Source organism: Ammospiza caudacuta, chromosome 26 (genome assembly GCF_027887145.1).
Source record: "Ammospiza caudacuta isolate bAmmCau1 chromosome 26, bAmmCau1.pri, whole genome shotgun sequence".
In the NCBI taxonomy this organism is placed as follows: domain Eukaryota; kingdom Metazoa; phylum Chordata; class Aves; order Passeriformes; family Passerellidae; genus Ammospiza; species Ammospiza caudacuta.
The window spans coordinates 4,369,481-4,506,371 of NC_080618.1; the positions used below are offsets into that span (position 1 = coordinate 4,369,481).

General features: G+C 56.6%; 8 protein-coding genes across 17 annotated transcripts in view; 3 read left to right on the plus strand and 5 right to left on the minus strand.

The window, feature by feature from the left end:
- The first annotated feature begins 1,897 nt into the window (after nt 1–1,897).
- On the plus strand, nt 1,898–21,813 carry HR (HR lysine demethylase and nuclear receptor corepressor). The gene is made up of 26 exons (XM_058820074.1): nt 1,898–1,982; nt 2,077–2,276; nt 2,748–3,086; nt 3,561–3,802; nt 3,940–3,988; nt 4,371–4,789; nt 6,129–6,831; nt 7,241–7,961; nt 8,533–8,713; nt 9,954–10,159; nt 10,942–11,091; nt 11,174–11,260; nt 12,017–12,135; nt 12,236–12,308; nt 12,445–12,599; nt 13,758–13,973; nt 15,163–15,349; nt 15,446–15,515; nt 16,255–16,353; nt 16,650–16,786; nt 17,169–17,369; nt 17,471–17,581; nt 17,661–17,782; nt 18,338–18,550; nt 20,614–20,750; nt 21,408–21,813. The coding sequence occupies exons 1-26, from the start codon at nt 1,898–1,900 to the stop codon at nt 21,811–21,813; spliced, it is 5,628 nt and encodes a 1,875-aa protein (XP_058676057.1).
- Nucleotides 19,279–26,478, plus strand: NUDT18 (nudix hydrolase 18). The gene is made up of 4 exons (XM_058820261.1): nt 19,279–19,305; nt 21,835–21,995; nt 24,232–24,445; nt 25,892–26,478. Exons 2-4 carry the CDS (start codon nt 21,849–21,851, stop codon nt 26,476–26,478), a joined length of 948 nt encoding a protein of 315 aa, XP_058676244.1. The 5' UTR covers nt 19,279–19,305; nt 21,835–21,848.
- A 1,836-nt stretch (nt 26,479–28,314) lies between these two features.
- On the minus strand, nt 28,315–42,221 carry FHIP2B (FHF complex subunit HOOK interacting protein 2B). Its single transcript, XM_058820234.1, has 16 exons — nt 42,164–42,221; nt 38,748–38,917; nt 37,557–37,661; nt 37,354–37,476; nt 35,823–36,407; nt 35,541–35,737; nt 35,356–35,464; nt 35,051–35,127; nt 33,690–33,879; nt 32,464–32,624; nt 32,266–32,385; nt 31,108–31,198; nt 30,840–30,992; nt 30,205–30,345; nt 28,880–28,980; nt 28,315–28,801 (listed from the first exon to the last, which is right to left on the minus strand). The coding sequence occupies exons 2-16, from the start codon at nt 38,865–38,867 to the stop codon at nt 28,696–28,698; spliced, it is 2,379 nt and encodes a 792-aa protein (XP_058676217.1). The 5' UTR covers nt 38,868–38,917; nt 42,164–42,221; the 3' UTR covers nt 28,315–28,695.
- Nucleotides 42,222–43,551: 1,330 nt separating this feature from the next.
- Nucleotides 43,552–57,870, minus strand: LOC131568263 (actin filament-associated protein 1-like 2). Its single transcript, XM_058820249.1, has 17 exons — nt 57,363–57,870; nt 54,729–54,854; nt 53,899–53,973; nt 53,750–53,805; nt 53,200–53,299; nt 52,909–53,129; nt 51,868–52,047; nt 50,675–50,758; nt 49,806–49,890; nt 48,791–49,008; nt 48,054–48,178; nt 47,862–47,979; nt 47,647–47,755; nt 46,879–47,028; nt 45,561–45,718; nt 45,351–45,461; nt 43,552–43,949 (listed from the first exon to the last, which is right to left on the minus strand). Exons 1-17 carry the CDS (start codon nt 57,376–57,378, stop codon nt 43,923–43,925), a joined length of 1,959 nt encoding a protein of 652 aa, XP_058676232.1. The 5' UTR covers nt 57,379–57,870; the 3' UTR covers nt 43,552–43,922.
- Nucleotides 57,871–59,635: 1,765 nt separating this feature from the next.
- On the minus strand, nt 59,636–79,223 carry DMTN (dematin actin binding protein). Of its 8 annotated transcripts, none has more exons than XM_058820105.1 (17): nt 79,040–79,076; nt 75,800–75,852; nt 73,823–73,876; nt 70,241–70,312; nt 69,905–70,064; nt 68,376–68,531; nt 67,513–67,557; nt 67,324–67,432; nt 66,238–66,294; nt 66,004–66,156; nt 65,807–65,916; nt 64,877–64,982; nt 64,009–64,070; nt 63,847–63,895; nt 62,358–62,417; nt 61,365–61,445; nt 59,636–60,063 (listed from the first exon to the last, which is right to left on the minus strand). In XM_058820105.1, the coding sequence occupies exons 6-17, from the start codon at nt 68,523–68,525 to the stop codon at nt 59,651–59,653; spliced, it is 1,395 nt and encodes a 464-aa protein (XP_058676088.1). In that variant the 5' UTR covers nt 68,526–68,531; nt 69,905–70,064; nt 70,241–70,312; nt 73,823–73,876; nt 75,800–75,852; nt 79,040–79,076; the 3' UTR covers nt 59,636–59,650. The 8 variants fall into 8 exon arrangements, with proteins under 8 accessions (XP_058676088.1, XP_058676085.1, XP_058676082.1 ...); XM_058820107.1 differs by lacking the exon at nt 69,905–70,064 and adding an exon at nt 62,598–62,605 and having other exon boundaries at nt 59,711–60,063; nt 70,241–70,315; nt 79,040–79,223; XM_058820102.1 differs by lacking the exon at nt 69,905–70,064 and having other exon boundaries at nt 79,040–79,223.
- A 3,632-nt stretch (nt 79,224–82,855) lies between these two features.
- On the minus strand, nt 82,856–87,226 carry NPM2 (nucleophosmin/nucleoplasmin 2). 2 transcript variants are annotated; one of them, XM_058820273.1, is made up of 10 exons: nt 86,847–87,226; nt 86,663–86,756; nt 86,466–86,551; nt 85,423–85,539; nt 84,522–84,615; nt 83,832–83,953; nt 83,652–83,680; nt 83,535–83,574; nt 83,295–83,375; nt 82,856–83,206 (listed from the first exon to the last, which is right to left on the minus strand). In XM_058820273.1, the coding sequence occupies exons 1-9, from the start codon at nt 86,913–86,915 to the stop codon at nt 83,331–83,333; spliced, it is 696 nt and encodes a 231-aa protein (XP_058676256.1). In that variant the 5' UTR covers nt 86,916–87,226; the 3' UTR covers nt 82,856–83,206; nt 83,295–83,330. The 2 variants fall into 2 exon arrangements, with proteins under 2 accessions (XP_058676256.1, XP_058676257.1); XM_058820274.1 differs by having other exon boundaries at nt 82,862–83,206; nt 83,535–83,571.
- Nucleotides 87,227–88,179: 953 nt separating this feature from the next.
- On the plus strand, nt 88,180–94,326 carry PBDC1 (polysaccharide biosynthesis domain containing 1). Of its 2 annotated transcripts, none has more exons than XM_058820213.1 (6): nt 88,180–88,217; nt 88,315–88,380; nt 89,742–89,801; nt 90,287–90,427; nt 92,585–92,696; nt 94,133–94,326. In XM_058820213.1, exons 1-6 carry the CDS (start codon nt 88,191–88,193, stop codon nt 94,186–94,188), a joined length of 462 nt encoding a protein of 153 aa, XP_058676196.1. In that variant the 5' UTR covers nt 88,180–88,190; the 3' UTR covers nt 94,189–94,326. The 2 variants fall into 2 exon arrangements, with proteins under 2 accessions (XP_058676196.1, XP_058676195.1); XM_058820212.1 differs by lacking the exon at nt 94,133–94,326 and adding an exon at nt 92,768–94,100.
- A 4,247-nt stretch (nt 94,327–98,573) lies between these two features.
- The window catches only part of XPO7 (exportin 7), a 72,028-nt gene continuing 33,710 nt past the window's right edge, over nt 98,574–136,891 (minus strand). Inside the window, exons 13-28 of the mRNA XM_058820116.1 lie at nt 134,818–134,923; nt 131,555–131,690; nt 129,452–129,525; nt 126,123–126,203; nt 124,465–124,528; nt 122,315–122,423; nt 119,453–119,559; nt 117,050–117,138; nt 115,260–115,367; nt 113,643–113,725; nt 109,185–109,399; nt 107,042–107,180; nt 104,175–104,335; nt 102,607–102,705; nt 101,605–101,732; nt 98,574–98,871 (exon numbers count right to left, since the gene is read on the minus strand). Of these exons, the coding sequence (XP_058676099.1) occupies nt 98,778–98,871; nt 101,605–101,732; nt 102,607–102,705; nt 104,175–104,335; nt 107,042–107,180; nt 109,185–109,399; nt 113,643–113,725; nt 115,260–115,367; nt 117,050–117,138; nt 119,453–119,559; nt 122,315–122,423; nt 124,465–124,528; nt 126,123–126,203; nt 129,452–129,525; nt 131,555–131,690; nt 134,818–134,923 (1,793 nt within the window). The 3' untranslated portion in view covers nt 98,574–98,777. The remainder of the gene's footprint in view (nt 98,872–101,604; nt 101,733–102,606; nt 102,706–104,174; nt 104,336–107,041; nt 107,181–109,184; nt 109,400–113,642; nt 113,726–115,259; nt 115,368–117,049; nt 117,139–119,452; nt 119,560–122,314; nt 122,424–124,464; nt 124,529–126,122; nt 126,204–129,451; nt 129,526–131,554; nt 131,691–134,817; nt 134,924–136,891) is intronic.

Below are 136,891 nucleotides of genomic sequence, written 5' to 3' on the forward strand. Positions count from 1 at the left end.
AGCGTCCCTCTGTCCCACATCCTCACGGTGTCCTCTGGGAACATGGGGGACACTGTGGGGACAATGTCCCTCTGCCCCACATCCCCACAGTGTCCCCTTATTATCTATCCCAGGGGACACCGTGGGGACAGTATTCCTCTACCCTGTGTCCCCACAGCGTCCCCCATGATCCCAGGGGACACTGTGGGGACAATGTCCCTCTGCCCCACATCCCCACAGTGTCCCCCCATTATCCTAGGGCTGCCATGGGGACCGTGTCCCTCTACTCTGCGTCCCCACAGCGTCCCCCATGATCTCAGGGACACCGTGGGGACAATGTCCCTCTGCCCCATGATCCCAGGGGACACCGTGGGGACAGTGTCCCTGTGCCCCACGTCCCCACAGCGTCCCCCCGATGCCGGAGCGGGGCAGGGATGCCGAGCTCTCTCCTCCGGGAGTTTCCGGCCTCCTGCTGGCCGCCCCTCGGCTCCTGGGTGTTGCCGTCCCTCTGTTTCGGGATAAAACCAAAGATTTTGGAGCTCTGTGCCAAGCCACAAAGGCAGAACCCCCTCGGGGGTTACTCCCGGCTGGCAGAGCCCAAACCCAGCCTGGACCCCCCCGCTTCACCCTGGGGACCCTCTGGGGGTCCTGCTGGGACAGCAGGGAGTGGAGGGACCCTGCAGGGGCCGTGAGAGCAGGCAGGGGATGGGGATGCGGTGCCTGAGCTCCATCAGAGCTTCGCACAGCGTGACCGCCCCGTGGGGACCGCACCGGCCCCGGGGAGGCGCCACCAGGGCTCATTGGCACGCCGAGGGCAGCGTGGCGTGGGGAGGGGACAGTGCCCAGGGATGCTGCCCCAGTGCATGGTGGGAAATTCCCTGCTGTCCCTCCATCGTCCCCCTGCTGTCCCTCCATCGTCCATCCCCCTGCTGTCCCTCCATCGTCCCCCCGCTCCCCGCTCCTCGCCCCATCCACCCTGCTGGTGTTTCCAGCCTGGTGCGTCCGTCCCTGTCCCCTCCTGGGGACATTCCCAGGGCACCCCCAGTAAGCAGAGCCTTCCCCGGGCTCCCTCCCGCTGCCAGCTCCGTGCCAGCCCTTCCGGATCCATCATTCCTGAGCGAGGGAGGGAGGCAGAGGGAAGAGTTCGTCTTTCAGCACCTTCTCATCGCAGCAGGCGCGGGCTCTCCCTCGCCCCGAGCTCTGTCTGGGTCCCCTCCCTGTTCCCTGGCACCCACTGGGTGCAGCCAGCAGCGCCCCAAAACCCCCTGGGCGAGCAAGGTTGGGGGTCCCGCTGTGCCCGGCCATGGGATGGCACAACCTGGCACCGGCCCAGCAAGGGTTAACCCCCTCTGCCAGTTCCCAGCGGGACCAAACCGCTGAGCTGGAGCTGCCCTGGCACTGCTGGGCTCCCCAGGGCCCTCAGCCCTTCTCCCGTGCCCCCCGAGCCCCCCCGAGCCGTGCCCAGGTTTATGTAAGGCTGGCACGGCCCGGGCACACGCGGGTTACATAAACCCTGGCAGCGGTGCCAGCCCCCCCCGGGAGCCCAGGAACGGGGGGTTCCACCTGGGAGACCCCCCCGGGTGTGCTCCATAGTGGGTGGGGTGGGGTCAGGGGTCCTCGTGCTGGGGGTCCTGGGGCTTGGGGACAGTGAGGGGGGCACCCACAAGGTGCCAGGTTTGGCTGGCGGCATGCAGGGCATGGCTGGCATGGTGTGAGCCTGGTGGGCATTGGTGGGATCTGTGAGATCCTGGTGGGAATTGGTGGCGTGGATATGATCTTGGTGGGCATTGGTGGGATCTGTGTCACCCTGATGGGCACAGCCGGGATGAGTGTGATCCTGGTGGGCACAGCTGGGTGGGATCTGTGAGATCCTGGTGGCATTGGTGTGCTCTGTGTGGCCCTGGTGGGCACAGCTGGCATGGATGTGATCCTGGTGGGCACAGGTGGGGTCTGTGAGATCCTGGTGGGCACAGGTGGGGTCTGTGAGATCCTGGTGGGCATTGGTGGGGTCTGTGAGACCCTGATGGGCACAGCTGGGTGGGATCTGTGTGACCCTGGTGGACATTTGTGGGGTCTGTGTGGCCCTGGTGGGCACAGCTGGCATGGATGTGATCCTGGTGGGCACAGGTGGGGTCTGTGTGATCCTGGTGAGCATGGTTGAGATGGATGTGACCCCGGTGGGCATTTGTGGGATCCATGAGATCCTGGTGGGCATTGGTGGGATCTGTGTGACCCTGGTGGGCACAGGCACGGTCTATGTGACCCTGGTGGGCACTGGTGGGATCTGTGTGACCCTGGTGGGCACAGCTGGGATGGGTATGACTCTAATGGGCTGCAGGGCAGGGATGAGAGTCCCAGTCACTCCCTCCCCATCCCTGGTGAGGGTGGCACTGCCAGCATGCTGTCACAGCATCCCTGTGTGTGACACTGTCCCCGCAGCATCCCAAGGCCCCTCCGCACCCCTTGGAGCACTCCCCGCTCTGCTGGGGGGTCTGCAGGGGCTGCAGGAGCTCTGCCTGCCCCCCAAGAGCTCTCTCTGCCCCCCCAGGATCTCTGCCTGCCCCCCAAGATCTCTCTCTGCCCCCCAGGAGCTCTCTCTGCCCCCCAAGAGCTCTCTCTGCCCCCCAAGAGCTCTCTCTGCCCCCCAAGATCTCTCTGCCCCCCCAGGATCTCTGCCTGCCCCCCAAGATCTCTCTCTGCCCCCCAAGAGCTCTCTCTGCCCCCCCAGGAGCTCTCTCTGTCCCCCAAGATCTCTCTCTGCCCCCCAGGCAGGGGCAGCAGGGTCGGACCCAGCTCTGGAGCACACTCAAGGCCAGATCGTGGCCAAAGCCGAAGGGATTTGGGCTCCTGGCGACTCCCAGCCCACAGGATACCCCCTGCCCCGTGCTGTCCCTGTCCCCAGCGCCAGCTCAGGGACTCGTGGCCCATCCCGGTGTTTGTCCCGTTCCGGTTCGTCCCGGAGCGGGCGGCTTGGAGCCTTTCATGGCTGCCGGGGCGGCCTTGGCGAACAAAGGGCGCTTTCTTCACCCGCACGGGGCACAGCACACCTGCCCGCCCTGGCACCGCCGCCGGTGCCCCCGGGGCTGGGCGATTCCCGCTTGCCGGGCGTCAGCAGCGCCAGCATCCATCCCATCCCATCCCATCCCATCCCATCCCATCCCATCCCATCCCATCCCATCCCATCCCATCCCGTCCCGTCCCGTCCCATCCCATCCCATCCCATCCCATCCCATCCCATCCCATCCCGTCCCGTCCCGTCCCGTCCCGTCCCGTCCCGTCCCATCCCATCCCGTCCCTGCCGCCCGCCCAGTGCTGCCGGAGCTCCTCGTCAGCCCCACGATGCTCAGGGCTGCCTAGAAGCGGGGGAAGGTCCCGATCTCGCCGCCGCTGCTCCCCGGGCACCCCAATCCCCGAATCGCAGCCCGCCGCCACCCCCGGCTCGTAGCACCACGGAGCCTCCCAAGCCAATGGATCAAAAACTTCAGCTCCAGCACGAGGAGAGGAACATCCCCAGGGCTGCCCGGGCGGCTTTCTGCCTCCTGCAGATCCCGGAGCCGGACCCCTTCAGCCTGTGGGTTTAGGCGCTCCCGCCCGGCCGCTTTCGCCTCTCCCGGACCCGGTGGCACCGGCGGAGACCCCGCTCGTCCTCGGCGCTGGGGTCCCCCATGGACCCTGCAGGTAGCTCGGGGGCGCCGGGGGTGCTGCAGAACAGCGGGAGCGGCGTCCTGCGCTGGCCTGAGGGACAGGGACAGCGTCACCCCGGCGGGAGTGCCACCCTCGGGGATGGGACAGCCTGGGGACAGCGCTGGGGGAGCTCTCTGAGGTGGGGCTGGGTGGGACAGCCTGGCCTCGGAGGGATGGGGGGGCCGTCGCCAAGGTGTCCCTGTGCCCCAGCGTGGCTGTCCCCAGGGTGTCCTTGTGCCCCACGGTGGCCGTCCCCAGGGTGTCTCTGTGCCCCAGGGTGTCCCTGTGCCCTACGGTGGCTGTCCCCAGCGTGGCTGTCCCCACGGTGACTGTCCCCAGGGTGTCTCTGTGCCCCAGGGTGTCCCCAGAGTGTCCCCGTGCCCCAGAGTGGCTGTCCCTAGGGTGTCTCTGTGCCCCAGGGTGTCCCCAGGGTGTCTCCGTGCCCCAGCGTGGCTGTCCCCAGGCTGTCCCTCTGCCCCACGGTGGGTGTCCCCAGGGTGTCCCCGTGCCCCAGGCTGTCCCCAGGCTGTCCCCAGGCTGTCCCCAGGGTGTCCCGGGATGCTTCCCGAGCCCCGTGGGAATGGGAGCTTTGCCCTCTTTAGGGGGAGGATGTGACAGGGACGAGCGGCTCTGGGGACACACGGTGCTGTCCCCACTCTGCTCCTGTCCCCATCCCGGCCCTCGGGGCTGTCTGTCCCACCCCACAGCAGGGCCGGGAGCTGGCTGAGCTCGGCTCTGTCACCCTGCGCCGCTCCGGACCGGGGGACACGGGGGACACGGGGGACACGGGGACAGGATGCGGGCTCTGGCTCCGCACCCTCATCTGCGTGTGGCCCGGGTCCCGGCGGAGCGTTAATCCTACAAATCCCCCCCGGCATTTCTCCCAGGAGGGGCCCCTGCGAGCGCGGAGCTCCCCCCTGGCTGGGAGCCCTCCTGGGAAGCGCACCCAGCCCTGCCCGGGGGCGAATGCCTGCACAGGGCACGGCCTCCCCACGCTGGGTGCCAGGGTGCCAGCGGCCGGGCACGGCGCCAGCCTGGGCAAGGAGGGACCGGCGGTGGGCGCGGGGAGCCGCCGGCCCCGCCGGGACGGGACGGGATGCGACGGCGACACCCGGCCCGGACACGGGTCCGCTGGGATCGTGTGTCCCGCGGGGCAGGGGAGCCGGGGGTCCCGGGGGTCTCCCCAAAAACACCGCAGGATGGAGCTGGGGGATTGAAAGCAGAGCCACAGCAACACCCCCGAGCATCGCCGTGCCTCAGTTTCCCCGCAGGGGTGGGCGCTGCTCCCCTGCGCTCGTCGTGGTGCACAAGGGCTGATGGCGAGGGGTCCTGGTGGGCTGTTGTTCTCCCTCTCGTTTCCCCTCGCAGTTTGTGATTGCCACCTTGCCCAGTGCCTGTTTGCAGAGCCAAGAGCCCTGGGCAGGACTTGTGGCCATGAAGCACCTACAGGAAAAAGAGAAAATCTCATTGTTTGAGAGCATCTCTGCTTCTGGCACTCGTTAAATAGAAAACAAAAGTGATTTTCTCCTCACCTTGCATGGATCTGGGGCAGCCCTATGAAATGAGAGTGCTCCATCCTCCCGTGCCCCAAACACCTCAGGATGGAGCTGGGGGCTGAAAGCAGAGTTCCAGCAACCGCCCGCAAGCATCGCCGTGCCTCAGTTTCCCCGCAGGGGTGGGCGCTGCTCCCCGCTGGTGTCGCTCCCCTGTGCTTGTCGTGGTGCACAAGGGCTGATGGCGAGGGGTCCTGGTGGGCTGTTGTTCTCCCTCTGATTTCCCTTTGCAGTTTGTGATTGCCACCTTGCCCAGCGCCTGTTTGCAGAGCCAAGAGCCCTGGGCAGGACTTGTGGCCATGAAGCACCTACAGGAAAAAGAGACAATCTCATTGTTTGAGAGCATCTCTGCTTCTGGCATCTTTAAACGGAAAACAAAACTGATTTTCTCCTCACTTTGCACAGACCTGGGGTAGACCCAAGCTGTGGCAGCCCTATGAAATGAGCGTGCTCCATCCTCCCGTGCCCCAAACACCGCAGGATGGAGCTGGGGGGTTGAAAGCAGCGCCACAGCAACACCCCTGGGCATCGCCGTGCCTCAGTTTCCCCGCAGGGGTGGGCGCTGCTCCCCGCTGGTGTCGCTCCCCTGCGCTTGCCGCGGCGCTCAATGCCTGATGGCGAGGGGTGCTGGTGGGCCAAGGACAGGGGGCTGTTCTTCCCCCTCTGGTTTCCCCTTGCAGCTTGTGGTTAAACCGGTGCTGCCACCTTGCCCAGTGCCCGATCTCCCCAAAAACACCGCAGGATGGAGAAAGCAGCGCCCCAACCACCCCCCCCCCCCCCCCCCCCGCCGCCAAGCATCGCCGTGCCTCAGTTTCCCCGCAGCGCTGCCCGGGCAGGGCTGGGCTGCGTTCCCCGCTGATGCCGCTCTCGCTGCCCGCAGGGACGGCGCTGAGCACCACATGAGCGCGGCAGCAGCACGGCCAGCGACGCGAGGATGGGGGAGAGCCCGGCGCGCTGGAGAAGAGCGGCGGAGGCAGCGCAGGACTCGCGGGGGATGGAGAGCAGCGCCATGCTTCTATCCCGGAGCGCCGGGGCCGAGCTGGGCCTCCCGGCCTACCCAGAGCCCGGCAAGCTGAGCTACACCCTGGAGAAAGGCTGGAGGAGCTCCGAGGGGCGTTTGGGAGCCGGTGCCCACCTGGGCTGCCCCTTCCCCCGGGGCGCCGAGGACGGAGCGGAGCTGCCCCCGCTGCTGCTCCCGCGGAACGGGCAGCCCAAGGGGGGCTGGGGGGAGCCCTGCAAGGAGCCGCGCTGGGCCGAGGCCGTGCTGGCCCCGCTGGCGCTCTACAGCCACTCGTACCACCGCTACCACCCCCTGGCAGTGCCCGGCAAAGCCCGCGATGCGGCCGGAGAGCCCCCGGCCTCCTTCCAGCACTGCCCTTTCCTCGTCGAGGCCAAGCACAGCCCCTTCCTGCTGTCCTCGCTGCTGCCCGGCGCGCCCCAGGCCGAGCCCGCGTTCGAGGGGCCGGGCCCGGTGGGGAACGGGCGCTTCGCCGGCCCGGAGTGGAGTTTGGGCTCCTACGGGCCCGCCTGGGGCCAGCCCCTCTACCTGGGGGTCCCGCCGAGGTGCAAAGCGGCTCCGCCCCCCTTCGACGGCTGCTCCAGCTCAGGGAACAAGGTAGGAACCAACCCTCGGAGGGGTCCCGGGGGGTGACAGCGGCTCCAGCCCCGAGGGTGGTGGGCAGGGGGGCTCTCGGTCTCCCGGGGTGACGCCGCGCTGTCCCCGCGGGTGCCGCCACCCCCGGCTGAGTCACGGCGGCACGGGGGCGGCGGGAGGCAGCGCTGCCAGCCCTGGGCGCGCCCCGTGCCGCCGCTGCGGCTCCCCATTCCTTTCCCACGCCGGGCACCCCAGCAGCCGGCCCCGGGCACCGCCAAGCACCGGGCGGATGCCCAGGCCTGGCAGGGGTGTGGGGAAACTGAGGCACGGGAACGGAATGCTCCGCGTCGCCCCCTCGCAGGGATGTGGGTGACACCGGCGGGACGGCGACCCCAATGTGGGGTGACACCGCCTCTCTGTTCCCTTCCAGGAGTTTTACGCCAAGAAAGGCGCCGGGTTCCACGCCTCGAGCAAGAACCACGCGGCGCCGCCGCTGCTGGGCAGGAGCCAAGCGGGGCCGGAGCGGGCCGGGCAGGGGGAGCCGGAGCTGCCGGGAGCCCCGTGGGGGGATGGCCGGGCCGGGGGCAGCTCGGCGGTGCCCCCTCCCCATCCCCGCACGCCTCCCCCGGGCTCCAGCCGCCCCCTGCTCCTCCCGCAGCCCGGCCCCTGGGTGGGCTCACGGCCGCACGGCGCTGAGTTTTCCGTGGACGCGGGGCCGGGACGACCCTCAGAGCCCAGAGATGCCCCCAAAGAGCCAAATCCCTCGGCGGTGCTGGCGGACGGGCGCTACCCAGCGGCTCTGGCCAAACCTGAACCCCCCTCGGGCTGTCTGTGCCCCACCCCGGGCTGCCACGGGTGCCCGGGGGTGCCCTTCGAGCCCACCTCGGGGCGCTTTCCGTGCCCACCCAGCAACCACACCAAGCTGAAGAAGACGTGGCTGACGCGGCACTCGGAGCAGTCGCTGCCCCGCTCCAAAGCCCCGCGGTGGGACGGGGGTCCCGAGCCCCCCGGCGAGGGAAAGCGCTCGGCCAAACGCCCCCATGGCCCCACCGAGGGTCCCCGCACCGCCAGCGAGGGCGCGGCGGCGGCCAAAAGGGGCTCCAAGACCACGGGGGACAGCGAGGAGAGGAGGATGGAGCTGCGGGAGGAAGGTGAGGATGAGCGGGATGCGCAGCGGGGCCGGGAGAGGGCGGGGGCAGCGCCCGATCCCGAGGGAATTTTGCATCTTGGAGCTCGCAACGCGAGCTGGGAACACGTGTGGGCTGTGGAACTGCTGTGCTGGGGCTCTTCCCGGGTCTGGCACGGACGGAAATGTCCCTTTGGGGCAGCGCGGCAGCCTCGGGTGGGATTCCCGGGGCTTGGCAGCGCTGTGGTTGGGGCAGGGACTCCTCGGGGAGGTGTTGGCACCGCAGGCCTGACCTCTGAGCAGCTCCAGCCCTACTTTCCAGCCCTACTTTCTGGCCCAGTTTCCAGCCCCCGCCACAGCGCGCCTGTCATAGGATCCCAGCATCCAGAAATGCTTTGGCTTGGAAGAAACCCTAAAAAAGACCTAAAACCCCATCCAGTCCCACCCCCTTGCCACGCCCAGGGACACCCGGCACCCTCCCAGGTTGCTCCAAGCTGCCCTTGGGCACTTCCAGCCCCTCCCAGTTGGCTCGGATGGGGCTCCACGGTGTCCCCAAGCGCTGCCCGGTGTCCCCAAGCCCTTCCCGGTGTCCCCAGAGCCGCCGAGCCGCCGGTGCCTGCAGAGCCTGCCCTGCACGGCGCTGCCCCCCAGCATCCCCCGCTGCTGGGCCTGCGCCCCCCGCGCCCGCAGGGACCCCCAGCGTGAGGAGGAGGAGGAGGAGGAGGAGGAGGAGGAAGAGCGCCCCGAGAGCAGCTGCAGGCTGCTGCACTTCCGCAGGTGAGCCAAGGGGAGATCACAGGGTGTCAGGGGGCGGCGGAGCAGCTCCTTGTTTGGAATGTCCCTTTTGTCACCCTGCTTTGGAATGTCACCTTCTGTCACCCAGTTTTAAGAGTATTTCCTTGTCACCCTTCCTTTCGAGTGTCACCCATCTCTTAGAGCATCGCCTCCTGTAGGGGCATCCCTTCCTGTCACCCCTCTTTGGGACACGCTCTCTGTCACCCCAATTTGAGACATCCTTTCCTGTCACCCCAATTTGGGACATCCTTTCCTGTCACTCCTCTTTGGGGACATTCTCTCTGTCACACTGCTTCACAAAACCCTCTCCTGTCACCCCTGTTTGAGACACTCTCTCTGTCACCCCACTTTGGGACACCCTCAGCTGTCACCCTGCTTCACAACAGTCTCTCTGTCACCCTATTTTGGGACATCTTCTCTGTCACCCCTCTTTGGGACACCTTGTCCTGTCACCCCACTTTGGGACATCCTCTGTGTCACCCCTCTTTGGGGACACGCTCTATGTCACCCTGCTTCACCAAACCTTCTCCTGTCACTCCTGTTTGGGCCACCCTCTCCTGTCACCCCGCTCTGGAGCATCATCTCTGTCACCCTACTTTGGTACCCTGTCTCTGTCACCCCACTTTGGGACATCCTCTCTGTCACCTCACTTTGGGACACCCACTATGTCACCCTGCTTCACAAAACCCTGTCCTGTCACCCCTCTTTGGGGACACTCTCTCTGTCACTCCTCTTTGGGACACCCACTATGTCACCCTGCTTCACAACACCCTCTCCTGTCACCTCTTTTTGGGACACTCTCTATGTCACTCCACTTTGGGACACCCACTATGTCACCCTGCTTCACAAAACCGTCTCCTGTCACCCCACTTTGGAACAACCTCTGTGTCACCCCCTCTTTGGAGCATCCTCTCCTGTCACCCCACTTTGGGACACCCACTATGTCACCCTGCTTCACAAAACCGTCTCCTGTCACCCCTCTTCGGGACATCCCCTCTGTCACCCCTCTTTGCTCCTTTCACCCCTCTCTGGGACATCCTTTCCTGTCACCCCTCTTTGGGACATCTCCTGTCACCCCGTTTTAGCGCATCCCCTCCTCTCCCCCCACTTTCCAGCCTCCTCTCCTTCTCCTCCCCTTTTCCCTCTCCCACCACCCCAAATTTCCCCCTCTGTTTTCCTCCCCCATTTCGAGCCCCCCCAGCTCTGTCCCCTCTCCCCGCAGGTTCACCCTTGGGGACAACGGCGAGCTGAGCGTCGATGGCCTCTGCAGCCTGGGGGACAGCCAGGGGGACGTGGCCGACCCCGATGGGGGTGTCAGGAATTTGGGGAGCAGCGTCTGCCTGGCCAAGCACCTGCTGGGGGTCCTGGGGGACGCGTTCTGTGCCGCCGTCCGCAGGGACAGGGACGCGTGGCCGGGAGGGCCCGAGGGTGAGCGGGGACACGGGGAGGGTGGCACCGGGGACACGGGGATCAGGGTGAGGGTGGCACTGGGGACATAGAGACACGGGGAGGGTGGCACTGGGGACACGGGGAGGGTGGCACTGGGGGTATGGGGAGGGTGACACTGGGGACATGGGGAGCAGGGTGAGGGTGGCACTGGGGACATGGGGAGCAGGGTGAGGGTGGCACTGGGGACACGGGGAGGGTGGCACTGGGTACACGGGGACACGGGGAGGGTGACACTGGGGACATGGGGATCAGGGTGAGGGTGGCACTGGGGACATGGGGAGGGTGGCACTGGGGACACGGGGAGGGTGGCACTGGGGGTATGGGGAGGGTGACACTGGAGACATGGGGAGCAGGGTGAGGGTGGCACTGGGGACACGGGGAGGGTGGCACTGGAGACATGGGGACATGGGGAGCAGGGTGGCACTGGGGACATGGGGAGGGTGGCACCGGGGACATGGGGAGCAGAGTGAGGGTGGCACTGGGGACACGGGGAGCAGGGAGGGGGTGGCACTGGAGACATGCGGACACGGGGAGCAGGGTGGCACTGAGGACACGGGGACACGGGGAACAGGTGGGGGTGGCACTGGAGACACGGGGACACGGGGAGCAGGGTGGCACTGGGGACACGGGGACACGGGGAGCAGGGTGGCACTGGGGACGCGGGGAGCAGGGAGGGGGTGGCACTGGAGACACGGGAAGCAGGGAGGGGGTGGCACTGGGGACGCGGGGACACGGGGACCCTGAGGCTGTGTTTCCCGCAGGGGTGACGCGCTGGAGGCGGGGCGAAGGAGCCCCCCGGCTCTGTGACCGCTGCCAGCGCGGCTTCTTCAACTCGCACTGGAGCTGCGCCAGATGTGGCTTCCAGCTGTGCCCCGAGTGCCACCGCGGCTCGCGGGAGGAGAGCGGCGCTGGTAGGGGGCGGGGCGGGCTGGGACAGGGGGTGACAGCCGTGCGGGGCTCGGTGGGGACAAACAAAGCCTCTCTGTGCCGCAGAGGAGCCGGCGCTGCCACCCGAGTGCACCCCCGGGCGGGACCACCGCGTGTCATCGCTGGTCCCCACGCAGTTCGTCCCCACCTGTGGTGAGTGTGTCCCCAAAAACCCCCCCAAAAAAACCCCCAGAAACTACAAAACCCCCAAACCCCAAAAACCACAAAAATCGCCAAAATCCCCAAAATCCCCAAAACCCCCAAAAACCCCAGAACCACCAAAACCCTAATAAAACCCCAAAACCACCAAAACCCCAAAAACTCCAGAACCACCAAAACCCTAATAAAACCCCAAAACCCCCAAAACCACCAAAACCTCAAAAAAACCCCAAAACTCCCAAAAACCCCAAAACCCCCCCAAAAACCCCAAACCCACCAAAAACCCGCAAACCCCCAAAACCACCAAAACCCCAAAAAAACCCCAAAACCCCCAAAAACCCCAAAATCCCCAAAACCACCAAAACACCAAAACCCCAAAAACTCCAAAACCCCCAAACCCCCAAAAACCCCAAAACCCCAAAACCACCAAAACCCCCCAAAACCCAAAACCCCCCAACGCCCAAAACCCCAAAAACCCCCTAAAACCCCAAAACCACCAAAACCCCAAACCCCCCAAAACCCCAAAACCCCCCAAAAAACCCCAAACCCACCAAAAACCCCCAAATCCACCAAAAATCCCCAAACCCCCAAAACCCCCCAAACCCCCAAAACCCCAAAGAAAACCCCAAAACCCACCAAAACCCCCAAACCCCCAAAACCCCCAAAACCCCAAAAAACCCCCAAACCCCCAAAAAAACCCCAAAACCCCCGTGCTGGGGATTTGCCACCGCTGTCCGCGCCCTCTCGCAGTCCTGACCCGGCTCTGGGAGCTCCTCCACGAGGTCCGGGCCAAGTTGGGCATCGAGTCCCGCTGTCCGTGCGCGGAGGGGGCGGCGGAGCAGGGCCCGGCGGAGCCCCCGGGCAGGCAGGTGTGGAGGGGGGGCTCTGCATGATGGGAAAAGGGGTGAAAGGGGTTCGGGGGTGCCCCCCAAGCCCTGACAGGATCCCCACTGCCCCCGGCTGTTCCAGGAGCCGCCGGTGCCCGCCGTGCCCGCCCGCAGCGCCCGCGGCCTCACCGAGCCCGCCCGGCCCGTCAAGGAAGGTAGGGCCGGCCGCGACCCCCCGCGCTCCGGGGGGGTCAGGGGGGCGCACCCCGTGCCGGTTTTGGGGTGCCGGGCGTGGGGGTGATGCCGAGGGCGGCGTGGGACGCCCTGACCGCGCTGTGCCCCCCCGAGCAGAGAGCGCCGAGGAGGGGGCGCCGCCCCCGGGGCGGGGGGTGCCCGTGCAGAGCGCGACCCTGTGCGACCTGCTGGCGTCCACGGCCGTGAAGCTGTGCCTGGGGCACGACGGCGTGCGCATGGCGTTCGCTCCCGTGGCACCGGCGCTGCCCAGCGTGAGTCCTGATGTGCCCGGGCACCCCCGTGCCCCGATGCCCACCCCTTGCCCGGTTCCCCACCCTGTGCGTCTCTGCCCACTGCGTGCCCCTCTGCCCACCGTGCGCCCTCCTGCCCGCCCTGTGCCCCACTGCCCACCCCCTCTCTGCCCACTCCCTGCCTTCTTGCCCACCCCATGCCCCGCTGCCCACCTTGTGCCCCTCTGCCCACTCTATGCCCTCCTGCCCACCCCACTCTCCTGCCCATCCCGTGCCCTCCTGCCCACCCCTGTCCTGCTGCCCACTCCGTGCCACTCTGCCCTTGTACCCTCCTGCCCACCCTGTGCCCCTCTACCCACCCCTGCCCCTCTGCCCACCCCGTGCCACTCTGCCCATTCTGTGCCGTCCTGCCCACACCGTGCCCTCTTGCCCACCCTGTACCCTGCTGCCCACCCCTGCCCTGCTGCCCACCCTACTGTGCTGCCCACCCCGTGCCCCTTTGCCCACCCTCTGCCCACCTGCCCCACCCCGTGCCCCGCCGCCAATCCCGTGCCCTCCTGCCCACCCTGTGCCCGGTTCCCCACCCTGTGCCCCTCTGCCCACCCCCACCCTGCTGCCCACCCCGTGCCATCCTGCCCATCCCCTGCCCCGCTGTCCATCCTGTACCCCACTCCCCACCCCCTCTCTGCCCACTGCCTGCCTTCTTGCCCACCCTGTGCCCTCCTGCCCAACCCTGCCCTCCTGCCCACCCCGCTCTGTTGCCCACCCCGTGCCCCTCTGCCCACTCTATGCCCTCCTGCCCACCCGGTGTCCCTCTGCCCATTCCATGCCCTGCTCTCCACCCTGTGCCCCTCTGCCCATCCCCTGCTCCTCTGACCACCCTGTGTCCCGCTGCCCACCCCCGTGCCCTCCTGCCCACTCCTGCCCTGCTGCTCACCCTGTGCCCCTCTGCCCACCCTGTGCCCCTTTGCCCACCCCCTGCCCTGCCGCCCACCCCGTGCCCTCCTGCCCATCCCTGTCCTGCTGCCCATCCTGTGCCTGATGCCCAACCCTGCCCTGCCGCCGACCTTGTGTCCCTTTGCCCACCTCTGCCCCGCTGCCCACCCCGTGCCCCGTTTCCCACCCCTTCTGCTGGGCCTGAGGGGGTCCCCAATCTCGTCGCCATGCCCCTTTTCCCAGGACAACCGCCTGACGAGCATCCTGGACAGCATCATCGCCCGCGTGGTGGAGAGGAAGCTCCAGGAGCGGCGGGCGGGGCCCGAGCTGAGCCCCCCCGGCCCCCCGGAGCCCCCCGGCTCCCACAGCGTGCTGGGCCCCGGCGGGCTGCTCTGGCTGCACCGGCCCGGCCCCGGCGGCGGCTACGGAACCTTCCAGGAGCACTGGAGGCACGGCCAGGTGAGAGGGGGACGCTCCAGAGCCCCCCGTGAGGGGTGACACCCGTGAGACCCCGTCCCTGTGTGGGAAGTGACACCCTGAGCCCCCCATCCCTGAGTGTGGGGTGACGCCCGGGTGGGTGACAGCACAGGGTGGCATCACCCCGGGAGCCCCCCGTCCCTGCCTGCGGGAGGACACCCCAGAGCCCCTCTGTCCTTGAGTGTAGGGTGACACCCCATCCCTGTAAGCTGGGTGACACCCAGAGCCCCCTGTCCCTGTGTTTTGGGTGACACCCAGAGCCCCTCTGTCCTTGAGTGTAGGGTGACACCCCATCCCTGTAAGCTGGGTGACACCCAGAGCCCCCTGTCCCTGTGTTTTGGGTGACACCCAGAGCCCCTCTGTCCTTGAGTGTAGGGTGACACCCCATCCCTGTAAGCTGGGTGACACCCCGAGGCCCCATCCCTGTAAGCTGGGTGACACTCAGAGCCCCCTGTCCCTGCCTGTGGGGTGACACCCAGAGCCCCAGACCCTTCCTGTGGGTGGCACCCAGAGCCTCCCCTCCCTGCCTATGGGGCGACACCCAGAGCCCCCATCCCTGTGTTTTGGGTGACACCCAGAGCCCCTCTGTCCTTGAGTGTGGGGTGACACCCCGAGGCCCCATCCCTGTAAGCTGGGTGACACTCAGAGCCCCCTGTCCCTGCCTGTGGGGTGACACTTGGAGCACCCGTCCCTGTGTGTGAGGTGACACCCAGAGCCCCCCGTCCTTGAGTATGAAGTGACACCCGCGAGACCTCCATCCCTGTTTGTGGGGTGACACCCGGAGCCCCCCATCCTTGACACCCGGAGCCCCCTGTCCCTGTAAGTTGGGTGACACCGGGAGCCCCCATCCTTGAGTGTGGGGTGACACCGGGAGCCCCCAACCCCTGCATGTGGGTGACACCCGGAGCCTCCCCACCCTTGAGTGTGGGGTGACAGCCGGGGCCCCACAGGGGGGTGACACCCGGAGCCCCCTGTCCCTGGAAGTTGGGTCACACCCAGAGCCCCCATCCCTGAGTGTGGGGCGACACCCAGAGCCCCCCATCCCTGCCTGTGGGTGACACCCGGAGCCCCCGTCCCTGTGTTCTGGGTGACACCCGGAGCCCCCCATCCCTGCCTTGGGGTGACACCCGGAGCCCCCCATTTTCCCCACTGACCCCCGCTCCCCCCGCAGCCCGTGCTGGTGTCAGGGCTGCAGAAGCGGCTGCAACCTCGGCTCTGGGCGCCCGAATCCTTCCAGCCCGCGGGGCAGGAGGAGGAGGAGGAGGAGGTGAAGGCCGTGAACCTGCGGGCCCCGCGGAGCCGGGTCCGGATGAGCCGCCGGAGGTTTTGGGATGGATTTGCCGCCAGCACAGGTGAGGGCACGGGGAGGCTGTGGGGTGCCCGGGGTGATTTTGGGGTGAGGCGTGAGGGGAGCCGGGCTCCGTCCCTGATGTGCCCCCGGGGTCCCTCCGCAGCCGAGCGGGAGCAGGGCAGCGGGGACCTGCTGAAGCTGGAGCGTGGCTTTGGGGACACGGAGCTGAGCCGGTGGGTGACAGCACAGGGTGGCATCACCCGATGTCCCCTCCCCACGCCAGCTGGGGTTTGGGAGGGTTCCTGAGTGTCACCCCCCGCCTGCCACAGGGCCACCAACCTGCGGGCCAGCCTGCCCCTGCCCGAGTACTGCGGGGCCGGCGGCCGCCTCAACCTGGGCTCCTTCCTGCGGGGCCGGCGGTGGCTGCGGCCGCGTGTCTGCGTGTCCTACGGTGAGAGGGGCACCGGGCCTTCGGGGGACACCGGGGTTTGGGGGGCACTGGGGTTTCATGGGGCACCGGGGCTTTGGGAGGCACCGGGGCTTTGTGGCGCACCGGGGTTTTGGGTGGTACCCGGGCTTTGCGGGCTCCGAGGTTTTGGGGCTTTGGGGTGCAGCTAGGCTTTGAGAGGCACTCGGGATTTGGGGGTTCCGGGGCTTTGGGTGGTACCCGGGACTCTGGGGGGCAGCTGGGCTTTGGAGGGCACCGGGGTTTGGAGGGCACTGGGGTTTGGGGGGCACCAGGGCTTTGGGTGGTACCCGGGTTTTGGGGGGCACCCGGGGCTTTGGGGGTACTGGCATTTGGGGGGCTCAGGGGATTTGGAGGACACTGGGGTTTGGGGGACACTGATGTTTGGAGGGCACTGGGGCTTTGTGGGGCGCCGGGGCTTTTGGGGACACCGGGCTTTGTGGGTTCCCGGTCTCTGTGGGGCAGCCGGGCTCGCCCCGCCCGCTCCAACCCCAAACCTGTTCCAGCTGTGCCCCCTCAGGAGCAGAACCTGGGCACCAAACCCCTGACGGTGGAAGCGGCCGATTCCATCAGCGTCCTGGCACACGCGGTGCCCGCAGCGCGGGGTAGGGGCAGAGTGTGGGACCCCCCCATGCCCCTGGCACCCCCCTGAGGGTCCCCCCATGCCCACCCTGCACCCTGGCACCCCCCTGAGGGTCCCCCCATATCCACCGTGCCCCCTGGCACCCCCCTGAGGGTTGCCCCATACCCACCCTGCCCCTGGCACCTCCTGAGCCCCTGCAGGCCCCCTCATGCCCACCCTGCCCCTGGCACCCCCCTGAGCCCCCTGGGGGTCCCACCCCGCCCCTGACACCCCCCTGATGGTGCCCCCATGCCCACCCTGCGCCCCCTGTGCCCGCAGAGCCGCTCGTGCCCGCCGAGCTGGCCGAGCTGGAGGCGCCGCTGCGGGAGCGGCTCGGGGCGGGCACGGTGCCCGGTGCCCTGTGGCACATCTTCCGCGCCGAGGATGCCCCGCGGATCCGGGACTTCCTGCGCAAGGTGGGTGCCTGGTAAAACCCGATAAAACCTGATAAAACCCGATAAAACCCGATAAAACCTGATTGGGCTTATCCCTGAGCGAGGCAGGACTACCTGGATAACTCATCCCTCTGTGAGACAGAGAGCGCGAATACCCAGTGAGCTCACAGCCGTGGCCACCCTTGGCAAGCTCAGTGATCTCAGCTCTTTAGGGATTCTCAGCTCTCTTAGGATCTCAGCTCTTTGGTGATTCTCAGCTCTCCCAAAGATCAACCCTCGTACCTTTCGCATCACGGTCTAGCAAGAAAAACCGAAATGAATTTAAGTTTGCCCATCCCGAAACCCAAGCGAGCTACTTAGGCGTAGCTATTACTGAGCGAACCAAGTCCTGCTCACCCCACAGGTGGCTCAGGAGCCGGGCCAGGAGGCGGTGGAGCCCCCCGGGACCTCCCTGGAGCCCCCCGGGTTCCGCCTGGAGCCCCCCGGGCTGTACCTGGACCCCACCCTGCGGCGGCGGCTGCGGGACGAGTGCGGGGTTTGCGGCTGGAGCCTCCTGCAGCTGCCCGGGGACGCCGTGCTGGTCCCCGCCGGGGCTCCCCACCAGGTGAGCGCCCCCCATCCATCCCCTTCCTCGCACCCCCCATCCCCTCCCCGAGAGGCCGTGCCGAGCCTCCGGGGAAACTGAGGCACGGCAAACACGGGCAGGTGCGGAGCCTGAGCGGCACCATCAGCGTGGAGCAGCGATTCCTGTCCCCGGAGAGCGCCGTGCGCCTCCACAGCCTCGGCACCGGGACCCCGCGGAGCCTCCGCGCCCAGGTGAGGGCTCGGGAGGGGGAATTTGGGGGTTCGGGGTGTGGGGTGAGCGGGGCTGAGCCCCCTCTTTGTGCCCTGGCAGCTGGACGGGATGATCCTCGCGGCCGTGCGGGAGGCGCTGGGGGTGCTGCGGGGCTGCCAGTGAGGGCACGGAGCGACCGGAGGGCACCGGGAGCATTGGGCACGGCCGGGACACCTCCGGGAGCCTCGGGCATGGCTGGGACACCGGGAGCCCCAGGAACAACCGGGACATCTCCGGGAGCCTCGGGAATGGACGTGACACCGGGAGCCTCGGGCATGGCTGGGACACCGGGAGCCTCGGGAACAACCGGGACATCTCCGGGAGCCTCGGGAATGGACGTGACACCGGGAGCCTCAGGCATGAGCACAGCTGGGACACCGGGAGCCTCGGGAACCACCGGGACACCGGGAGCCCCGGGCACAACCATGGCCTGGACACCGGGAGCCTCAGGAACAGTCACAGCCATGGCCGGGACACCGGGAGCCTCGGGAACAACCGGGTCACCGGCAGCCTTGGGCATGGCTGGGACACCGGGAACATTGGGAACAACCGGGTCACCGGGAGCCCCGGGCATGGCCGGGACACCGGGAGCCTCGGGCACGGTCACAGCCATTGTCGGGAACAACCGGGACGCCGGGAGCATCGGGCATGGCCGTGGATGGAACACCGGGAGCCTCGGGAACAACCGGGGCCGGGAGCCTCGGGCACGGTCACAGCCACGGCCTGGACACCGGGAGGCCGGGCACGGTCACAGCCGGGATACCGGGAGCTTTCTGCTCGGTGCTTTGCTCCCAGAGCTGCCCGGGGATCTCGGGGCAGGAGGAATAAAGTGTCCGGAGCGTGCCAGGGCCGCTGGCAGCACCAGCAGGACCTCGGTGTGTCCCTTTGTGCCCCTCCTGCGGTGCCATCGCGGGCAGGGGGCTCTGGTGGCACCAGCAGCGCCCGCCTGGGTGTGTCCCTTTGTCACTGCCAGGGCCAGGGGGCTCTGCCTTCACCCCCCTCCATCCCACCGGGGTCAGGGGTGCTCTCCCCACACCCCATTGGGGTCAGGGCTGCTCTTCATCCTCCTCATCCCGTTGGGGACGGGTGCTCTCCCTCCATCCCCCCGGGGCCAGGGACGCTGCGGCGTCCCGGGATAGGGGGAGGTGGCAGAGCCGGGGCTGGCAGGGGGCACCGCTGCCATGAGTGTCACACACAGCTGGGAACAGCTGGATGGTCCCCCAGAGGCTGAGGGACCCAGGGCGCTGCTCCGTCCTGTCCGATGGAGGAAAATGACTGAACACTGCCGGGCAATTAGCACGGGGCAATTAATTAACACCGGAACACGGGCACTGGGCAATTAATTAACACCAGAACACGGGCACTGGGTAATTAATTAACACCGGGAAATGGGCACGGGGTAATTAGTTAACATCGGGCATTGGGCACGGGGTAATTAATTAACACTTAATGAGCACTGGTCAAAGGGCACTGGGCCATGAACAAGAAGCGAGGGGCACCAAGCGATGACCCTCACGGAATCACCACCGCCTAATTAACCCCGCCTAATTAACTCTGCGCCACGCTCCCAGCGGCCCCTTTAAGTCCAAGTCCCGCCCTATCTGAGTGGCAGCAGCACCAACCAATGAGCGGCGAGCTGCTCCGGCGCGCTGCCCAATAGGCGCTGAGCAGAGGGGCGGTGCCGGCGCGGCGGAGCCCCGGCGCGGTGAGTGCGCGGCGCATGCGCGGTGCGGGGGGGGGGCGGAGGGTGCCGGAGCCCGCCCGCGACCCCCGGAGCCGCCGCTGCCCCCCCCGAGCTCCAGCGCGGCCCCCCCGACTCAACGGGGCCCCCCCGGGCTCACCGCGACCCCCCGACCCCCGCCGCACCCTCCCGCAGCCCCCCCGTCCTTCCCGCATCCTCCCGATGCCGCTCGCAGCCCCCCGTCCCCCCCTTCCCGCAGCCCCCCGACTCTTCCTGCATCCCACCCATCCTTGGGGCAGCCCCCGAGCCTTGCTGCGCCCCCCGAGCCTCGCTGGGACCCCCCAAAACCGTGCCCGCATTGCAGAGCCCCAGATGTTTATTGCAGCCTCCTTAGAGCGCCCCAAAGCTTTATTGAACCCCCCAAAGCTTTACTGAACCCCCTAACCCATTTCCCTCCTGCACCCCCGAAACTCTTTCTTTACTGCACCCCCCCAAACCTTTATTGAGCCCCCCTACTCATTTTCTTCCTGCGTCCTGCAGCCCCCCAAACTCTGCCCTTACCGCACCCCCAAACCGTCACTGCAGCCCCCCAAACCTTCCCTTAATTGCACCCTGTAGCCCCCCAAACCTGCCCTCTGTAGCCCCCCAAACCCTTCCTTTCCTGCACCCTGTAGCCCCCCCAAATTCTTCCTCGCAGCCCCCCAAACCCTTCCTTTACTGCAGCCTCCAAATCCTCATTGCAGCCCCCCCACTCGTTTTCTTCCTGCATCCTGTAGCCCCCCCAAACCCTCTCCTGTAGCCCCCCAAACCTTCCCATAATCGCACCCTGTAGACCCCACAAACCCTTCCTTTACTGCAGCCCCCAAATCCTCATTGCAGCCCCCCCAAACCCTTCCTTGTAGCCCCCCAAACCCTCCCTTAATTGCACCCAATAGCCCCCAAAATCCTCTCCCGTAGCCCCCCCAAACCCTCCCTTAACTGCACCCTGTAACCCCCCAAATCCTCTCCTGTAGCCCCCCAAAATATTTCCTTGCAGCCCCCCCAAACCCTTTCTTTACTGCACCCTGTAACCCCCCAAATATTTCCTTGCAGCCCCCCCAAACCCTTTCTTTACTGCACCCTGTAACCCCCCAAATATTTCCTTACAGCCCCCCAAGCCCTTCCTTTGCTGCAGCCCCCCCAAACCCCCGGCCCTGGTGCGCCCCCAGCCCCCCGTGCACGCTGCAGCCCAGCTCGCCCCCGTGCCCCCCCCAGCTCGCCCTGCAGCCCCTCCCCCCCTGGGACCCCCGGGAGCCCCCCAGCTCCAGCTCCAGCCCCCCCGGCACCCCCCAGCCCAGCGAGCTCTTCTACCCCAGCGCGGGCATCGCCCAGTCCAGCCGCCCCTACCCTCCCAGTACCGCCCAGTCCGGCCAGCTCTTCCCTCCCAGTACCGCCCAGTCCGGCCGTCCCATTCCTCCCAGTACCGCCCAGTACGGCCAGACCTTCCCTCCCAGTACCGCCCAGCCCATTCCTCCCAGTGCCGCCCAGTCCGGCCGTCCCATTCCTCCCAGTTCCGCCCAGTCCGGGCGTCCCATTCCTCCCAGTACCGCCCAGTACGGCCATCCCATTCCTCCCAGTACCGCCCAGCCCATTCCTCCCAGTGCCGCCCAGTCCGGCCAGCTCTTCCCTCCCAGTACCGCCCAGCCCATTCCTCCCAGTATCTCCCAGTCCAGCCAGCTCTTCCCCACCAGTGCCGCCCAGTCCGGCCGTCCCATTCCTCCCAGTACGCCCCAATCTGGGCTCCCCTTTTCCCGCTACCTCTTCCAGTCCAGCCATCCCATTCCTCCCAGTATATTCCAGTCCAGCCAGCCTTTCCCTCCCAGTATATTCCAGTCTAGCCAGCCCTTCCCTCCCAGTATATTCCAGTCTAGCCAGCCCTTCCCTCCCAGTATCCTCCAGTCCAGCCAGCCTTTCCCTCCCAGTATATTCCAGTCCAGCCAGCCTTTCCCTCCCAGTTTCCTCCAATCCAGCCAGCCTTTCCCTCCCAGTATATTCCAGCCTGGCCAGCCTTTCCCTCCCAGTAACCACCAGTCCGGCCACCCCTTTCCCCCCAGTATCCTCCAGTCCGGCCACCCCTTTCCCCCCAGTATCCTCCAGTCCGGCCAGCCCTTCACGTCCTTCCTGTTCCCGTGCATCCTGCAGTCCAGCCAGCCCTTCTCGTACCGCAGCCCCCCGCGGCTCCCCAAATCCTGCCAGCTCTTCCCGTGCCCCCTGGCCCAGCCCAGCCAGCCCTTCCCGAGCCGCGCCCCCCCGGGGGTCCCCCAGTCCAGCCAGCCCCTGTCCTACCGCAGCCCCCCGCGCCTGCCCCCCAAACCCTTCCCCGCTTACCCCCAGTCCAGCCGCCCCCTCCCCATTTACGCCCCCCTGCCCATCCCCCAGTCCAGCAGACCCTTTCCCCCCTCCCCCCAATCTCCGGAGCCCCTCTCGGTGTCCCCCCTGGGCCTGCACCTCTGGGGGGTCCCCTCGCCCCCCCAGGAGCCCGCCCCGCCCTGAGCGGCCCCGCCCCGCCCGCAGGGACCCCCGCCCCGATGGGGGACGCGCCGGAGCCGGAGCTGGAGGCGGTGCTGGATGGAGGCGCCTGGGAACTGGGGGAGACGCTCGGGGGGACCCCCGCGCCCGTCCGCCTGGGCAGGAACGTGTGCTACGTGGTGCTGGCCGTGCTCTTCAACCAGGAGGTGAGGCAGCCCCGCTCCCAGTGCTCCCAGTCCATTCCTCCAGTGCCCCCAGTTCAGCCAGAACATCCCCCCCCAAGTGCTCCCAGTGCAGCCAGTCCATTCCTCCAGTGCCCCCCAGTGCCCCCCAGTACAGTCAGGCCGTACCCCAGTGCCCCCAGTCCATTCCTCCAGTGCCCCCCAGTGCAGCCAGGCCATACCCCAGTGCCCCCAGTCCATTCCTCCAGTGCCCCACAGTACAGCCAGGCCATCCCCCCAGTGTTCCCAGTGCCCCCCAGTACAGCCAGGCAATCCCCCCAGTGTTCCCAGTGCCTCCCAGTGCAGCCAGGCCATCCCCCAGTACAGCCAGGCAATCCCCCAGGTGCCCCCAGTGCATCCCCCCAGAGCCCCTCAGTGCAGCCAGGCCATCCCTCTAGAGTCCCCAGTACAGTCAGGCCATCCTCCAGTGCCCTCCAGTGCCCCCAGTGCCCCCAGTCCATCCTCCAGTGCTCCCAGTCCACCCAGGCCTTTCCCCAGTGCTCCCAGTACAGCCAGGCCATTCCCCAGTGCCCCCAGTACAGCCGCCCCTTTCTCTCCAGCATCTTTCAGTCCAGCAACCCCAGCACCCCCCAGTACCCCCATTCCAGCCCCCTTTCCCCTCGTACCTCATTCCAGCCCCCAATCCTCCCAGGACCCCGGTCCAGCTCCCAGTACCTCCATTCCAGCCCCCCTCTCCACCCAGTACCCCAGTCCAGCCCCCTGTGCCCCATTCCAGCCCCCATTACCCCATTCCAGCCCCCCTTTCCCTCCGTACCCCATTCCAGCCCCCTTTCCCCCCCAGTACCCCCATTCCAGCCCTCATTCCAGCCCCCCTTTCCCTCTGTACCCCATTCCAGGCCCTCTGTGCCCCCAGTACCCCCATTCCAGCCCCCAATCCCCCCAGTGCCCCCATTCAAGCCTCCAGTACCCCAGTGCAGCCCCCACTATCCCCAGTGCAGCCCCCCGTACCCCATTCCAGCCCCAGTACCCCACTCCATCCCGCTGTCCCTCCCCAGGGCTCGCTGCTGCTGGTGCAGGAGGCCAAGCCCGAGTACCCAGGGGCTCAGTACCCCCACTCCAGCCCCCCAGTCCTCCCAGTACCCCCATTCCAGCCCCCCTTTCCCCCCGTACCCCATTCCATCCTCTTTCCCCTGTCCCTGTCCCCAGGGCTCGCTGCTGCTGGTGCAGGAGGCCAAGCCCGAGGGCCGCGGGCTCTGGTACCTGCCTGTGGGCCTAGTACCCCCAGTGCAGCCCCTCAGTACCCCATTCCAGCCCCCCAATCCCTCCAGTACCCCCAGTGCAGCCCCCATAACCCATTCCGGCCCCCCTTTCCCCTCATACCCCACTCCATCCCACTGTCCCTGTCCCAGGGCTCGCTGTTGCTGGTGCAGGAGGCCAAGCCCGAGTGCCGCGGGCTCTGGTACCTGCCCAGGGACCCAGTACCCTAATTCCATCCCCAGTACCCCATTCCATCCCCAGTACCCCAATTCCATCCCCTGTACCCCATTCCATCCCCCTGTCCCCTATCCCCAGGGCTCGCTGCTGCTGGTGCTGGAGGCCAAGCCCGAGGGCCGCGGGCTCTGGTACCTGTGGGCCTAGTACCCCCAGTGCAGCCCCCCAGTACCCCATTCCAGCCCCCCAATCCCTCCAGTACCCCCAGTGCAGCCCCTCAGTACCCCATTCCAGCCCCCATTTCCCCTCATACCCCACTCCATCCCGCTGTCCCTCCCCAGGGCTCGCTGCTGCTGGTGCAGGAGGCCAAGCCCGAGTGCCACGGGCTGTGATACCTGCCCAGGGGCCCAGTACCCCAATTTCCATCCCCTGTACCCCATTCCATCCCCCTGTCCCTGTCCCCAGGGCTCGCTGTTGCTGGTGCAGGAGGCCAAGCCCGAGGGCTGCGGGCTCTGGTACCTGCCTGTGGGCCTAGTACCCCCACTGCAGCCCCCAGTACCCCATTCCAGGCCCCCAATCCCTCCAGTACCCCCAGTGCAGCCCCCAGTACCCCCATTCCATCCCTCATACCCCATTCCATCCCCTGTACTCCATTCCATCCCCTTTCCCCCCTGTCCCCTATCCGCAGGGCTCGCTGCTGCTGGTGCAGGAGGCCAAGCCCGAGGGCCGCGGGCTCTGGTACCTGCCCAGGGGCTCAGTACCCCAATTCCACCCCCAGTACCCCCATTCTAGCCCCGATTCCATCCCTCTTTCCCCTCTCCCTCCCCAGGGCTCGCTGCTGCTGGTGCAGGAGGCCAAGCCCGAGTGCCGCGGGCTCTGGTACCTGCCCGCGGGCCGGGTGGAGCGGGGCGAGCCCATCGTGGCCGCGCTGCGCCGGGAGGTGCGGGAGGAGTCGGGGCTGCTCTGCGAGCCCGAGACGCTGCTGGCGCTGGAGGAGCGCGGCCCCGCCTGGATCCGCTTCTCCTTCCTGGCACGGGCCACAGGTGTGTGCTGGCACCGGGGGCACGTGGGGAGTGTCACCAGCTGGCTCTGTGGTGGGTGTCAGTGTCCCCAGCTGGCTCCATGGTGGAAAGTGGCACCCCCATGGTGGGTGTTCCTGTCCCCTGACAGGTCCATGGTGGGTATCTGTGTCCTCTGCCAGCCTCATTATGTTTATCCCTGTCCCCTGCCAACCCCATGATGGGTATCCCTGTCAGTTCCATGGTGGGTATCTGTGTCCCCTGCCAACCCTGTGATGTTTTTTCCTGTCCCCTGCCAACCCCATGATGGGTATCCCTGTCAGTTCCATGATGGGTATCTGTGTCCCCCGCCAACCCTGTGATGTTTTTTCCTGTCCCCTGGCACCCCCGTGGTGTATATCAGTGTCCCCTGGCACCCCCATGGTGTATATCTGTGTCCCCTGCCAGTCCTGTGATGGGAAGTGGCACCTCTGTGATGGGTATCCGTGTCCTCTGCCAGTGTCATGATGGAAAGTGGCACCCCTGGGATGGGTATCAGTGTCCCCTGCCAGCCCCATGATGGGTATCCATGTCCCTTGCCAGTTCCACGATAGGTGTCCCTGTCCCCTGCCAGCCCCATGATGGAAAGTGGCACCCCTGTGATGGGTATCCTTGTCCCCTGCCAGTGTCATGATGGAGAGTGGCACCCCTGTGATGGGTATCTGTGTCCCCTGCCAGCCCCATGGTGGGTATCAGTGTCCCCACCCCTCCTGTGCCCAGGGATCAGTGTCCCCTGCCACCTTTGTGCCAGGCCACCGCTGTCCCCTGCCACCACCCCCACACAGGGCTCAATGTCCCCTCTGAGCCCACCTAGGGGGTCACCATGTCCCACCAGTGTCCCCTCTGAGCCATGGAAATGGGGAGTGGGTTTGGGGTGTTTGGGGAAAATAGGGAGTGGGGTTTTGGGGGTGTTTGGGGGAAATGGGGAGTGAGGTGTTTGGGGGAAAATAGGGGAAATTGGGAGTAGGTTTGGGGGAAAATGCAGAGTGGGGTTTTAGGGCTGCTTCGGGGAAATGGGGAGTGGCTTTGGGGGTGTTTGGGGGAAATGGGGAGTGGGTTTGGGGGAAAATGGGGAGTGGGTTTGGGGGTGTTTGGGGGAAATGGGGAGTGGTTTGGGGGAAAATGCAGAGTGGGGTTTTGGGTGTTTAGGGGAAATGGGGAGTGGGTTTGGGGGAAAATGCAGAGGGGGTTTTGAGTGTTTAAGGGAAATGGGGAGTGAGTTTGGGGGTGTTTAGGGGAATTAGGGAGTGGGTTTGGGGATGTTTGGGGGAATTAGGGAGTGAGTTTGGGGGTGTTTGGGGGAAAATAGGGAGTGGGTTTGGCAGAAAACAGGGAGTGGGTTTGGGGGTGTTCGATACCCTCGGTGGTCTCGGTGTCCCCCCAGCCCCTTCCCGCTGTCCCCCCATTCCGTGCCCCTCCCTGTGCGCTCAGGTGGGACCCTGAAGACCCTGCAGGACGCTGACTCCGAGTCCCTCCAAGCCACCTGGTGGCGCGGGGACCCGCGCTCGCTGCCGCTGCGCTCCGCGGACATCCTGCCCGTGCTGGAGCTCGCCGCCCGCTACCGCCGCAGCCCCGCGCATCCCCCGACGCTGCCGCGGGAGCTGCCCTGCTCCCCGCTCTGCCTGCGCCTCCTGCTGCCCTTCTCCAACGCCTCGGGCGAGCTGTGGCTGCTGCTGGCCGCCGCTGCCACCCCGCAGCTGCCCGTGGTGGCGTGCGGGACATCGCCGGCCGAGCTGCGAGCGGGGCTGCGGCCGCCGCTGCTGCGGCTGCTGCGGGAGCGCCTGGGCTGGGAGGCGCAGCCCGCGGCTCTGGGGCTGCTGGGGCTGCAGCACAGCCCCGGCGACGCTGGGGACACCGATGGCATCTGCTTCAATGTGCTGCTGAGCGTGGCGCCGGGGGGGCAGCGGGAGCGGCCGCCCGAGCCCCGAGACCCCGCGCTGCGCTGGTGGCCGGTGCGGGAGGAGCTGCGGGGCCGCGTCCTGCAGAGGATGCGGGCAAGCGTGCCCGTGCGCAGTTAGGGATGGAGAGATGGGATTGGGGGGTTCGGAGGGGTAAAGGGGGGCCCTGGGATGTGCTGAGGGGGTGGAGGTGGGAGCAGAAATGAAATAAATGAAATAAAATTAACCCGGCTGCTGCTGCTGACTCTGTGTCCGGGCTGTGGTGGGGAGCGGGGTTTGGGGGGAAATGCAGAGTGGAGTTTTGGGGATGTTTGGGGGGAAATGGAGAGTGGGTTTGAGGGTGTTTGGGGGAAATGGGGAGTGGGTTTGGGGGGAAATGCAGAGTGGAGTTTTGGGGATGTTTGGGGGGAAATGGAGAGTGGGTTTGAGGGTGTTTGGGGGAAATGGAGAGTGGGTTTGGGGGGAAATGCAGAGTGGAGTTTTGGGGATGTTTGGGGGGAAATGGAGAGTGGGTTTGAGGGTGTTTGGGGGAAATGGAGAGTGGGTTTGGGGGGAAATGCAGAGTGGAGTTTTGGGGATGTTTGGGGGAAAATGGAGAGTGGGTTTGAGGGTGTTTGGGGGAAATGGGGAGTGGGTTTCACGGAAAATACGGGAGTGGGTTTGGGAGTGTTTGGGGGAAAATAGGGAGTGGGGTTTTGGGGGTGTTTGGAGGAAATGGGGAGTGGGCTTGGGTGTTTGGGAGAAGATGGGGAGTGGGTTTGGGGGCGTTTGATATCCTCGGGGGCATTTGATGTCCCCTCCAGCCCCTTCCCGCTGTGGCCGGTGCGGGAGGAGCTGCAGGGCCACATCCTGCAGAGGATCCGGGCAAGCGTGCCCGTGTGCAGTTAGGGATGGAGAGATGGGATTGGGGGGCTTCACAGGAACCCCGGGATGTGCTGCGGGGCTGGGGGTGGGAGCAGAAATAAAATAAAATAAAATAAAATAAAATAAAATAAAATAAAATAAAATAAAATAAAATAAAATAAAATAAAATAAAATTAACCTGGCTGCGGCTGCTGTTGCTGTGTCCTGGCTGTGGTGGGGAGTGGGGTTTGGGTGGGAAATAGGGATGGCTTTGGGAGTTTTTGGGGGAAAATGCAGAATGGGGTTTGGCGGTGTTTGGGGGAAAGTGGGGAGTGGGTTTTGGGGGAAATGGGGAGTGGGATTTTGGGGGTGTTTGGGGGAAAATGAAGAGTGGGGTTTTAGGGGGGGTTGGGGAAAATAGGGGGTGGGATTTTGAGGTGTTTTGGGGGAAAGATGGGGAGTGGGTTTGGGGAAAATGCAGAATGGGGTTTGGGAGAAAATGGGGAGTGGGTTTGGGGGTGTTTGAGGGAAATGGGGAATGGGTTTCACGGAAAATACGGGAGTGGGTTTGGGAGTGTTTGGGGGAAAATCGGGAATGGGGTTTTGGGGGTGTTTGGGGGAAAATGGGGAGTGGGTTTGGGGGAAATTGGGAGTGGGTTTGGAGGAAAACGCAGAGTGGGGTTTGGGGATGTTTGGGGGAAATGGGGAATGGGGTTTTGGGGGTGTTTGGGGGAAAATGGGGAGTGGGTTTGGGGGAAATGGGGAGTGGGTTTGGAGGAAAACGCAGAGTGGGGTTTGGGGATGTTTGGGGGAAATGGGGAGTGGGTTTGGGGGTGTTTGGGGGAAAACAGGGGGTGGGACTTTTGGGTGTTTGGGGAAAATGGGGAATGGGGTTTGGCGGAAAACGCAGAGTGGGGTTTTGGGATGTTTGGGGGAAAATGGGGAGTGGGTTTGGGGGAAATGGAGAATGGAATTTTGGGGTGTTTGGGAAGGCACACAGGCGTTGGTGCTGAGTCACAGCTTTATTGGAGCAGACTCCCATCACCCTGGGGAGGAGCTTTGCAGGGTCTGGGGGGGACAGTTCCCCACCAGAGCACACACACGTGTCACACACACACACACAGACATGCCACACATGTCACACTCCCCCTGCCACAGAGCCAGGCCAGGGGACACTCGAGTCCTTGCAGCTGAGCTGGGGGGGCTCTGTCCCACACACCCCATTCATTATTGCCTAAAAATTCCCTGCTGGAGCCTTGTGGGGAGCAGGAACCACCACCCAGGAGGAGCCACAGCAGCCACCACCCCGCACCCAGCACGGGGACGTGGCCACACCTCAGGGCTGGCCACGGTGACCGCGAAGGACTCATCCTCCTCATCCTCATCCTCATCCTCCTGCCGGGTCCTTCCCGCGGAGCCACGGCCACTCCTGGCTCCTGCAGAGCCACCGGGACGTGGGCAGGGCCACCACAAGAGGGGGAGCTCAGTGAGGGCTCAGGGTGGCCCCTCGGGTGGCCCCTTGACCAGGGCGATGGCCGCCAGCTCCTTGCAGAACTCCTCCAGCACCACCACGGCCTTGAGCAGCACGGTGTGATCCATCCTGCGGGGACACCAGCCATGGCGATGGGGGTCTGTGGGGCACGACCCCTCTCCAAAAGGGCGTTTTGGGGGCACTCACTGCTCGCCTGGCACCAGCCCCAGGAGCTGCCGGCGCACCAGGAGCAGCTTGGCCCTGGCGTGGGGCACGCGCTGGAGACGCTGCATCAGCTCCCCGATCACCTGCGCAGGGAGCAGAGCGTCACCCCCTGTGAGAGCCTGCCTGAAATATCCCTCATTTCCTCACCAGCGTCACTGGGGAGTGCTGCAGACATTTTTTTTTTTCATTAAAAATATTTCCTTAAGGTTTTTTCTTCCTGAGGAGCTGAGAGGCCTCAGGAACAAAATGCAAACAACGGTTATCTGCTGCTGTGGGATGCAACAGGTGCATCTGGGATTGGCCCATCTTGGATGTTTGTAATTAATGGCCAATCCCAGCCCAGTTGGCTTGGACTCTCTGTACGAGCCACAAACCTTTATCATTCATTCCTTTCTATTCTTAGCTAGCTTGCCTTCTGAGATGAAACTTTTCCTTCAATTCTTTTTAGTATAGTGTTAATGCAATATATCTCTATGTTTGGTAGCTATATCCCCCTCTTTCTCTCTCTCTTTCTCTCTCCCTTAATCCCTCTATCCCATTTTGCTGTGGTCATTCAATAAAGGTGCATTTGTTTTGATTATCACTGCAAACCCCCCTGGGCCGTGTCGGTTTTTTGCACCCTGAGATCAATCCAGGAACCATCACGAACCCTGTTCGTAACGACGGATCGTGACACTCTCTCTTTTTTTCTCTCTCTCTTTCTCTACCTTTTTCTCCCTCTTAATCCCTCTATCTCATTTTGCTGTGATCACTAAATAAAAGTGCATTTGTTTTAATTATCACTGCAAACCCCCTTGTACCGTGTCGGTTTTTTGCACTCTGAGATCAATCCAGGAACCATCACGAACCCCGTTCATAACGACGGATCGTGACACTCTCTCTTTTTTTCTCTCTCTCTTTCTCTACCTTTTTCTCCCTCTTAATCCCTCTACCTCATTTTGCTGTGATCACTAAATAAAAGTGCATTTATTTTGATTATCACTGCAAACCCCCTTGTACCGCGCCGGTTTTTTGCACCCTGAGATCAATCCAGGAACCATCACGAACCCCATTTGTAAGGACAGATTGTGACACTCTCTCTCTCTCTTTTTCTTTCTCTTCCTCTATCTTTTTCTCCCTCTATCCCATTTTGCTGTGATCATTCAATAAAGGTGCATTTATTTTGATTATCACTGCAAACCCCCTGTGCCGTGTCGGTTTTTTGCACCCTGAAATCAATCCACGACCCATCACGAGGACGGATGGTGACACCCCCCTGGCCAGGGGGTGTCCCCGTGTCCCCACAGCCCCGAGGGTGACATCATTACCCTGACAAGGACGGAGAAGAGCGAGCGGCAGCCGGGGGCCAGGCTCAGGTAGGGGTCCAGCAGGTACTCGTGCAGGTGGGGGTGGGGGAAGGCGGCCAGCTGGGACAGCACCGAGGTCACCTGCAGGTTCAGGCTGTAGGGCTGGGGTGGAGGGGACACTCAGCACCTTGGGTGACCCCCCAGCATCCCCTCATCCCCACCAAGGTGATGCTTTTGGCCACTTGGTCCCCATGATGGGGGTCCTGGGGGGCACACGGGGGGGTACGGCTGGGATAGGGGGGACGCTCAGGACCTTGGGTGAGCCCCCAACATCCCCTTATCCCCACCAAGCTGATGCTTTTGGGCACCTTGGCCATGATGGGGGTCATGGGGGGCACAGGGGGGTGTAGGGCAGACCCCCCCACATCCCCTCATTCTGAGCCCATCGCCACCAAGCTGATGCTTTTGGCCATTTTATCCATTATGGGAGTCATGGGGGGCACAGCGGGGTGTAGGGCTGGGATCGGGGGGGACACTCAGGACTTTGGGTGACCCCCAGCATCCCCTCATCCCCACCAAGGTGATGCTTTTGGCCACTTTGTCCCCATGATGGGGGACCTGCGGGGCTCAGGGGGCACCCAGGTGTACCCCAGTACCTGATCCAGGATCCGGCTCATCCTGTCAAACAGCACCTTGAGGAAATGTCCCTCGTAAAACGCCACCATGGGGTGACAGCAGTGACAGGAGTCCAGGGGCCGGGGGCACGAGGGCCACCCCCACGGGGCAGCGCTGGCACGGCACGCCTGCACCTGCCCAGGGGTGACAGCAGGTGAGAGCCAGGGTGGGGACAGCCAGCAGCAGGGGCTGGGGACACCCCCGGGCACCCAGCATGGCACCCAGCATGGCACCCAGCATGGCACCCACCATGGCCAGGGCGTCGTGCACGTAGGTGTCGTATCCACCCTCTTCCATGCACGACGAGGTCTTGGCCTCCTCAGGGACCAGGCACAGGAAGCTGGAAGAGACAGAGGAGAGGATGGGTGTTGGGGGAGATGGAACAGGAAAGCCTTATCAATATGATTGTCTGGCAAAAGATTTTGAGAATATGGAAACTATAAGTGAGATTGAAATGAAAGCAAGCTTTGAGATCCCTCAGATACTGAACAACTGGAAAACAATGGTGTGGCTGGCTGGAGGTGATCCCCTTTTGATGGAACAACACCCTCTGCCTGCAGACAGCTCCAAGGCTCAGAGCAGACCCTACAGCTTGGCAGAAGGGGCACAAAGAGGAGATTTTAGGGTTTAAAATGTAACACAGGATGGTGATGTAGTGATTCTTATAGGCTGTATGGAAATGCTGTAGGATTTGTATCTTGTACTGGATTGGTTAGTGAGAATCAGAATATTCAACACAGAAGATTTATTGTAATGGAATGGGAACTTTGCCCTCTTACCCCTTTTACTCTCTTACTCTTTTACTCTCTCACCCTCTCATCTTCTCTCCCCCTCTCTTGTCTCAGGCCTGCTCCGAGCTGTGGCTGCAGCTCCAAACAAGGGCCCTGCACCCAGGCCCTTTGCAATAAACCCCAAATTCCATGATCAGAAGAAGATTTATTGTATTGTAACAGGAACCTTGTCCTCTGATCCTCTCTTTTACTCCCTCATTCTCTTTTTACCACACTCTTGCCTTCTCTCTCTTTACCTCTCCCTCTCTCGGGCCTGCTCTGAGCTGTGGCTGCAGCTCCAAACAAGGCCCCTGCACCCAGGCCCTTTGCAATAACCCCAAGTTCCATGACCAGAAGAAGATTTATTGTATTGTAATGGGAACCTTGCTCTCTCATTGTGTTTACCACTCTCTTTATCTCTCCTCTTTCTCTCTCTTGGGCCTGCTTCAAGCTGTGCCTGGCAGCTCCGAACAAGGCCCCTGCACCCAGGCCCTTTGCAATAACCCCAAATTCCACAACCTGACTTCAGAGATCTCTCATCTCCGTCCATCCCAATCATCCTACCCCCTCAACACTCCTACAGATGGGGAGGGGGATGCAGCCCCCCCATTCCAGCCCAGCTCCTCCAAACCCTTACCTGCTCACCACCTCGCTCACTCGCCCCTTCCCCAATGGGGTGGATGCTGGTGAAGGATTTTTTGTCACCCCAAAGCTGTCAGGGAATCCATCGGTGAAATAGGGATCCTCCTCCAGCTCCCTGTGTGGGGTCCGCATTAGGGGGGTGGGCAGTGGGTGGGGGGCACCCCCCTGACCCTGCCCAGCCCCCCTTGCTCACAGCCCGTCCTCCTCGGGGTCCGTCTCGGGGGGCCCGCGCTCCTCGGCGCCGCGCTGCAGGTACCCCCTGGCCTCCAGGTTCCTCAGCACCAGGTTGTGAGCCACGTGCTCGTGGGGCTTCCTCAGCAGCTCCTCGAAGAGCCTCAGGCTGGCCAGGCTGATCTGGGGTGGCAGTGCCACGGTCAGAGCCCTGCAGGCTGGCCTGGGCACGGCCAGCATGGTCAGACCCCTGGCAGGCTGATCTGGGCATGGCCAGAAGAGTTAGACAGACCCCTGGCAGGCTGGCCAGGCTGACCTGGGGTGGCAGTGCCAGGGTCAGAGCCCTGCAGGCTTGCCAGGCTGACCTGGGCATGGCCAGCATGGTCAGACACCCTCCGGCAGGCTGGCCAGGCTGATCTGGGCATGGCCAGCATGGTCAGAGCCCTGGCAGGCTGGGCAGGCTGATCTGGGCACAGCAGGGTCAGACAGACCCCTGGCAGGATGATTTGGGCATGGCCAGCAGGGTGAGAGCCCTGGAGGGCTGATTTGGGCACGGCCAGCATGGTCAGACCCTTGGCAGGCTGATCTGGGCACGGCCAGCATGGTCAGACCCTTGGCAGGCTGATCTGGGCACGGCCAGAAGGGTCAGACAGACCCCTGCAGGCTGACCAGGCTGATCTGGGCATTGCCAGCAGGATCAGAACCCTGGCAGGCTGGCCAGGCTGATTTGGGGTGGCAGTGCCAGGGTCAGACCCCTGCAGGCTGGCCAGGCTAATCTGGGCATTGCCAGCATGGTCAGACCTCTGGCAGGCTGATCTGGGCATTGCCAGCATGGTCAGACAGACTCCTGCAGGCTAAGCTGGGCATTGCCAGCAGGGTCAGACCCCTGGCAGGCTGGCCAGGCTGATTTGGGGTGGCAGTGCCAGGGTCAGACCCCTGCAGGCTGGCCAGGCTAATCTGGGCATTGCCAGCATGGTCAGACCTCTGGCAGGCTGATCTGGGCATTGCCAGCATGGTCAGAGCCCTGGCAGGCTGATCTGGGCATTGCCAGCATGGTCAGAGCCCTGGCAGGCTGATCTGGGCATTGCCAGCAGGGTCAGACCTCTGGCAGGCTGGCCAGGCTGATCTGGGGTGGCAGTGCCAGGGTCAGAGCCCTGGCAGGCTGGCCAGGCAGATCTGGGCACAGCCAGCAGGATCAGACCCCTGGCATTGCTGCCCACCCACGCAGCTCAGCCCCGGTGAGCTCACCTCGTCGCTCAGGTGGTCGCAGCGCTCGATGAGCTGCGCCCTCAGGGCATGGGGGGCGTCCCCGGGGGTCTCGGGGTGCCGGTGGGGCCCCAGCAGGAACAGGACCAGGCGGTGGAGCAGGGCGGGAGAGCGGAGCTGCCTCACCGTGCCCGTCAGCACGGCCGTGGCGCCCAGCACGGCCAGCTCCGACCTGCGGGGTGGCAGGGGGGGTTTGACAGAGAAAGGGGGAACCCCCCCGCTCCTGGCTCTGAGGAGAAAAATGCCCCAGCTGGGGTTGGGGAGGTTGTCCAGGGAAAAAGGGAATCCCCCCTTCGTGGCTCTGAGGGGACCCTGAGGAGCAGAACCCCCCAGCTGGGGTCAAGGTGGTTGCTCATGGAAAAAGGGGGAACCTCTCTGCTCCTGGCTCCTGAGGAGCAGAACCCCCCAGCTAGGACTGGGCTGGTTGTCCAGGGAAAAAGGGGAACCTCCTGCCTCTGGCTTCCAGGGGATCCTGAGGAGCAGAACCAGCTGGGGTCGGGGTGGTTGTCCAGGGAAAAGGGGGAACCCCCCACTCCTGGCTCTGAGGGGGTCCCAGCTCCAGCTGGGGTTGGGGTGGTTGTCCAGGGAAAAGGGGGAACCCCACTGCTCCTGGCTCTGAGAGGGTCCCTGCTCCAGCTGGGGTTGGGGTGGTTGTCCAGGGAAAAGGGGGAACCCCCCACTCCTGGCTCTGAGGGGGTCCCAGCTCCAGCTGGGGTTGGGGTGGTTGTCCAGGGAAAAGGGGGAACCCCCCCATTCTTGGCTCTAAGGGGATCCTGAGGAGCAGAACGCCCCAGCTGGGGTCAGGGAAAGGGGAACCCCCACTCCTGGCTCTCAGGGGGTCCCTGCCCCAGCTGGGGTTGGGGTGTTTGTCCAGGGAAAAAGGCAATCCCCCCATTCCTGGCTCCTGAGGAGCAGAATCCCCCAGCTGGGGTTGGGGTGTTTGTCCAGGGAAAAAGGCAATCCCCCCATTCCTGGCTCCTGAGGAGCAGAATCCCCCAGCTGGGATTGGGGTGGTTGTCCAGGGAAAAGGGGGAACCCCCCACTCCTGAGGGGGTCCTGAGGTTCAGAACACCCCAGGTGGGGTCAGGGAGGTTGTTCAGGAAAAAGGGGGAACCCTCCCATCCCTGGCTCTGAGGAGCAGAACATCCCAGCTGGGGTCAGGGAAAAGGGAAACCCCCACTCCTGGCTCTGAGGGGACCCTGAGGAGCAGAAAGCCTCAGCTGGGGTCAGGGTGGATGTCCAGGGAAAAGGGGGAACCCCCCACTCCCGAGGGGGTCCTGAGGGGCAAAACACCCCAGATGGGGTCAGGGAAAGGGAAACCCCTCATTACGGGGGTCACTCACATCTGCAGGAGCTGCGGCTGCAGGGTGCCCTGGAAGAACTTCTCCTCCACAGCCTGGCTGATGGCATCGGCCACGAGCTGGGGGGGGAGAAAATGGGGAACCCCTCAGGACAAACCACAGCCTTAAATTGCACCCCAGGAGGTTTGGGTTGGATTAGGAAGAATTTCTCCACAGGAAGGGTGTGGGAAAGGGGCTGCCCAGGAAGTGGTGGTGTCACCATCCCCATCCCTGGAGGTGGCACTCGGTGACAAGGTGGGGATCAGGCCCCAATTAAGCCCCAGATTAATGAACCCCGTGCTTCTCACCGGGTGGGCACCCATCACCAGCTCATCCAGGAAATCCAGCCAGCCCAGGAACTCTGCCAGGCTCTCCTTGCCCGGGAACCCCCCGTCCCCAGCGCCGTCCCCCTGCGACCTGCATGGCACAGACAACGCGCGGCTGTGACACCGCCTGGCTGGCACCTGGCACCCCCAGCCTGGCACCCCCTCACCTCCAGCTGGCCCTGTCCATGCCGAGGACATCAGCAGGGTCGGTGCCAGCGGGCACGGCGCTGTAGAGGTCGCAGAGGTGCCCCACGAGCAGCTGGCACAGGGCAGTGCCCCGCGCCAGGCAGGTGGCAGCCGCCTCCTGGGACAGCCCCGCCAGCAGCAGCATGTTCTCCCGAGCCTTCAGCGCCACCCGGCTCTTCTGCGAGGAAGAGGAGGAGGGCACGGGGGTGGCCACAGGCCTGGCAGTGCCCTCTGCCCCCGAGGTGCCACCCCTGAGGCCGTACCTTGCTCCTGCACAGTGCCACCAGGCAGGTGACGAGGTTGCCGTCCCTGCGTGCCGGGGAGGGCTGGGCAGGAGGGGAGGTGGCATCGGTGCCCGAGGGATGATCCAAATGCTCTGCCCTGGGCATGCAGCTGGCATTGGTGCCCGGGGGATGCTCCAAACGCTCAGAGCTGGCAGTGGTGCCCGGGGGATGCTCCAAACCTTCCTCCCTGGGGGTAGAAATGGCAGTGGTGCCCGGGGGATGCTCCAAATTCTCTTTCCTGGGCATGGAGCTGGCAGCGGTGCCCAGGGGATGCTCCAAATGTTCAGAGCTGGCACTGGTGCCCAAGGGATGCTCCAAACCCTCTTTCTTGGGCATGGAGCTGGCAGAGGTGCCCAGAGGGTGCTCCAAATGCTCTTCCCTGGGGGTAGAAATGGCAGCGGTGCCCGGGGGATGCTTCAAACGCTCGGAGCTGGCACCAGTGCCTGAGGGATGTTCCAAACCCTCTGCCCCGGGCATGGAGCTGGCAGAGGTGCCCGAGGGATGCTCCAAACCCTCTGTCCTGGGGCTCTCCGGGGCTCTCCTCCCGTTCAGGATGCTCTTTCCCTGGAGAGGAAGAGGAGCGGCAAAGCATTGCAGCCATCAGCATTGCACCTTCCTCCTCCTCCTCCTCCTCCTCCTCACCCTGAGGAGCTTTATGGCAGGGAGGAGGCTGCAAAGGGGGTCCAAAACCCCAATTGGGGGAGCCCAAACCCCACAGGTGACCCCACAGAGTCCCACCTGCAGGATGTGGGGCAGCAGGCTGGGATCCTGTTGGAGCCCAAACCCCACAGGTGACCCCACAGTGTCCCACCTGCGGGATGTGGGGCAGCAGGCTGGGATCCTGCTGGAGCCCAAACCCCATTGGTGACCCCACACCATCCCACCTGCAAGATGTGGGGCAGCAGGCTGGGAGCCCAAACCCCACAGTGTCCCACCTGCAGGATGTGGGGCAGCAGGCTGGGATCCTGGAGCCCAAACCCCACACCATCCCACCTGCGGGATGTCGGGCAGCAGGCTGGGAGCCCAAACCCCATTGGTGACCCCACACCATCCCACCTGCAAGATGTGGGGCAGCAGGCTGGGATCCTGTTGGAGCCCAAACCCCATTGGGGACCCCACAGTGTCCCACCTGCAGGATGTGGGGCAGCAGGCTGGGAGCCCAAACCCCACAGGTGACCCCACAGTGTCCCACCTGCGGGATGTGGGGCAGCAGGCTGGGATCCTGCTGGAGCCCAAACCCCATTGGTGACCCCACACCATCCCACCTGCAAGATGTGGGGCAGCAGGCTGGGAGCCCAAACCCCACAGTGTCCCACCTGCAGGATGTGGGGCAGCAGGCTGGGAGCCCAAACCCCACAGGTGACCCCACACCGTCCCACCTGCAGGATGTGGGGCAGCAGGCTGGGATCCTGGAGCCCAAACCCCACACCGTCCCACCTGCAGGATGTGGGGCAGCAGGCTGGGATCCTGTTGGAGCCCAAACCCCACAGGTGACCCCACAGTGTCCCACCTGCAGGATGTGGGGCAGCAGGCTGGGATCCTGCTGGATCTTGGAGCAGAGCACGGCGGTGAACTGCACCTCCTCCCTCTCAGTGCCGGAGCCCAGGCGGTCCCCGCTGAGCTGGAGCAGCTTCTGGGGAGCAGGGGAGGGCATGTGGGGGTGCTGGGGGTGTCACCGTGGGTGTCACCCCTCGGGGACAGGTGGCAGCTCACCTGCACGGGCCGGTGCACGTTGAGGTAGTGCAGGAGCGGGTGCTGCAGCTGCCCCAGCAGGCGGCTGAAGAAGAGCAGGACCTGCTGCCTCATGCCGGGGGGATACTGGGACAGGGACAGGGGACAGCCATCAGCCCCATCCCTGGTGTCCCCCTAAATCACCCCAAACAATCCCCCAGATCCCTTGAAATGTGGCATTCACATTCTCTGGAAAAATCCTTTCACCCAGGATTTTTCTCCTGAGAAGCTGAGAAGCCTCAGAGAAAAATGAAAACAATGCTTACCTCATTTGCTTCTCCTCTGCCTTGCTCATGTGGAATGAGTTTGGAGATTGTTTACCCACAGGTGATTGTTTCATTGGGTTCTGCTCTGAGTTATTTTGTGTTTGTTTTATGTGTTTATCTTTGTTATTTTGACTCATTAGCCAATCAAGGCCAAGCTGTTTCGGGACTCTGGAAAGAGTCTGGCACACAGATATTTTAAAAATAAAAATAAATAAAAATAAGCATAAACAATAAAAAGAGCCAGGCACACAGATATTTTTAAAAGAAATAAAAATACAAATAAAAAATAAAAATAAAAACATAAATTAAAATTAAAAATAAAATTTAAAAAAATCTGCTACTTGGCTTTGCAGGATGAAGTGCCAGGTGTGGCAAAAAAGGAAATATTGGCCAAATATTTAACAAATAGAACAGCTCTGCTGTCCTCTTCCTGCTATTAATAGCAACAAGGCCCCTAGAAATTGATTTTTATCCAAATAGAGGTGGAAACACACCGGTCCTTTCGCACCCAGGAGGATTTGGGGTTTTGGGGTGCTGGGAAACGGGAAATAATCCCTCAGATGTTTTTATTTTTATTTTTTAAATGCCTGTTTTAATTTTAATTTTTAAACTATCTGTGTGCCAGATAAAAACCCTTCCTGTGCAAGCAGGGATGTGCTGAGGTGCAAGCTCCCAGAAAGGATCCCAGTGGGGAACTTGAGAACCCCAAGACCTTCCCAAAAAAGCCAAGTTTTCCCTCACAAAAACCCAATTTTCCCCAAAAAACTCCCAAGCCCTGTGACCACCTCCCACTTCACAAACTGGAAAAATGCTCCAAAATTCAAATTATTGAGGGGCACAGGTAAAGCAGCTGGGCAAGGCCGCGGGTTTGGCCTCTCACGAGGATTTTCCCGATTCCCGGGCTCACCTCTGCCTTTCCCAGCGTTCCCAGAGTTTCCAGCAGTTTGTGATGCAGCAGGAACTCGAGGCACGGCCCCGTGTCCCCCGGCGGGCGCTGCCGCTCCTCGTGCACCAGGATGTCCAACATCTGCCGCAGGCGCCACGGGATGTCCGTCTGTCGTGCTGGGACGCTCTCGTCTGCGGGGTTTGGGGGTCAGGGATTTGGGGGTCGAGGATTTGGAGATCAGGGGACCAGGGATTTGGGGATCAGGGATTTGGGGATTCGGGGATCAGGGTCAAGGGGTTCAGGGACCTGGGACTGGGAGGATTTGGGGGTCCAACATCTGCCGCAGGCGCCACGGGATGTCCGTCTGTCGTGCCGGGACGCTCTCATCTGCGGGGTTTGGGGATCAGGGATTTGGGGATTTGGGAATTCAGGGATTCAGGGATCTGGGATTTGGGGGTCGAGGATTTGGAGATCAGGGGTTCAGGGATTGGGGGATTTGCGAGTCCAACATCTGCCGCAGGCGCCACGGGATGTCCGTCTGTCGTGCCGGGACGCTCTCGTCTGCGGGGTTTGGGGGTCAGGGATTTGGGGGTCGAGGATTTGGAGATCAGGGACCAGGGATTTGGGGGTCAGGGATTTGGGGATTTGGGAATTCAGGGATTCAGGGATCTGGGATTTGGGGGTCGAGGATTTGGAGATAAGCGGTTGGGGGATTTGGGGGTCCAACATATGCCGCAGGCGCCACGGGATGTCCGTCTGTCGTGCCGGGACGCCCTCGTCTGTGGGGTTTGGGGATTTGGGATCGGGGATCAGAGTTTGAGGATTTGGGAATTCAGCGGTTCAGGGATCTGGGGATTTGGGAATTCAGAGATCAGGTATCTGGGATTGGGGGATTTGGGGGAATTTGGGGTCCAACATCTGCCACAGGCGCCATGGGATGTCCGTCTGTCATGCCGGGACGCTCTCGTCTGCGGGGTTTGGGGATTTGGGATTGGGGGATTCAGGGGTTCAGGGGTTTGGGGATTTGGGGATTCAGAGATCAGGGATTCAGGGATCTGGGAATTCAGGGATTCGGGGACCCAGGGATTCAGGGATTCCAGGATTGAGGGATCAGGAATTTGGGGATTGGGGATTCAGGGGATCAGGGATTCAGGGGTTTGGGGATTCGGGGTCAGAAATTCAGGGGTTCAGTGACTGGGGGATTTGGGGATTCAGATATCAGGGATTTAGGGATACCGGGGTTCAGGTATCTGGGATTAGGGGATTTGGGGGTCCAACATCTGCCGCAGGCGCCACGGGATGTCCGTCTGTCGTGCCGGGACGCTCTCGTCTGCGGGGTTTGGGTGCCAGGGATTTGGGGATTTGGGAATTCAGGGATTCAGGGATCTGGGATTTGGGGGTCGAGGATTTGGAGATCAGGGGTTCAGGGATTGGGGGATTTGGGGGTCCAACATCTGCCGCAGGCGCCACGGGATGTCCGTCTGTTGTACCGGGATGCTCTCGTCTGTGGGGTTTGGGGATTTGGGATTGGGGATCAGAGATTGAGGATTTGGGAATTCAGGGGTTCAGGGATCTGGGATTGGGTGATTGGGGGATTTGGGGGTCCAACGTCTGCCGCAGGCGCCATGGGATGTCTGTCTGTTGCACCAGGACGCTCTCGTCTGCTGGGATCGGGGATTCAGGGGTTCAGGGGTTTGGGGATTCAGAGATCAGGGATCCAGGGATTGGGGATTCAGAGATTGGGGATTCAGAGATATGGGAATTTGGGAATTCAGGGATCCAGGGATTGGGGATTTGGGAATCAGGGATTCAGGGTTTGGGAATTTGGAGATTCAGGGATTTGTGATTTGGGGATACCAGGATTCAGGGGTTCAGGGATCTGAGAATTCAGGGATTCAGGAGTTCGGGGGTTTGGGGATTTGGAGATTCAGGGATTTGGGGGTTCAGGGATCTTGGAATTTGGGAATTCAGGGGTTCAGGAATTCGGGTATTCAGGGATTCAGAGATCCAGGGGTTCAGGGATTCAAGGATCTAGGGATCTGGGGGTTCAGGAATTCAGGGCTTTGGGGACTCAGGGATTCAGGGGTTAAGGGATTTGGGGATTCGGGGATTCAGAGATCAGAGATCCAGGGATTCAAGGATACAGGGATCCAGGGGTTCAGGGATTCAGAGATGAAGGATTCGGGGATATGGGGATCAGGGGACTCAAGAGATCAGGGATTCGAGGATTCAGGCGTTCGTGGATCCGAGGATTTTGGGGTTCAGGAATCCAGTGATTCAGGGGTTCAGGGATCAGAGGTTCAGGGATTTGGGGGTTCAGGGATTCAGAGATCCAGGGGCTCAAGGATTTGGGGATCCAGGGGTTCAGGGGTTCAGGGACTCGGAGACCTGGGGATTTGGGGATTCAAGGATTCAGGGATCTGGAGATTCATGGATTCAGAGATTCAGGGATCCAGCTGTTCACCGATTCAGGGATTCAAGGATGGGGGGCTGTGGCGGGGCGTCCCCCGGGCACAGCACCGGGAGGGATGCCCCGCTGAGGTGCCAGCCGTGCCAGCGAGGTTCTGCCAGGGCTTTTCCCTGATCCGTGCCATCCCTAAACCCTGCTCCTCCGGAACGGGAACAACGCTAGATGGCAATGTGAGAATGGAGCAGCCGCTTCCGCTCCGGCCTAGGACGCTGCCGGACATCCCGCTCCTCCCGCCGCCCGTTCCGTTCCCCCGGTGGGCACCGGAGCCCCCCGGGCAGAGCGGGCACCGGGATCCGCCGGGAACCGGGGCCGGAGCGCTGCCGGGGTTACCGGAGGGACGTGTCCCTCCTGTGTTAGGAGTGTCCCAGCCTGTCCAGGAGTGTCCCTGTACCGGGAGTGTCCCCGGCCACCCCAAACCCTCCGTGCCGACCCCACCGGGGGCTCAGGGGGGCTGCGCAGGGAGGGAACCCCGGGTGAGGTTAATCCTGCCGGGATTTGGGAAGGGGGTCCCGTCTCGTTCCCACGTGCCCGGGCAGCCACAGCACACCCTGGTCCTGTGCCAGGGCACGGGGTCCCATGGCAGGGGACAGGGATTTGTCCCAGGACACGGGGTCCTGTCCCGGGACATGTCCCCTGCCCCAGTATCATTCCTAGGCCGGGGACCCCGTTTATGACGCAGGGACTCTCTCCAAACACACACGGTCCCTTCCCAGGATATGGGATCGTGTCCCAGGGAATGGGGTCCCCTATTAGAGCACAGAAACCTTATTCCCGTTTTTAGGACACCCTGTTTTAGGACACAAAGACCTCTCCTAGGACACGATAACTCTGCTCCCACACCACAAGGACTTTATTGGCACCTGAGACCCCATCCCGGGGAAAAAGGACCCCATCCCGGGAAACACGGAGCCCATCCCGGGACAAAAGCACCCCAAGCCCGGGACACCGGGACCCGCGCCCCACTCACCTGTGGCCTCCAGGTAGTAGCCGGTGATGCCCGTCCAGTGCTCGGTGAAGGCTTCCAGCAGGTCCACGCTGGGTTCCCGCTGCTCACACCGGGATCAGGGTCAGGGAGGCTCGGAACTCCCATTCCCGGTCCCATTCCCGGTCCCGTTCCCGGTCCCGTTCCTGCCGCGTTTCCCAGGCCCCGCTCACCGTCTCCACCGCCTGCTGCAGCAGCGCTCCCAGCCGGCTGAGCATGGCTGGGACCCCCGGCCCGGCCCCGGCCCCGGTCCCGGCCCCGTTCCGGCCCCGCCGCTCCCGCCCCGCCCGGCCCCGCCCCCCCGGTCCCGCCCCCGGCGGCTCCGCTGCCGCTCCCGGCGGGATGGGCCGGGCTGGGAGCGGGAAGGGCGGGGGACGGAGGGGCTGGGAAGGTGGCGCTGCCCTAAAACTGCTCCGCGGGCGGGTCTGGGTGGGGATGGACCCGGGGCACCGGGGTGGGAACAAAGCCCACTCACACTGGGGTAAGGCATCAAGCCACCCCGCATGGATCCCGCAAATCCCTTCACCAGGATCAGGATACCCGCCACAAACCTCTTCACTGGGATTGGGATTGATCCCACAAACCCTTTCACAAGGATCAGGATACCCCCACAAACTCCTTCCTCGGGACTGGGACTGACCCCACAAACTCCTTCACTGGGGTCGGAGCTGACCCCACAAACCCCTTTACCAGGGTGGGGATGGACCCCACAAACTCCTTGCACCAGGATCTGGATACCCCCCACAAACTCCTTCCCTGGGGTTGGGATTGACCTCACAAACTCCTTCGCTGGGATGGGGATGCAGTCCACAAACCCCTCTATCAAGATGGGGATGGACTCCACAAACCCCTTCACTGGGGTGGAGCCCATAAACCCGTTTAACAGGATGGGGATTGAGCCCACAAATTCCTTCCCTGGGATCAGGACTGATCCCACAAACCACTTCACTGGGATCAGGATGCCCCCCATAAACTCCTTTCCTGGGGTTGGGATTGACCCCACAAACTTCTTCACTGGGATAGGGATGGACCCCACAAACCCCTTCATAGGATGAGAATGCACCCCACAAACTCCTTTGCTGGGATCTGGAGTGATCCTACAGACCCCTTCACCAGGATGAGGATGAACCCCACAAACTTCTTCCGTGGGATGGGGATTGACCCCACAGATTCCTTCCCTGGAATCAGGACTGACCCCACAAACTCCTTCACCAGGATGGAACCCACACTCACCAGGATAAGGACAAGGACAGCCCCTCTTCCCAGCTCACCCTTTCCCATAAACCTCAAGTTTTACAACATTTATTTTTTAATTCTCTAAAAAAAAAAATAATATACCATTTCTCCAATTCAAACCAAGCCCTGACAAGCACAGCTGTTGGAAAAGCACCCAGGGCCCAGCCCGGGTCCCACTGGCTCCAGGGAATGGAATCGGATCCCTCCCAAATAAATCTGGGTCCCCCGGGGTTTATCCACACCCATCCCTGGAAATTCGGGGTGTGGACAGAGCCAGCAGCTTCTGAAGTTGTGCACCCCAAAAAGGAGGTGGGGATGCAGCAGGGAGAGGCAGGAGAGCCCCAGGTGGGGAGCTGATATGTGTGCATCGATATATCTGGATATAAAAATAGATGTGCGTAGTGGTAGCGTTGATACTGGCGGGTAAAATTCGAATTCCAGGCTGATCCCAGGCTGGTCCTGCACGATCCACGCGCGGCCCGATGTTCTCTGGGAGACTCTGTGGTGCTCACATCGCAGATTTCATCTCCCATTCCTAGATAAATTAAATTGGGGGGGTCAATCCCTCATTTCGCTATTCTGTAGGATCCCCTAAACCCTTCTGTCCTGGATTGCCGAACAAACTGTGTCCTATTTGCCTTCTGCATGGCAGCTGGCTTCTGTTCAGTGGGCAGTTATCCTTATCTCTTCCACACCCACTCCTCCCTTATCTGCTGATAAGAGGCCATTGAACGTCCCTGCATGGCTGATAAGAGCTACAGCATCCCATTGGGAGATGTGAGCCCAGGGGGAGGAGCCAAGCATTCCTGCCTGGATATAATCTGGGGATTCTGGAACACCAGCCAAGCATTCCTGCCTGGATATAATCTGGAGATTCTGGAACACCAGCCAAGCATTCCTGCCTGGATATAATCTGGGGATTCTGGAACACCAGCCAAGCATTCCTGCCTGGATATAATCTGGGGATTCTGGAACACCAGCTAAGCATTCCTGCCTGGATATAATCTGGAGATTCTGGAACACCAGCCAGGCATTCCTGCCTGGATATAATCTGGAGATTCTGGAACACCAGCCAAGCATTCCTACCCAGATACAATCTCGAGTTTCTAGGAATAACAGCACGGATTTTCTCCACTGGATTTCCCAGAGGAACAGCAGCTGCCTCTGCCCCTGGATCTTCAGAGGAAGACTCCACCCTTGTCTAGGATCCCTGCTCCAGCAGAACCAGCCCTGACACTGCAGGAAGGCTGAGCCACAATTCCAATGGGACTGCTGCCAACACCCTGACCCACAGGGCGTCAGGTTGGGTTCTGACTCTGGCAGTGTTGGTTTAGTTCACTGCATTGTTTATTTTATCCTTTTATTTTCTTCCCTAATAAACTGCTATTCCTGCTCCCATATTTTTGCCTGAGAGAGACCCTTAATTTAAAATTTATAGCAATTCAGAGGGAGGGGGGTGTCACAGGCATCTTTTATGAAAAATCCTTTCCTTAGGATTTTTCCTCCTGAGAAGCCGAGAGGCCTCAGGAACAAAATGTAAACAATGGTTATCTGCTGCTGTGGGATGCAACAGGTGCATCTGCGATTGGCCCATGTTCGTTGTTTTTGATTATTGGCAAATCAACGCTCAGCTGGCTTGGACTCTCTGTCCAAGCCACAAGATTTTGTTATCATTCCTTCTTTTTCTATTCTTAGCTAGCCTTCTGATGAAATCCTTTCTTGTATTCTTTTAGTACAGTTTTAATATAATATATATCATAAAATAATAAATCAAGCCTTCTGAAACATGGAGTCAGATCCTCGTCTCTTCCTTCCTCCTCAGACCCCTGTGAACACAGTCACAGATGGGGTTTTACATTTTCCGTTTCAGGGGAGGCTCCTGCCTTCCTCAGCAGACACCTGGCTTTCAAACCGAGACACCTGATCCAGAATTTACCTTTGTCTTCCTCATCACATTTCCCTTCCCCGCCACGACCGGGGATGGCGGCGGCCTCAGGGCGCTCTTGGCTGACGTGGTGCGCTTCAGCAGCGGCCTGAGGAACAATCCCTGAGGGAAAAACAGCACAAAAAGGGTCAGAGGTGCCCTCCAGACCTCGCTATCTCTGTAATTCAGGGGATCCTTTAATTCAAATCTCGGTGTTCCCACCTCGGAGCCAGCCGAGCTGGCGGTGGCAGCGATGTGACCCTTGAGGGACCTCCCGAGGCTCAGCAGGTTCATCTCGGAGCCGGCTCTCAGCCTGCCCTGCATGCCCCGCTCCAGCTGCCCCTGCACCTGCTGCTCCAGCTTGGGAAAGGCTCTGTGCCCTGCAAGGACAGCGGGAGCACTGCCAGGGCCGGGCACCACAGCTCTGCCCGCTTCCAAGGCCAGGAATGGGCAGTGCCCAGCCAGGAGTGGCCACAGAGTGGGCAGTGCCCAACCCAGCGTGGGCAGTGCCCAACCCAGAGTGGCCACAGAGTGGGCATTGCCTGGCCACAGAATGGGCAGTGCCCGATCACAGAGTGGGCAGTGCCCGATCACAGAGTGGCAGTGCCCAGCCAGGAGTGGGCAGTGCCTTACCAGGAGTGGGCAGTGCCCAGTCCCAGAGTGCAGGAATGTGCTCTCTGTTGACAGAATTTTGTATTTGCTGGGGAATGCCCCAGCAAAGGTGGAATGATGCATCTGACTCCATGTTCTCATTACTTTATAATACTGTGTTATATTAAATAATATAATACAGTATTATATTCTATATAATATAAAAATAAAGAAAACTATGCCAAAGAATACATAAAGGATGCTTACACAATGCTAAAAAGATAATAATGAAAACTTGTGACTCTTTCCAGAGTCCTGACACAGCTTGGCCCTGATTGGCCAAAAGAGTCAAAACAACTCACATCAAATCCAATGAAACAATCACCTGTGGGTAAACAATCTCCAAACACATTCCAGACAAGCAAAACACAAGAGAAGCAAACGAGATCAGAATTGTTTTCCTTTTCTTTGAGGCTTCTCAGCTTCCCAGGAGAAAAATCCTGGGCGAAGGAATTTTTTCAGAGAATGTGAATGCCACAATGGAGTGATGAAATTATTTTTTGTCTTTTTAAAAAAGGAAAAAAGCTCAGAAGTTTCTCTCTTTAATTGGGAAAAAAGACACTTATAGGACTTTGGAGACTTTACTTCAAACTGAAGGATAGCCAATTGGACAAAAGCTAAAAAGCCTTGCTTAAGCAATTTACTAGAAAAGGAAGAGAACTGATGGGTTTTGTAGGGTGTTTTACTAGGAGCAAAAGCTTTTTGCCCTCAGCTCAGGTTTTCTCTGTAAAGAGCTTTGTTATTTTGCCTTCTATTAAAACTTTACTGTTTCTAACACTACTACAGAAGCCATCCTGCTGATTTTATGCTACTTTAGGTGTGAAATATTTCTCTGAGAGCTCATAAAACCTGGTAGGAAGAGACCCCCAGAGCCCCTGTGTGCTCCTACCGATGAGGACATCGAGCCCTTCCCGTGTCCCCTTCCTCTGGGGCAGGGTCAGGGTGTGCTGGGACAGGCACAGATCCCGGCTCTGCATGCTGGGGCTGTCCTGGGGCAGCTGGGCACTGGCAGGCCTGGCATGGAGAGCTGGGGAGGGAGGGAAGAGGAGGCACGGTCAGGAGGGAGGGCAGGGAGATGGTGGGGAGGGAAGGGGAGAGAAGGGAGGATCAGGAGGAAGGGAAGAGGAGGGAGAGTGAGGAGGAAGGAAAGAGGAGGGAGGGTCCAGATGAAGAGAAAGGATGATCAAAAGGAAGAGAGGAGGAAGGAGGGTGAGGAGGAAGGGGAGAGAAAGGCTGATCAGGGGGAAGGGAAGGGAAGGGAAGGGAAGGGAAGGGAAGGGAAGGGAAGGGAAGGGAAGGGAAGGGAAGGGAAGGGAAGGGAAGGGAAGGGAAGGGAAGGGAAGGGAAGGGAAGGGAAGGGAAGGGAAGGGAAGGGAAGGGAAGGGAAGGGAAGGGAAGGGAAGGGAAGGGAAGGGAAGGGAAGGGAAGGGAAGGGAAGGGAAGGGAAGGGAAGGGAAGGGAAGGGAAGGGAAGGGAAGGGAAGGGAAGGGGAAGGATGCTCGGGAGACAGAGCAAAGGAGGAACACTGGGGAGAAAGGCAAGAGAAAAGATGATCAGGAGGAAGGGAAGAGGAAGAACAGGGCAAGGACACAAAAATCCCATCTCCCATCCCAGCCCGTGGAGCTGGGGAAGGTGGGCACACCCCAGCCCCTCTCACCTGCCTGCCCGGGCCGGGCACCGCCCGGGGTGTTGCTGCTGGCACAGCTGGGCACGGCAGACGCGGCTCTCGGGCGCTGCCCCTGCGCTGCCCGGTCCAGGCTCTGCTGCTGCCGAAGAGGAGAAGCCCGTGGGCAAGGGGGTGGTGGGAGTGGGAGTGGATCCCCCCAGGCTGAGGGGCATAAATACGGGGCACAGACCCCCAGCAAGTGTTACCAGCTGCTGCAGCCGCTCCGCGTTGGAGTAGAGCTGTTTGGGGGTCTCAGCTGGTCCCTGCCCGGAGGGATCGTCCATGTAGGCGTTGGGGGTGGGCACCCGGCGCAGCAGCAGCCCCCTGAGGGCAGAGGGGTCGCGTTACCCCCAAACCCCGCCCGGAGCGGGAGGGCCGGGGGGTCCCCAGGTCCTTACCCGGCAGCGGGGCGGGTGCTCGGCCTGGGGGGTCTCGGGGGGGGCCCACCGCCCTTCTTTGGCTCCACTGCTCCCCTGGCCTGCAGGGTCTTCAGCCACGCTTCCCTTTCCTCATCTGAACGGGCCTGGTGGGGCAGGATCTGGGCTCAGGGGGTGCCCACGAGGCAAGGTCTGGGTTCAAGGGCACCCACGAGGCAGGGTCTGGGCTCAGGGAGTGCCCTCGGGACAGGGTCTGGGTTCAGGGGGTGCCCCTTGGGGCAGAGTCTGGGCTCAGGGGTGCCCCTGGGGCAGGGTCCGGCCTCAGGGGGCACCCCCAGGGCAGGGTCTGGGCTAAGGGTGCCCCTGGAGCAGGGTCCGGCTTCATGGGTGCCCCCCTAGACAGGGTTCAGGCTCAGGGGGCGTCTACCAGGGCAGGGTCTGGGCGCAGAGGACACCTCCAGGGCAGGGTCTTGGCTCAGGGGGTGCTCCTTGGGCACGGTCCGGGCTCATGGGTGCCCCAGGGCAGGGTCTTGGCTCAGGGATGCCCCCCTAGACACGGTTCAGGCTCAGGGGGCGTCTGCCAGGGCAGGGTCTGGGCGCAGAGGACACCTCCAGGGCAGGGTCCGGGCTCATGGGTGCCCCAGGGCAGGGTCCGGGCTCATGGGTGCCCCAGGGCAGGGTCTGGGCTCAGGGGTGCCCCCCTAGACAGGGTGCAGGTGCCCCCCGGCAGTGACACGGGGTACCCTGGTGTCCCTCACCTGCAGCAGGGCGAGCTCCCGGCCGCGCTGGGCGATTCGGATCCGGAGGTTCTGGGGGGACCCGGCGGCCGCCCCGGGGGTCACCTCGCAGCCGTCCAGGCGCAGGGCGCACACGGGGCGCTGGGCACCGCCGGGCTCCGGGAACATGCGCAGGGCTCCGTGCCGGACCGCGCACCACAGGCGCTGCCAGCGGCCCCGCAGCCGCACGGCCAGGAACCCTGCGGGCACCCCGGTCAGCGGGCACGGGGGGCATTCGGGCACCCCCAAACCCCGGCCCCTCATAACCCTGGTCAGCGGAACCCCCAAATCCCGGACCCTCGCAGCCCCCCCAAACCCTGGCCCCTTGTAACCCTGGTCAGCGGGACCCCCAAATCCCAGCTCTTTGCAGGCCCCACCGGGAGAGGCACCCCCAAACCCCGGCCCCTCGCACCCTCCACCGGGGGCAGCACCCCCCAAACCCCGGCCCTTTGCAGCCCCCTGGGGACATTCGGGCACCCCCCGACCCCCGGCCCCTCGTAGTCCCCCCGAACCCCGGCCCGGCACCCCCTGAACCCCAGCCAATTTCGAAAGCTGATCCTCTCTAATATCATCCCAACCATTAAGAAGCTATGAACCAGCATTAGGCTTTTAAGCTAAATAAAGAGGGTTCCCCCCTCCTTAATGATTTGCCTCAACTAAACCCCAGCCCCTGATTTTTTATCATGCTCGCTTCATGACTCACTTTCTCTTTAATTATCCAACCCAAACTTTAGTCATTTGTATCAATAAATTCCCCCTCCAGCAAACCACCCATGGCTTCAAGCTCTACCCCCTGAACCTGGCCATGAACTGAAGCTTCTTTGACCAATTTTCAAGCCCATCCTTCCTAGGGATCCCTCTAATCCGCATCTCAATAACATTCCCAGCTCTCCTATTACCATCCCTAGACAATCGATGAATTGCTAACCCCTCGCAGCCCCCCCAAATCCCGGCCCTTTGCAGCCCCCCCGACCCCCGGCCCTTTTGCAGCCCCCACCTCCTCTGGCGTCCTCTCCGTGCCGCGGGCTGCGGGCCGGGCTCTGCCGGCAGCGATTCTCATCCTCCTCTTCCTCCCTGCCGAGCTGGGGTGCGGCAGGGTGAGAACCCAGCTCGGTGGGGTCTGAGCCCCCTGCACCCCGACCCCCTCCCCAAAAGGAGCACGAGATTTGGGGTTGGGGTGCATTCCTGACCCCCTCCCCAAAAGGAGCACAGGATGAGGGGTTGGGGTGCATTCCTGACCCCCTCCCCAAAAGGAGGGCGAGATTTGGGGCTGGGGTGCATTCCTGACCCTGACCCCGACCCCAAAAGGAGCCAAGGATAAGGGATTGGCGTGCATTCCTGAACCCCTCCCCATAGGGGGCACAGGATGAGGGGTTGGGGTGTATTCCTGACCCCCTCCCCAAAAGGAGGGCGAGATTTGGGGTTGGAGTGTATTTCTGACCCTGACCCCCTCCCCAAAGGGAGCCAAGGATAAGAGGTTGGGGTGGATTCTTGATCCCCTCCCCAAAAGGGGCACGGGATAAGGGGTTGGGGTGTATTCCTGACCCCCTCCCCAAAAGGAGCACGGGATAAGGGGTTGGGGTGTATCCCTGACCCCCTCCCCAAAAGGAGCCCAGATATGGGGTTGGGGTGTATCCCTGACCCCCTCCCCAAAAGGAGCCCAGATATGGGGTTGGGGTGTATCCCTGACCCCCTCCCCAAAAGGAGCTCAGATATGGGGTTGGGGTGTATCCCTGACCCCCTCCCCAAAAGGAGCTCAGATATGGGGTTGGGGTGTATCCCTGACCCCCTCCCCAAAAGGAGCCCACATATGGGGTTGGGGTGCATTCCTGAGCCGTTCCTGGGTTTCCTGGGGGACAAACTCACCCTGCTGAGCCTCGAGGAAGGTGACGCAGGGACACTGAGGGCTGCCAGCCCGCTCGGGGCATCGCTGCTCACCTCCTCGATCACCTGCCGGGTGAAATGGGCAGTGCTGCAGCTAAAAACGCTCCTCACAACCCCGAGGAAGGAATGGGGACACACCCCGGGAGCACCAGAGCGGGGCCACACCCCCATTTCCCCTGTGGGAATCCACAAAATCAGAGGGTTTTGGAAAAGTTGCAAAAGGCAGGCTTCAGAGGCAGCAGAACTGTGATAAGAGCTAAGCAGCAGACATGAGATTGGTCAGCAGAAAAATTATTTAAACTGTAGAAAAGCAAGGACAAATAGAACAATGGTCTGTGTATTAACGCTTGCCTAGAATAACTCCCTAAGCTACAGAAAAGTTTATCTAGTGAGATATTAGGAAGTTTGAAGCTTAATAATGGAGCTCTGTGTGTTGTGTTTTAAGGCTTACAAGTAAGCATTATATTCGAAATAAGCAAGCATTGTTTTAACCAAAGGTACCTGTGCTTATAGTGGTTGGATAGAACTGCTGTCAATGTGCTTTTGCTTTGTGTGATTGGTCAAGAAGCTTATAAAGTGAGTTTTAACATTAAGTTCTTGGTCTGCTGGCTGGGATGTGAGCTGCTGGCATCTTCCCATTGTTATAACCATGGAATGAGGCTGATGCTGGAAAATAAAACAGCTCAAGGCTCGTTCCCAGCAGTCCTGTCCCGTTTGTGATGTGTGCACAGTGTGACCGTGTTCACAGGGGTTTTCTGACTGGGGAAGAGATGAGGATCTGACTCCATGTTTCAGAAGGCTTGATTTATCATTTTATGATATATATTACATTAAAACTATACTAAAAGAATAGAAGAAAAGGTTTCATCAGAAGGTTAGGATAGAAAAGAATGATAGCAAAGGCTTGTGGTTCGGATCTCTGTCTAAGCTAGCTGGGCTATAATTGGCCGTTAATTACAAACATCCAAAATGAGCTAATCAAAGATCCACCTGTTGCATTCCACAGCAGCAGACAACCATTGTTTACATTTTGCTCCTGAGGCCTCTCGGCTTCTCAGGAGGAAAAAATTTGAAGGAAAGTACTTTCTATGAAAGATGTCTGTGACATACACAGCCCCCAGCCAGCAGCATCCCCCTGCCCACCCCGCTCCTGCCCGGCTGCAACACCTCCAAACCTTCCTCCAGTCCTCGGCCTGCTGCCGGCTCTGGAAGCCGATGACCAGCACCTCTCCTGCTGTCCCTGTCACCTTCAGGGCGTATGGCATCTTCTTGCCCCGCTGCTCCTTGGCGGTGACGCGGCAGCCGCGCAGGTCCAGCTCCAGCACGGGCTGCAGGTCAGCGGCGCACCTGAAACACTGAGGGGGCACAGAGGGGTGAGGGGGGCACGGAGGGGGCACAGAGACCCGTCCATGGCTGTAGGAGTGTCAGGGGGTAGGATGGTGGGCATGGAGGGAGATGAGAGATCTCTGAAGCCAGGTGGTGGAATTTGGGGTTTATGGCAAAGGGGCCTTGCTGGGAGCTGCCAGGCACAGCTCAGAGCAGGCCTGAGAGAAGAGAAAGAGAGGTAAAGAGAGTGGTAAAGAGGATGAGAGAGAAAAGTTCTCATTACAATACCATAAATCTTCTTCTGGTCATGGAATTTGGGGTTTATTGCAAAGGGCCTGGGTGTAGGGCCCTTGTTTGGAGCTGCAGCCACAGCTCAGAGCAAGCCCGAGAGAGGAGAGGGGGAGAGAGGATGAGAGGGTGAGAGAGTAAAAAAGGGTAAGAGAGTAAAAGGGGTACCAGGGAGAAGTTTCTGTTCCAACACAGTAAATCTTCTTCTGTGTTGAATATTCTAATTCTCACGAACCAATCCAGTACAAGATACAAATCCTACAACATTTCCATACAGCCTATAAGAATCACTACATCACCATCCTGTGTTACATTTTAAACCCTAAAATCTCCTCTTTGTGCCCCTTCTGCCAAGCTGTAGGGTCTGCTCTGAGCCTTGGAGCTATCTGCAAGCAGAGGGTGTTGTTCCATCAAAAGGGGATCACCTTCAGCAGCCACACCATTGTTTTCCAGTTGTTCAGTAACTGAGGGATCTCAAAGCTTGCTTTCATTTCAATCTCACTTATAGTTTCCATATTCTCAAAATCTTTTGCCAGACAATCATATTGATAAGGCTTTCCTGTTCCATCTCCCCCCTCCACGCCTTCCTCCACCCTCCTCACCAGCAGCACGTGCTCCCTGACGATGAAGAGCTGCTTTGCCCACTGTCCCAGCCAGCGCTTCCTCCAGAGGAACCCGCAGAGCTGCGGCTCGGGGCGCCCGGGGGGCTCGGCCTCGGTGCTGGAGCGCAGGTAATGAGCCCGGTCCTTCACCCCTTCCTCCTCCTCCTCCTCTTCCTCCTCTCCGTACGACTCGTAGTGGCTGCTGTCGCTGTCGCCGCCGCCTGGGAGCGGGGATGGGGTCAGGGCTGGGAGGGTGGGGGGCGCTGGGGAGGGGGCGCGGGGGGATCTCACCGGTGCTGCCGTGCCCGGGGCGTTCAGTGTCCTCGTAGGAGTCATCGGTTGGAAGGGCTGGAGGGTTTGGGGGTCTTGGGGGAGCACCCAGCTCCTTGTTCTGGGGGTACAAAGGGGTTCCAGATGTGCTGCCCACCCCGGGGAACCTCACAGGGTCCGGGGGCAGGTGGGAACCAAAAACCCTTCAGGTCTGCTTGGACCCTCGGTGCCAGTAAGGTTGGCCAGCGGTGCCATCCCGGGCATGGGATGGGCCCCCCTCTCCCAGCCTCTGAGCCCTCCAGCTCTTGCTGCCCACCCTCAGCCCCTCAGCCCCTCAGTATCCCCTCTCCCACCCTATTGAGCCCCCTCGGTGCTCCTCTCCCATGCCCTGAACGCCCCCAGCCCCTCGGTGCCCCCTCTCTGACCCCCCTGAGCCCCCCAAACCCTTCAGTGCCCACCTGAGCCCCCCAGCCCCTCGGTGCCCCCTCTGCCACCCCCCTGAGCCCCCCAGATCCTGCTGCCCCCTCTCCCACACCCCTGATCCCCCCCAGCCCCTCATTTCCCCTCTCACCTCTCCGTGAGGGCCCAGCCGGGTTCTGCCTCCCGCTGCATCCGCGCTCCCGGAGCCTGCGGGGAAAATCAGCTCCATGCTGGGGTGCTGAGGGGTCAGGGACCCCCCAAAACACGCCTGGAGGAGGAGATTGGGTTGGTGGGACTCACCCGGGCTGGCCTGGCCCTGCTGAGGCCCTGGGGAGGGCGAGAGGCAGCGCATGATCATGTACTCGGCATCCTCTGCTGCAAGGGGGCAAGGCCGAGGGAGAGTCAGGGACCTGTCATTGGTACTAAACATGTTCATACTCCTACCCCTAATAACCCTCTCCACCCCATCCTTGTGGGAGTGTCAGGGGTAGGATGGTGGGGACGGACAGAGAGGAGAGATCTCTGCAGCCAGGTGGTGGAATTTGGGGTTTATTGCAAAGGGCCCTGCTGGGAGCTCTTAGCCACAGCTCAGAGCAGGCCAGAAAGAGAGAAAGAGAGGTAAAGAGAGTGGTAAAGAGGATGAGAGAGAGGTTCCCATTACAATACAATAAATCTACTTCTGGTCGTGGAATTTGGGGTTTATTGCAAAGGGCCTGGGTGCAGGGCCCTTGTTTGGAGCTGCCAGGCACAGCTCAGAGCAGGCCCCAAAGAAGGAGAGAGAGATAAAGAGAGAGAAGGCATGAGCGTGGTAAAGAGAGAATGAGAGAGTAAAAGAGAGGATCAGAGGACAAGGTTCCTGTTACAATACAATAAATCTTCTTCTGGTTGTGGAATTTGGGGTTTATTGCAAAGGGCCTGGGTGCAGGGCCCTTGTTTGGAGCTGCAGCCACAGCTCGGAGCAGGCCCGAGAGAAGAGAGGGGGAGAGAAGATGAGAGGGTAAGAGAGTAAAAGGGGTAAGAAAGCGAGGTTCCTCTTCCAATAAAATAAATCTTCTGTGTTGAATATTCTAATTCTCACTAACCAATCTAGTACAAGATACAAATCCTTGCACCCCCAGCCCTGCACTCACCCGGGCCCTGCAGCCGCCCCAGCAGCTCCCACACCGATTTCTTCTTGGCCCGAGCAGCAGCGCTGAGGCTCTCGCGGTCCAGGAGGAGCAGGAAGGAGCGCAGGTCCGACAGCAGCTTGTCCAGGTCTGCAGGGGACAGGGACAGCGACAGAGATGTGACACTGCACCCCGGAGCACCGTGTGGGCACGGGTGCCCTGCACTGGCACCTGCACTGGGCACTGCTGGAGGGTCCCTGATGTCTTGGGGATGTCCCCGATGCCATGGAGGGTCCCTGATGTTATGAGGTGTCCCCAGTGTCATGGAGGTGTCCTCAATGCCTTGGAGATGTCCCCAATGCCATGGGGTGGCCCCAATGCTGCGAAGGGTCCCTGATGCCATAGGAGGACCCTGATGCCTTGGGGGTGTCCTGATGCCATAGGGTGTCCCTGATGCCATGGGGGGACCATGATGCCATGGAGATGTCCCCAATGCCATGAAGGGTCCCCAGTGCCATGAGGGTGTCCCCACTGCCATGGGGGGACCCCAATGCCTTGGGATGTCCCCGATGCCGTGAGGACTCCCTGATGCCATGGAGAGTCCCCGATGCCGTGGGGTGGCCCCAATGCCGTGAGGGGTCCCCAATGCCATAGGAGGATCCTGATGCTATGGGGGTGTCCCTGATGCCTTGGGGTGTCCCCAATGCCATGGAGGGACCCTGATACCATGGGGTTGTCCCTGATGCCATGAGGTGTCCCCGATGCTGTGGCGGGTACGTGCCCGGTCCCACCAGCCCTGCCCTTCTGTGGCACCTGCCCCGGCCGGGCACAATCCGGCCATTGAGTGGCACGGGGGCACCGGGGGAGGATGAGGAGGGGGCCCTGTGGGGATGAAGGCTCCTCTGTTGAGCTGACAGAGCCGGTTTGTTCCCGGTTTGTTCCTGGTTGCTGCTGCACGTGCAGAGGAGGAGGAGGAGGAAGATGAGCCCTGGCAGGCTGGAGCAGCTGATGAAGGCTGAAATGCTGAGGGCACGGACAGGGATGAATCCCAGATTTCTCCGGGTTAACGGGGATGAATCCCAGATTTCTTCAGGTTAACGGGAATGAATCTCAAATTTCTCCAGGGATGAATCCCAAATTTCTCTGGGTTCACAGGGATGAATCCCAAATTTCTCCAAGTTAACAGGGATGAATCCCAAATTTCTTCAGGTTAATGGGAATGAATCCCAAATTTCTCCAGGAATGAATTCCAAATTTCTTCAGGTTAATGGGGATAAATCCCAAATTTCTCTGGGTTAACAGAGATGAATCCCAAATTTCTCTGGGTAAGGGGGATGAATCCCAAATTTCGCTGGGTAAGGGGTATGAATCCCAAATTTCCTCCCCCGGGTGAGGCAGAGGAAGGAGCCCCCCTTCCACGCTGCCCCAGGGTGGGTGAAGCCCCCTCCCCACCCCGGAGCTGCTGGCACGGGGGTCCCCCCGTCCCCTCCGCGCATCCCCGGCCGCGGAGCCCACACCCAGCCCGGGGGGAGAGGAAACATCTGGCAGCGCTGAGTCCGGGCCGAGCAACGCCGGAGCGGGGCCCAAACATCTGGATTTGCCTGGAAACCGGGGCAGGGGCGGGGGGGAAGCGCTCCCAGCGGGGAAAGCGGCGGGGGCTGGGGCAGGGCCGGGCTGGAGGGACCTGCGGGGCACACGGGGACTGTCCCCCCCTGGCCAGCGCGCCTGGCTCGTCCCCTCCCTCCCTCCCTTCGTGCTCTCCTCCGCCCAGGCTGAATTCCTCGGCAATGACATCTCCGTCCTCTCTCTCACCCTTCTGCCCTCCATGCGCCCCCCCCCCCCCCCCGCGCTGCCCCCCGGCCGCTGGGGCAGCGATCCGTGCCCAGCCGTGCCCATCCGTGCCCACAGCCCGCGCAGGGGCTGCCCTGAGCGCTGGCCCGGTGCCCGGTGCCCGCCGCAGTGCCAAGGGAAAGCGGCCGGGATGGAAAACATCTGCGGGGCGGGAGGAAAACGCCCCCCAAACACACACAGAGCGTCTCCTAGCAAAGCTCCAGCGGCACTGTGGCTTCCTCATCCTCATCCTCACCCTCGCGGCCCCGGGGATGCCATGGGAACGGCGGCGCCCGGGTGATGCCAGCGCGGTTCGGGGCAGCTTTTTGGGGTTTTATCGGGGCGTGTGGGGGTGACCCGGGGGTGGCTCGGGCCCAGCGCGGGATGACTCAGAGGAGGCTGCGGGAGCTGCTCGCGGCCACAGCGTGACTCGTCATGTGCGGAGGCTCCAGGCCACGGCTGCAGGGTGGGGACGCTCCCCCCGCGGCTGCTGCGCCCCCAAACTGCCCCTGGGAGGGCGCTGGAAAGGGGCGCTGTGCCCCCCCTACCCTGCCACGGCACCCCAGTGTCGGGGGGACACCTCAATGTCGGGGGCAGACCCCAATGTCAGGGGGACACCCCGATCCCTCCTTCCCCCCCAGCTGTGACCCCTTTTCCCTCCGCGCCTCCCACCCCCCCATTTCACCCCCTCCTCTTTTCCCGAACCCCCTTTTCCCTTCCTCGCCCCCACGGGCAGCCCCGCAGCCTCCCCCAGGGCTGAACCCCCTTTTCCCCCCGGGTTTGGGTTGGTGCCCCCCGGCCTCGCATCCTTTTGGAGCCCCCCCGTACCTCGCTGCCGGGACATGGTGCGGGAGCGGTCACATCGCGCCGGGACCGGGATCGGGATCCGAACTGGGATCGGGATCCGGAACGGGGATGGGGACCGGGACCGGGATTGGGATCCGGACCGGGATTAGGACAGGGATCGGGATCTGGACCGGGATGGGGATCGGGAGCAGGACTGGGATCTGGACCGGGATTGGGATCGGGACAGGGATCAGGATTGGGACCAGGACCGGGATCGGGATTAGGACAGGGATCGGGATTGGGTTCGGGTTCAGGACAGTGACCGGGATCGATATCGGGATCGATACCGGAACCTAAACCAGGATCGGGATTGGGACAGGGATCAGGATCGGGATCCAGACGGGGAACGGGATCGGGGTCGGGACCGGGATGGGGATCAGGATCAGGACAGGGATCGGGATCGAGACCGGGACCGAGATCGGTACCGGAACCGAAACCAGGATCGGGATTAGGATGAGGATCGGGATCGGGACAAGGACCGGGATGGGGATCGGTACCGGGATGGGCACCGGGACCGGGCCCGCGCTGTCCCGGCCCGGCTCGGCTCGCACACGCCCTGCGGGCCCCCAGCGCAGCCCGGCCGGGGCGGGAGGAAGGCGGGGAAGGCTCCGCGTCCTCCTCGGAGCAGCACCGCCATCTGCAGGGACCCGGCCCCCAAAAATCCAGGGGGATTTTTGGACAACGGGAGGAAGCAAAGCTGCGGAGCCGGGCTGGATAAAGCCATTTCACCTTTAATTGTAAGCAAAAAATCACTCTCACGCGGATTCTCCAACACCAGCAAATAAAATAAACTCTAACAAAAACAGAGAAAGTGAATCACTGTAGTCCAGTCCGAAAACAACCCATATTTATATATATATTTATAGATATGTCGTTTGTAGCAGTGAAAGGCAAGTATGGGCCAGTGAATTCCCGATAAATTACATTCTTTACATCCCAACAAGGTCTAGCGGCTGGAAAGTGGCTGGAAACAAAAACCGGGGAGCGTGGAGGGGTCGGGGGTGCGGGGAGAGAGGGGTCCTGCCCAAAACGTGTGCCTGGAGAGGGGAAAGGGAAGGGAAGGTGCTGCCCGGTGCCGAGCCTTGTCCGGGAGGGGACAGGGACAGTGGCGAGCCCTGGAGAGCGGGCATGGTGCCCATTGAGCCGTGCCCTGCTCCAGTCCATCCGTGTCTGTTCGGTGGGCAAATTATCACTCCAGCGCCCTCCTGTGCCCCCCAAATCACCACTCCAGTGCCCTCCTGTGCCCCCCAAATCTTCACTCCAGTGCCCTCCAAGTAATCGTCCCAGTGCCCCCCAAATTATCGCTCCTGTGCCCCCCAAATCTTCACTCCAGTGCCCTCCAAATAATCGTCCCAGTGCCCCCCAAATTATCACTCCTGTGCCCCCAAATCATCACTCAAGTGCTCTCCTGTGCCCCTGAAATCATCACTCCTGTGCCTCTGAAGTCATTGCCCCAGTGTCCCCAAATCATCTCTCCTGTGCCCCCCAAATCATCACTCTAGTGCCCTCCAAATCATCACCCCAGTGCCCCCCAAATAATCGCCCTAATGCCCCCAGATCATCGCTCCTGTGCCCCCCAAATCATCACCCCCTGCATCCCCCCCATCCATAGCTGGAGATGCCCCAGGGTCCCCCCACCCCAACCCTGCCACCCCCGGGGTGCCCCCCCTGCCCCTCTGCCCAGCCCGGAGCTGGGGGGCGTTGGCAGTGTGTCCTTGGGGTCCCCTCTGCAGCTCCTGGCACAGGAGGGACCGGGGGGGACAGAGCTGGGGGGCTGCAGGGATTGGGGGTTAAGCTGGGATTTAGGCCTGGCTTTGCTGGGAGAACATCGGTCTGGCAGTGTGGGCTCTTCCCGAGCCTCGGGGTGGGCACAGGGGCACCTTGGGGGGCACCTCGGGGTGGGAGATGGGGACAGCAGAACCCCCCAGCGCCACCTCAGCGGAGCCAGGGGGCTGAAAGCAGAGCCAGGCACATTCCTGGGGGGGGGGGGGGGGGGAAAGGGGGGCACAAAGCCCAGAGACCCCCTCAGCCGAACTGTGCCCACCATGGGGCAGGGGCTGGTTCGAGTCCCCCCAGCCCCTTCCCCCTGTGCCAGGCAGGTTCGATGCCCCCATCTCCATTTCCCCATGCCAGGCAGGTTGGAGCCCCCCAGCTCCCTGTGCCAGGCAAGTTTGTGCCCCCCCAGCTCCCCATGCCAGGCAGGTTCAACGTCCCCAGCCCCATCCATGCCAGGCAGGTTCGATGCCCCCATCTCCCCATGCCAGGCAGGTTCAATCCCCCCCATTCCCCCGTGCCAGGCGGGTTGGAGCCCCCCAATCCCCAACCCGTGCCAGGCAGGTTCGACCCCACCTTCTCCCTGTGCCAGGCGGGTTCAATCCCCCCCAATCCCACCAGGATTGAGGTGGGAGGCGCAGATTTGGGGGGCGCAAGTTTTGGGGGGCACAGATTTGAGGGGCTGGAGGAGGAGCTGTGGGGGGAACCCCAATAAAAACCGGCTGGGGAGCCCTGAAGCGATTCCATGGCGCAACACGGACGGAGCTGTCCCGAGGAGGAGGAGGAGGAGGAGGGCTCAGAAGAGGAAGGCTTTCTTCTTCAGCTCGTTGCGCTTCCACAGCGCCAGCTTGCCAAACTCCTCCGGCGACATCTCGAACACCTTGAGGAAATCCTCGGGGGACAGGTGGCGCTGCAGGGGAGGGGACAGAGGTTGGTGACACGGATAAGAGATGGTGACACGGACAGGGGTCGGTGACACGGATAGAGGATGGTGACACGGACAGGGGACGGTGACACCAATAGAGGATGGTGACACGGACAGAGGTTGGTGAGATGGACAGGGGACGGTGACACCAATAGAGGTTGGTGACACAGACAGGGGATGGTGACACCAATAGAGGATGGTGACACGGACAGGGGACAGTGACACCAATAGAGATTGGTGACACAGACAGGGGACGGTGACACAGACAGGGGACGGTGACACAGATAGAGCATGGTGACACGGATAGGGGACGGTGACACGGACAGTGGTTGGTGACACCAATAGAGCTTGATGACACGGACAGGGGACGGTGGCACAGGTAGAGGATGGTGACACGGACACGGGATGGTGACACACCCAGAGGATGGTGACACGGACCGGGGACGGTGACACTAATGGAAGATGGTGACACAGACAGGGAATGGTGACATAGATAGAGGATGGTGACACGGACAGGGGACGGTGACACCAATAGAGATTGGTGACACAGACAGGGGACGGTGACACGGATAGGGGACAGTGACACGGATAGGGGACAGTGACATGGACAGAGGTTGGTGACATAATAGAGGTTGGTGACATGGACGGGGGACGGTGACACAACTGGAGGATGGTGACACAGAGGATGGTGACACGGACAGGGGATGGTGGCACAGATAGAGGATGGTGACACAGACACGGGATGGTGACACACCCAGAGGATGGTGACACCAATGGAAGATGGTGACACAGACAGGGAATGGTGACATGGATAGAGGTTGGTGACATGGACAGGGGATGGTGGCACCAATAGAGGATGGTGACACGGACACGGGATAGTGACCCGGAGAGGGGACGGTGACACGGACATTGGATAGTGACACAGATAGAGAATGGTGACACGGACAGGGGATGGTGACACCAATAGAGGATGGTGACACAGACAGGGGATGGTGACACGGACAGGGGATGGTGACACGGACAGGGGACGGTCACATGGATAGGAGTTGGTGACACGGACAGGGGATGGTGACACGGACATTGGATAGTGACACAGATAGAGCATGGTGTCACGGACAGGGGATGGTGACACAACTGGAGGATGGTGACACAGATAGAGGGCAGTGACACACCCGGAGGATGGTGACACAGATAGAGAATGGTGACACGGACAGGAGTTGGTGACACGGACAGGGGACAGTGACACCCCCAGAGCCCCCCCGAGGGTGACAGTGACACAGCCCCACCTCCAGCCTGGTCCTGTCCACGCCGGGCGGGAGCTTCACTCGGCCTCGGTTCGTCACCATCAGCATCTCGTAGGGGTAAATCTGGAAAAACGGGGAGAGAAACGGGGGATTCGGGTTTCCAAACGAGCTGTGGGGCTGATAAAACCGGCGCTGGGAGGTAAAAAAACAATGGGAAGGATTCCGCTGATTGAGGAATGGAAAAAGAGATATTTGCTTTTACAAATAAACTGATTTTTTACAAGTAAACTGATTTTCGTTTTGCTGAGAAATGAAACTGGATATTGAAAGATGAAAGAAACAATGGGGGAAAACCCTAAATTCCATAAGAATTAAAAATGAAAAGGGAGGGTTATACATTAGAGGGGAATCTTTGGGATCAGGTGTTCTGGGAAGCCTGAACCTCTCAAGTACCTCAGAAATGGGGGAAAACCCCTAAATTCCATAAGAATTAAAAATGAAAAGGCAGGGTTATACATTAGAGGGGAATATTTGGGATCAGGTATATCGGGGAGTCTGAACCTCTCAAGTACCCCAGAAACGGGGAAAGAGAGAAGGGAAATGTGGCTGGAAATCGGGATAAAAAGGGAGGCTGCTCCTCCAAAACTTGGAGAGACCCCAGGGGATGCCCCATGGCCTCTGCCTTGATTGGAATAAAGTCAAAGGACTCCTCTGTCTCCTTTTTGGACACAAACCTCTGGTGTCTGGGGATTCATTTTCCTAACAGGGAGGACACAGGGCTGTGAGAGCCTCCCCTGACCCCATCCAAGCCCCCCCAGCTCCATCCAAATCCCATCTAAACCCCATCCAAGCCCCCCCAGCCCCATCCAAACGCCCCAAAGCCCCATCCAAGGCCCCCAACCCCATCCAAGTCCCCCCAGCCCCCTCTAAGCCCCTCCTAGTCCCATCCAAGCCCCATCCAAGGCAAGCCCCCAACCCCATCCAAGCCCCTACCAATGCCCCCAACCCCATTTAAGCCCCCCCAGCCCCCCTCACCTTCTGCTCCAGCATGCTGGGCAGGGAGTTCCCTCTGTCCATCCGTCCCCGCTGGCCGTTCTGGGGGGGCAAACCTGAGGTCAGCCCGGCCCCCGCCCCAATTCCCCGCTCTTGAAGCCCGGGTGAGGAGCTCCAGGTCCCTCCCCCCTGCAGGGACCGTCCCGAGGTGGCCCCGGTGTCCCCTCCCCGCCCCCGTCACCGTTCCTGTGTCTCCGTGTCCGTGTCCAGGTGAGCTCTTACCTGCAGGGCTGCACAGAGAGAGGAGGGGGCTCAGCCCGGGGACCCCAACATTCTGCTGTGCCCCCCGCATCCTACTGAGCTCGGGCTTGTGGCACCCTGCCGGTCCCTGAGACACCCCCACATCTCCAGGGACACACCCACACCTCCCAGGACATGCCAGCATCCCTCAGGACACCCCCACATTCCCAGGACACCCCCACACCTCCAGGACATCCCTCTAGGACACCCCCACATCTCCCAGAGCACACTCACATTCTTGGGGACATTCCCAGGGACATCTCCAGGGACACCCTCAGATCCCCAGGACTCCCCCAGGACACCCCCAGACTCCCAGGATCACCCACACATCACCAGGGACATCCCCAGGACACCCCAACACCCCCAGGATACCCGCAGATCTCCGGGACACCCCCACATCTCCCAGAGCACACCCACATTCCTGGGGACACTCCCAAAACACCCCCACATCACCAGGGATACCCCCACATCACCAGGACACCCCCACATCCCCAAGAACATCCCCACATCACCAGGGACATCCCCAGGACACCCCCACATTCCGGGGGACATTCCCTGGGACACCCCCCGATCCCCAGGACACCCCCACCCTACCCGGGATCACCCCCACATCTCCAGGGCACTCCCACACTCCCAGGGACACCCCCCCACATCCCCAAAACATCCCCACATCTCTGCAGGACGTTCCAGCATCCACAGGACACCCCCACATCTTCCAGAGCACCCCCACATTCCTGGGAACATCACCTTGGACACCCCCACAGTCCCAGGATCACCCCCACATCCCCAAGGACGCCCCCAGACCCGCAGGGACACCTCCACATTTCCTAAAACACCCCCACATCACCAGGGACACCCCTACAGCCCCAGGACACCCCCACATCACCAAGGACACCCTCAGACCCCCAAGGACATCCCCACATTCCCAGGGACACCCCCAGAATACCTCCACACCCCCAGGACACCCCCACACCCCCAGGGACACCCCCAGAATACCTCCACACCCCCAGGGACACACCCACATTCCCAGGGACACACCCACATTCCCAGGGACACACCCAGAATACCTCCACACCCCCAGGACACCCCCAGGGACACACCCACATTCCCAAGGACACCCCCACATCTCCAGGGACACCCCAGGATCACCCCCACACCCCCAGGGACACACCCACATTCCCAGGGACACCCCCGGATCACCCCCAGGACACCCCCAGTCCCTGCCCCTCACCAGGGCTCCCCTTCTCGCTCCCCGCCGAGCCGAACTCTGCTGACTGCAGCTGTGGGGGACAGGGACAGACACAGGGACAGGGTCGCAGGGGTGACCCCAACCCCTGAGCAGCCTGGGGTGACCCCAGCAGTGTTGGGGGGGGGACAGGTGACAGTCGCTTACCCGGGTGAGGGTGCTCCGGCCGGAGGCGGGGAGGGAGGAGCTCTTGGAGCTCGTGTGGAGGGCTGGGAGAGAGGCAGAGGGAGAGTCAGGGACATTTGGGGACAGGTAGGGACCTTTGGGGATATTTAGGGACAGGCAGGGACAGGAAGGGACTTTTGGGGACAGTCAGGCATGGGTAGGGATGGGCCGAGACTGCCAGGGACCTTTGGGGACATTTAGGGACAGGCAGGGACCACCAGGAATGGGCAGAGACCATCAGGGACCACCAAAGATGGGCAGAGACTTGTAGGGACCTTTAGGGACAGGCAGGGATGGGTAGGGACCATCAGGGACAGGCAGGGACTGGCAGGGACATTTAGGGACAGGCAGGGATGGGTAGGGACCATCAGGGACAGGCAGGGACTGGCAGGGACATTTAGGGACCATCAGGGACAGGCAGGGACTGGCAGGGACCTTTAGGGACAGGCAGGGATGGGCAGAGAAGGATGGGGACATTTAGGAATTGGCAGGGACAGGCAGGAATCTTTAGGGACCTTTAGGGATGGGCAGGGACAGGCAGAAACCTGTAGGGACAGGCAGAGACCATCAGGGATGGGCAGGGACATTTAGGGACAGGGAGGGACCACCAGGGACGGGCAGGGAGCTTTAGGAACATTGAGGGCCAGGCAGGGGTGGGCAGAGACCATCAGGGGAGGGCTGGGACTTTTAGGAACCTTTAGGGACAGGCAGGGGTAATCAGGGACGGGCAGGGATGAAGGCAGGGATTTGTGAGGTGCAGGTGGGGTTTGGAAGGTACAGGCGGGATTTGGGGTGCAGGCACCCAGAAATGAGGAGGGAAAGGGCCGGGGTTCAGAACCATCCCACTCACACGTGTGGAAAGGCGTCCGGTCCGGCAGCGAGCGGGTTTTCCTCCGGATCGGGAGCGACTTCTCCATCTCCTCCTTCAGGATCAGCTTCCCGAGGTTGGAGGTGACCTGGGAACCGAGGAACCTCATTGGGATCGGTGCCATCACCCCCAGCCCCCTAAAACTGCCACCAAGGGACCCCCATTGGCATCAGTGCCATTGTCCCCAGTCCCCCAAAGCTGCCACCAAGGGACCCCCATTGGGATCGGTGCCAGCATCCGCAGCCCCTCAGAGCTGCCACCAAGGATTGAATTAATTTTAATTTATTTTAAATTTATTTTAATTTAATTTATTTTTATTTCATTTTTATCCCAACTCCTGTTGGGATTGGTGCCAGTGTCCCCCCAAAGCTGCCACCAAGGGACCTCTGTTGGGATTGGTGCCATCACTCCCAGAGGTGCCACCAAGGGACCTCTGTTGGGATTGGTGCCATCACTCCCAGAGGTGCCACCAAGGGACCTCTGTTGGGATGGGTGCCATCACCCCCAGCCCCTCAGAGGTGCCACCAAGGATTGAATTAATTTAAATTTATTTTTAATTTAATTTAATTTATTTTTATCCCAACCCCTGTTGGGATTGGTGCCATCACTCCCAGCCCCTCAGAGGTGCCACCAAGGGACCTCGTTGGGATCAGTGCCAGTGTCCCCTCAGAGGTGCCACCAAAGGACCCCAACTGGGATCAGTGCCAGCTCTCCCAGTCCCCAGAGGTGCCACCAAGGGATCCCCATTGGGACATCCAATGCCAGCGCCCTCAGCCTCCCAAAGATGCCACCAAGGAACACCCATTGGGATTGGTGCCATCATCCCCAGCCCCCCAAAGATGCCACCAAGGGACACCCATTGGGATCGGTCCCATCACCCCCAGCCCCTCAGAGGTGCCACCCAGCCCTGACCTTGCTCAGCTCCTGCCTCTGGAGCTCCCGCAGGTTCTTCATCTCCTCGGTCAGATCCTCATCCTCCTCCTCGCCTCTCTTGGACGCCATCCGCCTCCTCCACTCCGTCTCTGCGGGAAAAGGGACAAAGGGACATTCCAGCCATTCCCACCCCACCTGGGGTCTCCGGGAGGGAAGAGCCCCCTGGTGCCACCTACCCACGACGGCCAGCGAGGGGGGGCAGGGCCAGTAGTCGGTCTCGATCTTGGCGGGCTGGTTGGGGTCTGGGGGCTGCGCCGCCGGGAATTTGGAGGATTCGATGATCAGGTCCTCGATGAGATGCTTCCCGTGGTGGGCGCTGGAATGGTGGTCTGGGGGCACAGCGGGGGTGAGGGGGCGTTCCTGGGGTGCCCCATCCCATGGGATGGACCCCCTGCCCTCCCCACACTCACCTTTCTGCCGGTAGATCGGGGGCTTCTTGTAAATGTTGAGCTCTGTGGTGTCGGTCTCTGGGGGGAAAGGGAGGTTTGGGGTTGGGAGTGGGAACTCGTGGGGTTGGGAATTTATGGGATTGGGAATGGGAATTTGTGGGGTTGGGAGTGGGAGTTCAAGGGATTGGAAGTGGGAATTTGTGTGGTTGGGAATGGGAGTTCAAGGGATTGGAAGTGGGAATTTATGGGATTGGGAATTCATGGGATTGGGAGCGGGAATTTTTAATGGGATTGGGAACTCATGGGATTGGGAATTTATTGGGTTGGGATTGGGAGCTCATGGGGTTGGGAATGGGAATTCATGGCATTGTTATTGGAAACTCTGGGGTTAGGATTGGGAACCCATGGGGTTGGGAATGGGAGTTCATGAGATTGGGAACTCATGGGAATGGGAGTTCATGGGGTTGGGATTGGGAACTCTGGGGTTGGGACTGGGAGCTCATGGGGTTTGGAAGGGGAATTTACGGGGTTGGGAATGGGAACTCATGGGAATGGGAGTGGGAATTTACGGGATTGGGAATGGGAGTTCATGAGATTGGGAGCTCATGGGGTTGAGAATGGGAGCTCATGGGGCAGGGAATGGGAGTTCATGGAATTGGGAATGGGAATTTATGGGGTTGGGAATGGGAGCTCAGGGAATTGGGAGCTCATGGGGTTGGGAACACACGGAATTGGGAGTGGAAGCTGATAGGGTTGGGAGTGGGAGTTCTTGGAGTTGGGAATGGGAACTCATGGGCTTGGGAGTAGGAATTTATGAGGTGGGGAATGGGAGCTCATGGGATTGGGAATGGGAATTTACGGGTTTGGGAACACATGGGATTGGGAATGAGAACTCATGAGGCTGGGAACGGGAACTCACAGGGTTGGGAGTGGGAGTTGGTGGGGTTGGGAATGGGAACTCATGCGATTAGGAATGGGAGTTTATGGGGCTGGGAACACACGGGGTTGGGAATGGGAGGTGATGGGATTGGCAGGAGGCTCCAGGGCAGCCTGGCTGGCCCGGGCAGTGCCGGGGTCCCGTTTGGGGTGCCGGGGCGGTTCCGTTACCGGGGCGGTGGAAGTGCTGGACGCTGCTGCGGGTGGGCGCGGGGCCCTGGCGCGAGGGGGGCAGCGGGGTGCTGCTGGGGGGGCGGCTCTCCAGCCACTCCCGGATCACCTGCGGGAAACGGGATCGGGGTCAGAGACCCCCCCCAGGTCAGCGCCACCCCCTCATCCCACAGCAGGGCCAGCACTCACCTCTGGAGACGGAGGAGGAGACATGGATTTGGGAGACAGGGAGCGCTGCAGAAGGCAAGGATTGAAGTAATTTTAATTTATTTTTAATTTATTTTAATTAATTTTTAGATTAATTACAAAATATAAAAATAATATTATTAATATAATATCATACAATATAATTAAATGTAATATAGTGTAACATTATACATTATATTATTATTTATATTATGATTTATTGTGCAATATAACACATTATATTATAATTTATTTTTATAAATTATACAATGTATTATAATGTATTATAATATAATAGTATATATAATAAAATGTAATGTAATATAATACATTACATTTTAATTAATTTTATTAATTATTTTAATTTATTTTTAATAATTATAAAATATAAAAATAATATGATTAATAGAATATAATGTAATGTAATAGAATATAATGTAATGTGATAAAATGGAATGGAATACAATGTAATATAATGTAATATAATGTATATTATATACTGAATTAATATAGTATTAAATATATTAAATATTATAATTATCAAGCATTATTTTATTTATAATAAAATCTTCTTTATTGCTAATTTCTTTTTAAATTTTATTTTATTTTTTATTAATTTTATTTTAATTATTTTCAATATAATTTTTAATTATTTTTAATTACTTTTAATGAATTTCACGGTTTTAACTGAATCTCAACAACTTTAACAACCTTCACGAGCTGTCACAAATTATAATGACTTTTAATCAACTTCAGCTATTTTTCTGCTGGAATTTTTTCCTATCATTCTAGAATTCTAATCCATCACGTTGATTCTTCTTTCCAGGTGGGATTTATCCAAAAAACCCCTGGAAATTCCCGCTCACCTCCCGGCTGCGGGGCAGCTCCACGTGCTCCATCAGCGAGTAGGTGAAGTGGGGCTCGTAGATCATCAGGTCGGGGCGTTCAATGTCCAGGATGGCTTTGTCCTTGGGGATGGCAGCCAGGTCCTTGTAGCCCAGGACCTCGTTGTCCATTTTGGCCTGGAAGGAAAAGAAAATGCCTTTATTTGTGGTGCAGAAGGGAATTTTGGGAAATTGCGGGAATTTTTTGTAAGGTACTTGGAGCTCATGGGATCAGGAGCTCACGGGATTGTGAATAACGGGATTGTAGCCCAGAACCTCATCGTCCATTTTGGCCTGGAATGAAGGGAAAATGCCTTCATTCGGGGTGCAGAAAGGAGATTTTGGGAAATTTTGGGAATTTTTTGTAAGGTACTTGGAGCTCAATGGGGTTGGGAATGGATACTCATGAGATTGGGAGCTCACGGGATTGTGAATAATGGGATTGTAGCCCCGAACCTCGTTGTCCATTTTGGCCTGGAAAGAAGGGAAAACACCTTGATTTGGGGGGCAGAAGTGAATTTTTGGGAAATTTAGGGAGTTTTTTATAAGGTCCTTGTACCCCAGGACCTCGTTGTCCATTTTGGCCTGGAATGAAGGGAAAATGTCATTTGGGGTGCAGAAGGGAATTTTTGGGATTTTTTTACAAGGTCCTTCTACCCCAGGACCTCATTGTCCATTTTGGGAATTTTTGGGAAATTTAGGCAATTTTTAAAGGGGTCCTTGTAGCCGACGACCTCAATGTCCATTTTGGTCTGGAATGAAGAGAAAATGCCTTCATTTGAGGTGGAGAAAGGAATTTTTGGGATTTTTTTTTACAAGGTCTTTGTAGCCCAGGACCTAATTGACCATTTTGGGAATTTTTGGGAAATTTAGGGAATTCTTTATAAGGTCCTTGTACTCCAAGACCTCGTTGTCCATTTTGGCCTGGAAGGAAAAGAAAACGCCTTCATTTGGTGTGCAGAAGGGAATTTTTGGGGAATTTTAGGGAATTTTTTACAAGGTCCTTGGAAGCTCATGGGATTGGGAAACATGGGATTGTAGCCCAGGACCTCATGGTCCATTTTGGGAATTTTTGGGAAATTTAGGGAATTTTTGGGAAATTTAGGGAATTCTTTATAAGGTCCTTGTACTCCAAGACCTTGTTGTCCATTTTGGCCTGGAATGAAGGGAAAACGCCTTCATTTGGGGTTCAGAAGGGAATTTTGGGGAGTTTTTTTACAAGGTCTTTGTAGCCCAGGACCTCGTTGTCCATTTTGGCCTGGAAGGAAAAGAAAACGCCTTCATTTGGGGTGGAGAAGTGAATTTTTGGGGAATTTAGGGAATTTTTTACAAGGCCTTTGTAGCCCAGGACTTCATTGTCCATTTTGGCCTGGGAGGAAGGGAAAACACCTTCATTTGGGGTGCAGAAGGGAATTTTTGGGAATTTTTTACAAGGTCCTTCTACTCCAGGACCTCATTGGCTATTTTGGGAATTTCAGGCAATTTTTAAAGGGATCCTTGTACCCCGGGACCTTGTTGTCACGTTGGCCTGGAATGAAAAGACAACATCTTCATTTGGGGTGCAGAAGGGAATTTTTTGGGAAATTCAGGTAATTTTTTACGAGGTCCTTGGGAGCTCATGGCATTGGCAATCACGGAATTGTTGCCCAGCACCTCGTTGTCCATTTTGGCCTGGAATGAAAAGAAACCACCTCGATTTGGAGCGCAGAAGGGAATTTTTTGGGGGAAATTCAGGATTCGCACCTTCCAAGGCCACGCTGGGGGGAATGGGGATGGTTTTGGGGGGTCCCATCCCGACCTCCTCGGGGATTTAGGGGTGAGGTGGGGAGCTGGGAACGGCTCCTTACCACGATGCTGGAGGGAGAGCCGGGAACGCTGGATCCGCGGGAAGAGCAGACGCTCCCAGGGGAGGTCAGAGGCTGCTGGATGGAAAATGGGGAGGGGGCTCAGCCCAGGAAGGGGCTCAGGGGGGTTTGGGGACACCCCTGTGTCAGAATTCGGGGCATCTGTCTGTCCTTGCTCAAACCCCTGCCAGGGGGCTCAGAGACCCCCACACAGAGCCTAAGGCCCCTGTGATTTTGATTTTAACCCATGGGAAAAAAAAATTACCAACCTTATTGAAGACCTGCAAGCCATGAAAGTTTAAGGGGAATGAGAGTGAATTTATCATGGGGTGAAAAAATGGATTTTTGGGGTTTTTAGAATGGGGGCTCAGAGATCTTGGCACAGAGCTCAAGACCTCTGTGCCTTTGATTTAGCCCTTGAAAAACAAAATAATTACCAAGAATTACAAGTCAAAAGAGTTTAAGTAGAATAATTGTTAGTTGTCATGGGGTGAAAAATTTGATTTTTTGGGGGTTTTGAGAATGGGGCCTCAGAGACCCTGGCACAGATCTCAAGAGACCTGACATTTTGATTTTAACCCATGGAAAAAAAAAATTACCAATTTTATATGAAGACCTGCAAGCCATGAAAGTTTAAGTGGAATGAGAGTGAATTTATCATGGGGTGAAAAAATTGATTTTTTGAGGTTTTTAGAATGGGGGCTCAGGGATCTTGGCACAGAGCCCAAGACCCCTGTGCCTTTGATTTAGCCCTTGGAAAAAAATAAATTACCAAGAATTACAAGTCAAAAGAGTCAAAAGAAGAAACAATTACAAAGAATTACAAGTAGAATGATAGTTTATCACAGGGTGGAAAATAGATTTTTTGGGGTTTTTAGAATGGGGGCTCAGAGACCCTGGCACAGAGCTCAAGAGACCTGAGATTTTGATTTTAACCCATGGAAAAAAAATTACCAACCTTAGATGAGGATCTGCAAGGCACAAAAGTCTAAGTAGAATAATAATTAGTTTGTCATGGGGTGAAAATTTTGATTTTTTGGGGTTTTTAGAATGGGGGCTCAGAGACCCTGGCACAGAGCTCAAGACACCTCAGATTTTGATTTTAACCCATGGAAAAAATTACCAACTTTAGATGAAGACCTGCAAGCCACAAATGTCTAAGCAGAATAATAATTAGTTTGTCATGGGGTGAAAATTTTGATTTTTGGGGGTTTTTAGAATGGAGGTTGAGGGGGCAAGATGGAGGAATCTGGGCATGTCCAGCCTTTCTCCTTCTTCTTCTTCTTGGCCTCCATCTCCTGCTGTGATGGTGGCACTCACAGGTTGGTTTAGAGTAGGAGCTCACTGTCTAACACAGGTGATAGGTATTGGGAAATAATTGTTAATATTGTACACGTAGTTTTTAGTATAAAAAGATAACCGAGGGTGTGAGAGTGCTTCTGTCTGTCCTGCTGAATAAAACTTGGCTGGACAGAGGAAGGATTTTATAGATAAAATACACTAAGCGACATTGAGAATGAAGATAGAAGAGTTCTGACTCCTTTTTTGACTGCTGGGGTGGGAAAAGAGACTTTAACACATCTGGGGGTCACTGTGGGAAGGGGAGAACCCGATCCCCCCGTGCCCACGTGTCGCAGACATCTTTTATGGAAAATCCTTTCCTTAGGATTTTTCCTCCTGAGAAGCTGAGAGAGCTCAGGAACAAAATGCAAACATTGATTACCTGCTGCTGTGGAATGCAACAGGGGCATCTGTGATTGGCCTCATGTGGTTGTTTCTAATTAACGGCCAATCACAGTCAGCTGGCTCAGACTCTCTGTCCCAGCCACAAACCTTTGTTATCATTTTTTCCTATTCTATTCTTAGCCAGCCTTCTGATGAAATCCTTTCCTCTATTCTTTTAGTATAGTTTTAATGTAATATATACCATAAAATAATCAATCAAGCCTTCTGAAGCACGGAGTCAGACCCTCGTCCCTCCCCTCATCCTCAGACCCCTGTGAGCGCCGTCACACCCCAGACCCCTGAGGGTGGGCATTTCTGGTGGCACGGGCAGGGAGGGACAGCAGGGAGGTGACAGCGCTCGGCCAGGACGCGCTGCCGCTAGATGGGGCTGCCAGGCTGGGCTGGAGAGGAGGAGGAGGAGGAGGAGGAGGAAGGCAGAGCCCTGCTCGCAGCAGCCCAGGTCTGCCCCTGCCTTTGGTACCAGCCCCGTGTGCGTGCGGGGCACCCCATTAAACAGCACCCTGCCAGCACCCCCCGCACCTCCAGCACCCGGCCAGGACCCCCAGCACCCTCCCAGACCCCCAATGCCCTTTATTGAACCCCCAGAACCTTCTCTGGACCCCCAGCATCTCCAGCACCCTCCCAGACCCCAACACCTTTCCTGGACCCCCAACGCCCTTTATTGAACCCCCAGAACCTTCTCTGGACCCCCAGCACCTTCAGCACCCTCCCAGACCCCCAACACCTTTCCTGGACCCCCAGAACCTTCTCTTGAACCCCCCAGAACCTTCTCTGGACCCCCAGCACCCTCCCAGACCCTGCCCAGGCCCCAAACATCCTTCCCCGGACCTCCAAAACCTTCTCTGTACCCCCAACACCCTGCCGGAACCCACAGCACCTTCTGAGACCCCAGCACCTTTCCTGTACCCCCAACACCTTTTATTGGACCCCCAGAACCCCGTTCTGCATTCCCAGCACTTTTCCCACGCCCCCAGCACTTTCTCTGTACCCCCAAAATCCTTTCTTGCACCCCCAGAAGCTTTCTGGGACCTCCAGAACCTTCTCTGGTGCCCCAGGCACCCCGTTCTCTACCCCAGCACCTTCCCTAGACCCCCAACACTCTTTATTGAACCCCCAGAACCTTCTCTAGACCCCCAGCACCCTCCCAGACCCCAGCACTTTTCCCGAACCCCCAACACCCTTTCCTGGAGCCCCAAAAGCTTCTCTGTACCCCCCCCCCAACACCCTGGCAGGACCCACAGCACCTTCCCAGACCCAGCACTTTTCCCGGACACCCCAACACCTTTTATTGGACCCCCAATACCCTGCCTGCACCCCCAGCACCCCGTTCTGCACTCTCAGAACTCTCCCACACCCCCAGCGCTTTCTCTGTACCCCCAATATCCTTTCACGGACCCCCAGAAGCTTTCTGGGACCTCCAGAACCTTCTCTGGTGCCCCAGGCACCCCGTTCTCTGCCCCAGCACCTTGTTTGGTAGCCCAACACCTTTCCTGAAGCCCAGAACCTTCACTGGACCCCCAGAACCCTGTTCTGAACCCCCAGACCGACCCTCCTTGGGCCCCAGAACCCGCCTTGGACCCCCCTAAGATCTTCCCAGTCCCCCAAGACCCTCCCTGGACCCCCAGAGCGCTGTTCAGGACCCCCTTTACCCTCCTTGGAACCCCAAGACCTTTCTTGGACCCCCAAGACCCTCCCTGTACCCCCAAGACCCTCCTTGGACCCCAAACATCCTCCTGGGACCCCCAAGACCCTTCCCGGACGCCCCAGAACCCTGTTCTGGACCCCCAAGATCTTCCCAGCGCCCCTTTATCCTCCCTGTACCCCCAAACCCCCCCGTACCTTCTGCAGCCTTTCCATTCAGCCGCGGGCTGGGGCTGGGTCAGTCACAGGCGCCTGTGGGCACAGAGGGCACCGGGCACTGCCAGGGTGGGCACAGAGGGCACGGGGCACTGCCAGGGTGGGCACAGAGACCTCCAGGGGTTTGGGCACTGCCAGGGTGGGCACAGAGGGCACGGGGCACTGCCAGGGTGGGCACAGAGACCTCCAGGGGTTTGGGCACTGCTAGGGTGGGCACAGAGGGCACGGGGCACTGCCAGGGTGGGCACAGAGGGCATGGGGCTTTGGGTACTGCCAGGGTGGGCACAGAGGGCACGGGGCTTTGGGCACTGCCATGGTGGGCACAGAGGGCACGGGGCACTGCCAGGGTGGGCACAGAGGGCACCGGGCACTGCCAGGGTGGGCACAGAGACCTCCAGGGGTTTGGGCACTGCCAGGGTGGGCACAGAGGGCACGGGGCACTGCCAGGGTGGGCACAGAGGGCACCGGGCACTGCCAGGGTGGGCACAGAGCCCCGCGGGGTTTTGGGCACTGCCAGGGTAGGCACAGAGGGCACGGGGCACTGCCAGGGTGGGCACAGAGACCTCCAGGGGTTTGGGCACTGCCAGGGTGGGCACAGAGGGCACCGGGCACTGCCAGGGTGGGCACAGAGACCTCCAGGGGTTTGGGCACTGCCAGGGTGGGCACAGAGGGCACAGGGCTTTGGGCACTGCCAGAGTGGGCACAGAGGGCACCGGGCACTGCCAGGGTGGGCACAGAGACCTCCAGGGGTTTTGGGCACTGCCAGGGTAGGCACAGAGGGCACGGGGCACTGCCAAGGTGGGCACAGAGGGCACGGGACAGTGCCGGCACAGAGGGCACAGGACAGTGCCAGGGTGAGCACAGAGGGCACGGGGCTTTGGGCACTGCCAGGGTGGGCACAGAGGGCACGGGGCACTGCCAGGGTGGGCACAGAGACCTCCAGGGGTTTTGGGCACTGCCAGGGTAGGCACAGAGGGCACGGGGCACTGCCAAGGTGGGCACAGATGGCACGGGACAGTGCCGGCACAGAGGGCACAGGACAGTGCCAGGGTGAGCACAGAGGGCACGGGGCTTTGGGCACTGCCAGGGTGGGCACAGAGGGCACGGGGCTTTGGGCACTGCCAGGGTGGGCACAGAGGGGTTTTGGGTACTGCCAGGGTGGGCACAGAGGGCACGGGGCACTGCCAGGGTGGGCACAGAGGGCACGGGGCACTGCCAGGGTGGGCACAGAGCCCCGCGGGGTTTTGGGCACTGCCAGGGTGGGCACAGAGACCCCCGGGCTGGAGGTCCCACATCCCACCACCCTCCTGGCACGGGCTGGGCACTGCAGGACCCACAGCAGGCACGGGGGTGGCACATCCCCGGTGACAAATGAGGGTGGCACATCCCCACAGCGGGCACGGGGGTGGCACGATGACAGCACAGGGGTGGCACAGCCCCAGTGCCAAACGAGGGTGGCACGGCCCCAGTGCTGGCAGCAGGACAGGCCTGCCAGGAGGTGCCACTGTCCCCCAGGAAGGGCACAGGGGAAGAACAAGGAGGGGACAGGAAGGGGAACAAGTGAGGGGCAGGGAGGGGACAGGGACAAGTAGGGGACACCAAGGGACAGGCAGGGCATGGGTAAGGGACAGGGAGGGGACAGGGGACAGGCAGGGCACAGGTGAGGGAAGAGGAGGGGACAGGGAGGGGACAGGGAGGGGGACAGGGACAGGCAGGGGACACCAAGGGACAGGCAGGGCATAGGTAAGGGACAGGTGAGGGACAGGAGGGGAACAGTGAAGGGAGAGGACAGGTGAGGGACAGGCAGGGGACAAGCAGGGACAGGCAGGGGATAGGGAGGGTACAGGCAGGGACAGGCAGGGCAGAGGCAGGACAGTGACAAGGGACAGTGACAGGCAGGGCACAGTGACAGGCAGGGCAGAGGCAGGGGACAGTGACAGGAGGGGACCCCGCACTCACCGCTGCCTCCGTGGCTCCGCATCCCCCTGGGCGCTGGGGCTCGGCCGTTCCCTCTGCGGGGAGAGCACAGCGGTGCCGCTGAGCGGGGCCAGCCCTGCCCCTGTCCCCACGCTGTCCCCGTGCCCGCCGCGTGTCCCTGCCCGCCCGTGCTGACCGTGTCGCCCTTTTGTCCCTCGTGCGGCCTCCAGAACCCTCCCCGGGCACGGGACGGGCCCGGCCGCGCCGCGGGGCCACAAAGGCGCTCACAAAGGGGAAAATTCCCCATTCTCCGCCAAATTCTCCTTTCGGGAGGGACGGAGTTGGAAGCAGCTCGTGCGACAGTGACAGCGACAGCAGCCCGGGCAGGGCACGGGGGTGGCACCGCCTTTGGGGACACCAAGCCCGCTGTCCCCAAGCGCAGATCGCGGGGATGGAGCGGGAGCATCCCCGGGCTGCCGGAGCCCTCCCTGGGGACCCCCCACCACAAAGACCCCCCAGACCCGCCCCGGAATGGGATTTAAGGCGCTGACCCCATCCCCAGCCCCGGGATCGGTGGCATGGGCAGTGCCCGTGCGGCACAAGGGCGGCATTGTCCGCTTGGGCACGGCCCTGAGCTCACAATTTCCAGCGCCGCACGGAGCCAGGCTCGCCCCCCGCCCCCGGTGGCGCTGCGGGGACACCGGAGGGACGCGGCGACACCGGAGGGACGCGGGGACGGCGAGGGGATGGAGGCGATGGCGGAGAACGAAAAGGAAAACAAACCCGATTCGGGCGTGCGGAGAGACGCCACAAAACTGGCGACAGGTGCCAGGCCCGCAGTGCCACCTCGGCCACCACTGTGCCCCCCCCCGTGTCCCCAGAGCGCGGGGACAGCTTATCAGGAGCGGGCAGGAGCCACCGCCCCGCGTTCCCCATGGCAACGAGCGCCGATGGAACCGCGCCCGGCCCGAGATAAGCGCGGCTGTTTTGGGATTTTCCCGGCCAGGAGGGCTCGGGGGAGCGGGGACAGGAGGGGGGGGACACAAGCAGCGTGTCCCCCCCTGTCAGGGAGACGCTGAGGGGACCGAAAGGAGCCGGGCAGGGCGCGTGGGAAGGGAGAGAGGGAGGAAGGAAGGATGGATGGACGGACGGACGGACAGGACACGTGCGGGCGGGGCTCACAGCGATGGAGGGGCGCCGGTGCCCCCCCCGGGAGCGGAGCCGGGGCTGCGCTGCCGCGGGAAGAGCTCGGTTCCCTCCTCCCCACCCCGAGGAAATCCGGATTTGACTTTTCGCAGCCGCCAAAGCCATCAGCGCCCGGCGCCGCGCCAGGAGCCAGGCCCTGAGAACCCCCAGGGGACCCCCGGCCTTCCTCCATCCTCCTCCATCCTCACCCCGCCGAGTGTCACCGAGCGCCCGAATTGCGGCGCGGCTCTCGCGGCTCGCAGCCAGCAGCGACACGGGGGGGGGACATTCGGGGTCACAAGTTCCCTGAACAGACGGATCCCGCCCGCCCTGAACGGTGTCCGGCGCTTCCCAGCCCGGCCCAGCCCTCCTCATCCTCCTCCTCCTCCTCCCAGCAAAGCTCCAAACAAACAGCGCAGCGAGGCCCGGAGCATCCTCCGCGCTCACCGGGGAAACTGAGGCACGGCCACACGCGGGGCCCCAGCGGCAACCTGAGCGCGACAGCGACAGCGGCTCCGCGCCCCGCCGGTGTCCGGTTCCTCCCTTGTCCTGTTTCTGTCCCCGCTGTCGCCGGCCATCGCTGCCGTGTCACTGCCCCGCCACCTCGGTGGCCTCCAAAGCCACCAAATGCCACCAGCTGCCACCCCCGGGCGTTTTTCCATCCGTGCCTCAGTTTCCCCGCACGGATGGGGAGGGGAGGGGAAAGGGATGGGGGGGGGGGGTATCAACAGCCCGCCCACCCCATCCCGGAGCGGATGGAGATGAAGGAGGAATTTCCACCTCCTCGTTTCCTCCCATCCGCGGAATCTGGGCCAGCGCAGCTTCCCCCGACCCTGCCCTGCAGGTTTAAAGAGGGGGGAGACGCGGCCCGAACCCCAAAATCCTCGGGGATGATGGGGGGGGATCCTTGCTCGGCCCCCCTGTCCCGATGGCCACCCCACAGCCCCGCTCGGGGCCGCGCCTCACGTGGCTCCTAATCCGGGATTAGAGTGGGATTAGCCTGCTCATCCCGCACGCGGAGGGACCCGCTGGGGATGTGTGAGGAGGCCGCGCCCTCCGCGCCTCCCCCTGAGGCTTTGGGGGAGCCCCCGCACCCCAAAAAACCCCCCCAGGATCTGCCAACCCTTGGCTCTGCACGCCCAGCGTTGGGTACCCCGGGACTGGGGGGTCTGGGGTCACCCGGGGGCGGTCACACCTGACAGGACATCCAGGAGGGGCCCGGGGGTCCCAAAGTGGCCCTGGAACGACCCCAGCCTGGCACCCAGAGCCAGGAGCTGAACCCCCCCCAGAGAAAGCTCCATCCACGGCCAAGAGATTAGGGGGGACGCCCCAAATTCTGCCCCTAAATCCCCTCCCGATGCTCCGTGGGGTGGGGAAATGGGAATTTATTCTGCCCCGAAACCCAGCCCCGATGCTCCTCTAAATGGGAATTTATTCTGCCCCTAAATCCCCCCACGATGCTCCGTGGCAGGGGGGAAATGAGAATTTATTTTGCCTCTAAATCACCCCGCGATGCTCCATGGTGGTGCAGAAATTGGAATTTATTCTGCCCCTAAATCCACCCCCGATGCTCCACTAAATGGGAATTTATTCTGCCCCTAAATTCCCCCACAATGCTCTGTGGGGTGGGGAAAAGGGAATTTATTCTGCCCCTAAATCCCTCGCTAATGCTCCACTAAATGGGAATTTGGCCCCTCCGGGCTCTGCCAGGGGGGTTGGGGCACCCCAAAATTCCGCGTCCACCACGGCCAAGGAGCATCAAACCCTTCATGGATTTGGGGGGTTCCCCCCCAGCAGCAGCGCTGAGACCCCACAAATTCCCAATTTCCCTGCTCAGGTGGGGCTGGGCGGCCCCGGCCTCGTCCCTTGGCGATGTCCCCGGGGAGGGGACACGGGGGTGGCCCGGGGGGGCTCAGGGAGGGGTCCCCGCGTTCCTCCCCCCAGCGATGGGGACAAGGTGGGGACAAAACGTGTGTGTGGGGGGGAAAAAGCGACGGGAAAACGGAGAGCGGCCACCACCACCCGGCTCCCCCGGCACCCTCCGTGTCCCCACAGCGTCCCCAGCGTGTCCCCGTCCCCGCCGAGCCGCTCACTCACCCGAGGCCGCGCTCACCGCATCCCTGCGGGCCGATGCTCGCACCCAGCCCCCGACCGCGCGTGGGCTCCCGCGGGGGCTGCGGCGCATCCAGAGCCGTGAGAGCGGCGGAACGGGCGGGAGAACGGCGGAACGAGCCTATCACCCCCCGGCAGCCCGGCCCCGCCGCCGATAACCGCGCGGGGCGTGCGGGGGAGGCTGCGTGGGACGTGGGAGGGTGCGGGAGTGCGCGGCTGCCCGGGGAGGGGGTGGCGGTGGCCGCGTGGGTGCCGCGCTCGCCTCTCCCCGGCTCGCTGCTGGCTCAGTCCCTTTCCCAGCAAGAGGAGAATTAGCCGGCATCATGACGAAGCAGTATTGGCCGCCGCTCCTCCCGCTTTCCCCGGCACAAAGAGGGAGGAAAACAGCGATAACCCGGCCTGGCAGGGGAATAACCCAGCCCTGGCACCCCCCGGCCCCCGCTGGGCACGGGGCGCGGCCGCCCCCGCTCCTCCTGCAGGGATTTTGGGGGGATTTGGGCACCCCCAGCACCGCACGGGGCTGCGGCAGCGTGGGGAGGGAGGGGGGGGGGGACGGAACCTCCCCCTCGACCCAGGATGGGTCTGGGGGCGCTGCGCCCACCCCTGGCTGACCAGGGAGGGGAAATCCAGCGGGAATTTCCATCCGCGGCACCGGCGCAGGTTGGGCGGCGCTGGGGATCTGCCACAACCCAGCGCCCCCAAAACCCCAATTTCCCCCAAACCCTGGGGGTCGCGGTTCTAGGCAGGGCAGGGCAGGGCAGGGCGGGGAGGCTGCGGCCGCCTCCATCCCTCCGGCGTCCCTCGGATCGCGGTCCCGGCACCCCGGGATGGGGCTCGGGAGCGGAGCCGCGGCCGGAGGCGGCGGGGCTGCGTTGGTGCCGCAGCGCCCGGAGCCGGAGTCTATTCCCGGCTCTGTGTGGGAGCGCTGCCTGGTGACAGCGGCAGCAGCGCCCGTTCCGGGGCTCCTCCTCGCTGCTCCTCGCTGCCTCAGTTTCCCCGCACCCCCGCTAAGGAAAGCGCTGCTGGACCCCCCCGGATGGACACGCAGGGCCTGGGGTGTGTCCGGGCTGCACATCTGGGAGGAAACACACCCAGGGCTGCACATCTGGGGGATGCAGGCCCAGCGGTGAACATCTGGCGGGGATACAGCCCCAGGGGGATGCACACGCGCGTCCTTCAGCGCCAGGAGCATCCCCGGTCCTGGCTCCGCCATCCCCCCGTGCCCGGGGGGCTCCCCCGGCCCCCGCCGCCCCCCGGGGCCGTGCCCGTGAATCATCGGGGCTGCGGCCGCCTCGCCGCCGCCACTAACCCAGTTTCTCAAGCATGAAGACGATCGCAGCGGCTGCTCGGCGGCTGGCACCTGCGCCCGGGGGCTGCTCCGGCTCCTGACCCGGCCGCGGCACCGACACGCCGGGGGGAGTACGGGGGGCGCCCCGATCCCGCTCGGACCCACAACGCGCGGCGTTCCGTGCGACCATTCAAAGCGAGTGCGGACCGCGCTGGGTCAGGCGGAGGACGCGCGGGGGGTGCGGGGTGGGGTGCGGGGGTCAGGCCGTACCTTCAGGGGAGCCCATGGCCCGCAGGCAGCGCTGCCCGTCCGCCGGGAGCCATCCCCGCGCCGAGCAGCGCTCCCGCCCCTGCGCCGCACGCGCGTTACCACAGCGACCGCCCCCCGCCCGCCGCCGCACCGGGAGCGGCACCGGGAGAGGCGGGAGCGGCACCGGGGATCGCCCGGAGCTGCAGCGGCGCCAGGAGAGGCCCCGGGGCTCGGCCAGGGAGGGAGGAGGTGCAGGAGAGTCCTGGGGATTGAGAGAGGGATGAGGGAGGTGCAGGAGCATCCTGCGGGCTCAGAGAGGGATGGAGGAGGTGCAGGACAATCCCCTGGACACACGCAGGGATGGAGGAGGTGCAGGAGCATCCTTCGGCCTCACTGAGGAACAGAACAGGTGCAGGAACACCTGGGAACACACAGAGGGATGGAAGGAGTGCAGGACAATCCTGTGGATTCAGAGAGGGATGGGGGATATACAGGACAAGCCCCTGGACACACACAGGGATGGATGAGGTGCAGGAGCAGCCTTCGGCCTCACTGAGGGATGGGGGATGTGCAGGACAATCCTCTGGACACACAGAGAGATGGAAGGAGTGCAGGACAATCCTGTGGATTCAGAGAGGGATGGAGGAAGGGCAGGAGCATCCTTTGGCCTCACCGAGGGATGGAGATTTTGCAGGACAGTCCTCTGGACACTCAGAGAAATGGAAGGAGTGCAGGACAATCCTGTGGACGTACACAGGGATGGAGGAAGTGCAGGGGCATCCTTTTGCTGCACTGAGACATGAAGGAGGTGCAGGACAATCCACTGGACACACAGAGGGATGGAAGGAGTGCAGGACAATCCTGTGGATTCAGAGAGGGATGGAGGAAGTGCAGGAGCATCCTTTGGCCTCACTGAGGGACGAGGGAGGGAAGGAGAGTCCTGTGGACACACACAGGGATGGAAGGAGTGTGGGACAATCCTGTGGATTTAGTGAGACGTGGACAAGGTGCAGGACAGCCCTCCAGCCTTGCCAAGTGATGGAGGAGGTGCAGGAGCATCCTTCAGCCTCAGGGAGAGATGGAGGAGGTGCAGGATTTAGAGAGGGATGAGGGAGTCCAGGGCAATCCTGGGAACACACAGTGGGATGGAGGGAGTGCAAGACAATCCCCTGGACACATGCAGAGATGGAGGAGGTGCAGGACAGTCCTGTGGTGACACAGAGGGATGAGGGAGTGCAGGACAGTCCTCTGGACACTCAGAGAGATGGAAGGAGTGCAAGACAATCCTGTGGATGTAGTGAGGGATGGAGGAAGGGCAGGAGCATCCTTCAGCCTCACTGAGGGATGGAGAATGTGCAGGAGAGTCCTGTGAATTCAGAGAGGGATGGAGGAGGTGCAGAAGCATCCTTTGACTTCACTGAGACATGGAGGATGTGCAGGACAATTCTCTGGATTTAGTGAGGGATGGGAGAATGTGCAGGACAATCCTCTGGACACACAAAAGATGGAAGGAGTGCAGGACAATCCTGGGGATTCATAGAGGGACAGAGGCGGAGGAGGTGCAGAGGCATCCTGTGGATTTAGAGGGGGATGAGGGAGTGCAGGACAACCCGGTGGACACACACAGGGAGGGAAGGAGTGCAGGACAGTCCTCTGGCCTTGCCAGGTGATGGAGGAAGTGCAGGAACATCCTTCAGCCTCAGTGAGGGATGGAGAATGTGCAGAACAGTCCTGTGGACACCCTGAGGGATGGAGGGAGTGCAGGAGAGTCCTGTGGATTCAGGGAGGGATGGAGGAGGTGCAGAACAAGCCCCTGGACACACACAGGGATGGAGGAGGTGCAGGAGCATCCTTTGGCTTCACTGAGGGATGAGGGAGTGCAGGACAATCCCGTGGAGATTCACAGGGATGGAAGGAGTGCAGGACAATCCTATGGATTTAGTGAGACACTGAGGAAGCGCGGGAGCATCCTGTGGATTCAGAGAGAGATTGAGGAGGTGCAGAACAAGCCCCTGGACACACAGAGGGACGGAGGAGGTGCAGGAGCATCCTTCAGCCTCACTGAAGGATGGAGAATGTGCAGAACAGTCCTGTGGACACCCTGAGGGATGGAGGGAGTGCAGGAGAGTCCTGTGGATTCAGGGAGGGATGGAGGAGGTGCAGAACAATCCCCTGGACACACACACACACAGGGGTGGAAGGAGTGCAGGACAATGTTCTGGATTCAGAGAGGGATGAGTGATGGGTGTGGAGCCGTTGTCACCCCCTGGGATGTGCCCCGGAGCTGCCAACAGCCCCTGCAGGGTGGGGACAACGCTGCTGTCACAGCTGTGGCCCTGTCCCCAACCCCATCCCAGGGGTGCAGAGCTGATTAACCCCCAAACAGGGGTTCAGGTCCCCTCTGGGACACCCAGGTGCCCCCCAAATTCTAGCCAGGTCTGTGGGACTCCATCCTGTCCCTCTAATCCCCTTTTATCCCCTTGTCACAGCCCCCCAAATCCAGGGCTGGGGGTGCTCCCACAGCCCCCAGCAGCACGGGGATCCAGGAGTGCAAAATGTGCTTTATTTAATAGGGAACAACACCACCACCAGCAGCTGCTGCTGCTTCCAGGCACCTGGAGGGGAAGGAGGAGAAGGGTTTTAGTGGGGTGACCCTGCTGTGGGGACCGAGCTGCCCCCCCAGGGACACCCCCCAATCCTCACCTGGATGGAATTCCCAGAATTCCCCAATAATTCCCGTCATTTTTTCGCTGCTCTTTTCCTGCCCCGGCCGGCTCCGCGTCCCTGCGGAACGAGGAGGGGGCTCAATATGGGGTGGGGGGAGCCCCCAAATCCCCAATTTCCCCTCATTTTGGGGTCCAGCGGTGCTGCTGGTTACACCCCAACCCCCGAACCTCCCCCCCATAGCCCGAGGGATTCAGGGGGACCCCGAGCTGCTCCTACCTTGGCTGGGGAGGCACGTGAGGGGACGAGGCTGTTCCTGCTGGAGAGAAGGGGGGGTCGGGGTGGGGGTCCCGGCAATGGGGGACCCCCCCCTCACCCCCAGGTTTCCATACTCACGGCTCCTCCTCCTTTTCCCACTTCCTTTTCTATGGGAGACAGAAAGAGACTGAGGATGAGGAGTCTTCCTCCCGCAGGGATGAAGGTCACGGCTCATCCCCATAGCAGAGAGGAATTTGGGGTTCCCCCCCGTGCCGCAGGGACCCCAAAACCCCTCCGACCCCCCCATCAGGTGCTGACCTTGGTTGTTCTGCCCTTCTGGGCACCTGAGCCCTTGGGGGGCTTCTTGGGGGCTTGCACTGCTGCTTCCTCTTCTTCCTCCTCCTCATCATCATAATCCTCATCCGAGCTCAGGTCCATGACTGCGGGAGAGGCTGGCTGAGCCCCCAAACCCGGCTGGGGGGGTCGGGGGGACCCCAATACTCATCACTGGACAGCAGTGGGGGGGGTTCAGGGGGTGGGGGTCCCCGATAGTCACTGGACACATAGAGGGGGACACCCCAATACTCACTGGACACCACAGAGGGATTCAGGGGGTGTGGGGGACCCCCATAATCACTGTACATGCTGTGGGGGGGTTCAGGGGATGGGTAACCCGATGCTCACTAGACACATGGAGGGGGGCACCCTGATAATTATTGGGCACGTTTTGGGGGGGATCAGGGGATGGGTGGACCCCAGTAGTCACTGGACAGGCCAGGGGGAAACCCCAACACTCACAGATGCGTGGGGTGACACACCCCAATACTCACTGGGCACGTGGAGGGGACCCCAATACTCACTGGACATGTGGAGGGGTTCCGGGGGTGTGGGGGACCCCCATAGTCACTGTACACATTGTGGGGGGTTCAGGGGGTGAAGGGAGCCCCTGATACTCACTGGACACGTGGAAGGGGGGTTTAGGGAGTGGGGGGACCCCCCAATACTCACTGGACACGTGCTGGCCGCTGACAAAGAGGGGCCCCGAGCCGGCTCGCAGGCGCAAGGTCACCGGGGGGCTCAGCTCCACTCCGGCCAGCGAGGCCTGGAAACGGGGGTGGGAATAAATGCTGGCAAACCCCCGGGACTGCAACAGCGACCCCCAGACCCCTCCCCAGGACAGCAGCAGCCCCCAGACCCCTAGAACCCTCCCCGGCACAGCAGCAGCCCCCAGAACCCTCCCGGGACAGCAGCAGCCCCCAAACCCCCAGAACCCTCCGGGGACAGCAGCAGCCCCCAGAACCCTCCCCGGGACAGCAGCAGCTCCCCCACCCCAAGCCCTCCCAGTACAAGGGGGAAAACAACAAGGGGATGGCTGGGACAGGGGGACATGGGAGGGGCAGGACTCGAAGGACTGAGGGACAAAGGACAACACGTGGGGACACGGGGAACACAGGACACGAGGGGACAGGCGGGATAGGAGAACAGAGGAGACGGAGAACAGGGGCAGCCCTCAAACCCTCCCTGGGACAGCGGCAGCTCCCGGAGTAGGCCCCACTCCCCGAGCCCTTCCCGGGGCAGGAACAGGAGCCCCCACGGGACAGCAGCAACTCCCAGTCCCCCTGAACCTTCCCCAGGACAGCCCCCAGACCCTCCCAGGGACAGGAGCAGCCCCCAATCCCTCCACAGGACAGCCCCCAGACCCTCGGAGCCCCCCGAGTCCTCTCCCGGGGATAACCCCCAGACCTCCGAGCCCTCCCTGAGACAACAGCAGCCCCCGAAGGAGCCCTCATTCCCCCAAGCCCTCCCCAGGACAGGAGCAGCCCCCAGACCCCTCCTCAGGGCAGCCCCCCGAGCTCCGGAGCCCCTCGGGACAGCCCCCAGACCCCTCCTGGAGCCCCCCGGGCCTCACCATGGGCAGCACCGAGGGTTTGAGCGTGGCCAGCGGCAGCGGGGCGCGGCTGTCGCCGCCCTCGGCCACCACCTCGAGCACGTGGAACTCATCCCGGGCCGCCTCCCCCAGGCACACCTGGGCAGGGAAAATGAGGGGAATCCCTGAGAACAGCCCCAAAACGCGGCCTGAACCCCGAAATTGGGGCTTGGGGGGTGAGGGGAGCTCCTGGTCAGGCAGAACATGGAGTTCATCCCTGCAGGAGTCATCACAGCACCGGGAATTTGGGGGGCTGAGGGACACCAGCACCCCCTCCCTGCCCGCCACAATCCACTCCCACATCCCAATTATTTCCTTAATTAAACACAGAATTAATTCCAGGCTGTGGGAAGTACAAATCCCCTCAACCCCGCCTTTTTTTTTTTTTTTTTTTTTTTTTAAGGGTACTTTTGGGGTTTTTTTGAGGTATTTTTGGGTTTTTGGAGGTATTTTTTGGGTTTTTTTTTTGGGGGGGTATTTTTTTGGGTTTTGGGTTTTTTAGGGGGGGGTTATTTTAGGGATATACTTGGGAATTTGAGATTTTTTTGGGAGGGGCTTTGGGTTTTTTTGGAGGCGTATTTTTTTGGGTCTTAAGGTATTTTTGGGGGGGCTTTTGTTTGGGTTTTGGGGTCTCGTTTTTTTTTGGGGGTGGGTATTTTTTGAGGACTTTTAGGGCGGTTAAGTTTTTTTTGGGGGGTACTTTTTTAGGCCTTAGGGAGGTGTTTTGGGGTATTTTTTGAGATTTTGAGGGTTTTTTGGAGGGTTTTAGGTTTATTTTGGGGGGTTTTGGACCTTACGGGCTTTTTTGGGGGTATTTTTTTAAGCTTCCTTTTGGGGGTGTGGTTTTTTTGCATTTTAGAGTCTCAGGGTTTTTTGGGGGGAATTTTTGAGGGATTTTAAGGGGTTTTTTTAGGGGTATTTTTTTGAGGGGGGGCATTTTTTTTTTTTTGAGGTTTCGAGGGTTTTGGGGGGCATATTTTTTTGGGTCTCAGGGGTTTTTTGGGGGTATTTTTGGGGTCGCTCACCGTGCGCAGCACCAGCTGCTGCTCGCAGTTCCAATCCTCGGTCACTTGGAAGGTGCAGGAGCTCCTGGCGCTGCTCAGCTCGCACCCTGCGGGGACAGGGAGGTGACAGGGAGGTGACAGAGCCACCCCCGGATCCCCCCGGGCAGGGGGGGGGGACACTTTGGGGGTGTTTGGGGTGGGGAGGGGGTGACACTCACCCCAAAGGACGGACACGGGTCTGTCGGAGCCGCTGTCGGTGCTGTCCGTGAAGGACATGGCTGGGGAGGGGACACGGCTCGGGGGTGGCACAGCCTGAGTGGGGACACACACACACACACACAGAGTTGTGGGGAAATTCAAATCTGGGGAAAATCCCCCAAATTTCCCGCCCCGAACACTCACCCAAAGCAGCGCCGCGGTTCTGAAGTCCAGGGGGATCCCACAAACAGCGGGGCCACCCCAGAGCGGCATTTATGGGGTCACAGGGACCCCGCCCACCCCCTAGGGTAATTAGGAGCAGCCGCGCTGTAATTAGTTAATGAACTGCTCCGGTGTGGGGTTAATGAGCGTGGGAGCCCCAGCACCCCCCGCGCTGTGTGACGGGGGTCACTCTGTGTGGGGACATCGCTGTGGTGGTGGCCTCATCCTGAGTGTCACCGGGTGTTCCCGTGCTCTGGGTGTCCCTCGATGTCACCCGTGTCCCCCCCATGTCACCCCGTGTCCCTCGATGTCACCCTCTGTTTCTTGATGTCCTCCGTGTCCCCCGATATTGTCCTGCGTCCCCTCACATCACCCGCGTCCCCTTGCCTCGCGTGTCCCCCCGTGTTGGCCCCTCCATGTCACCTCGTGTCCCTATGCTCCTCGTGTCCCCACGTGTCCCCCACCCCACGTGTCCCCTCTATGTCCCCCGTGTTGTGCCGTGTCCCCCGATGTCACCCGTGTCCCCTTCATGTCCCCCCGTGTTGCCCTCCATGTCCCTTGATGTCACTCGTGTCCCCTCCATGTTCCCCGATGTCCCCTCGTGTTCTCCTGTGTCCCCTCACACCACCCGTGTCCCCTTGCCTCGAGTGTCTCCCCGGGTTGTCCTGTGTCCTCCCGTGTCCCCTCCATGTCCCTGTGTGTCCCCGCCGTGTGTCCCCCACCCCACGTGTCCTCCCGTCTTGTCCTGGGTCCCTCGATGTCCCTCCGTGTCCCCCTGTCCTGCGTGAGCCCCTCGTGTCCCCACCATGTCACCCCGTGTTCCCCACGTGTCCCCTCGTGTTGTCCTGTCTGTCCCTCAATGTCCCCCCGTGACACTCCCATGTCCCCCTGTCCTGCATGTCCCCTCGTGTCCTGCGCCCCCCGTGTCCCTCCATGTCCCCTCGTGTCCTGCGTGTCCCTCCCGTGTCCCCCTGAGACAACCGTGTCCCACTGCCCCTTGTTCCCTCCGTCCCCCCTTGTCCCTCCCCCGGCCCACGTGTCCTCCCCTGTCCCCCCAGTGTCCCCCCGTGTCCCCCCATCTCCCCTCTTCCCCCTCGTGTCCCCTCTGTCCCCCTCTCTCTCCCCGTGTCCCCCTGTCCCTCTCTATCCCTTTCTGTCCCCCCCATATCCCCCCGTGTCCCCCTCTCTCCCCCCTGTCCCCTCCCGTCCCTCCCATATCCCTCCATGTCCCCCTCGTGTCCCCTCTGTCCCCTCCCCTGTCCCCCCTGTCCCTCCCCGGTCCCCGGTGTCCCCTCCGGTCCCGGTGCCCCTCCCCTTCCGGCAGCGATGGCGGCGGCGGGACTGGCGGGGCTGGTGAGACTGGGGGGGACTGGGGGGCACTGGGTGGCTCTGGGGCTCCTGTCCCCCTGTCCCTCTGTCCCCGCGGTGTCGCATTCCCGTGTCCCCGCAGGGCCCCGGCGAGGCCGCGGCGGCCGCTCAGGCGCTGTCGCTGCCCGCGGAGAGCTTCGGCAACGACGTGAGTGACACTGGGGGGACACTGGGGGGACTGGGAATGGGGACACTGGGGGGACTGGGGGCACTGGGGGGATTGGGGGGGACTGAGGGCACTGGGAATGAGGGCACTGGGAAAGTGAGTCACACTGGGGGGACTGGGAATGGGGGCACTGGGGGGACTGGGGGCACTGGGGGGATTGGGGGGGACTGAGGGCACTGGGAATGAGGGCACTGGGAAAGTGAGTCACACTGGGGGGACTGGGAATGGGGGCACTGGGGGGATTGGGGGGGACTGGGGGCACTGGGAATGGGGGGACTGGGAAAGTTACTCACACTGGGGGGACTGGGAATGGGGACCGGGGACACTGGGGGGCACTGGGGACATTGGGACACTGGGGGGATTGGGAGAACTGGGAGTGGTGGCACTGGGGGGACACTGGGGGGACTGGGACACTGGGGACACACCGGTGGGACTGTGGGGACTGGGAATGGGGACACTGGGGGCACTGGGGGGACTGGGAATGGGGACACTGGGAATGGGGACACTGAAGGGGACTGGAGACACTGGAGGGGACTGGGACTGGGAAAGTGAGTGAGACTGGGGACACTGGGGGGACTGGGACACTGAGGGCCCTGGGACACTGGGATGACTGGGGGTCCTTACTGGGAGGGGGCCCCATATTTGGGGGTCCCTGCCTTGGGTATCCCTCTCCTTGCAGGGGGGGTCCCAGCTTTGATGGGGTTTCATCTTTTGGGGTCCCAGTCCTGGGGGGAAGGGGGGGTTCCCGGCCTTGGGGTTCCCTGTCCTGGAGGGTCACAGGGCTGAGGGGTCCCAGCTTTGGGGGATCCCAGTGGTGGGGAGTCCCAGTCCTTGGTGGGGGTCCCAGTTTGGGGGGGTTCCCCCAATCCAGGAGGGTCCCAGTTTTAGGGGTCCCAGTTTTGGGGGTTCCCCCAATCCAGGAGGGTCCCAGTCTTGGGAGGGGGTCCCAGTTTGGGGGTCCCATTTTGGGGGTCCCAGTCCACAGAGAAAGGTCCCTGTCCTTGCAGGGGGGGTCCCAGATTTGGGGGTTTCAACTTTTGGGGTCCCTGTCCTAGGAGGGGATCCCAGTCCTGGGATGGAGTCCAGGTTTTGGGGTGTCCCAGTTTTGGGGCTCTCACTCCCAGCACGAGGGTCCCACCCCTGTCCCCTGGGAGGAGGAAAACCCCAAAAAGAAGAAACCCCCCAGAATGGGAACAGAGGAACCCCAAAGGCAGGGAAAACCCTACAAAAGCAGGGAGAACACCCCAAAAATGGGGAGGGGGTCCCCAAAATGGGGACGGGGACCCCCCCCGAGGGGACGTTTGTCCCCAGGAGGTGACCCAGGTGTCCCTGGTGCCACCCAGCCCCGCGTGGAGCTGGCCTGGGCCATGAAGGCGCATCAGCACGCCGAGGTCTACTTCAACGTGAGTGTGTGGTTTGGGGGTTTTGGGGTGGGTTTTGGGGTTTTGGGGTCTTGGTGTGGGGTTTTCGGGTTTTGGGGTGGGCTTTTGGGGCTTTGGGGTTTTGGCATTTTGTGGTTTTGGGGTGGAGTTTTGGCGTTTTGAGGCTTTGGGTTTTGGGGCTTTGGGGTGACGTTTTGGGGTTTTAGGGGTTTTGGGGCTTTGGGGTGGGGTTTTGGGGTTTTAGCATTTTGGGGTTTTGGGGCTTTGGGATGGGGTTTTGGCATTTTGGGGTTTGGGCATTTTGGGCCTTTTGGGGTAGGATGTTGGGGGTTTTGGGGTGGGGTTTTGGGGCTTTGGGGTGGAGCTTTGACATTTTGGACTGGGGTTTTGGCATTTTTGGGTTTTGGGGCTTTGGAGTGGGGTTTTGGCATTTTGGGGTTTTGAGGTGGGATTTTGGGTCTTTGGGGTGGGGTTTTGGGGTGTTCCAGCTGATGCTCCCCCTGCAGCTGATCTCCTCCGTGGAGCCCAAGTTCCTGAAGCTCACCCAGGTGGACGAGCGGATCTATGAGGAATTCCGCAGAACCTTCCGGAACCTGCGCGTGGACGTGCTGGACCCCGAGGAGCTGAAATCTGAGGCAGCCAAGGAGGTGTGGTGGGGTTTGGGGTTTTAGTGGGGTTTGGGGGTGTTTAGTGGGGTTTCCTTCCTTTTTAATTCCTTTTTAATGGGGTTTCCTCAAAAAAAAACCTCAAAAAACCCCAAAACCATCAAGAAATACCGCAAAAAAATACCAAAAGCATCTCAAACCCCCAAAACTCCAAAAAATACCTCAAAAAACCCCAAAACCCAAACAACACCTCAAAAAATCTCCAACCCCCCCCCAAAAAAAATCAAAAATCCTCAAAGCCTCAAAAAACCCTCAAAAAATACCTCAACCCCCCAAAAAACCCCAAACCCCCCAAAAAATACCTCAAAAATCCAAAACCACAAAAAAATCTCTCAAAAACCCAAAAATCCCCCAAAATACCCTGAAAAATCCCAAAACCCAGGGGTGTTTTGAGGGGTTTTGGTGGGGTTTCCCCCTTTTTTGTAGGATTTTGGGGTGCTGAGGGTGTTTTTAACCCCTCAGAAATGGCGCCTCTGCTTTGAGGGGATGGTGAGGGATTTCAGCTATGGGGCCAAGACTTGGGGGGGTTTTAGTGGGATTTCCCCCCAAGGCTGTGGATGGGGTTTTGTGAGGGGGTTTTAGTGAAGTTTGGGGGGGTTTTATTGGGATTTGGGGGGTTTTAGTGGGATTTTGGGGTGCTGAGGGTGTTTATAACCCCTCAGAAATGGCGCCTCTGCCCTGAGGGGGTGGTGGAGGACTTTAACTAGGCCAGGCCAAGGCTTGGGTGGGATCTGGGGGTGTTTAGTGTGTTTTTCCCCCTTTTTAGTGGGATTTCCCCCCTTTTTAGTGGGATTTTGGGGTGCTGAGGGTGTTTTTAATGCCTCAGAAATGGCGCCTCTGCTTTGAGGGGATGGTGAAGGATTTCAGCTATGGGGCCAAAGCTTGGGGGAGTTTTAGTGGGATTTCTCCCCAGGGCCGTGTATGGGGTTTTGTGAGGGGGTTTTATTGGGGTTTGGAGGGGCTTTAGTGGGGTTTTATTGGGATTTTGGGGTGCTGAGTGTGTTTTTAACCCCCCAGAAATGGCACCTCTACTTTGAGGGGATGGTGAGGGATTTCAGCTATGGGGCTGGGGTTTGAGGGGTTTTACTGGGATTTCCCCCCAAGGCTGTGGATGGGGTTTTGTGGGGTGGTTTTATTGGGATTTTGGTGTGGCTTATTGAGACTTTGGGGTGCTGAGGGTGTTTTTGCCCCCTCAGAAGTGGCGCCTGTTCTGCGTCAGCTTTGAGGGCGTGGTGGAGGATTTCAGCTAGGCCTGGGCAAGGCTTGGGTTGGGTTTGGGGGGTTTTAGTGGAGTTTGGAGGTGTTTAGTGGGGTTTTCCCCCATTTTTGTAGGATTTTGGGGTGCTGAGGGTGTTTTTAACCCCTCAGAAATGGTGCCTCTGCCTTGAGGGGGTGGTGGAGGATTTCAACTAGGCCTGGGCAAGGCTTGGGTGGGGTTTGGGGTGTTTTAAGTGGGGTTTGGGGGGTTTTAGTGGTGCTTGAGGGGTTTTAGTGTGGTTTGGGGAGGTTTTATTGGGATTTTAGTGGGGTTTTGGGGTGCTGAGGGTGCTTTTTTCCCCTCAGAAGTGGCGCCCGTTCTGCCTCAGCTTCGAGGGCCTGGTGGAGGATTTCAGCTATGGGGCCAAAGCTTGGGCGGGTTTTAGTGGGATTTCCTCCCAAGGCTGTGGATAGGGTTTTGTGAGGGGGTTTTATTGGGGTTTGGAAGGGTTTCATTGGGGTTTTATTGGGATTTTGGGGTGCTGAGTGTGTTTTTAACCCCCAGAAATGGCACCTCTACTTTGAGGGGATGGTGAGGGATTTCAGCTTTGGGGCTGGGGGCGTTATTGGGATTTCCCCCCAAGGCCGTGGATGGGGTTTTGTGAGGGGGTTTTATTGGGGTTTTATTGGGATTTTAGTGGGGTTTTATTGGGATTTTGGGGTGCTGAGGGTGTTTTTTCCCCCCTCAGAAGTGGCGCCCGTTCTGCCTCAGCTTCGAGGGCCTGGTGGAGGATTTCAGCTAGGCCAGGGCAAGGCTTGGGTTGGGTTTGGGGGGTTTTAGTGTGGTTTGGGGGGGGTTTTATTGGGATTTTGGGGGTCTTATTGGGATTTTGGTGTGGTTTATTAAGATTTTGGGGTGCTGAGGGTGTTTTCCCCCCTCAGAAGTGGCGCCCGTTCTGCCTCAGCTTCGAGGGCGTGGTGGAGGATTTCAACTTCGGGACTCTGCTGCGCCTGGACTCGCGCGGGGAATACTCGGAGGAAAATTCCATCCTGGGTGGGTTTGGGGTCTGGGGGTGCTGGGGGGACCCCAAATCCCCCCACACTGACCCCTGTCCCCCTCTGCAGCCACCAGGATCCAATTCTTGGCCATCGAGATCGCCCGGAACAGGGAGGGCTGCAATGAACATGTGCACAGGAGGGGAAGAGGGGAAGGGATGGGGGAGAGGAGCCACGGGGTGGAATCCTGAAATAAATCCTGAAAAACTGCCATGAATCCTGAAAAAACTTTTATAAATCCTGAAAAACTTTTATAAATCCTGAAAAACTGCATTGAATCCTGAAAAACTGCAGTAAATCCTGAGAGGACTTTTATAAATCCTGAAAGAGTTCAATAAATCCTGAAAGGACTTCTGTAAATCCTGAAAGGATTCAATGAATCCTGAAAAACTGCAATAAATCCTGAAAAACTTCAATAAATTCTGAAAAAACTGCAATAAATCCTGAAAGAATTCAATAAATTGTGACAGGATTCAATAATCCTGAAAGAACTTTGGTAAATCCTAAAAGGGCTGCAGTAAGTGGTAAAAGAATTTAAATCCTAAAAGGACTTGAATGAATCCTGAGAGGACTTTTATAAATCCTGAAAGAACTTTATTAAATTCTAAAAGGACTTTCAAAAGAACTTAAATCAATCCTAAAATTACTTTTATAAATCCTGAAAGAACTTTAATAAATCTTAAAATGATTTTAATAAATCCTAAAAGAACTTTAATAAATCCTGAAATTACTTCAATAAATCCTAAATTACTTCAATAAATCTTGAAAGAACTTTCATAAATCCTAAAAGAACTTTAATAAATCCTAAAAGACTTTGAATAAATCCTAAATGAACTTTTATAAATCCTAAAATGACTTTTAAAAATCCTAAAAGGACTTCAATCCTAAAAGAACTAGAGTAAATCTTAAAAGGACTTACATAAATCCTAAAAGAACTTTAATAAATCCTAAAAGACCTTGAATAAATCCTAAAAGAACTTTTATAAATCCTAAAATGATTTTAATAAATCCTAAAATGACTTTATTAAATCCTAAAAGAACTTTAATAAATCCTAAAATTACTTCTATAAACCCAGAAATGAATTTAATAAATCCTATAAGAACTTTAATAAATCCTAAAATTATTTTAATAAATCCTAAAAGTTCTCTAAGCTGTAAATTTTTTCCTTATTTTAAAACCTATTTAAACCTAAATACCCCAAAAACCCCCAAACCTCCCACCTGTGACCCCCCCCAAAAACCTCAACCACATTTCCAGTATTTTTTAATAAAAAATGAAATAAACCAAACTGCAACCCACGAGGAGAGGCTTTGAAATTCTTATCTCTTAAAACAGCAAAAGTTTTTATTGTTTAATATTTTATTTTATTTTTAAATTAAATTTTATTTTATTTTATTTAAATTTTATTTAATTTTATTTTATTTCTCTCCAAGGAAATCTTTTTCCCAAACCACTTCAGCAGAGGGGCTGCCTGAATTTGCTTTTTTAAGAAACCCCTTCAGGAATTTTTCTCCCCAAATGACCCCAAACCGGGACAAACGGGGCCATTCCCAGGCTCTGGAAGGTTCTGGAAGGTTCTGGAAGGTCAGAGCTGCCTCTGCCCCTTCCAGCTGCAAATAAAGATCTGAAAATCCCAATCCCAGTTTGGGGTCTCAGTTTGCAAATCCCCAAATCCAATCCCAATTTGGGGTCCCCAGTTGAAAACCCCAAATTCCCAATCCCTCTTTGGGGTCCCAGTTTGAAAATCCCAAAATCCCAACCCCAGTTTGGGGTCCCTGTTTGAAAATCCCAATCCCAGTTTAAAATCCCAATCCCTCTTTGGGGTCTCAGTTTGAAAATCCCAATCCCAGTTTGGGGTCCCCATTTGAAAGTCCCAAAATCCCAATCCTGGTGTTGGGGTCCCTGTTTGAAAATCCCAATCCTGGTGTTGGGGTCCCTTTTATCCCAAAATCCCAATCCCAGTTTGGGGTCTCAGTTTGAAAATCCCAATCCCAGTTTAAAATCCCAGTCCCTCTTTGGGGTCCCTGTTTGAAAATCCCAATCCCGGTGTTGGGGTCCCCATTTGAAAATCCCAAAATCCCAATCCCGGTGTTGGGGTCCCTTTTATCCCAAAATCCCAATTCCCAGTTTGGGGTCCCCATTTGAAAGTCCCAAAATCCCAATCCTGGTGTTGGGGTCCCTGTTTGAAAATCCCAAAATCCCAATCCCGGTGTTGGGGTCCCTGTTTGAATATCCCGGTCCCAGTTTGGGGTCCCCCATCCCCTCTCAGGTTGTTCCCTAAAATGGGCTCAAAATTCCAGGATTTGGGGTCGATCCAGGTGGGTTTTAGGGCTTGGCTTGGGGTCCAAGGATCTTCCCCCAAATTCAGGGGGATCTGGGGATTTTTGGGGGTTTGACTGGGGAAATCACCCTGAGGGAAAGGACTGGGGGGGATCTCGGGGTTCTGGGGTCACTCTCGGGGCTCTGGGGTGACTCTTGGTGTTTTGGGGACACGTTCAGGGTTTGGGGGTGACTCTGGGGTGATTCTTGGGGCTCTGGGGGCACTCTGGGGTCCCTCGGGGCTCAGGCCACTCTCAGGGGCACTCTTGGGGCCACTGTGGGGTCACCATGGGGTCCCTCAGGGGTCCCTCAGTGTCATTCCGGCGTCCCTGGGGCTCAGGCCACTCTCTGGGTCACTCTGGGGTCCCTTTGGGGTCACTCTGGGGTCCCTTGGGCTCAGGCCACTCCTGGGGGTGCTGTGGGGTCCTTGTGGGGTCACTCTGGGGTCACCGTGGGGTCACACTGGTTCACTGTGGGGTCACCATGGGGTCCCTCAGGGGTCACTCCGGGGTCCCTTGGGGGCTCAGGCCATTCACTGTGGGGCCGCTCTCAGGGGTCCCTCTTGGGGTGCCCCGGGGGTCACTCAGGGGGCTCAGGTCACTCTTGGGGTCCCTCAGGGTTCACTGTGGGGTCCCTCAGGGGGCTCAGGCCACTCTCAAGGTCCTTCTTGGGGTCACTGTGGGGTCCCTGTGGGGTCACTTGGGTACCTCAGGGGTCCCTCTGGGCTCAGGCCAGTCTTGGGGTCACTGTGGGGTCCCTCAGGGGTCCCTGTGGGGTCACTCTGGGGTCCCTCAGGGGCCCAGGCCACTCTCAGGATCACACAGGGGTCCCTGTGGGGTCACTCTGGGGTCCCTCAGGGGCACTGGGGGGGCACTCAGGGGTCCCTGTGGGGTCACCATGGGGTCACCATGTATGGTCCCTCAGGGGCTCAGGCCACTCTCGGGGTCACTGTGGGGTCCCTCCGGGGTCACTGTGGGGTCGCTTGGGGGCTCAGGCCACTCTTGGGGTCCCTGTGGGGTCACTCTGGTGTCGCTGTGGCCTCACCATGGGGTCCCTCAGGGGTCACGGAGGGGTCCCTTGGGGGCTCAGGCCACTCTCAGGGTCACTGTGGGGTCCCTCAGGGTCCCTGCGGGGTTACTGTGGGGTCCCTCTTGGGGTCCCTCAGGGCTCAGGCCACTCTCGGGGTCCTTCAGGGATTCCTGTGGGGTCACCGTGGGGTCCCTCAGGAGTTCCTAGGGGCTCAGGCCACTCTTGGGGTCACTCTTGGGGTCACTCTGGGCTCCCTCAGGGGTCACTGTGGGGTCCCTCAGGGGTCACTCTTTGGGTCACTCTGGGTCCCTCAGGGGCTCAGGCCACTTTTGGGGTCCCTCAAGGGTCACTCTGGGTCCCTCAGGGGCACTGGGGGGGTCACTCTGGGATCACTGTGGGGGTCACCATGGGGTCCCTCAGGGGCTCAGGCCACTTTTGGGGTCCCTCGGGGGTCCCTGTTGGGTCCCTCAGGGGTCACTCTTGGGGTACCTCCAGGTCCCTCAGGGGGTTCAGGCCACTCTTGGGGTCACCATGGGGTCCCTCAGGGGTCCCTGTGGTGTCACTCAGTGTCCCTCAGGGGTCCCTCTCGGGCGTCCTTGGGGGTCACTCTGGGGTCCCTGTGGGGTCACTTTTGGGGTCCCTGGGGGTCTCAGCCACTCACTGTGGGGTCCCTGTGGGGTCACCCTGGGGTCTCTCTCGGGGTCCCTGTGGGGGTCATTGTGGAGTCCCTCAGGGGTCACTTTGGGGTCTCTTTTGGGGTCCCTCTCAGGGTCACTGTGGGGTTTCTTGGAGAACACTCTGGGGTCCCTGTGGGGTCCCTGTGGGGTGACTCAGGGGTCACTTTGGGGTCCCTCAGGGGTCACTCTCGGGGTCCCTCAGAGGTCTCTGTGGGGTCACCATGGGGTCCCTGTGGGGCCACTCTGGGGGTCCCTGTGGGGTCCCTTGGGTCACTTTGGGATCACTCTTGGGGTCCCTGTGGGGTCACTTTTGGGGTGTCAGCCACTCTTGGGGTCACCGTGGGCTCCCTCAGGGGTCCCTGTGGTGTCACTCAGTGTCCCTCAGGGGTCCCTCTCAGGGTTCCTCGGGGGTCACTTTGGGGTCCCTGTGGGGTCACTTTTGGGGTCCCTGGGGGTCTCAGCCACTCACTGTGGGGTCCCTGTGGGGTCACCCTGGGGTCTCTCTCGGGGTCCCTGTGGGGGTCATTGTGGAGTCCCTCAGGGGTCACTTTGGGGTCACTTTTGGGGTCCCTGTGGGGTCACTTTTGGGGTGTCAGCCACTCGCGCGCGGCTCAGTAGAAACCATTGAGTTTATTTGCAGTCACAATGCTTACACTGTTTGCAGCAAACACCCCGACATCAACCAGCATCTGCTCACGCAGGAAAGGACCCAACACACACCAGGGGGGCAGGGAACCAACAAAAACCCAACCAAATAAAATTAAAATTAAAAAAAAAGAAAACAAAAACAAAAAAAAACAAACAAAAGAGGAAAAAAAATTAATAAAATTATAATAGAGTGTCTGGGAGAGAAACCGAAGCCCCAAAAGGCCCCGAGTGTTTTTGGGAGAGCTGAGCAAGAGGATGCACACGACTAGCAGCAACAATAGTGGGGGACACGGCAAAGGGGCTCCCTCCCCTGCTCCGGGTTTGGGATCCATCCCCATCCCAAACATCCTCGGGGGGCTCTGCAGGAGAAGGGGCCTCGCTGCTGCCGGGGGGGATTCGGGGTTACCCCATCGGGAACCCCCGCGCCGCCGCCAGCCCCGCTCCAGCCCGGAAAAACGGGAAAAAAGGGATGGAAAAAGGGGAAAAAGGGCCCTGGGAGGGGCTACTGCTACAGAGGGGACAGGAGGGACACCCACGAGCAAGCACGAACGGAGGGGTCACGTCATGGCTTCGAGTTCCCAAGAACGAGGGCGAGACGGGACCGGGAAATTTATGATTTTTGAGGGGGGCTTAATAAGAAAAAATATACATTTGGAATTTTACAATGCCTTTTTTTTTTTTTTTTTGTGGTGTTTTTTTTATTATTATTATTATTATTATTTTTAATCTTTTTTTTTTGTTGTGTTTTTTTTTTATTTATTATTTTTTTGTGTTGTTTGAGTTTTTGCTTCTCTCTCTACAGCTCGTCTCACTAAATAGATCTCTGCACTTTCACACAGCCACCCCCTCGCCCAGTAAAGCTTCAGGCCACGCTTTCCTCACTCGCATTCACAACCCTCACACCAGCACTGGGTGCACCAGGACTCTGTAAAAATTTCAATCACACTTTGTTTTTTTTTTTTTTTATCATTTTGTCATTTTTTTTATCATCTTTTTTTTTGTGTGTGTGTTTTTTTTTTTTTGCATTTTTTTTTTGTCGTGTTTTTTTTTTTTTTTAATCTCGTTTTTCTGAAACTCAATATAAACCTTGCTCCAAAATGTTATGAAAAAATGTACATTTTTTTTTTTTTTGTGTTTTGTTTTGTTGTTTTTTTTTTTTTTTTTTTTTTTTTTTTTTTGTTTTGCTTTTATACAAGGCAGGCTTTCCGCAGCGGCGCGCCGCCGGTTCCACATTCCGGCCAGGGAAGGAAAAAGAGAGACACAGACACCTTGGAATTCCTGCACCTGGATTCTGCCCTTCCCACGGGAAAACGCCTGCCCAGGTGAGCTCCACCTGCTGCTCCCTCCTCCCTGGGCTGGGGGGAGGCCCCGGGTCGGCCCCGGGCCGGGCTGGGCTCTGCAGCTGTCAGCTCATCATGTCGTTGCTGTTGACGCCGTAGCTCGAGTTCTTCATGGAGTCGTTGACCTCCCTCCGGAACGCCGACAGGTTCTGGGTGAACCTGGGGGACAGGAGAGAGCAGGTTCCAGCATGACACAACTCCATCACATTCCATTGCTCCGTGATTCCACCATTCCCTCATTCCAGCATTCCATCGCTCCACCATTTCACGATTCCAGGATTCCATCACATTCCATCATTCCAGCGATTCCAGTGTTCCACCATTCCATCATGCCACCATTCTGTCATTCCAGGATTCCATGATTCCATCACCTTCCATCACTCCATCATTCCATGATTCCATTGTTCCATCATTCCAGCATTCCATCATTCCACCATTCCAGCATTCCATCACATTCCAGCATTCTATCATTCCATAATTCCATCATTCCATCATTTCACGATTTCACCATTCCATGGTTCCGTGATTCCAGCATTCCGTCATTCCATGATTTCACGGCTCCACCATTCCACGATTCCATCATTCCACCACTCCACCATTCCAGCATTCCACCATTCTGTCATTCCAGGATTCCATGATTCCATCACATTCCATCACTCCATCGTTCTATCATTCCATGATTCCATTGCTCCATCATTCCAGCATTCCATCACTCCACCATTCCAGCATTCCAACATTCCATCACATTCCACCATTCCGTCATTCCAGCATTCCATCACATTCCATGATTCCACCACTCCACCATTCCAGGATTCCACCATATTCCATCACTCCATCATTCCATGACTCCATCGCTCCATCATTCCATCACATTCCATCACTTTACATCACATTCCACCATTCCAGTGTTCCATGATTCCAGCATTCCATCACATGCCAGCATTCTATCATTCCATAATTCCATCACTCCATCATTTCACGATTCCACCATTCCATGGTTCCGTGATTCCAGCATTCCGTCATTCCATGATTTCGCAGCTCCACCATTCCACGATTCCATCATTCCACCACTCCACCATTCCACCATTCTGTCATTCCAGGATTCCATGATTCCATCCCATTCCATCACTCCATCGTTCTATCATTCCATGATTCCATTGCTCCATCATTCCAGCATTCCATCATTCCACCATTCCAGCGTTCCATGATTCCAGCATTCCATCACATGCCACCATTCCATCACTCCATCATTCCATGATTCCAGCATTCCATCATTTCACGATTCCACCATTCCATGGTTCCATCATTCCAGCATTCCATCACATTCCATCATTCCACCACTCCACCATTCCAGGATTCCACCACATTCCATCACTCCATCATTCCATGACTCCATCGCTCCATCATTCCATCACATTCCACCATTCCAGTGTTCCATGATTCCAGCATTCCATCACATTCCAGCATTCTATCATTCCATAATTCCATCATTCCATCACTCCATCATTCCATGATTCCAGCATTCCATCATGTCACGATTCCACCACTCCGTGGTTCCATGACTCCAGCATTCTGTCATTCCATGAGTTCATGGCTCCACCATTCCATGATTCCAGCATTCCATCACATTCCACCATTCCATCATTCCACCACTCCACCACTCCACCATTCCAGCATTCTATGATTCCAGCATTCCATCACATTCCATGATTCCACCACTCCACTATTCCATGATTCCACCATTCCATCACTCCATCATTTCATGATTCCACCATTCCATGGCTCCATGATTCCACCATTCCATGGCTCCATCATTCCATGATTCCATCACTCCATCACTCCACCATTCCATCGTTCCATGATTCCCCCACTCCACCATTCCCCATCCCATGAACTGTCCATCTCAGACCAGCTCCCCCCACAACTCCGAGCCCGGCGCTGTCTCCACACCAAGGATGGGGATCCACCACTTCCCATGAAGGGATTTTATTGGGAAAGAATTCCTGCCTGGGACGGAATTCCCAGAGGAAAATCTGTGGTTGCCCCATGATCCATGGAAGTGTCCCAGGCCAGGCTGGAGCACTCTGGGACAGCAGAATGAGTCCCAGCTCATGGATATTTCAACTCTCTTCCAACCCAAACCATTCCATGATTCCAACTGCAAGCCCAATGAAGGAATCCCATGGGAAGCTTCAAACTGGAATGGGGATACCGGGAAGGAATTCCCAGGGAAGCTGTGTCTGTTCTATTCCTGGAAGTGTCCCTGGCCGGTTTGGATCAACCTGGGACAGCAGATGGTGTGGTGGGAAATACCCATGGACATTTAAGATCCCCTCCCACCCAAACCATTCCAACCATGAAGCCATGAAGGAATCCCATGGGAAGTCTCAAACTGAAATGGGGATATAATGGGGAAGGAATTCCTGGCTGGGATGGAAATCCCAGAGGAGCTGTGGCTGTTCTATTCCTGGAAGTGTCCCTGGCCAGGTTGGATCCCCCTGGGCCAGTGGGAAATACCTGTGGATATTCAGGCTGCCTCCCAGCCCAAGCCCTGCCCCGGCCCATCCCATGGAATGCCGTTCCCATTCCCATTCCTGTTCCCATTCTAATTCCCGTTCCCATTCCCATTCCCATTCCTGTTCCCATTCCCGTTCCCATTCCCATTCCCATTCCCATTCCTGTTCCCGTTCCCATTCCCGTTCCCATTCCTGTTCCTATTCCCATTCCCATTCCTGTTCCCATTCCCATTCCTGTTCCTCTTCCCATTCCCATTCCCATTCCCGTTCCCATTCCCATTCCTGTTCCCATTCCCATTCCTGTTCCCATTCCCATTCCTGTTCCTCTTCCCGTTCCCATTCCCGTTCCCATTCCCGTTCCCGCTCCCGCTCCCACCTGTCGCGGTTCTTGGTGAGCAGGTTGCGCTCGATGCCCTCCATGAGGTTCTCGAAGCACAGGTGCATGGCCTGCTGCTTCTCCGGGGGCTGGCTGTTCACGATGCTGTTCCGCAGGTCCGAGAAGTACTGGGGAGGCAGGACAGCAAGGGGTTAACTCCCATGGGATCGGGATTTGGGATTGCCACAGCCCCCTCGGGGTGCTGGGGATGAGGAGGGAGCAGCCCAAGGTATGAGGGGTGGAGGTGGAATGATCAGCTCCAAGGAACTTTCCTGGCCACGGAATCATTCCAGGGACCATCCTGGCCATGGGATCATCCTAAGGATCATCCTGGCCATGGGATCATCTCAAGGACCACCTTGGCCATGGGATCATGCCAAGGACCATCCTGGCCATGAGATCATTCCAAAGGATCATCCTGGCCATGGGATCATCCAAAGGACCACCCTGGCCATGGGATCATGCCAAGGACCATCCTGGCCATGGGATGATCCCAAGGAGCTCTCCTGGCCACAGGATCATTCCTGGGAGCTCTCCTGGTCATGGGATCATCCCAAGGAGCTCTCCTGGCCATGGAATAATTCCAAGGACCATCCTGACCATGGGATGATTCCTGGGAGCTGTCCTGGCCATGGGATCATCCTAAGGATCATCCTGGCCATGAGACCATTCCAAGGAGCTCTCCTGGCCACGGGATCATTCCAAGGACCATCCTGGCCACGGGATCACTCCAAGGATCATCCCACCATGGGACCATTCCAAGGACCATCCTGGCCATGGGATCATCCCAAGAATCATCCTGGCCACAGGATCATTCCAAGGAGCTCTTCTGGCCACGGGATCATTCCAAGGATCATCCCGGCCATGGGATCATTCCAAGAATCATCCTGGCCATGGGATCATCCCAAAGGAGCTCTCCTGGCCAAGGGATCATTCCAAGGATTTTCTGGGAATGTTCTCCTCCCTCATCCCAGCCTTTCCCAGCTGGGATGGATCCCTCACCTTCTCGTTGAGCAGGATGAGGCCGAGCAGGGGCCGGGACATGGACCACTGGTTCCGGCAGTCCTCGAAGATGATGATGTTCAGCACCGTCGAGAGCATCTGGCACGGGGAGCCAAGGGTTAAAGGCAGCCCCTGCATCCCACCCCATGGATCTCATGGATCCCAATCCCATCCCAATCCTGCAGATCCCATGGATCCCATCCCACCCCATGGATCTCATGGATCTCGAATCCCATCCCATCCCATCCCATGGATCCCATCCCAATACCATGGACTCCAAGGATCTCACGGACCCCACGGATCTCATGGATCCCATCCCACCCCATGGATCTCATGGATCCCAAATCCCATCCCGAACCTGCAGATCCCATGGATCCCATCCCGAACCTGTGGATCCCATGGACCCCATCCTATCCCATGGATCCCACCGATGTCATGGTTCCCAATCCCATGGATCCCAAAGATCTCAAGGATCCCATTCCATCCCATCCCACGGATCCCAATCCCACCCCAAATCCCACCCCAGCTCCCTCCTCGCTCTGGGATTTGGGAATCTCCTGGAATTCTCCTGGAGACTCAAGGTTCTGGAGCTTTGAGCACGGACAGCCAATAAATTCCAGCGGGTTTTGGGGCTCCTCTGTTGTTTTTTGGGCTCTCCAAATGTTTTTCAGAGTCTCCAGGTATATTTTGGAACCCCCAGGTGTATTCTGGAACCCCCAGGTGTATTTTGGAACCCTCAGGTGTATTTTGGAGCCCCCCAGGTGAATTTTGGAGCTCCCCAGTTGTTTTTGGAGTGCACCACGTGATTTTTGGGCTCTCCAGGTGTATTTTGGAGCCCCCCAGGTGTATTTTGGAGCCCCTCAGGTGAATTTTGGCCTCTCCAGTTGTTTTTGGAGTGCACCAGTTGATTTCTGGGCTCTCCAGGTGTATTTTGGAGCCCCCAGGTATATTTCATAGCCCCCAGGTATTTTTTGGCTTCCTCAGGTGTTTTTCACAGCCCCCAGGTAAATTCTGGAGCCTCCAGGTGCATTCTGGAACCCTCAGGTGAATTTTGGTCTCCAGTTATTTTTTTGTGTCCCCAGGTTATTTTTTGGCCTCCTCAGGTGTTTTTCAGAGCCCCAGGTATATTTTGGGCTCTCCAGGTGCATTTTGGAGCCCCCCAGGTGAATTTTGGCCTCTCCAGTTGTTTCTGGAGCCCCCAGGTGTATTTTGGATTCCCCAGGTGTATTCTGGGTTCCCAAGTATATTTTGGAGCCCCCAGGTATTTTCTGAGCTCTCCAGGTGCATTTTTTCAGAGCCCATGGGTATATTTTGGAGCCCCCCAGGTGTATTTTGAGATCTCCAGGCGAATTTTGGAGCCCCCAGGTGTATTTTGGAACCCTCAGGTGCATTTTGGAGCCCCCCAGGTGAATTTTGGCCTCTCCAGTTGTTTTTGGAGCGCGCCAGGTAATTTTTGAGCCCTCAGGTGCATTTTTACCCCTCCAGGTGCATTTTTTACCCCCCTAGGTGTATTTTTTGCCCCCCCAGGTGTATTTTTTTGTCCCCCCCCCAGGTGTGCTGGGGCTGACCTGCTGGATCATCTCGGGGTGCTGCTGCATGATGTGCAGGAAGCGATCGCTCTCCTGCGCCAGCGGCGTCGATCTCTTCTTGGTGCTGCGTGAGAGCTGCTTGAACAGGTAGGTGACGATGTGGTCCAGGCAGGAGCAGCAGCCCGTGCACACCATGGTGTCTGAGGGGGACAGGGGGGAAAAATGAGAGGTTTTGGGAAGGGAAAATGGGGAAAAAATGGGGAAAAAAGGGAAAAAATGGGGAAAAAATGGGGAAAAAATGGGGAAAAATTGGGGAAAAAATGGGGAGAAATGGGGGAAAATGGGGGGATTTGGACAGGAAAAAAAGAGGGTTTGGGGGAAAACCCCGCAAGTTTGGGGAAAAAATGGAGGTTTGGGAAAGGAAAATAGGGGGGAAGATGGGGGGAAAAGAGGAGGGAAATGGGAAAAAATGAGGGAAAATATGGGGTTGGTTTGGGGGAAGAAATAGGTGGTTGGGAAGGGAAAATGGGGAAAAATGGAGGAAAAATGGGAGAAAAATAGGGGAAAATGGGGGAAAATGGGGGGATTTGGACAGGAAAAAAAGAGGGTTTGGGGGAAAACCCCGCAAGTTTGGGGAAAAAATGGAGGTTTGGGAAAGGAAAATAGGGGGGAAGATGGGGGGAAAAAGAGGAGGGAAATGGGAAAAAAATGAGGGAAAATATGGGGTTGGTTTGGGGGAAAAAATAGGTGGTTGGGAAGGGAAAATGGGGAAAAATGGAGGAAAAATAGGGGAAAAAATGGGGGAAAATGGGGGGATTTGGACAGAAAAAAAAGAGGGTTTGGGGGAAAACACCGCATGTTTGGGGGAAAAAATGGAGGTTTGGGAAAGGAAAATAGGGGGGAAGATGGGGGGAAAAAGAGGAGGGAAATGGGAAAAAATGAGGGAAAATATGGGGTTGGTTTGGGGGAAAAAATAGGTGGTTGGGAAGGGAAAATGGGGAAAAATGGAGGAAAAATAGGGGAAAAAATGGGGGAAAATGGGGGGATTTGGACAGAAAAAAAAGAGGGTTTGGGGGAAAACACCGCATGTTTGGGGGAAAAAATGGAGGTTTGGGAAAGGAAAATAGGGGGGAAGATGGGGGGAAAAAGAGGAGGGAAATGGGAAAAAAATGAGGGAAAATATGGGGTTGGTTTGGGGGAAAAAATAGGTGGTTGGGAAGGGAAAATGGGGAAAAATGGAGGAAAAATGGGAGAAAATTAGGGGAAAAATGGAGATTTGGATGGAAAAAAAGAGGGTTTGGGGGAAAAACACCTGCAATTTTTTGGGGAAAAATGGGGGTTTGGAGGAAAAATAATGGGGGTTTGGGAAGGAAAAATGAGGAAAGAATGGAGAAAAAAGGGGGAAAATGGGGAAACATGGAGAAAAAATGGGGAAAATTTGGGGGAGAAAATGGGGATTTGGATGGAAAAAAAAGAGGGTTTGGGGGAAAATGGAGAAAAATGGGAATTTGGAGGAAAAATAATGGGGGTTTGGGAAGGAAAAACGAGGAAAGAATGGAGAAAAAAGGGGGAAAATGGGGAAACATGGAGAAAAAATGGGGAAAATTTGGGGGAGAAAATGGGGATTTGGATGGAAAAAAAAGAGGGTTTGGGGGAAAATGGAGAAAAATGGGAATTTGGAGGAAAAATAATGGGGTTTGGGAAGGGAAAATGGGGGAAAAATAGGGAAAACACGGGGGAAATACGGGAGAAAATGGAGAAAAATGGGGGAAATGGGGAAAAAAGGGGATTTGGATGGAAAAGAAAAAGAGGGTTTGGGGGGAAAATGGGGGGTTGGGAGGGAAAATTGAAAAATGGGGAACAAAAGGGGTTTTGGAGGAAAATAAAGTGGAAGCATCCAAGGCCAGGTTGGGATAATCCAGGATAGTGGGAGGTGTCCCTGGGATTGGACTGAAATCTTTTCCAACCCCAAACCATCCCAAAATTCCAACAATTCCCAGAACCTTTAATTTGTGGTGAGATCAGTGAAGGAACCACTGCTCCAAACTCTCCAAATCCCAGCTTCAAATTCCAAACCCTCACATGGAAATCCCCACACGGAAAATTCAAATCCCCACACGGAAAATTCAAATCCCCACACGGAAAAGTCAAATCCCCACACAGAAAATTCAAATCCCCACATGGAAAATTCAAACTGCCACACGGAAAATTCAAATCCCCACACGGAAAATTCAAATCCCCACATGGAAAATTCAAACTGCCACACGGAAAATTCAAATCCCCACACGGAAAATTCAAATCCCCACACGGAAAATTCAAATCCTCACACGGAAAATTCAAATCCTGACACGGAAAATTCAAACCGCCACATGGAAAATTCAAATCCCCACACGGAAAATTCAAATCGCCACATGGAAAAGTCAAATCGCCACACGGAAAAGTCAAATCCCCACATGGAAAATTCAAATCCTCACAGGGAAAATTCAAATCCTCACACGGAAAATTCAAACCGCCACACGGAAAATTCAAATCCCCACATGGAAAATTCAAATCCCCACACGGAAAATTCAAATCCCCACACGGAAAATTCAAATCCCCACACGGAAAATTCAAATCCCCACACGGAAAATTCAAATCGCCACATGGAAAAGTCAAATCGCCACACGGAAAAGTCAAATCCCCACATGGAAAATTCAAATCCTCACAGGGAAAATTCAAATCCTCACACGGAAAATTCAAACCGCCACACGGAAAATTCAAATCCCCACATGGAAAATTCAAATCCCCACACGGAAAATTCAAATCCCCACATGGAAAATGGGGTTTTTAGCCCTGATTCATTTATAAATCCCAGAAAAATCCCACCCCAAATCCCAGGAAAGGCAGGAGGGAGCAGCAGGAGTTACCCAGCGCGGTGAGGCCCTCGGAGATGGAGGACAGGATGTACATGATGACGTGGGGCTCCAGGCTGGCGATGAAGTTCATGTGGTCCTGGGTGAGCACTTCCAGCAGGGAATAGTAGGATTGGCTGAGCTTGGGATAATCCTGAAGGAAAAGCAGGAAAAATCCACTTGGTTTTGCTGGAAGCATCAAATTCCCAAATCCAGCCTGTCGTGAACCAGCTGGAATGTGCTGGTGATCTCCTGGGAGAACTGAGCAAGGATCCTCCATCCCAGAAAATTTGTATTCCAAGAGATTTCCCATTTTCCTTCTCTTCATTCCCAACATTTCCTATTTTCCTTCTCATTCCAACATTTCCCATTTTCCTTCTCTTCCTTCCCAACATTTCCCATTTCCCTTCTCTCCCATTCCAGCATTTCCCATTTTCTTTCTCTCCCATTCCCATGTTATCCAATCACTTTCCCTACTTTTTATCTTCCCAGGGAAAACCTGGGAATTGGGATGGGATTTCAAATCCATTCCCACCCAAAATTTGGGAATTATTTACGTGGTTCCTTTCCAACCCAAAGCATTCTGTGATCCCATGAATTCCAAACTGGATGGGATTTAAAACCCCTTCCCACCCAAAATTTGGGATGGGATTTCAAATCCATTCCCACCCAAAATCTGTGAATTGGGATGGAATTTCAAATCCATTCCCACCCAAAATTTGGAAATTGGGATAGGATTTAAAACCCATTCCCACCTAGAATTTGGGAATTGTGATGGGATTTCCCACCCTAAATCTGGGAATTGTGATGTGATTTCCCACCCAAAGTCTGGGAATTGGGATGGGATTTCCCAACCAAAATCTGGGAATTGTGATGGGATTTCAAACCACTTCCCACCCAAAATCTGGGAATTCTTCCTGTGCTTCACCCAGAGCCTGCTGCCCATTCCTGTCCCTGCCCCAAGCCCTTCATCCCTCCTTCCTCTCCTCCAGCTTCTCCTGGGATGGAATTAGAATTCCTGGGGATGGAACTGGAATTCCCAGGATGGAATTGGGATTCCCAGGATGGAACTGGGATTCCCAGGGAGGAACTGGAATTCTGGGGATGGAATTGGGATTCCCAGGATGGAATCAGAATTCCCAGGGGTGAAAATGGAATTCCCAGGGAGGGAACTGGAATATCCAGGATGGAACTGGGATTCCCAGGATGGAACTGCAATTCCCAGGACGGAACTGGAATTCCTAGGAATGAAACTGGAATTCCCAGGATGGAGTTGGGATTCCCAGGATAGAGATGCAATTCCCAGGAAGGAACTGGAGTTCCCAGGACAGAACTGGGATTTCCAGGATGGAATTGGAATTTTGGGGATGGAAATGGAATTCCCAGGGATGGAACTGGAATTCCCAGGATGGAATTGGGATTCCCAGGATTGAATTGGGATTCCCAGGATGAAAATGGAATTCCCAGGATGGCATTGGAATTCCCAGGATGGAACTGGAATTCCCAGGGATGGGATTGGAATACCCAGGATGGAACTGGGATTCCCAGGGATGAAAATGGAATTCCCAGGGAGGGAACTGGAATACCCAGGATGAAACTGGAATTCCCAGGATGGAACTGGAATTCTGGGGATGGAATCAGGATTCCCAGGATGGAGTTGGGATTCCCAAGGATGGAACTGGGATTCCCAGGATGGAATTGGGATTCCCAGGGATGGAATTGGAACTCCCAGGGATAGAACTGGAATTCCCAGGACAGAGTTGGAATTGCCAGGATGGAATTGGGATTCCCAGGACAGAATTGCAATTCCCAGGATGGAACTGAAATTCTCAGGATGGAACTGGAATTCCGGGGATGGAATTGGAATTTCCAGGACGGAACTGAAATTCCCAGGATGGAATTGGGATTCCCAGGGATGAAACTGGAATTCCCAGGATGGAAATGCAATTCCCAGGATGGAACTGTGATTGCCAGGATGCACCTGGAATTCCCAGGACAGAACTGGAATTCCCAGGAAAGAACTGGGATTCCCAGGACAGAACTGGGATTCCCAGGATGGAATTGGAATTCTGGGGACGGAACCGGGATTCCCAGGAATGAAACTGGGATTCCCGGGCTGGAATTACAATTCCCAGGGTGGAATTCCGGGCAGCCTCACCAGCAGGTCGCTGTGGGGGATGGAGAGCAGCAGCTTGATGAAGGTCTGCAGCGCGTTGTCCAGCGCGTCGTCGCCGTAGAGCCGGAAGACGCCGAAGTTGACGTAGCTGCCGCTGAGCGCCGCCTTCAGCATGGAGAAGCAGATGGAGATTCCCTTCAGCTTCAGCGCGTACACCTGGTCCTTGGGCACCTCGCCCAGCGTCAGGATGCGATTCCCTGCGGGAATTCCGGCTCGGGATCACCACTCCCATCCCGCCCCGGGGCTCCAAAGACATCCCAACCCATTCCATCCAAACTGGATGGGATTTCAAATCCATTCCAACCCAATCCATTCCATGATCCCATGAATTCCAAACTGGATGGGATTTCAAATCCATTCCAAGCCAAAATCTGGGAATTGGGATGGGATTTCAAATCCATTCCAACCCCAACCATTCCACGATCCCACAAATTCCAAACTGGTTGGGATTTCAAATCCATTCCATTCCCTTCAGCTTCAGCGCGTACACCTGGTCCTTGGGCACCTCGCCCAGCGTCAGGATGCGATTCCCTGTGGGAATTCCGGCTCGGGATCACCTCTCCCATCCCGCCCCGGGGCTCCAAAGACATCCCAACCCAAATCATTCCATGATGCCACAAATTCCAAACAATTCAAAGCCCTTGGAATGGATTTGAAATCCCATCGCAATTCCCCAGTTTCAGATTGGAGTGGATTTGGAATCCCCTCCAATCCGAAACTGGGGAACTGGGATGGGATTCCAAATCCATTCCAAGCCAAAATCTGGGAACTGGGATGGGATTCCAAATCCATTCCAACCCAATCCATTCCATTCCCTTCAGCTTCAGTGCCTACACCTGGTCCTTGGGCACCTCGCCCAGCGTCAGGATGCGATTCCCTGCGGGAATTCTGGCTCGGGATCACCACTCCCATCCCGCCCCGGGGCTCCAAAGCCATTCCATCCCAATCTGTTCCATGACCCCTTGAATTCCAAACAATTCAAATCCCTTGGAATGGATTTGGAATCCCATCACAATTCCCCAGATTCAGATTGGAGTGGATTTGGAATCCCCTCCAATCCGAAACTGGGGAATTGGGATGGGATTCCAAATCCATTCCAACTCAAACTATTACATGATCTCATGAATTACAAACTGGATGGGATTCCAAATCCATTCCAACCCAAAATCTGGGAATTGGGATGGGATTCCAAATCCATTCCAGCCCAAAATCTGGGAATTGGGATGGGATTCCAAATCCATTCCAGCCCAAACAATTCCACAATTCCATGAATTCCAAACTGGATGAGATTTAAATCCACTCCAACACGAAACTGGGGAACAGGGATAGCATTTAAATTCCAAGTCAAAATCTTGGAATTGGGATGGGATTTCAAATCCATTCCAACCCCATCCATTCCATGATCCCTTGAATTCCAAACTGGATAGGATTTCAAATCCATTCCAAGCTAAAATCTGGGTATTTCAAACTGGATGGGATTCCAAATCCACTCCAACCTGAAACTGGGGAATTGGGATGGCATTTAAAATCCATTCCCAGCCAAAATCTGGGAACTGGGATGGGATTCCAAATCCATTCCAACCCAATCCATCCCATTCCCTTCAGCTTCAGCGCCTACACCTGGTCCTTGGGCACCTTGTCAGGATGCAATTCCTTGTGGGAATTCTGGCTCAGGATCACCATTCCCATCCCACCCTGGCGTTCCAAATCCACTCCAAATCTGGGAACTGGGATGGGATTCCAAATCCATTCCAACTCAAACTATTAAATGATCCCATAAATTCCAGACTGGATGGGATTTCAAATCCATTCCGACCCGAAATCTGGGAATTATTTACGTGGTTCCTTTCCAGCTCTCACCGGCAGGGATTTAAGGTCTTTCCAACCCAAACCATTTCATGATTCCATGAATTCCAAACTGAATGGGATTCCAAATCCATTCCAAGCCAAAATCTGGGAATTGGGATGGGATTGCAAATCCATTCCAACCTGAAATCTGGGAATTATTTACATGGTTCCTTTCCAACCCAAACCATTCTATCATCCAGGATGTGTCCAGGATTTATCCATGGATTAATCCAGAAATATTCCAGGATGAAACCAGGATTTATGCATGGATGAATCCATGGATGAATCCATGATTTTTCCAGGATGAACCTAGGATGTTTCCTGGACGAATCCATGGATAAATCCAGGACTTTTTCAGGATGTTTTCAGGGTGAACCCAGGATTTTTTGAGGATGAAACCAGGATGTTTCCATGGATGAATCCATGGACTTTTCCAGGATAAACCCAGGATTTATCCATGGATTAATCCAGGATTTTTTCAGCATGAACCCAGGATGTTTCCATGGATGAATCCATGATTTTTCCAAGATGCTTTCAGGATGAATCCATGGGTAAATCCAGGATTTTTTCAGCATGAACCCAGGATGTTTCCATGGATGAATCCAGGATTTACCCATGGATGGACCTAGTATGACTCCAGGATTCATCCATGGATAAATCCAGGATTTTTTCAGGATGTTTTCAGGATGAACCCAGGATTTTTCCAGGATGAAACCAAAATTTTTTCATGGATGAATCCAGCACGTTTCCAGGATTTATCCATGGATTAATCCAGGATAAATCCAGGATATTTCCATGGATGCATCCATGATTTTTCCAGAATGTTTCCAGGATGAATCCAGGAATGAATCCATGATTTTTCCAGGATGAACCTAGGATGAATCCATGGATGAACCCAGCATGAATCCAGGATTTATCCATGGATGAATCCAGGATTTTTCCTGGATGAATCCAGGATGTTTCCATGGATGAATCCAGGATTTTTTCCAGAATGAATCCAGGATGTTTCCACGGGTGAATCCATGGTTTTTCCAGGATGCTTCCAGGATGAACCCAAAATTTTTCCAGGATGAATCCAGGATTTTTCCAGGATGAAACCAGGATTTATCCACGGATGAATCCAGGATTTTTCCAGGATGTTTTCAGGACGAATCCAGGATTTTTCCACGATGAATCCAGGATATATCCATGGATGAATCCAGGATGTTTCCAGGATTTATCCATGGATTTTTCCAGGATGTTTTCAAGATGAACCCAGGATTTTTCTAGGATGAAACCAGGATTTATCCATGGATGAATCCAGGATGTTTCCATGGACAAATCCAGGATTTTTCCAGGATGAATCCATGGATGGACCCAGTATGAATCCAGGATTTATCCAAGGATGAACCCAGTATGAATCCAGGATTTATCCATGGATGAATCCATGATTTTTCCAGGATGCTTTCTGAACGTTTCCATGGATGAATCCAAGATTTTTTCAGGATGTTTCCAGGATGAACCCAGGATTTTCCAAGATAAAACCAGGATGTTTCCAGGATGAACCCAGGATTTTTCCATGGATGTTTCCAGGATGAACCCAGTATGAATCCAGGATTTATCCATAGATTAATCCGGGATGAAACCAGAATTTATCCATGTATGAATCCAGGATGTTTCCATGGACAAATCCAGGATTTTTTCAGGATGTTTCCAGGATGAACCCAGAATGTTTCCAAGATTTTTCCAGGATGAACCCAGGGTTTTTCCAGGATGTTTTCAGGACGAATCCAGGATTTTTCCATGGATGAATCCAGGATGTTTCCAGGATTTATCCATGGATTTTTCCAGGATGTTTTCAAGATGAACCCAGGATTTTTCTAGGATGAAACCAGGATTTATCCATGGATGAATCCACGATGTTTCTATGGACAAATCCAGGATTTTTCCAGGATGAATCCATGGATGAACCCAGTATGAATCCAGGATTTATCCATGGATGAACCCAGTATGAATCCAGGATTTATCCATGGATGAATCCATGATTTTTCCAGGATGCTTTCTGAACGTTTCCATGGATGAATCCAGGATTTTTTCAGGATGTTTCCAGGATGAACCCAGGATTTTTCCATGGATGTTTCCAGGATGAACCCAGTATGAATCCAGGATTTATCCATAGATTAATCCAGGATGAAACCAGAATTTATCCATGTATGAATCCAGGATGTTTCCATGGACAAATCCAGGATTTTTTCAGGATGAAACCAGGATTTATCCACGGATGAATCCAGGATTTTTCCAGGATGTTTTCAGGACGAATCCAGGATTTTTCCACGATGAATCCAGGATTTATCCATGGATGAATCCAGGATTTATCCATGGATGAATCCAGGATGTTTTCAAGATGAACCCAGGATTTTTCTAGGATGAAACCAGGATTTATCCATGGATGAATCCAGGATGTTTCCATGGACAAATCCAGGATTTTTTCAGGATGTTTCCAGGATGAACCCAGAACCTTTCCAACATTTTTCCAGGATGAACCCAGTACAAATCCGGAATTTATCCGGGATTTTTCCAGGGGTGCACCCAGGCAGCTCCAGGACCCCTCACCGTAGGTGGTGATCATCTTGCTGGTCTCCCGGAACAGCAGGATCCCGTTGGGAGAGGAGACATCGAACTGCAGCCGCTGGGACCTGCAGGAAAAGCAGGGAATGCTCAGAGGAAACCCCAGGGAGAGCTTCCAGAACATTCCAGGGCCTGAAGGAGCTCCGGGAGAGCTGCAGAGGGATTTGGGATAAGGGATGGAGGGACAGGACACAGGGAATGGATTTAAATTGGGAAAGGGGAAATTTGATGGGATTTTGGGAAGGAATTCCTGGCTGGGAGGGTGAGGAGGGGTGGGATGGAATTCCCAAATAGCCGTGGGAGTGTCCAAGGAAAGGTGGGAAAAGGGAAGGATGCAAGGAAATCTTGGAGCCCTTTCCGGAGCCTAAAGGGGCTCCAGGAGAGCTGGAGAGGATTTGGGATAAGGGATGGAGGGACAGGACACAGGGAACGGGTTTAAACTGGGAAAGGGGAAATTTGATGGGATTTTCGGAAGGAATTCCTGGCTGGGATGAAATTTCCAAAGGAGTCCAGGCTGCCCCTGGAGTGTCCAAGGAAAGGTTGGATCCCCCAGGTATTTAAACATGTTTTAAACCCCTTCTAAAGTGCAGAATTCAACGAAATCCCAAATTTTTGGGAACTTCCTACCTGTTATAAACGGGGTTTGGGAGGAAAAATGGGCTTTGGGGAAAAAAAATGGGATTTGGGGGGGAAATGGGGGGAAAAAAAGGGATTTGATGGTGGAAAATTGGGGATTTGGGGAAAAACATGAGGAGTTTTGGGGGCAACAACTCCACAGGGAGGGATGAAATAACCCCTCCCAAGAATTCCAGGGAATCCTGGATTTTTGGGAACTCCTACCTGTTGTGGACCAGCTCAGCCATGAGTTTGAGCTGTTATAAATGGGAATTTGAGGGGAAAATGGGGGGGGAAATGGGGATTTGATGGGGGGGAAATGGGGAAAAAATGGGGATTTGGGGGGGGCAACAACCACACAGAGAGGGATGAAATAACTCCTCCCAAGGCTCAGAATTCCATGGAATCCTGGATTTTTGGGAATCTCCTACCTGATATAAATGGGAATTTAGGCGGGAAAATGGGGCAAAAATGGGGATTTAATGGGGGGGAAATGGGGAAAAAAAATGGGGATTTAGGGGATAAAAAAGAGGGGTTTGGGGGCAACAACCCCACGGGGAGGGATGAAATAACCCCTCCCAAGGCTCAGAATTCCATGGAATCCTGGATTTTTGGGAATCTCCTACCTGATATAAATGGGAATTTAGGCGGGAAAATGGGGCAAAAATGGGGATTTAATGGGGGGGAAATGGGGAAAAAAATGGGGATTTAGGGTTTGGGGGCAACAACCCCATGGGGAGGGATGAAATAACCCCTCCCAAGAATTCCAGGGAATCCTGGAATTTTGGGAACTCCTACCTGTTGTGGACCAGCTCAGCCATGAGTTTGAGCTGTTATAAATGGGAATTTGAGGGGAAAATGGGGGGGGGGGGGAAATGGGGAAAAAATGGGGATTTGGGGGGGGGCAACAACCACACAGAGAGGGATGAAATAACCCAACCCAAGGCTCAGAATTCCATGGAATCCTGGATTTTTGGGAACTCCTACCTGTTGTGGACCAGCTCAGCCATGAGTTTGAGCACGGGCGTGGTGCAGGCGGGGTCGTGGTACCAGAGCTCGATGGCTCTCTGCAGGATGGGCATGTACGAGGGGTAACTGGGGCAATTAAGGAATTCCCGCTTTGCCAGGGCAGAAATCCCACGGGAATGGGGCAGGGAGGGGGGCAGGGGCACACGAGGATGAAATTTGGGGTTTCTGGGGCTGTTGTTGGTGGGTTCTATACTGGGAAAAATCATCGGTGTGGGATCGCAGGAAATGGGATTTACAAAGAGTTCCTGGGATTCTGGGATCAGGATTTGGGATCAGGATTTGGGATCAGGATCAGAACTGGGATCAGGATTTGGGATGGGATTAGGATCAGGATTTGGGATCAGGATTTAGCATCAGGATTGAGGATGGGATCAGGATTGGGATTTGGGATGGGATCAGTATTGGGATCAGGACTTGGGATGAGGATCAGGATTGGGATCAGGATTTGGGATGGGATCAGGATTTAGGATCAGGATTGAGGATGGGATCATGATTGGGATCCGGATTTGGGATGGGATCAGGATTGGGATCAGGATTTGGGATCAGGATCAGGATTGGGATCAGGATTTGGGATGGGATCAGGACTGGGATTTGGGATGGGATCAGGATTGGGATCAGGATTTGGGAACAGGATCAGGATCAGGATCAGGATTTGGGATCAGGATTTGAGATCAGAATTTGGGATGGAATCAGGACTGGGATCAGGATTTGGGATTAGGATTCAGCATTTGGGATGGGATCAGGATTTGTGATCAGGATTTGTATCAGGATCAGGATTTGGGACCAGGACTGGGACCAGGACTGGGATCAGGATCAGGGTCTGGAATCAGGATCAGGGTTTGGGATCAGGATTTGGGATGGGATCAAGATCGGGATCAGGATCAGGATCAGGGATCAGAATAGGAATCAGGATTTGGGATCAGGATTGGGATCAGAATCAGAATCAGGATTTGGGATGGGGATTTGGGATCAGGATCAGGACTGGGATCAGGATTTGGGATCAGAATCAGAATCAGGATTGGGGATTTGAGATGGGATCACGACTGGAATCGGGATTTGGGATAGGATCCGGGTTTGGGATTGGGATCAGAATCGGAATCAGGATTTGGGATGGGATCATGACTGGGATTGGGATTTGGGATCAGGATCAGTGTTTGGGATCAGGATCAGAATCGGAATCAGGATCGGGATCAGGATTTGGATCAGAATTTGGGATCAGGATCAGTATTTAGGATCAGGATTTGGAATCAGAATTGGAATCAGGATTTGGGATCTTGATCAGGATCGAGACCAGGACAGGGATCAGGATCAGGATTTGAGACCAGGACTGGGACCGGGACAGGGATCAGGATCAGGGATCAGAATAGGAATCAGGATTTGGGATCAGGATCAGGATCTGGGATCAGGATCAGGATTGGGATCAGGATCAGGATTGGGATCAGGATCGAGATCAGGATCAGGATTTGGGATCAGGATCAGGATTTGGGATCAGGATCAGGATTGGGATCAGGATCAGGAACAGGATCAGGATCAGGATCAGGATCGGGATCAGGATCAGGATTTGGGATCAGGTTTGGGATCAGGATCAGGGTTTGGGATCAGGATCGGGATCAGGATTGGGATCAGGATTGGGATCAGGATTGGGATCGGGATCAGGGTTTGGGATCAGGATCAGGATTGGGATCAGGATCAGGGTTTGGGATCAGGATCAGCATTGGGATCAGGATCAGGGTTTGGGATGAGGATACATCCACTCGAAGAGCATCATGAAGCTGGTCTTGGCATTGAAGGCGAAGGCGATGCCCCGCAGGTCCCGCACCAACCCCACCAGCGTGCGCTGAGCGGGACGGAATGAAATGAAATAAAATAAAATAAAAATAAAATAGCAAAAATATAATAAATATAATGAAAATATAAGAAAGAATGGAATAAAATAGAACAATAAAAAAGAGTAAAATTCAGGCACCCCCAATTTCCACTAAACTGATCCCAAGGGATTCAGGAAGCCCAATTCCCATTAAATTGATCCCAATTCCCTCTGGACCAAATCAAAGGGATTCAGGCACCCCCAGTTTCCACTAAACTGATCCCAAGGGATTCAGGCATCCCAATTCCCATTAAAGTGATCCCAATTCCTTCTGGACCCATCCCAATGGATTCAGGCAAAACCCATTTCCCATCAAACTGATCCCAATTCCCACTAAACTGATGCCAAGGGATTCAGGTTCCCCAATTCCCATTAAACTGATCCCAATTCCTTCTGGACTGATCCCAAAGGATTCAGGCATCCCAATTCCCGTTAAAGTGATCCCAATTCCCTCTGGACCCATCCCAAGGGATTCAGGCACCCCCATTTCCCATCAAACTGACCCCAATTCCCACTAAACTGATGCCAAGAGGTTCAGGAACCCCCAATTCCCTCTGGACCAATCCCAAGGGATTAAGGAATCCCCAATTTCTATCAAACTGATCCCAATTCCCATTCAACTGATCCTAAAGGACTCAGGCACCCCCAATTCCCACTAAACTGATCCCAAGGGATTCAGGAACCCGAATTCCCATTAAACTGATCCCAATTCCTTCTGGACTGATCCCAAAGGATTCAGGCACCCCCAATTCCCATTAAAGTGACCCCAATTCCCTCTGGACCCATCCCAAGGGATTCAAGCACCCCCATTTCCCATCAAACTGATCCCAATTCCCTCTGAACTGATGCCAAGGGATTCAGGTTCCCCAATTCCCATTAAACTGATCCCAAGGGATTCAGGCAGCCCCAATTCCCGTTAAAGTGACCCCAATTCCTTCTGGACCCATCCCAAGGGATTCAGGCACCCCCATTTCCCATCAAACTGACCCCAATTCCCACTAAACTGATGCCAAGGGATTCAGGCAGCCCCAATTCCCATTAAACTGACCCCAATTCCCTCTGGACCAATCCCAAGGGATTAAGGAATCCCCAATTCCTATCAAACTGATCCCAATTCCCATTCAACTGATCCTAAAGGACTCAGGCACCCCCAATTCCCACTAAACTGATCCCAAGGGATTCAGGAACCCGAATTCCCATTAAACTGATCCCAATTCCTTCTGGACTGATCCCAAAGGATTCAGGCACCCCCAATTCCCATTAAAGTGACCCCAATTCCCTCTGGACCCATCCCAAGGGATTCAAGCACCCCCATTTCCCATCAAACTGATCCCAATTCCCTCTGAACTGATGCCAAGGGATTCAGGTTCCCCAATTCCCATTAAACTGATCCCAAGGGATTCAGGCAGCCCCAATTCCCGTTAAAGTGACCCCAATTCCTTCTGGACCCATCCCAAGGGATTCAGGCACCCCCATTTCCCATCAAACTGACCCCAATTCCCACTAAACTGATGCCAAGGGATTCAGGCAGCCCCAATTCCCATTAAACTGACCCCAATTCCCTCTGGACCAATCCCAAGGGATTAAGGAATCCCCAATTCCTATCAAACTGATCCCAATTCCCATTCAACTGATCCTAAAGGACTCAGGCACCCCCAATTCCCACTAAACTGATCCCAAGGGATTCGGGAACCCAAATTCCCATTGAACTGATCCCAATTCCCTCTGGACCAAATCAAAGGGATTCAGGCACCCCCAGTTTCTACTGAACTGATCCCAAGGGATTCAGGCACCCCCATTTCCCATCAAACTGATCTCAATTCCCTCTCAACTGATCCCAAGGGATTCAGGTTCCCCAATTCCCATTAAACTGATCCCAAGGGATTCAGGCATCCCAATTCCCGTTAAAGTGATCCCAATTCCCTCTGGACCCATCCTAAGGGATTCAGGCACCCCCATTTCCCATCAAACTGACCCCAATTCCCACTAAACTGATGCCAAGGGATTCAGGCAGCCCCAATTCCCATTAAACTGACCCCAATTCCCACTAAACTGATGCCAAGAGATTCAGGACCCCCAGTTCCCACTAAACTGATCCCAAGGGATTCAGGAACCCAAATTCCCATTAAACTGATCCCGATTCCCTCCTGGCCAGCTCCCACCATTCCAGTTTTTCTCCCAGAGCTGGGCACAGCTCCCTGCTCCCCCTGCCCGCCCCAAAACCCCAAATCCCATGGAAAAGATCCCAGAAAAAGCAGGAAAATGGGAATTGGGCCTGGCTGACCTTGGCCTCCTGCTCGTTGAAGGAGTTGGTGCTGAACATCTGAGCCACGGTCTCGAAGGCAGCGGTGAGGGGCAGCATGAACTGCTCATACTGATCCTCATCCTCCCCTGGAAAACAGGGAAAAAACATGGAAAAAACATGGAAAAAACATGGGAAAATCCCTCATGAACTGCTCGTGCTGATCCTCATCTTCTCCTGGAAAACAGGGAAAAAACATGGAAAAAACATGGAAAAAACATGGGAAAATCCCCCATGAACTGCTCAGACTGATCCTCGTCCTCCCCTGGAAAACAGGGAAAAACATGGGAAAAACATGGAAAAATCGCCCATTAACTGCTCGTACTGATCCTCATCCTCCCCTGGAAAACAGGGAAAAAACATGGAAAAAACATGGGAAAACATGGGAAAATCCCCCATGAACTGCTCGTGCTGATCCTCATCTTCTCCTGGAAAACAGGGAAAAAACATGGAAAAAACATGAAAAAAACATGGGAAAATCCCCCATGAACTGCTTGTACTGATCCTCATCCTCTCCTGGAAAACAGGGAAAAAACATGGAAAAAACATGGAAAAAACATGAAAAAAACATGGGAAAATCCCCCATGAACTGCTTGTACTGATCCTCATCCTCTCCTGGAAAACAGGGAAAAAACATGGAAAAAACATGGGAAAAACTTGGAAAAATCGCCCATTAACTGCTCGTACTGATCCTCATCCTCCCCTGGAAAACAGGGAAAAATCATGGAAAAAACATGGAAAAAACATGGGAAAATCTATGGAAAAATCGCCCATTAACTGCTTGTACTGATCCTCATCCTCTCCTGGAAAACAGGGAAAAATCCATGGGAAATCCATGGGAAATCCATGGGAAAATCACTCATGAACTGTTCGTACTGATCCTCATCCTCCCCTGGAAAAATGGGAAAATAATGGGAAAATCCATGGGAAAAGCATTGAAAAATATGGAAAATCCATGGAAATCAATGGGAACATCCCCCATGAACTGCTCGTACTAATCCTCATCTTCTCCTGGAAAACAGGGAAAAATCATGGAAAAATCATGGAAAAATCCTGGAAAAATCATGGAAAAAACATGGAAAAATCACTCATGAACTGCTCGTGCTGATCCTCATCCTCCCCTGGAAAACAGGGAAAAAACATGGAAAAAACATGGGAAAATCTATGGAAAAATCGCCCATTAACTGCTTGTACTGATCCTCATCCTCTCCTGGAAAACAGGGAAAATACATAGAAAAATCTATTGGAAAACATGGAAAAATTCCTGGAAAATCTATGGAAAAATCCCCCATGAGCTGCTCGTACTGATCCTCATCCTCCCCTGGAAAACAGGGAAAATTCCATGGAAAAACCTATGGGGAACATGCAAAAATCATTAAAAACATGGGAAAACGTGGAAACAAATGTGGAAAAACATGAGAAATCCATGGGAAATCAATAGGAAAATCCCCCATGAACTGCTCGTACTGATCATTGTTCTCCCCTGGAAAACATGGAAAAATCCATGGGAAAACATGGAAAAATCCATGGAAAACAGGGAAAAATCTGTGGAAAAATCCATGGAAAAACATGGAAAAATCCATGGAAAACATGGAAAAATCCATGGGAAAACATGGAAAAATCCATGGGAAAACATGGAAAAATCTGTGGAAAACATGGAAAAATCCATGGGAAAACATGGAAAAATCCATGGAAAACATGGAAAAATCCATGGGAAAACATGGAAAAATCTGTGGAAAACATGGAAAAATCCATGGGAAAACATGGAAAAATCCATGGAAAACATGGAAAAATCTGTGGAAAACATGGAAAAATCCATGGGAAAACATGGAAAAATCCATGGAAAACATGGAAAAATCCATGGAAAACATGGAAAAATCTGTGGAAAACATGGAAAAATCCATGGGAAAACATGGAAAAATCCATGGAAAACATGGAAAAATCCATGGGAAAACATGGAAAAATCCATGGAAAACATGGAAAAATCTGTGGAAAACATGGAAAAAATCCATGGGAAAACATGGAAAAATCCATGGAAAACATGGAAAAATCCGTGGAAAACATGGAAAAATCCATGGGAAAACATGGAAAAATCTGTGGAAAAATCCATGGAAAAACATGGGAAATCCCCCATGAACTCCTCATACTGATCCTTGTCCTCCCCTGGAAAAATCATGGAGAAAACATGGGAAAATCCATGGAAAAACATGGGAAAATCTCTGGGAAAATCCCTCATGAACTGCTCGTACTGATCCTTGTCCTCCTCTGGAGGACATGGAAAAACATGGGAAAAAATGGGAAAATTATGGAACAACATGGGAAATCTATGGAAAAACATGGAGAAAACATGGAAAATCTATGGGAAAGTCCCCCATGAACTGCTTGTGCTGATCCTAATCCACTCCTGGAAAACAAACATGGAAAAATCCATGGGAAATATGGAAAAATCCATGGAAAAATCCATGGGAAATCCATGGGAAATCATGGAAAAACCCCCCATTAACTGCTTCTACTGATGCTTGTCCTCCCCTGCAAAAACATGGGAAATCCAGGGAAAATTTATCCCCAAATCTTGTTGGGATGGGAAACTGACCCCAAATCCTATTGGGATTTCAATCCCCAGTTTTGGGATGGAAAATTTTCCCCCAACTTTTGGCGTGATGTGAAAATTTCACCCTCATTTTTACGGGGTAATTCCCCTTTACCAACCCCAACTCCTGATTTTCCACTTCCCACCCCAACCCCCCTTTAACCTGGTGGATCTCCACCTCCCTAAATCCCATAATCCACCTCCCAAAAGCTGGAATTCAGTGGGAATTCCCAGGAAAAAATAAAAAAAAATACCTAAATCCACCATGAGGAGCCGCCCCAGGGCCGTGTAGAACGTGGTGCGGCAGCGCATGTCCGTCAGGTTGGACTGGTTGTTGATGCCCAGGAAGGAAAAGTGCTCGCTCTGGAAAAGGAAAAATTGGGATGAGGTGAGGAGGGAAGAGCACCAGGAAAAAATTCCCACGTGGAAAAGGGGATTTTTCCAGAGAAAAAATGGGAGAATCTGGTGGGAAATGGAGAAATCTGGTTTTTCCAAGCTTGAGATGGATCCTGAGCATCCAGAACCCCAAAAAATTCACTGGGTTTGGGGCACTGATGGAATTCTGGAGCCTGCAGCTGCAAACCCCAATTTTCTCCCTCCTGCTGAATTCCCAAGGGAATTCCAGGAATTCTGGCTCTGCCTCTGGGGTAGGAATCCTTCAGGTTGATTGCTGGTTGTTTTCCATGGGAAAATGTAATTCCTGGTTGGGAACTGGGGCTGAAATCCCTTGGAATGCCTGGAGAACATCCCTGGCAATGCTTGGAAAACATCCTGGCAACTCCAGGAATTTCTGGAAATCCTCCCTGAGCTCCAGGAATGCCGGGAAAACATTCCAGGAATTGCCTGGAAAACCTCCCTTAATTCCAGGAATGCCTGGAAAATATTACGGGAACTCCAGGAATTCCTGGGAAACATCCTGGAAATTATCCCTGAACTCCAGGAATTCCTGGGAAAAATTCCAGGAATTGCCTGGAAAATCTCCCTTAATTCCAGGAATGCCTGGAAAACATCATGGGAACTCCTGGAAATGCCTGGGAATCATCCCTGAACTCCAGGAATGCAGGGAAAACATTCCTGGAAATGTCTGGAAAACATTCCAGGAATTGCCTGGAAAACCTCCCTTAATTCCAGGGATGCCTGGAAAACATTATGGGAACTCCAGGAATTCTTGGAAATGCCTGGAAATCATCCCTGAACTCCAGGAATGCAGGGAAAACATTTCTGGAAATGCCTGGAAAACCTCCTTTAATTCCAGGAATGCCTGGAAAACGTCCTGGAAACTCCAGGAATTCCTGGGAAACCTCCTGGAAATTATCCTTGAACTCCAGGAATGCAGGGAAAACATTCCAGGAATTGCCTGGAAAACCTCCCTTAATTCCAGGGATGCCTGGAAAACATTACGGGAACTCCAGGAATTCTTGGAAATGCCTGGAAATCATCCCTGAACTCCAGGAATGCAGGGAAAACATTCCTGGAAATGTCTGGAAAACATTCCAGGAATTGCCTGGAAAATCTCCTGGAAATGATCCCTGAACTCCAGGAATTCCTGGGAAACATTCCAGGAATTGCCTGGAAAACATTATGGGAACTCCAGGAATTTTTGGAAATGCCTGGAAATTATCCCTGAACTCAAAGAATGCAGGGAAAACATTCCTGGAAATGTCTGGAAAACATTCCAGGAATTGCCTGGAAAATCTCCTGGAAATGATCCTTGAACTCCAGGAATTCCTGGGAAACATTCCAGGAATTGCCTGGAAAACATTATGGGAACTCCAGGAATTTTTGGAAATGCCTGGAAATTATCCCTGAACTCAAAGAATGCAGGGAAAACATTCCTGGAAATGTCTGGAAAACATTCCAGGAATTGCCTGGAAAATCTCCCTTAATTCCAGGGATGCCTGGAAAACATCCATTGGAAACACCTGAAAAACCTCCCTGAAGCCCAGGAATTCCTGAAAATCCTCCTTTAATTCCAGGAATGCCTGGAGAACATCCTGGAAATAATCCCTGAACTCCAAGAATGCCAGGAAAACATCCCTGAACTCCGGGAATTCCTGGAAAACCTCCTGGAAATCATCCCTGAACTCCAGGATTGCAAACCCTCTGGAAATGCTGCTGGGATTGGGAACAGCATGGAATGGAACCCTGGAAAGGACCTCAAATCCAACCCTCCCACTGGGAATTTTCCAGGAATGAGCTTGGATTTCATGGAGAGCAAAAATCTTCGGGAATGCGAAGCGCCACCAAACGCCGCCCCCTAAAAAACCAAAATATTCCACCCAAAAACCCCCAATTTTCCAGAGGTTCCTCCAGCACCGCAGAAACCCAGGGAGGGAGATGGAATTCCAGAGGGGATCCAGGATGGAATTTTGCTGGGAATTTTGTTGGGAAGGAAGGAGCTCACCGTGTGATTGTTGAGCATGAACTGCACGGCGCTGAGCTTCACCAGCTTCCGCACGCTGCTGTACGTGCAGGGCGTCAAGGAAGAGACACAACTCCTGGAATTGCTGGAATTCCCAGGAAAAATCCCATGGATTTTTCCAGGGAAAGGCTGGAAAAATGGGACTGGGGCAGGTTTATTCAGGAAATTGGGAAATTTACGTTTTTTTCTAAGGATAATCCAAATTTTGTAAACCTCGGCTTGGGGAGACGTCCTGAGGAAAAACTCAAGGTCTGGAAGTTGTGGAATTCCTGGAAATTCAGGAATTCCTGGGAATCACTTCCAGGGCCAGGCTGGAAAAATGGGATCGGGGCTGGATTACTCAGAAATTGGGAAATTTACGTTTTTTCCAAGGATAATCCAAATTTCGTAAATCTTGGGTTGGGGAAAGCCTTGGTGACCGTTGGGGAAAAACTCAGGAACTTCTGGAATTCCTGGAGTTTATGGAATTCCTGGAAAACACTTCCAGGGACAGGCTGGAAAAATGGGATTGGGGCTGGATTACTCAGAAATTGGGAAATTTATGGTTTTTTTTCTAAGGATAATATAAATTTTGTAGATGTCGGCTTGGGGAGACGTCCTGAGGAAAAACTCGAGGTCTGCAAGTTGTGGAATTCCTGGAAATTCTGGAATTCCTGGGAATCACTTCCAGGGCCAGGCTGGAAAAGTGGGATTAGGGCTGGAATACTCCAGAAGTTGGGAATTTTATGTTAATCCAAATTGTGCAAATCTCGGCTTGGGGAGAGCCTTGGTGATCTCTGGGGAAAAAATTCAGGGTCTGGAAGGGGTGGAATTCCTGGAAATTCTGGAATTCCTGGGAAACACTTCCAGAGCCAGGCTGGAAAAATGGGATTGGGGCTGGATTACTCAGAAATTGGGAAATTTATGGTTTTTTTCTAAGGATAATACAAATTTTGTTGATCTTGGCTTGGGGAGACATCCTGGGGAAAAATTTGGGGTCTGGAAATTCTGGAATTCCTGGAAATTCTGGAATTCCTGGAAAATCACTTCCAGGGCCAGGCTGGAATAACAGGATTTGGGCTGGATTACTCAGGAAATTGGGAATTTTTTGTTTTTTTTTCCAAGGATAATTCAAATTTTGCAAATATCTGCTTGGGAAGACGTCATGGGGAAAACTCAGGGTCTGGAAGTTGTGGAATTCCTGGAAATTCTGGAATTCCTGGGAAACACTTCCAGGGCCAGGCTGGAAAAATGGGATTAGGGCTGGATTATTCAGCAAATTGGGAATTCTGTCTGGTTCTCAATAAATTGGGAATTCTCTTCTGTTTGTGCCAAGGATAACCCAAATTGTGCAACTCTTGGTGTGGGGGGAAAAAACCCAGGAACTTGTGGGATTCCTGAAACCTCTGGAATTCCTAAAACTTGTGGAATTCCTGGAAAACCAGAAGACAAAACTGCAACCTGCCTGTGGAAGCTCAACTCCAACGGGATTCTGACCCAAATAACCAAAAATCAACACCCCCACGAGCCTCATCCCGGCCTCCTCTCCCCTCATTCCCAAAAATCCGGGGGAAAAACCGGGAATGTGGGGCTGCTCCCATTCCAGCAGAACTTCTGGGTGGCTTTTCCCAAGGATTTGGGAGCCCTTCCCAAAAGGATATCCAATGGAGAGGTCGTTGAGCAGCTGCAGGGTCTTGGAGGTGATCGGCTCGCAGCGGCCCCAGTACTTCAGGTTGGTGATGCTGGGAAGGAAAAACATGGATCAGAGGGATTTTATGGGATTTTCCCAGGATTTTTCTGGGAATCGTGGTTGATTTCCCCGTCTCCCAGTAGCACAGGGCATAAAATTGGGAATGAAATCATCAGGATCGTGTTTGGCTGGGAGAATTGTCCTGTGGAAATCCTGGATCCCAGGATAGACCCGGAATTCTGTGGGATTGGTTTCAACTGGGATTCTGTGGGATTGGTTACACCTGGAATTTCTGGGATTGGCTCCACCTGGAATTCTGAGGGATTCCAGGCCCTTGAAATTCTGTGGGATTGGTTACATCTCAAATTTCTGGGATTGGCAGCACCTGGAATTCTGTGGGACTGGTTACACCTGGAATTCTGTGGGATCCCAGGTTACACTTGGAATTTTGTGGGATTGGTTACACCTGGAATTTCTGGGATCGGTTACACCTGGAATTATTTGGGATCCCAGGTTACACCTGGAATTCTGTGGGGACTGGTTACATCTGGAATTTCTGTGGGATTGGCTGCACTGGAATTTCTGGGATTGGCTGCACCTGGGATTCTCTGGGATTGGTTACAGCTGGAATTTCTGGGAATGGTTACACTTGGAATTCTGAGGGATTCCAGGCTCCTGAATTTCTGTGGGATTGGCAGCACCAGGAATTCTGTGGGATTCCAGGCCTCAGGGATTCTGTGGGATTGGCAGCACCTGGAATTCTGTGGGATTCCAGGCCTCAGGGATTCTGTGGGATTGGCAGCACATGGAATTCTGTGGGATGCCAGGGTACACCTGGAATTCTGTGGGATTGGTTGCCCTTGGAATTTCTGGGATTCGCTGCACCTGGGATTCTGTGGGATTGGTTATACACCTGGAATTTCTGGGATTGGCAGGACCTAGAATTCTGAGGGATTCCAGGCCCTTGAAAATCTGAGGGATTGGTTATACCTGGAATTTTTGGGATTGGCTACAACTGGAATTGGTTACATCTGGAATTCTGTGGCACTGGTTATACCTGGAATTTCTGGGATTGGCTACCCCTGAAATTCTCTGGGATTCTGCAGGATTGGCTGCCCTTGGAATTCTGTGGGATTGGTTGCACCTGGAATTCCATGGGTTTGGTTACATCTGGAATTTCTGGGATTGGCTGCACCTGGGATTCTCTGGGATTGGTTACAGCTGGAATTTCTGGGAATGGTTGCACATGGAATTCTGTGGGACTGGCAGCACCTGGGATTGGTTACAGCTGGAATTTCTGGGACTGGTTACACTTGGAATTCTGAGGGATTCCAGGCCCTTGGAATTCTCTGGGATTTGCTACATCTGGAATTCCGTGGGATTGGTTACATCTGGAATTTCTGGGATTGGACGCACCTGGAATTCTGAGGGATTCCAGGCTCCTGAAATTCTGTGGGATTGGTTACACTTGGAATTTCTGTGGGATTGGTCGGACCTGGGATTTCTGGGATTCCAGGCCTCAGGGATTCTGTGGGATTGGCAGCACATGGAATTCTGTGGGATGCCAGGGTACACCTGGAATTCTGTGGGATTGGTTGCCCTTGGAATTTCTGGGATTGGCTGCACTTGAATTCTGTGGCAGTGGCTGCACCTGGGATTCTGTGGGATTGGTTACACCTGGAATTTCTGGGATTGGCAGGACCTAGAATTCTGAGGGATTCCAGGCCCTTGAAAATCTGAGGGATTGGTTATACCTGGAATTTTTGGGATTGGCTACAACTGGAATTGGTTACATCTGGAATTCTGTGGGACTGGTTATACCTGGAATTTCTGGGATTGGCTACCCCTGAAATTCTCTGGGATTCTGCAGGATTGGCTGCCCTTGGAATTCTGTGGGATTGGTTGCACCTGGAATTCCATGGGTTTGGTTACATCTGGAATTTCTGGGATTGGCTGCACCTGGAAATTCTGTGTTTGGCTGCACTGGAATTTCTGGGATTGGTTATACCTGGAATTTCTGGGTTTGGTTACATCTGGAATTTCTGGGATTGACTGCACCTGGGATTTTGTGGGATTGCTTACAGCTGGGATTCTGTGGGATTGGCTGCACCTGGAATTTTCTGGGATTGGTTACATCTGGAATTCTCAGGGACCCCAGGTTACATCTGGAATTCTGTGGGACTGGCTGTACCTTGAATTTCTGGGATTCCAGGCCCCTGGGATTCTGTGGGATTGGTTACACCTGGAATTCTGAGGGACTGGCAGTACCTGGAATTTCTGGGATTGGCTACACCTTAGAATTCTGTGGGATTCCAGGCCCTTGGAATTCTGTGGGATTGGTTACACCTGGAATTGGTTACATCTGGAATTCTGTGGGATTTGCTACACTTGGAATTTCTGGGATTGACTCCACATGGAATTCTGAGGGATTGCAGGCCCCTGGGATTCTTTGGGATTGGTTGCACCTGACATTTCTGGGATTGGTTACACCTGGAATTCTGTGGGATCCCAGGTTACACTTGGAATTTTGTGGGATTGGTTACACCTGGAATTCTTTGGGATCCCAGGTTACACCTGGAATTCTGTGGGATTGGCTGCACCTGGGATTTCTGGGATTGGCTCCACATGGAATTCTGAGGGATTCCAAGCCCTTGAAATTCTGTGGGATTGGGTGCACCTGGAAATCTGTGGGATTGGTTACATCTCAAATTTCTGGGATTGGCAGCACCTGGAATTCTGTAGGACTGGTTACACCTGGAATTCTGTGGGATTGGCTGCATCTGGAATTTCTGGGATTGGCAGCACCTTAGAATTCTGTGGGATTCCAGGCCCTTGGAATTCTGTGGGGACTGGTTACATCTGGAATTTCTGTGGGATTGGCTGCACCTGGGATTTCTGGGATTGGCTGCACCTGGAATTTCTGGGATTGGCTCCACATGGAATTCTGAGGGATTCCAGGCCCTTGAAATTCTGTGGGATTGGGTGCAGCTGGAAATCTGTGGGATTGGTTACACCTGGAATTTTGTGGGATCCCAGGTTACTGGTGGTATTTTGTGGGATTGGCTGCACTGGAATTTCTGGGATTGGCTGCATCTGAAATTCCCCGGGATTCCAGGCCTCTGAGACCCTGTGGGATTGGCTACACCTGGAATTTTTGTGGCATTTGGAAAATCCCATCCTAAACTCCCCGAGCTCCCTAAACCCCCTCCCAGGAGCAGCAGCAATCCCCAGGTTTTTGGGGTGAGGAATTCCAGAATTCCGGAATTCCAGAATTCCAGGAATCCTGCAGGGGCCACTCACATCTTCCCGATGAACACGCTCAGCACCATGGTCTCATCGTTCAGCCCCAGCACCTCCGACAGCCTCCGGTACAGCTGCCCAAAAAAACATGGAAAAAAGAATTCCAAACTGCCAGGAAAACTGGGAATTCTGCCCCAAAAAATCTGATTTTCCCTCTCCGGGAAAAAGGGATGTTGTGGGGTTTGCACATTGGGTTGATGCAATCTCATAATCCTGATTTTTTCGTGATTTTTAATCTTTTTTTTGTGTCATAGCAGCATGGCTTGAGACTAAAAAAGGAGGATTTGGGTTTTCCCAGGAAAAATCCCTAAAAAAATTGGATTTAACTGTGCTCCACCTCCAAACCCAGCCAGGATTTGAGGGGATTTCTCTGGAATTCTCCCTGGGAAATGATTTGACCCCAATCCAATTTCTCCTCCAGGAAGGAACAAATCCCAATCCCAGAGCAACATTCCCCCTTTTTTTTTTTTTTTATTTTTAATTGGAAAAATGGATTTTATACCCCAAAGCACAGCTAGAAATCCCTTGGGATGAAGGAAATTCAGATTTATTATAATTTTAATAGCAGGGAGAAACTCAGGGGGGTGTTTGAGGTGTGCCAGGAATAAAAAAAAATTGGGAAAAGCCAAATCCACATCTCTAATTCCCAATATTTTGATCCCAGATCAGTGTTTGGAAAGTAAAAATTTGGGAATGAATGAGGAAATCACAGGAATAGGATTTAATTCCAGGGAAAATGAGGAGAAATTATAGAAATGGGATTTAATTCTAAGAGAAATCCCAGAAATGGGATTTAATTTCAGGAAGAATCACAGAAAATGGGATTTAATTCCAAGAAAAATCACAGAAAATGGGATTTAATTTCAGGAGAAATCCTAGAAAATTGGATTTCATTCTGGGAGAAATCACAGAAAATGGGATTTAGTTCTGGGAGAAATCCTAGAAAATTTGATTTAATTCTGGGAGAAATCCCAGAAAATGTGATTTTATTCTGGGAGAAATCCCAGAAAATGGGATTTAATTTCAGGAGAAATCCCAGAAAATGGGATTTAATTCTGGGAGAAATCCTAGAAAACGGGATTTAACTACAACTAAAATGAGAAGAAATCCCAGAAATGGGATTTAATTCCTGGAAGAATCCCAGAAAATGGGATTTAATTCTGGGAGAAATCCCAGAAAATGACATTTAATTCCAGGAAAAATTAGAAAAAATCCCAGAAATGGGATTTAATTCCAGGAAGAAATCACAGAAAATGGGATTCAATTTCAGGAGAAATCACAGAAAATTTTATTTAATTCCAGCTAAAATTAGGAGATATCCCAGAAATGGGATTTAATTCCAGGAAGAATCCCAGAAAATTTGATTTAATTCCAGGAAGAATCCCAGAAAATGGGATTTAGTTCAGGGAGAAATACAACTGCAGCTAAAATGAGGAGAAATCACAGAAAATGGGATTTAATTCCGGGAAGAATCACAGAAAATGGGATTTAATTCTGGGAGAAATCACAGAAAACTGGATTTAATTCTGGGAGAAATCCCAGAAAATGACATTTAACTCCAGGTAAAATGAGGAGAAATCATAGAAATGGGATTTAATTCCAGGAAGAAATCACAGAAAATGGGATTCAATTTCAGGAGAAATCACAGAAAATTTTATTTAATTCCAGCTAAAATTAGGAGATATCCCAGAAATGGGATTTAATTCAAGGAAGAATCCCAGAAAATGGCATTTAATTCTGGGAGAAATACAACTGCAGCTAAAATGAGGAGAAATCACAGAAATGGGATTTAATTCCTGGAAGAATCACAGAAAATGGGATTTAATTCTGGGAGAAATCCCAGAAAATGACATTTAACTCCAGGTAAAATGAGGAGAAATCATAGAAATGGGATTTAATTCCAGGAAGAAATCCCAGAAAGTGCGATTTAACTCCAGATCAAATGAGGAGAAATCCCAAAAATGGGATTTCTTTTGAGGAGACACGCTGAGAAGCGACAGAAAACGGGAGCGAAGTGCAGACAAAACGAGGAGAAGGGAATGACTGAGGGCTGGTTTTCGAGGGGAGAGGGGGAATTTTTGGGAATTTGGGAATTCTGCCCACCTTGGAAGATTTCTGCACCTGGTCCCCGATGTAGATCTTGCGGAACTGCTCGAAGAAGCTGAGCATGGCCAGCTCCAGCTTCTCATTGCCCGCCTGCGCCAGGCGGGAGTCGGTCAGGTTCATCAGCTGCAGCACCCTGAGGGGAAAGGGGGAGGAAAACGGGGGAGAAAAACGGGGGAAATGGGGAGAAAAAGGGGGGAAATGGGGGAAAGGAAAGGGGGGAAATGGGGGAGAGAAAAGGGGAAAGGAGAGGGGAGAAATGGGGGAGAAAAAGGGGGGAAATGGGGAGAAAAAGGGGGAGAAAAAGGGGGGAAATGGGGGAGGAAAAAGGGGAGAAAAAGGGGGGAAATGGGGGAGAAAAAGGGGGGAAATGGGGGAAAGGAAAGGGGGAAAGGGGGGAGAGAAAAGGGGAAAAGGGGGAAAGGGGGAAATGGAGGGGAAATGGGGGAGAAAAGGGGGGAGAAAAAGGGGGAAAGGGGGGAAATGGGGGGAGAGAAAGGGGGAAAGGAGAGGGGAGAAAGGGGGAAATGGGGGAGAAAAAGGGGGGAAATGGGGGAAAGGAAAGGGGGAAAGAAGGGGGGAAAGGGGGAGAGGAGAGGGGAGAAAGGAAAGGGGGAAAAGAGGGGGAAGGAAAAGAGGAAAAGGGGGGGAAGGGGAAAAAGAAAAGGGAAAAGTAGGAGAGTAGGTGGGAAAGGGGGAAAAGGAAAGGGGGAAGGAAAAGGGGAAAGGGGGAAGGAAAGGGGGAAAAGGAAAGAGTGGGGGAAAGGGAAGATGGAAAAGGAAAGGGGGGAAGGGAGAAAGGAAGGGGCAAGGGGGAAAAGGGGGGAAGGGGGGGAAAGGAAGGGGGAAAAGAGAGGGAAGGTAAAGAGGAAAAGGGCGGAAGGAAAGGGAGAAAAGGAAAAGGGAAAAGTGGAGGAAAAGGTGGGAAAGGAAAGGGGGAAAAGGGGGAAAGGGGGGAAGGTAAAGAGGAAAACGGGGAGAAGGAAAGGGAAAAAGGAAAGAGGGAAAAAGGAAAGGGGGAAATGGGAGAAAGCAAAGGGGGAAGAGTGGGGGAAAGAGGGAAAGGAAAGGGGAAAGGGGGAAAAGAGGGGGAAGGTAAAGAGGAAAAGGAGGGGAAGGAAAGGGGGAGAAAAGAGGGAGAAAGGGGGGAGGAAAGAAGGAGAAAACAGAAAAAGGGGGGAAAGAAGAGGAAAAGTGGGGGAAAAGGAGGGGGGGAAAGATGGGGAAAACAGAAAAAGGGGGGAAAAAGAGGAAAATGGGGGGGAAGTGGGAGAAAAGGGGGAGAAAAGGAGGGGGAAAAGGGGGAAAGTGGGAAAAGGGGGGGAGAGAAATGGGGGAAGAAATGGGAGGAAAGGGAGGGGAGGGGGGGGGAAAGAAAGTGGGAGAAAAGGGGGAGAAAAGGGGGGGAAGATGGGGGGAAAGTGGAAAAAGGGGGGAAAGAAGAGGAAAACGCAAAGAAAAGGGGGGAAAAGGGGGGGGAGAAGAAATGGGGGAGAAAAGGGGGGACAAAAATTCAATTTTCCCTGCTCTTTCCCCCTCATTCTCTGTTACAAGCCAAATCCCCACTGGATTTTAATCCCAAAAACCCAGGTCATGACATCATAAAATCCCAATTTTCCAAGCCCAACATTCCCAGTAATTCCCAGTATTTCCATGCAAAATATTCCCTAATCAATAATTGATGAACAATTCCTTTTTCCACCCTCATTCCCTGTCACAACCCGAATTCCCACTGGGAATCAGCAGCAGGACCAGCCCCCTCCATCCCTTTCCAGTTGGATTTCCCACTGGAATCAGAGCTGGAAAAATGGGAATAATGCTCTCCCAGCTTTCTGGGAGTGGGATTTGCTGGAATATCCTGGGTGGATTTATGGAATATCCCAGGTGGATTTTGCAGGAATATCCTGGGTGGATTTATGGAATATCCCAGGTGGATTTTGCTGGGATATCCTGGATGGGTTTAATGGAATATCCCAGGTGGATTTTTACTGGAATTCCTGGGTGGATTTTTCTGGAATATCCTGGGTGGATTTCATGGAATACCCTGGGTGGGTTTAATGGAATATCCCAGGTGGGTTTTGCTGGGATGTCTGGGATGCATTTTGCTGGAATTCCCAGGTGGATTTAATAGACTACCCCAGGTGGATTTGGCTGGAATATCCTGGGTGGATTTTCTGGAATATCCTGATGGATTTTGCTGGAATATCTGGAATTTCCTGGGTGGATTTTTCTGGGATATTCTGATGGATTTTGCTGGAATATCTGGAATTTCCTGGGTGGATTTTGCTGGAATATCCTGGGTGGATTTTGCTGGAATATCCTGATGGATTTTGCTGGAATATCTGGAATTTCCTGGGTGAATTTTTCTGGGATATTCTGATGGATTTTGCTGGAATATCTGGAATTTCCTGGGTGGATTTTTCTGGAATTTCCTGGGTGGATTTTGCTGGAATATCCTGGGTGGATTTTGCTGGAATATCCTGATGGATTTTGCTGGAATATCTGGAATTTTCTGGGTGGATTTTTCTGGAATATCCTGGGTGGATTTTGCTGGAATATCTGGAATTTCCTGGGTGGATTTTTCTGGAATATCCTGATGGATTTTGCTGGAATATCTGGAATTTCCTGGGTGGAGTTTTCTGGGATGTCTTGGTGGATTTTGCTGGAATGCCTGGATGGATTTTCCTGGAATATCCCCGGTGGATTTTTGTGAGATATCCTGGATGGATTTTCCTGGAATATCTGGAACATCCTGGGTAGATTTTGCTAGAATTCCCAGGTGGATTTTGCTGGAATATCTCAGTGGATTTTGCTGGAATTCCCAAATGGATTTTCTGGAATATCCTGGGTGGGTTTAATGGAATATCCCAGGTGGATTTTGCTGGAATTCCTGGGTGGATTTTTCTGGGATATCCTCAGTGGATTTTGTTGGGATATCCCAGGTAGATTTTGCTGGAATATCTCAGGTGATTTTTCTGGGATAGCCTGGGTGGATTTCATGGAATATCTGGAATATCCCAGGTGGGTTTCATGGAATATCCTGGGTGGGTTTAATGGAATATCCCAGGTGGATTTTTGTGAGATATCCTGGATGGATTTTCCCGGAATATCTGGAACATCCTGGGTAGATTTTGCTGGAATTCCCGGGTGGATTTTGCTAGAATATCTCAGTGGATTTTGCTGGAATTCCTGGATGGATTTTCCTGGAATTCCTGGATGGATTTTCCTGGAATATCCCAATGGATTCCCCTGCAGCTCCCTACCTGCACACCAGCTCTCCGTCCATGGCGTCCTGCTCGTCCGTGCTGGCGAAGGACACGCGGCCGCCGATGACGGCGCCGATGATGTACACCAGCCACGTCAGCCGCCCTGGGGACACCAGGGGACACTGTCAGGGGTGCCACCCGCCCTGGGCACACACAGCGGCCACCCCACGGCAAAAGAAATCCCAAATAAATCCATTTTTTCCAAAATAAATACGTTTTTTCCCTCAGAAAAGTCACGGTTGTAGTGGCCATAGGGTGAGGAACCTCATTCTGCCCTGGGGACACCAGGGGACACTGTCAGGGGTGCCACCCGCCCTGGGCACACACAGCGGCAACCCACGGCAAAAGAAATCCCAAATAAATCCATTTTTCCCAAAATAAATCCATTTTTTCCCTCAGAAAAGTCACGGTTGTAGTGGCCATAGGGTGAGGAACCTCATTCTGCCCTGGGGACACTGTCAGGGGTGCCACCCGCCCTGGGCACACACAGCGGCAACCCACGGCAAAAGAAATCACAAATAAATCCATTTTTCCCAAAATAAATCTGTTTTTCCCTCAGAAAAGTCACGGTTTTAGTGGCTGCAGGGTGAGGGACCTCATTCTGCCCTGGGGACACTGTCAGGGGTGCCACCGACACAGGGCACACACAGTGGCCACCCCACGGCAAAAGAAATCCCAAATAAATCCATTTTTTCCAAAATAAATACGTTTTTTCCCTCAGAAAAGTCACGGTTGTAGTGGCCATAGGGTGAGGAACCTCATTCTGCCCTGGGGACACCAGGGGACACTGTCAGGGGTGCCACCCGCCCTGGGCACACACAGCGGCCACCCCACGGCAAAAGAAATCCCAAATAAATCCATTTTTCCCAAAATAAATCTGTTTTTCCCTTGGGAAAATCACAGTTTTAGTGGCTGCAGGGTGAGGGACCTCATTCTGCCCTGGGGACACTGTCAGGGGTGCCACCCACCCAAGGCACACACAGCTGGCACCACGGGGCAAAAGAAATCCCAAATAAATTCATTTTTCACAAAATAAATCAATTTTCCCCCTGGAAAATGGGATGAGCTGCAGGACAGCACCATCTCCAGCCTGTGGGGAGGGGCAAATCCACACCCAGAGCCCAGAGCAGGGAAAAGAGGGATGGGATTGATGGGATCCATGGGATCCATGGGATGGGATGGGATGGGATGGGATGGGATGGGGTGGGATGGGATGGGATGGGATGGGATGGGATGGGATGGGATGGGGTGGGATGGGATGGGGTGGGGTGGGATGGGGTGGGATGGGGTGGGATGGGATGGGATGGGATGGGATGGGATGGGATGGGATGGGATGGGATGGGATGGGATGGGGTGGGATGGGATGGGATGGGATGGGATGGGATGGGATGGGATGGGGTGGGATGGGGTGGGATGGGATGGGGTGGGATGGGATGGGATGGGATGGGATGGGATGGGATGGGATCCATGGGATGGGATGGGATGGGATGGGGTGGGATGGGATCCACAGGATGGGATGGGATCCATGGGATGGGATGGGATCCACGGGATGGGATGGGATGGGATGGGGATGGGATGGGATCTATGGGATAGGATGGGATTGCTGGGATGGGATCCACAGGATGTGATCCATGGGGTGGGATTTGGGATGGGACTGGGATCCATGGGATAGGATTTGGATCCATGGGATGGGATTGGGATAGGATGGGATGGCATTTATGAGAGGATTGGGATCCACGGGATGGGATGGGATGGGGAAAACCTTCCTAACTTCAACAGGAAGGCAAGGAAATATCCTAAATTTCCCCAAATCCTGGGAATCCCTTCTCTCAGCAAGGGATTCTCCAGGAACAACACCTCTGGAAAAACAATTCCTTTGGGAAGGAGCCCCCGCCCCATGGCCAGGCTGACCTTCCTGCACCGCCAGGTCCATGGGGCTGGCGCTGGAGCTCTGATGGGATGGGATCCACAGGATTTGGGGTCCATGGGATGGGATTGGGATCCATGGGGTGGGATTTGGGATGGGACTGGGATCCATGGGATAGGATTTGGATCCATGGGGTGGGATTTG

Bases quoted from the DNA above. Each gene is read 5' to 3' on its own strand.
- HR (XM_058820074.1), top strand. From the start codon at position 1,898: ATGGATGTGATCCTGGTGGGCACAGGTGGGGTCTGTGAGATCCTGGTG. The intron at 4,790-6,128 runs GTCCGCTGGGAT...TGAGCGCGGCAG, and splicing joins GACACCCGGCCCGGACACGG to CAGCACGGCCAGCGACGCGA. The intron at 11,261-12,016 runs GTGAGTGTGTCC...GCCCTCTCGCAG, and splicing joins GCAGTTCGTCCCCACCTGTG to TCCTGACCCGGCTCTGGGAG.
- NUDT18 (XM_058820261.1), top strand. From the start codon at position 21,849: ATGGGGGACGCGCCGGAGCCGGAGCTGGAGGCGGTGCTGGATGGAGGC. The intron at 21,996-24,231 runs GTGAGGCAGCCC...CTCCCTCCCCAG, and splicing joins CCGTGCTCTTCAACCAGGAG to GGCTCGCTGCTGCTGGTGCA. The intron at 24,446-25,891 runs GTGTGTGCTGGC...CTGTGCGCTCAG, and splicing joins CTTCCTGGCACGGGCCACAG to GTGGGACCCTGAAGACCCTG.
- FHIP2B (XM_058820234.1), bottom strand. From the start codon at position 38,867: ATGTTGGACATCCTGGTGCACGAGGAGCGGCAGCGCCCGCCGGGGGAC. The intron at 36,408-37,353 runs GTGGGACACTGT...CTTCCTCTCCAG, and splicing joins TGCTGCCCCACATCCTGCAG to GGAAAGAGCATCCTGAACGG. The intron at 33,880-35,050 runs GTGAGTGACCCC...GCCACCCCGCAG, and splicing joins CAGCCGCAGCTCCTGCAGAT to GTCGGAGCTGGCCGTGCTGG.
- LOC131568263 (XM_058820249.1), bottom strand. The intron at 47,980-48,053 runs GTAAGGACCTGG...CTCTGCCCTCAG, and splicing joins AGCACCCGCCCCGCTGCCGG to GGGGCTGCTGCTGCGCCGGG. The intron at 47,029-47,646 runs GTGAGAGGGGCT...GCCTCCTCTTCC, and splicing joins TGCCCGGCCCGGGCAGGCAG to CTCCCTCCCCAGCTCTCCAT.
- DMTN (XM_058820099.1), bottom strand. The intron at 67,558-68,375 runs GTGAGCGGGAAT...TGCCTTCTGCAG, and splicing joins AGCTGCCCCGCAGCCGGGAG to CGCTCCCTGTCTCCCAAATC. The intron at 64,071-64,876 runs GTGAGTGGGATG...CCTCTCTCCCAG, and splicing joins CCGGACGCCTTTCCACACGT to CCCTCCACACGAGCTCCAAG.
- NPM2 (XM_058820273.1), bottom strand. From the start codon at position 86,915: ATGCCGCTCTGGGGTGGCCCCGCTGTTTGTGGGATCCCCCTGGACTTC. The intron at 86,757-86,846 runs GTGAGTGTTCGG...GTCCCCACTCAG, and splicing joins GAACCGCGGCGCTGCTTTGG to GCTGTGCCACCCCCGAGCCG. The intron at 83,575-83,651 runs GTGAGTATGGAA...CCTTCTCTCCAG, and splicing joins TGGGAAAAGGAGGAGGAGCC to CAGGAACAGCCTCGTCCCCT.
- PBDC1 (XM_058820212.1), top strand. From the start codon at position 88,191: ATGGCGGCGGCGGGACTGGCGGGGCTG. The intron at 89,802-90,286 runs GTGAGTGTGTGG...CTCCCCCTGCAG, and splicing joins ACGCCGAGGTCTACTTCAAC to CTGATCTCCTCCGTGGAGCC. The intron at 90,428-92,584 runs GTGTGGTGGGGT...TTCCCCCCTCAG, and splicing joins AATCTGAGGCAGCCAAGGAG to AAGTGGCGCCCGTTCTGCCT.